The following is a 144179-nucleotide window of genomic DNA, read 5'->3' as shown; positions in this document are numbered from 1 at the left end:
CTGAATTAATGGCAGTGAGTGCTACAAGAATGCACCATATTCCCACGTGCATATCAGGGGCTTTCTAAAGGCAAACTTAAAACAAATAAGAAGTGATTTGGAAGGTGGAAAGTTTTGTCTCCATGAAAGCTGATTGGGAAAAGACTTCAGATTGCTAAAAGAGAAGCACTAGATGAGGATTCTCGTCGTAGATTTGTCACTGTCTGTGAAACTTTAAATAAGCCACTCCATTCTGGGCCTGAGTTTCTTCATCTGCAAAAGTAAAAGGGCTAGAGCAAAGTTAATGTTCTATAATTCTGCTGCTGCTGCTAAGTCACTTCAGTCGTTTCCGACTCTGTGTGACCCCAGAGATGGCAGCCCACCAGGCTGCTCCATCCCTGGGATTCTCCAGGCAAGAACACTGGAGTGGGTTGCCATTTCCTTCTCCAATGCATGAAAGTGAAAAGTGAATGTGAAGTCGCTCAGTTGTGTCTGACTCCTAGTGACCCCATGGAGCCTACCAGGCTCCTCTATAATTCTAAACCACACCAATACACAAGCTGATTGCAAATGTGAATCTCATCTGTAATGAAATTATTATATAATTCTACTTGGAAACTCTTTAAAAGGGACAATTTGAGCATTGAGTGTGTTTAAATGCACCCTTGGACTGCTCTGGGGTGAGCCCATTTTCTGGAGCACTTTTGTAATAGAGCTCTAACGTTTTCACTCTGTTTCTTCTAGAATCAGAGGGTGGAAGCAAGCCTCCACTTCTACAGGTTTCCCTTGTCAAGATAATCTACACACTGGTTCTCTGATGTTTTATTTCTAATATAAATCAACATTGAAAATCAGTGACCAGGAAAAAATTAGGACAGAATGAAACTATCTTTCCTAAAGGTAAATAGAGCTATCAGGAAAGAGAGAGGAGGAAGAGGAAATCAATGAAAAGACTAGGATGATGATTAACTAGCCATGAAGGCAGATACACATCCATCCAATAAAAGTAGTATCGTTAAGATTGGTTTATAATTAACTGCAACAGAATCTTTGCTTAAAAGGAACTTCACACAAAAAAGTACATCACCTAAGCAATTTGGAAATCAGTTTCAAAAGATGTTTTTTGCTCAATTTGTCATCCTAAGACAGGGGAACAAAGAATATTGTCCATGTATGGAGGGAAAAGACGAAAGTAATTGTCAGTCTAATAGTGCTGATATCCTGGTGCTAAAGGAGGGAGCTGAAATGCAATACTTTGGCCACCTGATGCAAAGAGCTGACTCATTTGAAAAGACCCTGATGCTGAAAAAGATTGAAGGCAAGAGGAGAAGAGGACAACAGAGGATGAGATGGTTGGATGGCATCACTGACTCGATGGACAAGAGTTTGAGCAAACTCCGGGAGTTAGTGATGGACAGGGAAGCATGGCATGCTGCAGTCCATGGTGTCGCCAAGAGTCAGACATTACTGAGCAATTGAACTGAGTACTGAGAGTTGGGAGAGGCAGAAGTGTAAATGCAAGAAATAGGTACATTGAAGTTGAAGGAAACAGACAGTTAGGGTTGATGGGAAAGAATGTCATCCCAAAATCATGTTGCTGCTGCTGCTGCTAAGTCACTTCAGTCATGTCTGACTCTTCGTGACCCCTTGGACTACAGCCCACCAGGCTCATCTGCCCATGGGATTTTCCAGGCAAGAGTACTGGAGTGGGGTGCCATTGCCTTCTCCAAAATCATGTTGATATTTAGAAAACTAACTGGTTAATTAGATCAATAAAAGTTTAACAATATCAGATTTGAAAGGATTTGGAAGGTATTGTTGCTAGGCATCTTTCCCTTTTTCCTGTGCTCTTTTTTTTTTTCCCCAACATAATCACTTATGCATTCTCCTCTGCAGCACTTACTCATTTTTTTGAATTCCTACTATGGGCCAAATGGGCTTCTCTGGAGGCTCAGACAGTAAAGAATCTGCCGGCAATGCAGAAGATCCAGGTTCAGTCCTTGGATCAGAAAGATCTCCTGGAGAAGAGAATGGCAATCCACTCCAGTATTCTTGCTTGGAGAATCTTATGGACAGAGGAGCCTGGTGGGCTGTAGTTTATGGGGTCGCAAAGAGTTGGGCATGGCTGAGCAGCTGACACTTGCATGAGCCAAATACTACCATGGATCCTGAGAACACTGAAGTGATTAAGACACAATTCATCAGTTCTTTTCTAGTCCATTCTAGTACAGATTAGACAACAAAAGAAATAGTTATGAAATAATGTGATGTGTTTTTTGGCAATACTGATTGGGGGTTATTGAAAGCAAAAAGGAAGAATTCTGCCTGGGTGAGTGGGAAACGCCCAGGAAGAGGATTTGTTATCTGGGACTGTAAGAGGAGAAAAGACTTCTTAGTCAGGTTTATTTAAATCTAGAATTCCCTTTGGGGATCTAACAGCATGAGTTTTGTTCTCTCTGAGGTATGCAACTGGTGAATGTGAGGTGGGAGATCTTTAAACTCCTAGCCTGCCATTTAATGCCAAAACATTGCTCTCCTATTTTTCTGCTTGAAAATAGCATTATAGAATTTTAGCACTAGAAAGTATCTCCTATAAAGTGACACATCCAGAAGGAAACAGGTCCAGAGAAAGAGAACAACACATGCATGGGAATATACTAACACAGTTGCGACTAAGCTCCTAATCTGGTTCTCTTTCCATTGCCCCTCTCTCCTCTACCCCACCCCACCCCTTTCTTATTTTTCAGGCTACACTTATAACCTCCCTAGGGTGCGAGATAATACTTGTATATTCAGGCTATTTTCATCTTCACATAATTTTCCCATGAAGATTTTGTTATTTCCTCTTTCAGACATGACCCAAGACCTCAGGCTGGCCTCATTAACTGATCCTTATGGCACCTTAAAGGACAGTCCTCCCTAGGGAGATACATGGACTGGGATTGCTAGCCCCTCATTACTGCATTCCCACCAGTCCTGGCTCTTTCTGCAGAGCTGAAAAGCAAGCCACTTGCAGTCCATGTTGAGGAAAATATTTATGCTGGTAGCCAGCTTGACTTCTTCCAATGTTGTTTACAATCTTTGTGATTTGAATCTATTCGTAGAAGAATTAATTAATGCTTTTGTATGTTATTAGGAAAAAACCCCAACTAGTTTCTCAGGATAGTCATCTGGGAAATTTTCAGCTTCAGGAAGAATGGTCAGATGGTCTCAAAAAAATAACTTGACAAATTAATGCCCTTTATAGAAGTTAGTTGTGAACAGGTGGGAGACTTTAGGAAAGATGGAGTAAATATAGATGGCTTTTTAATGGAAAGGGCTTCCCAGGTGGCACAGTGACAAAGAATCTGCCTGCCAATGCAGGAGACACAGGAGACATGGGTTCAATCCCTAGGTCGGGAAGATTCCCTGCAAGAGGAAATGGTAACCCACTCCAGTATTCTTGGCTAGAGAATTCCGAGGACAGAGGAGCCTGGCAGGACATGATTGAGCATACACACACCCATAATAATGGCAAAGTCCTGTCTCCTTCTGTATCTTTGTCTTTCTACAGTGACATTTGAAATCCTAAAGCCCAAACCCATATTACATTGAGGCAGAAAAATTCAGCTATATTTACATGAGGTTTAGGAAAGCTAAAAGTCCTCATCTGCTAAATCTCTCTCCACTGGCCCTCCCTCTGGTTTGACTCAATATGTTTCTCTTTTAGGTGCTCAGACTTTGAGTTATTTAACCCAAACTCACAGCCTTATCTTCAGAAGGAGAATACTAAAATGCACATTTTTCTACATATAAAATCATTAACATCATGCTAGGCATGGATTCAAAGTGCTGCATGCATATTAAATAATGATGATGGCTTATTCCTTCATTGGCTGAAATGAAGCTGAACTACTAGTTTATATCCAGCACTGTGGCAAAAAAGATAAACAAATACTGTTTCAGACTTTAAAGTGCTTACAGCCCCTGATGAGAGAGAGAGCTATAAACGGATGATTGCAATAGAGTGCAGCAAGTAATTATGATGGAGGGAACCACGAGTATGATTAAAGAACATTGATACAGCTGGAGACAAGGAAGGGCATGTGATACCTGACTCCTAAAAGCCAGTAGGAGTTATTACTGTGTGAATCATGGGGATTGCAGAAGTTCTTCATCATTCATAGAATTATAGGCTAGAAAGGGAGAGGAAACATGGGCATGGCATCAGCAGATTTGGAGTGGTCAGCAGAGGCGGGCAGGACCTTACTTGGGGGAGGAGCCCTGAGCACTGGTACTCAGGGTAATAGACTGACCGTATCCTCTACCAGGAAAGGAAGACACCTAGATGAATGCTGGAGAATAGAGGTTAAGTGCAAATTCCAAAACAGAACTCTGAAGTCATCCTCTGGTTGCTTCAAAATATCCTTGTGTTCCATTCTGCTCATAAAGCAATGACATATTACCAGTGTACATTATTTCCATTCCCACTCATATATGCCATCCACACCTATCTGTGAGAGCCTACAAGGAAGGAAGCAAGAGAGGTTTTTGTTTTTGTTTTTAATATCATTTATTGGGTGCTTACAGTATCATAATATTTTACCATAACATTATCATAATACTTTTAAATTACAATTTACTAAATATAGTCTTCCCAACAGCAAATCAGTGAGCTTGGAATTACTAATCTGCTTTTATGTTATATGAAGACTGAAAAAAAATAAGTTAAGAAAAGTTAAGCAATTTGCCTGGGGTGATATAACTGAAACAGGAATTCAGATCCAAAGCCTCTGATTTTTTTTTTTTTTTTCATGATGCCATAACACTTCACAACTTTTTGAATCAAGGATATTTTAATTTAAATTAATTCTTTTAGGTCTTCGGTAAACAATTCTTGGATCTTCTCCATTCTTTTTCTGACATCTTGGATTATCTTCACTATCATTATTGTAAATTCTTTTTCTGAAAGGTTGCCTATATACACTTCACTTAGTTATTTTTCAGGGGATTTATCTTATTCCTTCATCTGGGACATAATCCTATTCCTTTTCATTTTGATTAGCTTTTGTGATTGTGGTTTTCATTCTGGAGGCTGAAAGACTGCAGTTTTTCTTGCTTCTTCAGTGTGCCCTCTTGGAGATGAGGATGAAAGGCTTGTATAAACTTCCTGATGGAAGGGACTGGCAGTGGGGAAAACTGAATCTTACTCTGGTGGGCAGGGTGGTGCTCAGAAAAACTTTAATCCAATTGTCTACTGATGGCTGGGGCTGTGTTCCTTCCCTGTTTGTTGTTTGGCCTGAGGTGACCCAGCCCTGGAGTCAGCAGGCTCTAAGGTAGGTCTACTGGTGACCTCCAGGAGGGCTCGCCAAAGGGCACCCCCCAGGACTGCTGCTGTCCTCAGGGCAAGATACTAAAAACCCATGCCTCTGCAGGAGACCCCCAAACACTCACAGGCAGATTTGGCTCAGTCTCCTGTTGGGTCACTGCTCCTTTCTCCTGAGTCCTGGCATGCACAAAGTTTTGTTTGTGACTTCCAAGAGTGGAGTCTCTGTTTCCCCTAGGCCTGTGGAAGTTCTGCAGTCAAATCCTCTGGACTTCCAAGTCAGATTCCCTGGAGATTCCCAGTCCCTCTGTTGAGTCCCTAGGCTGGGAAGCCTGATGTGGTGCCTAGAACCTTCACAACAGTATGAGAGTTTCTTTGTATTATTGTTCTCCAGTTGTGGGTTGCCAACCTGGCAGGTATGGGATTTGATTTTATCATGATTACACCCTTCCTACCATCTTGTTGAGGTTTCTCCTTTGTCCTTTATACATAAGGTATCTTTTTGGGGGTATCAACATTCTCCTGTAGATGGTTGTTCAAGAGTAGTTGTGATTTTGGTGCTCTCAAAGAAGAAGATGAGCACAAGTCCTTCTATTCTGCAATTCTGAACCTACCCCCTTTTCTGTTTTCCAACCTGTCTTGCACTCAGTCAGTGAGAGATGAATGATTCCTCATGAAAAAATTAAAGATACACACTTTGTCCTTAGAGTCTAGGGCCTCTGTCTTCTGTCCCTATAAGTTCTAGATCACCTGCTTATTAGAAAGATAAAATGCAGGAATAACCAGATGGAAGGGTTCCAGAGGGCAAGGTATGAGGAGAGGGCTTGAGGCTTCTGCACCCTTTCCATGCTCCAATCTCCCCAGATGTATCCCTGTGTTCAATATCTCTTGAATTTAAATTAGGAAAAATATATTTGTTCTTGTCTTCATGTGATTTTTTTTAACTTTCATTTCCCCCTTTTCTTATGAATAAGGCCTTTGGTTGGTTTATTTATGTATTCTATATAAATATTTGCTTCTTTCATTTGTGTATTTTGACTTTCTTGAGAAAATGTTCTTAACTTATTCCAAATTATTGTCAGTGCTCCAAAAAGCCTGAGTTCCAGTCAATTCAGATTAACAGTTTCACTGAGCAAATGTAATGGATTCCAAACTAGTGAATACTCTTGATACCTCTCTTGCCCTGATCTATAATTTTCACTTCACTTATCACAGCTTAAATGTCATATTCATATGTTGTTCATTTAAATATTAGTCATCTCTTTTCTTTCCAGGCTATACAGTTTGTTTTCTTTTCTGCTTTAGAAATATTCCTTAACTTAATACATAGTATTTAATACATGCCTTAATGCTCTTACATAATATGTGGTACACTTTCACCTATTAACAGACTATTGTTGCTGTTTTTAATGTTTATATGCTTCAGTAATTTTCATATCACCAGAAGCAGAACATCTGAGGACAGAAGAGATGAAGCAGCCTGGTTTTGAGCCCAGACCAGGAAAATTTCTGTGATCTTGAGTCCTTGAATGGAATGGATCATACATTCTTCTGGGGGTCTTCAGAATATTGTCCATTTCTTGCATAAGACTGTGAACTTCATGAAACCAGGAACATCCCCAGTTTTGTTCAAAGATGTACTCCCAGGGACTAAGCAGTCCAGGGAATTCATAGGTGCTTTACAAATATGTTAAATGATTGAGTGGCCATTAAAATGCTCAAGGAAATATAAGGATGCAAAGACAGCTTTTGGTGTCAGTATGTGCACCCGATTGGAAACCCAAGACATAATGCATGAAGTAGCCAACTAGCATAAGGGGCAGTTTATCTATTGTAAATTGAGGCATCGAATTCAGATATGAAGTAAATTTAGCTTTTGTGCTTAATAACTCAACCTAAACTGGATTTCAAGCCTCTATTTTGCTTGTGTAGTAGAAACTTTATGTTTCCTATCCTTTCCCAAGTTTGTGTCTAAGAGCTTGAGGGGCCAAGTCCCAAGGGTAAGGATGCTGTCTGGACCTCATTTTCTATGCACATCATCTTTGTGATGACCTTTGTCCTCTCTCTGCAGCTCCTCCAGGACTGGAGCTCTCTTTGTTCCTTTTTCCTTGTGTGTAAAGGCATGGCAATTCTTGTCTTGTCTTTCAGTCATCTCTTAATGACTATCTTTGGACCTCTGTGCATCCACACCCTCCCTGAGGTCTTGTCACCTTTCCTAGGCCCTGTCTACAAAACTGGGTCATTTTCTGCTCTTGAAGGCACCATAGTGCTCAGACCACCTTCTGGGACTATGTCAAAGAAGAGAGGTACTGAGCCATTGTCTCTCACGCCCTCTCTCTTCTCAACAACACCCCTGCATTGCTCCTTCCTTTCCCAAGCCTAGAAGAGTACTTTTCTAGGGTAGGAAGGGGGATATCTCACTTTTCTCAAGCCATATGTTTTCCAAACACTTTTGACTCTCCTCTAACCCGTTCCTGCAAGGCCTTTAGAAAACAAAGCCAGGATCAAGAGTCACAGGCTTTGTGCTCTTCCCTGGAATAATGAACAGATAACCAATATACTGTATGTAAAGAAGTGAAATAGAGAAATATCGGGGTTGGGGGAGGGTTAATATTTCAAAAACATTATTTTACTATATTATTCTCCTAGTAAACCATTGCATTTCTATGAAAACCAGATATTTTTCGTCCAGTTTTATCTCTACTTCCTCCCCGAAAGGTTAGGTCCTGGGTCTGTCCTAAATTGGGCTCTCCAAGGAAATATTATAATCAAAGCAGCCCATGCAAAAGTAAATAAACTAGTCTGTATAAATAGTGCTAATGTCTATAGATTATGGATCAGTAGCCAAACTGGTCGACATGATTAACACTGGAATTGAGAAGCCAAACTGCGTTCTGGCAAAAGAGGGTAAGAAACCTGGGGTTAATTAGGTTTTACTCAAGTACATTGGCTTCTCCTCACAAGGTATTTATTCCTTCTCAGAACATAAATTAGTGTCAATTTTTAGTAGTTATTTTAGAAATAGGATTTATGGAGGGATGATTTATGGAGGGACAGCATGCCCATTGGTATCTATTTTTGGTCTTAGATGGCATGTTTCTGGAAAGTCTAAGATGCTGTCTAGTTAAATGGTTCTCAGTTCAGTTCAGTCACTCAGTCATGTCCGACTCTTTGCAATCCCATGAATCGCAGCACACCAGGTCTCCCTGTCCATCACCAACTCCCAGAGTTCACTCAGACTCATGTCCATTGAGTCAGTGATGCCATCCAGCCATCTCATCCTCAGTCATCCCCTTCTCCTCCTGCCCCTAATCCCTCCCAGCATCAGAGTCTTTTCCAATGAGTCAACTATTTGCATGAGGTGGCCAAAGTAATGGAGTTTCAGCTTTAGCATCATTCCTTCCAAAGAAATCCCAGGGTTGATCTCCTTCAGAATGGACTGGTTGGATCTCCTTGCAGTCCAAGGGACTCTCAAGAGTCTTCTCCAACACCACAGTTCAAAAGCATCAATTCTTTGGTGCTCAGCCTTCTTCACAGTCCAACTCTCACATCCATACATGACCACAGGAAAAACCATAGCCTTGACTAGACAGACCTTAGTTGGCAAAGTAATGTCTCTGCTTTTGAATATACTATCTAGGTTGGTCATAACTTTTCTTCCAAGGAGTAAGCGTCTTTTAATTTCATGGCTGCAATCATCATCTGCAGTGATTTTGGAGCCCCCAAAAATGAAGTCTGACACTGTTTCCACTGTTTCCCCATCTATTTCCCATGAAATGATGGGACCAGATGCCATGATCTTCATTTCCTGAATGTTGAGCTTTAAGTCAACTTTTGCACTTTCCTCTTGCACTTTCTTCAAGAGGCTTTTTAGTTCCTCTTCACTTTCTGCCATAAAGCGTGGTGTCATCTGCATATCTGAGGTTATTGACATTTCTCCCGGCAATCTTGATTCCAGCTTGTGTTTCTTCCAGTCCAGCGTTTCTCATGATGTACTCTGCATATAAGTTAAATAAGCAGGGTGACAATATATAGCCTTGACGTACTCCTTTTCCTATTTGGAACCAGTCTGCTGTTCCATGTCCAGTTCTAACTGTTGCTTCCTGACCTGAATACAGATTTCTCAAGAGGCAGGTCAGATGGTCTGGTATTCCCATCTCTTTCAGAATTTTCCACAGTTTATTGTGATCCACACATTCAAAGGCTTTGGCATAGTCAAGAAAGCAGAAATATATATATATTTTTTTTTCTGGAACTCTTGCTTTTTCCATGATCCAGCGGATGTTGGCATTTTGATCTCTGGTTCCTCTGTCTTTTCTAAAACCAGCTTGAACATCAGGAAGTTTACGGTTCACGTATTGCTGAAGCCTGCTTGGAGAATTTTGAGCATTACTTTACTAGCGTGTGAGATGAGTGCAATTGTGCAGTAGTTTGAGTATTCTTTGGCATTGCCTTTCTTTATGTAGGGCTAATTTCCTAGGATTCTTTCCTTATTGTCAAGTAGTTGTCTCTGTGCTGCAGACATCATGGGACTGGACTGGGAGGGTATGATCCTCAGATGGCGAACATACTGACCCATGCCGACATCACCATCACTTTCTGCATCCTCTACTGTGTGAGATATTCCCATTCCCCTTTGATTAGAGACTCCCCTGCCTCTTTATTCAGGTTCCCAATGACAGGGCCCACCGTTGTTGAGGCTTTTTTCCATCACTGCTACCAAGATCAAAGTTCTTTCTCACTCTCAATATCTTCATGGGCTGGCAATTCCTGTCTTTTTGAGTAGGGGTTAATTCTCTGCTGGGAAGGACTTAATTTCACAAACTGGTCTAGGTGGCATTCTATGCAGCTCACCTCTCAGTTCAGCTTGTTTCCCACCACCCACTCACACCCACATCTTGTGTGGTAAAACTTCAGGGATTTCATTACCTGGATTTTATTTTTTATTTATTTTTTTAAATTTATTTATTTTAATTGGAGGTTAATTACTTCTTTTCCATAAAGTCTCAACTGAAAATAGCTTTGCTTAACATTTCTATAATAACATTCTGATTTTCTTTTATCTTGCTATCTGCAGGCTCACTCCATTCAAATTCACAGCAGTATGCCCTTAGGCATTTTCCTAAAATAGGGGCCCTTTCTTCAGTCCTCCAAATATTCAGTCTACAGTCTAGGAAGATATTGCTTCCTCAGATTCTTGAATTCAGTTCTTCCTTTCTAACCTCTTTAAAAATGGTTTTGGGTATTTCTCTCTCCCCTTGTCAATATGTTTTTTTTCTCCTGATGAACAGTCTCCTGAGCTAGTTATTAGGCTAAGTGTGAGTCAATTATCCTATCATGAGTGCCAGCCATGTTCTAGGCACTACTATTGGGTAGGCAAGGAGCACGAAGGACTCCCCAAAATCTCATTCCTTCATGGATAAACTCTGGATGCAAAAATCAAAGGAAACTATGAAAGAGGAATTAGTTCTTTTTTTCATTTTTAATTTCCTACCTTAATAGTCATGGTGAGTCAAACAGAAGAAATTAATGATCATAATGTTATCTAAAAGTAGGGAATGTAATTATTGCTCCCAGAAAGTTGGGCATTTAAAAAACATTTTGTTTAAGTAATTATTAGCACTTTTATCTTTGAGAGGAAATGAGAGTCATTAGAGAGAGGCAAACTATGAGACCTGACATATCCACTTTTTTATGTTGCTGTTTTGAAGCAGAAATTCTTTAAATAGCCTGGGTGCTCCATTCCTCAGTTCCTGACCACTTCATATGACATTTTAAAGGTGTAGCAGTAGTAGTGTTAGTCACTCAGTTAGTCACTCTTTGTGACCCCGCTACTCCTCTGTCCATGGAATTCTCCAGGCATGAATCCTGGAGTGGATTGCCATTCCCTTCTCCAGAGGATCTTCCCAACCCAGGGATCAAACCCAGGTCTCCTGCGTTGCAAGCAGATTCTTTACCATCTGAGCTACAGGGAAGATGTAATCGAAGTGAGGTCAGCATCAACCAGCTTTTGTGCTGTGGTAGAGGGGTCAGTTCCACCCTTGAACGCAGGCATCTAAGAGGGGCTTCTATGCTTCATGTGTGTACATGAGAGGTTTTATTTCCTTGGCACAAACTAGGAGAAACATTCTTCTCAACCAGAAGCTTCTGGGAAACCATCTTTTACTTAAACCAGTGGGCCTTAAATTGTGTTTTTTTGTTTAGATTAAGGCATTATACTTTTAGAGTTCCTCTGTGAAATGTGTGCTTGTAGAGGTAAAATTTTATGCTAGTTAAGACAGCATGTTATCCTAGAAAGGAAAAAAAAAAGAGCTGTGAAATCAAAAAATGCGGGCTTGAATTCCAGCTTTGTCACTTACTGGCTGAGTGGTTTTTGTTTGAGGGGTTTCAACTTAAATCTATCTTTCTCTACAAAAGGAGACTAATAGTCATGTCTGTGTCATAGCTTGTTTAAGTAAAATAATATCTGTGAGTAATATTTTGTAAACTTTGAGTTGAATAACAGATTCAGATCACTTCAGTTCAGTCGCTCAGTCGTGTCCGACTCTTTGTGACCCCGTGAATCGTAGCACGCCAGGCCTCACTGTCCATCACCAACTCCCAGAGTTCACTCAGATTCAGTGATGCCATCCAGCCATCTCATCCTCTATCGTCCCCTTCTCCTCCTGCCCCCAATCCCTCCCAGCATCAGAGTCTTTTCCAATGAGTCAACTCTTCGCATGAGGTGGCCAAAGTACTGGAGCTTCAGCTTTAGCATCATTCCTTCCAAAGAAATCCCAGGGTTGATCTCCTTCAGAATGGACTGGTTGGATCTCCTTGCAGTCCAAGGGACTCTCAAGAGTCTTCTCCAACACCACAGTTCAAAAGCATCAATTCTTTGGTGCTCAGCCTTCTTCACAGTCCAACTCTCACATCCATACATGACCACAGGAGAAACCATAGCCTTGACTAGATGGACTTTAGTTGGCAAAGTAATGTCTCTGCTTTTAAATATGCTATCTAGGTTGGTCATAACTTTTCTTCCAAGGAGTAAGTGTCTTTTAATTTCATGGCTGCACTCACCATCTGCAGTGATTTTGGAGCCCCCCAAAAATAAAGTCTGACACTGTTTCCACTGTTTCCCCTTCTGTTTCCCATGAAGTGATGGGACCAGATGCCATGATCTTCGTTTTCTGAATGTTGAGCTTTAAGTCAACTTTTTCACTCTCCTCTTTCACTTTCATCAAGAGGCTTTTTAGTTCCTCTTCACTTTCTGCCATAAGGATGGTGTCATCTGCATATCTGAGGTTATTGATATTTCTCCTGGCAATCTTGATTCCAGCTTGTGTTTCTTCCAGTCCAGCATTTCTCATGACGTACTCTGCATATAAGTTAAATAAGCAGGGTGACAATATACAGCCTTGACGTACTCCTTTTCCTATTTGGAACCAGTCTGCTGTTCCATGTCCAGTTCTAACTGTTGCTTCCTGACCTGAATACAGATTTCTCAAGAGGCAGGTCAGGTGGTCTGGTATTCCCATCTCTTTCAGAATTTTCCAGAGTTTATTGTGATCCACACAGTCAAAGGCTTTGGCATAGTCAATAAAGCAGAAATATATTTTTTTCTGGAACTCTCTTGCTTTTTTGATGATCCAGCAGATGTTGGCAATTTGATCTCTGGTTCTTCTGCCTTTTCCAAAACCAGCTTGAACATTAGGAAATTCACGGTTCACACATTGCTGAAGCCTACCTTGGAGAGTTTTGAGCATTACTTTACTAGCGTGTGAGATGAGTGCAATGTGCGGTAGTTTGAGCATTCTTTGGCATTGCTTTTCTTTGGGATTGGAATGAAAACTGACCTTTTCCAGTCCTGTGGCCACTGCTGAGTTTTCCAAATTTGCTAGCATATTGAGTGAAGCACTTTCACAGCATCATCTTTCAGGATTTGAAACAGCTCAACTGGAATGCCATCACCTCCACTAGCTTTGTTCATAGTGATGCTTTCTAAGGCCCACTTGACTTCACATCCCAGGATGTCTGGCTCTAGATGAGTGATCACACCATTGCGATTATCTGGGTCATGAAGATCTTTTTTGTAGAGTTCTTCTGTGTATTCTTGCCACCTCTTCTTAATATCTTCTGCTTCTGTTGGGTCCATACCATTTCTGTCCTTTATTGAGCCCATCTTTGCATGAAATGTTCCCTTGGTGTCTGTAATTTTCTTGAAGAGATCTCTAGTCTTTCCCATTCTGTTCTTTTTCTCTGTTTCTTTGCATTGGTTACTAAAGAAGGCTTTCTTATCTCTTCTTGCTATTCTTTGGAACTCTGCATTCAGATGCTTATATCTTTCCTTTTCTCCTTTGCTTTTCGCTTCTCTTCTTTTCACAGCTATTTCTAAGGCCTCCCCAGACAGCCATTTTGCTTTTTTGCATTTCTTTTCCATGGGGATGGTCCTGATCCCTGTCTCCTGTACAATGTCACGAACCTCGTTCCATAATTCATCAGGCACTCTATCTATCAGATCTAGGCCCTTAAATCTATTTCTCACGTCCACTATTTCTTAAATCTATTTCTCCATCCTGTATAATCATAAGGGATTTGACTTAGGTAATACCTGAATGGTCTAGCAGTTTTTCCTACTTTCTTCAATTTAAGTCTGAATTTGGTAATAAGGAGTTCATGATCTGAGCCACAGTCAGCTCCTGGTCTTGTTTTTGTTGACTGTATAGAGCTTCTCCATCTTTGGCTGCAATGAATATAATCAGTCTGATTTCGGTATTGACCATCTGGTGATGTCCATGTGTAGAGTCTTCTCTTGTGTTGTTGGAAGAGGGTGTTTGCTATGACCAGTGCATTATCTTAGCAAAACTCTATTAGTCTTTGCCCTGCTTCATTCCACATTCCAAGGCCAAATTTGCCTGTTACTCCAGGTGTTTCTTGACTTCCTATTTTTGTATTCCAGTCCCCTATAATGAAAAGGACATCTTTTTTGGGTGTTAGTTCTAAAAGGTCTTCTAGGTCTTCATAGAACCGTTCAACTTTGGCTTCTTCAGCATTACTGGTTGGGGCATAGACTTGGATAACTGTGATATTGAATGGTTTGCCTTGACAGAGATCATTCTGTCGTTTTTGAGATTGCATCCAAGTTCTGCATTTCGGACTCTTTTGTTAACCATGATGGCTACTCCATTTCTTCTGAGGGATTCCTGCCCACAGTAGTAGATATAATGGTCATCTGAGTTAAATTCACCCATTCCAGTCCATTTTAGTTCGCTGATTCCTAGAATGTCGACGTTCACTCTTGCCATCTCTTATTTGACCACTTCCAATTTGCCTTGATTCATGGACCTGACATTCCAGGTTCCTATTCCTATGCAATATCGCTCTTTACAGCATCAGACCTTTTTTATCTCTCCATGCTATTCTTTGCATTTTATATGTTGCAAATTTGGTTTCCCAACATTTAATTAAAGACTTTTATGTCTTTGTTCATGAGATATTTGGTATGTAGTTTTCTTTCCTCATGATATGTTTGTCTGGCTTCAGTATTATAGCAATAATGATTCATAGGTGAGCTGGAAAATGTTCCCTCTTAGTGTTTTTTGAAAGAATTTATTATAGATTGTATAATTTCTTATACATTTCTTATTTAAACATTTGCTGGAGTGGAACAGAATAACCAGATATAAGTAATCTGGCTCTGAGTTTTACTTTGTGGGAAAAGTTTTAAGTACTAATTCAACTTCTTTACTTGGTAGAGATTAATTAAGATTTTCTGATTTATGCTTTTCCAGAAATGTCCATGTCATTTAGGTTGTCTAATTTGTTGGCATGAAATTGTTTATGATAGTTCCTTAGAGTGCTTTAAATTTCTTTAGGATCAGACGTAATATCTCCTCCTTCACTCTTGACTGGTAAATTGTGCTTCTCTTATTTAATGGTAGTCTAGCTAAGAATTTGACTTTTTTTTTTTTTCCTGAAAAATCTTTTATTTTTATTTCATTAATTACCTTTATTTTTTTCTATTTACTGATTTCTTCTCTGTCATTATTTCTTTTGAGTTAGATTCCACTTTTCTAATCTTTTAAAGGTAGAAGCTTAGTTGTTTAATGTGATACCTTGCTTCCCTTCTGTTATAGGTGTCAAGAGCAAAATATGTTCTCTTTCAGCATTATTTGAGCTGCATCCTAAAATTTTTGACATCTTAGATTTTTGCTTTCATTCATGCAAAACTGAACCTTTTTACCTGTATGAAATAGCTGAGTAATATATTGACTATAGGATTTTCACTTGGTCCTTTTTTAATAAATTCACTTTGTTAAAATTCTCTATTCATTGAATTATTTCTATCATATTTTCCTTTAATACTTTAAACATGGTTTCCTTTAGTTCTGTGAACATACATATAATAGTTACTTTGAAGATTTTGTCTGCTAAATCCAACATTTAGGGACATTCAGAGACAATTTATATTGACTGCTATTTCTAAATATTTCTAAATATCCTGATAAATATTTCTAAATATCCTAATAAATGAGCATTTTGTAACCTATAAAGGCAGAAAATATGTTAAAGCTTTTCTGTAGAAATTATATTAATTTAAAAGTACAGAGTCTCTATAGAGACTTTTAAGCCCTTCCCTTCTTCTTTTTTTCAAACAACAGACACAGTAGAACCTATACATTTAGGTCCAAGAAAGGACCTATTCACCCTATTAGCTCTTAGGATATATTAGAGTTCTGTATTTAAGCAAAAAAAAAAAAAAAAAAAAGCATAGCAAGAATAATAATCTGCATTGAATTTTGATGAGCGAGAGAGAGTTTAAAGTTTCACAACAGTATTGTATAGTGGAAAGAGCTCTGGACTGGGAGTCAATAGAATCATTTGTTTTTCCACTGTATAATCTGATTTCCAATGCCAAGATTTTGGAAAAGATTACCAAACATGACCCTATGGCCAAAGTCCATGATTCTTTTCAAGACTTCTCTCTCTAGCCCTCCCTGCAACATTTGATATTGTTAACCACTCAGTTCTTGAAATTCAACTCTCACCTTTATCAGTTATAATCTATTCCACCAAGTCTCCCTTTTTCTTCTCTGATCATTTCTCAATAACTGTGTTTACATTTTCCAGATTTTTAAACAAGGTCAAACATTCTTCATTATTTATGTGCACTCTTTAGTTATCTCATCCACAATAATAATATTTACTAATATCTCTAGGTTGATGACTCTCAAATCAGTTCAGTTCAGTTCAGTTGCTCAGTCATGTCTGACTCTCTGTGACCCCATGAAATGCAGCACATCAGGCCTCCCTGTCCATCACCAACTCCTGAAGCTTGCTCAAACTCATGTTCATTGAGTCAGTGATGCCATCCAACCAGCTCATCCTGTGTTGTCTCCTTCTCCTCCTGCTTTCAATCTTCCCCAGCATCAGGGTCTTTTCCAATGAGTCAGTTCTTCGCATCAGGTGGCCAATGATTATCATGAACTACAGATTCATGTATCGTTTTACACATCAATTGGATGTCCCACAAGCACCTCACATTTTTTCAAAACTGAATTCACTTTTAAATTCCAAACAAACTTTTCCTATTCCAGTACTTAGGCACCATCATCTCTGCAGCCACTCAAATCGGAAACCTGAAAGCAGTCATAAACTCCTCAGCCTTGACAATTCCACCTCCTTGCATTTCTTGAACTGCTTCTCGTTGGCATCTGCAGGTTGGCATATTCCAGTCTTATCACCTTGGTATATTAGTTTCATCACTATGCTAGATCATGGCCTCATCACTACTTGCTCAGACTGCTCTAAATACTTCTTAATTGATTGCTTTTCTTTGATACTGTGAAAAAGTCGGCTTAAAGCTCAACATTCAGAAAATGAAGACCATGGCATCCGGTCCCATCACTTCATGGAAACAGATGGGGAAACAGTGGAAACCGTGTCAGACTTTATTTTTTTGGGCTCCAAAATCATTGCAGATGGTGATTGCAGCCATGAAATTAAAAGATGCTTACTCCTTGGAAGAAAAGTTATGACAAATCTAGATAGTATATTCAAAAGCAAAGACATTACTTTGCTGGCTAAGGTCCATCTAGTCAAGGCTATGGTTTTTCCAGTGGTCATGTATTGATGTGAGAGTTGGACTGTGAAAAAGGCTGAGTGCTGAAGAATTGATGGTTTTGAACTGTGGTGTTGGAGAAAACTCTTGAAAATCCCTTGGACTGCAAGGAGTTCCAACCAGTCCATTCTGAAGGAGATCAACCCTGGGATTCCTTTGGCAGGAATGATGCTAAAGCTGAAGCTCCAGTACTTTGGCCACCTCATGCGAAGAGTTGACTCATTGGAAAAGACTCTGATGCTGGGAGGGATTGGGGGTAGGAGGGGAAGGGGACGACCGAGGATGAGATGGTTGGATGGTATCACGGACTCTATGGACGTGAGTCTGAGTGAACTCCGGGAGATGGTGATCGAGAGGGAGGCCTGGCATGCTGCGATTCATGGGGTCGCAAAGAGTCGGACACGACTGAGCTACTGAACTGAACTGAACTGAACAACCAGAAGATCACATAAATTCACATTCAAAATATCCTCAGGCTTAAAATTCTCTGAATGCTATATATTACTGTTCCAAAGATTAAGCTTCCAAGTTCTGCCAATGTTGCCCTATAAGACCTTCTCCCTACTTAATAGCGCTCTTGCCACCTTCTGCCTCCACACTTTTCTGCTCATTATTTCCTGTGCACGCAATATTCTATCCCTTTGCTCCTATAGTTTACTTTTCCCTGGAATGCCCTTCCTGTCATCCTTGGTTTGTCTAATCTATGTGTCATCTTCTCCAGAAACTCCATCTCAGGTACTCTGTTTACCTCTATAATAGTACTTATAATAATACCATGCTCAATATTTAAATCTAGAAAATGCATAGATTGTATTACTCTCCAATCAGATAGTAGGTCATCAGACCAAAGAAAGGATTTGTTTTATATATTTTTCTAATCATTGTAAGAAAAACATCTATTTCTGCTTTATTGACTATGCCAAAGCCTTTGACTGTGTGGATCACAATAAACTGTGGAAAATTCTGAAAGAGATGGGAATATCAGACCACCTGACCTGCCTCTAGAGAAATCTGTATGCAGGTTGGGAAGCAACAGTTAGAACTGGACATAGAACAACAGACTGGTTCCAAATAGGAAAAGGAGTACGTCAAGGCTGTATATTGTCACCATGCTTATTTAACTTTTATGCAGAGTACATCATGAGAAACGCTGGACTGGAAGAAGCACAAGCTGGAATCAAGATTGCAGGGAGAAATATCAATAACCTCAGATATGCAGATGACACCACCCTTATGGCAGAAAGTGAAGAGGAACTAAAAAGCTTCTTGAAAGTGAAAGAGGAGAGTGAAAAGTTGGCTTAAAGCTCAACATTCAGAAAATGAAGATCATGGCATCTGGTCCCCATCACTTCATGGGAAATAGATGGGGAAACTGTTGAAACAGCGTCAGGCTTTATTTTTGGGGGCTCCGAAATCACTGCAGATGGTGACTGCAGGCATGAAATTAAAAGACGCTTACTCCTTGGAAGAAAAGTTATGAGCAACCTAGATAGTATATTCAAAAGCAGAGACATTACTTTGCCGACTAAGGTCCGTCTAGTCAATGCTATGGCTTTTCCAGTGGTCATGTATGGATGTGAGAGTTGGACTGTGAAGAAGGCTGAGCACCGAAGAATTGATGCTTTTGAACTGTGGTGTTGGAGAAGACTCTTGAGAGTCCCTTGGACTGCAAGGAGATCCGTCCAGTCCATTCTGAAGGAGATCAGCCCTGGGATTTCTTTGGAAGGAATGATGCTAAAGCTGAAACTCCAGTACTTTGGCCACCTCATGCGAAGAGTTGACTCATTGGAAAAGACTCTGATGCTGGGAGGGATTGGGGGCAGGAGGAGAAGGGGACGACAGAGGATGAAATGGCTGGATGGCATCACGGACTTGATGGATGTGAGTCTGAGTGAACTCTGGGAGTTGGTGATGGACAGGGAGGCCTGGCGTGCTGTGATTCATGGGGTCGCAAAGAGTCGGCTCAGTGAGTGAACTGAACTGAACTGAAGTGCTTAATATAACTATGTTCCAATAAACTTAATTGTGCTATTGACTCAGACACTGGAAAAGTCCATCTTTCTGAATTTTATATTTTATACTTTGAAACGTTGTGGTGGAGTTAGCTAAATTTTTAGACCTCTTCTTGATCTAAAATGCTGATTACATAATTCTATTATCTTCCGGTTCAGTGCAAGTGTATCCCATTTCGTATTTAATCTTACAAACAACATCTGACCAGTATCTCCTTCTGTAAAACTCTTTCTAAAATACTGCATAAAATTTATTCACTCTTTACTAAGCCATCCCAATATATTTACAGAGATGTCTTTTTAGTAATCCAATGATGCCTTTATTTGCTGCCAGCAAGGGTTTATTTATTCTCTTGTAATAAATATAAAATTAATATTATATTCTTCTCTCATGGCAATACATCCATATTCAAGTATGTTGCCCATAAGATACTTGTAGCTCACAGAGAGAAAAATAATAAATCTTTCAAAAATTTCAGACTTCATGGCTTCTATAATTGAAAGAGAAAAATATAGGCTTTCAAATAACAAAAAAAATTCTTTTCTTGATTCTTGTTTCACATATTCACTAAAGAAAGTGTCCATTTGATATTCCGTGATATCGGCCCAATTTGAAATCTTCTGCCTACCATTAAATACAGTCCTAAAAATGGCTGTTATAATAAGAAATATCACTTGCATAGAATTCTTCGGGTTTAGGACTAGAGATTAAAAAAAAAAAAAGATAAAATTATGCGTGTAAGTGGCAATCACAGGAATTTAATAATTTAAAATAATAGAAGAGTTCAAATTGTTGTTTCCCACCCCATGGATTTTACTGACTTAACCAACTGAATCAAAAGATTTCTTTGATACCAGATGAATCCCTAGTGCTGCAAATAGTTTCAGGGCATCCATTCTGAGAAAGTGAAATCAGGCCATTAAAAAAAGATAGGGTTCTCTGTTGAATCAAAGAACTCTGGTACAGCTTCATTATTTTATTTAATATATTGCTAATTCCAAGGGGCAGGGGGAAAGGCATAGATGTACCAAAACAATTACTTTCAAAACCCAAATGGAAATGATTTTTGATGTTATACAACATTTAGGGTTAGACTCATTTCTATCTCCTCCTTCTCATTATTCTGAAAAATCTGGAGTTGTCAATAGACCCAATGTAGCATAACCATCATACTTGTGGGACTGATAAATAATCTCTGTGATATGTTAATGTTAATAAGGAAAGAGAAAGTAACATGTGTTCAGGTTCTATCAGCCAGATTACTCTGATAAACCAATATTTTAAGCATATTGGTATCATCTGTTTTTACCATTTAATCGTAGGTTGACAGTAAAACCACTAGCATTAATGATCTGGGGAATATGTTTCAGGGGAAATCAGGTACTTCCTTTTAGTTTCATTTCTCCATTTAAAATTTAGTCTAGATAACTCATTTTGGAGGTGACACAAATTTTAAGTAATATTTTAATTATTCATCAAAGTAATCTAGGCATATTTAGGTGATGTAGAGAATATGTAACAGTATAAAGAAGTACACAAAAGTTGCCATGATCTTACTCTGGAGGCAACTACAGTAAACAACCGGGGTTAACCTGTCCATATAGTGTTATGTCCTGCCTTTAAAAATTTTAATAGTATTTTGTGAGTATTTGCTTTAATGGCACTTTGAATAGAAAAGGAAGCACAAGATTTTTATGTAAAAAAAAAAAAAAAATGACTGAAAACTAAAAGTGGAAAATCTATTCCATTAGTGAACTTAAAGAAATAAACAGATTATGTAGATTTGAAAAAAGGGGTGAGCTTGAGTTATTTCCTGGAAAAGAACTATAGGATAAGCACTGAATAGTCTCCTGTTAATGGGAAAACCAAAGTCACCACTGTGCTATGCAGGGAATTTGGAAGCCAAGCAAAATCAGGACTGTCAGTTAGGACGATAACTGAAATTTTTGTTACTGGATCCAACATATATATGTAGTTCAGAAGAGGGGTCAAAATACTTGCATTCTTTCCCCATCAAAATACCCACCAATTCAAAAGAAACAGATTCAGATAATGATGGGTAATATTTATAAAATGATTAATTGTCACCCATTGTTCTAAGAAATTTACATGGATAATTCACTTAATTCTTAAAATAACTCTTTGAATTCAGGACTCTCTTCCTCATTTAACAAGGTAATAGATTCAACCTTAGGCATCTGAATCTGACCTTAATTACTACATCATACTTCTTTCCAGATCAAGATATGCATGTTGCTCTGCCTTCTTCCCATGTTTTTCTCTTCCTTTTCTGCCCATCCACACTCCAATCCCAGGTACTTGACTCCATTTTGGAGGTACATCATCAAGATGTCAAAGGTTTAAGCAAACACCATCTCCATCCTTGACGGACAGCATATTATAAAGCAGAGACATCACTTTGCCAGCAAAGGTTCGTATAGTCAAACCTATGATTTTTTGCAGTAGTCATGTAAGGATGTAAGTTGGACCATAAAGAAGGTTGAGCACTGAAGAACTGATGCTTTTGAACTGTGGTGCTGGAGAATTCCTTGGACAGCAAGGAGATCAAACCAGTCACTCCAGAAGAAAATCAACCCTGAATATGCATTTGAAAGGCTGATGCTGAAGCTGAAGCTCCAATAGTTTGGCCACCTGATGCGAAGAAGAGCTGTCTCAATGGAAAAGACCCTGATGCTGGGAAAGCTTGAGGGCAGGAGAAGGGGATGACAGAGGATGAGATGATTGGATAGCATTACTGACTCAATGGACATGAGTTTGAGCAAACTGAGGGAGATAGTTATGGACAGGACAAGGAGGCGTGCTGCATTTCACGGGGTCACAAAGAGTCGACACAACTTAGCAACTGAACAACAACAATCCTTGATGAATGGCATCAGGTTGGTATTGTGCATCTTAAATTCTTCAGATCATAGTATTTACAAGACAGAACATTTCTTTCTCTCAATATATTTACTCTCACTTGTTATGCTAGCCAAATCTGAATCTTTTTTTTTTTTTTTTTTTAAGTCACAATCTCCTTTTCACAGAACCAGGCAGAGCAGAGAAAAAAGGAATAAGGGAGAAAGAGAATGTCATCCTACTACAAGTGTAATCAGAACAAAGAGCAGAATGAAATACATTCCCAAAAGTTTGATAAAAGCACAATTCAATCATATTTGAATTTATGATGAACAAATCATTCTGAAGGATCTGTAACAGCAAAGCTAATGTTTTGTTTTATCTTATTTTTTGAGTTGGAAATTTTTGATTGCTAAGTCATTAAGGAACATCAGCAAGATTGATTTTGCTTGGAAACTGTTCATTTGGTTTTTTGGAGAAAAAATAATTGCTGCCACTACTATCTACTATGGTTAAGTTTGTAGACTGAAGTTTGTCTTTCTTTCATTTCATTTCTGACTGATTTGACAAATATTTGTTGAACACTAAATATACACAAGGTCCAACTGTAGGAATGAACAGGAAACAGGGCATAGAGATAGGAAATATCTATTACACATGTATATTATTTCACCTGGAGTGGCAAGACATGTATAAGCATATATGTATAGAGTGAAAGTGTTACTCACGCAACTGTGTCCAACCCTTTGTGACCTTATGGAGTGTAGCTCACCAGGCTCCTCTGTCCATGGAATTCTCCAGGCAAGAATACCAGAGTAGTTGCCAGTCCCTTCTCCAGGGGATCTTCCCAACACAGGGATCAAACCCAGGGTCTCCTACACTGCAGGCAGATTCTTTACCATGTGAGCCACCAGAGAAGCCCATGTATATATAACAATTGGGTAAACTTCAAACTACTCTAATGACTGCTATTATGTAGATTAAGTAGATCACTACTCACCCTGTGGCTGCTGGCAAGAAACACAATCCACACTTCCTTTTAAAAGAATGCTCAAATTTCTGTGATAGAAACACACAATCTAGAGGACAGCCAGTTGTGGGTTTCCCTTGTCCCTATTCTGAAATCTAAACACTGTGTTTCACAAGAATTATTAAGCAGATAGTATGTTCTCTCTCTCTTTTCCCCCTGTGGGAGTAGGTACTGGAGGGATGCAGAAAAGAGCTGAATGCATAAACTCTTGAAACCACATGATCTAATTGGACAGTGCAGTTGTACAAGCTTAGAAGAACAAATTATCCTTTTTTTAATCAGAGAAGTGAGTTCTCTGAGCAATATCTCAGTATTTAAAATGCAAGTCTGATCTTGAGGAGCCCTGGGCCTGCAGCGGCTCTGGCTGAGACCAGAGTCTGAGGTCGGGTCACAGTGGTGAAAGCACTAAATCCTAACCAGTAGACCAGTGGTCAGTGACAAGGCCCAGGCTCTTTGGCTCTGCAGAAAAGAATTCCCACAAAGATGGAAAGTAATGAAACAAAAGTGAAAAGTGGAAGTATTAGTCACATAGTCATGTCCAACTCTTTGAGACCCTATGGACTGCCGCCCGCCAGGCTTCTCTGTCCATAGAATTTTCCAGGCAAGGATATTGGAGTGGCTTGCCATTTCCTACTCCAGGACAATGAGGAATATGTGGTCTTTAACCTCTTATCTGGGCATAGCCTAGTTTCCTCCATCATCCTGCTTTTGTGAAGTTTCTGCTATTATGGAGTTTCTGTCCACAGGGGAGAAACTGTTCAGCCTGGAGCCCATCTGTCTCCTGCCTCAAGTCTTCCTTCCTTTACAGCTTTTAAATATTGGGAGGAAATGTTTGTAGAGAAGCCAGTTGGAGAATAGCAACTAATGTTTCTCCCTTCTTTTTGCATGTCGTTCCCAAACTTGGAGTGCTTCTGAAATAACAATACCAGGAGAGGGTTATCACTATAATGAACAATTAAAGAGTACATGTGAAATGTCTCAAAAAGCTATTAATAGAAGTTCACTATATATACAAGCTATCATTCTTTGTTGATAGTGAGTCTAAAATAAATATTGGGATGTTTTCTCATGGAAGGAAACTATCTATGCATCATTGAGATGAAAAATTTTGAGAAATAATGATTTGGATTCTGTTTCCTAGAGGCCAGTGTTACATCTTCTGAGTAAACATTATTGCTCTATGAGTTTTATCTAGTAGGTGTTATTCTTTCCTAACTTAGAGACAGGAAAAGAGCCTTCTAACCAACAGTGTTCCAGTGTTTTAAATTTTACTCTTTCATTGCTCTGGGAATACAGGTTTATCTCATTTTATTGTGCTCCACCGATACTGTGTTTTTCACAAAGATCTTCCCTGATAGCTCAGTTGGTAAAGAATCTGCCTGCAATGCAGAAGACGCCAGTTCAATTCCTGGGTCAGGAAGATCTGCTGGAGAAGGGATAGGGTACCCAGTCTAGTATTCTTGGGCTTCCCTTGTGGCTCAGCTGGTAAAGAATCCGCCAGCAATGTGGGACACTTGGGTTCAATCCCTGGGATGGGAAGATTCCTTGGAGAAGGGAAAGGTTACCCACTCCAATATTTTGGCCTGGAGAATTCCATGGACTGTATAGCCTATGGGGTCACAAAGAGTTGGACGTGACTGAGTTACTTTCACTCTCACTGTCTCACATTGTCAAAAGATGGTTAGCAAGTTTTAGCAATAAAGTATTTTTTCAAGTCTTTATTTAATTTGTTACAATGTTGTTTCTGTTTTATGTTTTGGTTCTTTGTCCTTGAGGCCTGTGGAGTTGAATCCATAGCCCCTGCATTGAAAGACAGTCTTATTCACTGGATCACCAGGAATTTGTAAAGGTATGTACATTGTTTTTTAGACATAATTCTATTGCATACTTAATAGCATGCTGCTGCTGCTGCTGCTGCTGCTAAGTCACTTCAGTCATGTCTGACTGTGTGTGACCCGAAAGACAGCAGCCCAACAGGCTCCCCCGTCCCTGGGATTCTCCAGGCAAGAACACTGGAGTGGGTTCCCATTTCCTTCTCCAACACATGAAAGTGAAAAGTGAAAGGGAAGTCACTCAGTTGTGTCCAACTTTTCGCGACCCCATGGACTGCAGCCTACCAGGTTCCTCCGTCCATGGGATTTGCCAGGCAAGAGTACTGGAGTGGGGTGCCATCACCTTCTCCATGCAGTATAGTGTAAATATAACTTTTATATGCACTGGGAAGCAACAAAAAAAAAATTGTGTGACTCATTTTATTGCAATATTCACTTTACTGTGGTGGTCTGGAACCTGGAACCAAATCTACATACAGTATGTTGAAGTTATGCCTATATTTGGAGAGGTGGTAGAACTTAACTTTTCCAAAATGACTATACAAAAGAACACACACTATCCCAGAGTATCAAGTCCCACTTTCAACTTTATAGAATCTAATGCTGGTTTCAATCATCATTTATATTTATCATGTTTAACCTTCATGTTTCCCAAGGCAAGCAGTAAACTTGTCCCTTTCCTAGAGAGGCAGAAAAACAAGTAGAAAGGAGGAAGTGATTCAGCAATCTCACTCCCAAAGTGAGTGACTGACTTTTGTGAGCCCCAGGGGGGATCAAGCCTTGGAGCATAGATGGGATGGAGGCCAATGGTCTTGCAGTCAGCCTCACCCACATGACAGAGTGTTTTCTTGTACAGGGGCCCACTCAGACAAATAAGAACAGTGTTCTAAAGCAACCCGATCTCACTGTTCCCAGACTTTGAATATGATTGGTCCTAATTCTATGCTCTGTGATCAAGCTTCCTTCAGCTTCTCCATCTATCTTTAAACTCAAAATGTCAAGCACTAACTAGGTTTTCAAGTACTAACCCAAATAATTTGATAAAAATGTGGTGTGATGTGCCTGACTATTCTGTTCTTCCCTCGTGTTATGGTCTTATTTTTATGTCAGCTATTTTAGGACTGAAGGTGCTCTAGCAGTTAACTAAGGACAGCTGTGATAGGTCTCAACAGAATGCATGAGTCTCATGGGAGATTCAGCTTGGAGAAGAGGAAGGTCACCTTTATCTAATTGGAAATAAATTTGAGAGTCTCACAAACATGAACCCAGAATGCTATTAAAAACAAAGGAAGAGGCACTGCCAAAAATGTTACCCAGGGCACATCACTCAAGGACTGGTCTTCTGGGACTGAAAACACCATGTCCATGTGTTTAAAATCTGAAGAAACCCTACTGTATCACAGCTGTATACTTAGTGAGCTTACTGAGCCCAAATACAAAGTATGAGATGAACCTAAGACATAGCTTACTTTGGACTATGCAAAGGAATAGACTTGAGAGCAAACTGCAGGTCTGATGGGGAGAGACAAGGGAATAGGTGGTTTCTCTTCAGCTGTAACTCTATTCTGGATACTCGGCAATGGGGACGGGAAGGAAGTCAAGAAGAAAATATATGAACAAAGGTAACTCCTGATGAGAATTCATTTTTGAAAGAAAAATGCCCAAATGGGGAGGCATTATCTGTAAACACACAAGCTCAGCAATGGTGGCAGTCAGACAATGACAGGGCACTTTGGGTAACCGTTCCTCTAGTTGCTACTCTCAGAGAACAAACTTATCATGAGTCTTTGTGGCTTATTTTACATAAACAACTGAGAGAGAATTCTAGGGGAGAAAACCAGAAACCAGAGGAATAATAATCTAGAATGGATCTCTACACGGATAAACTGTCCTAGTATTTCTCAAGTCTCTCCTTCCCTCTGGCTCTCAGACCACAGGTGCTATTATTCCAACAAGCATGGAGCATGTCTGAGACTCCCTGGTTCACTAGCTGAGGTACAACTTTCACATCATCTGGTCAGGCCACAGATGAATAAGTAGAAATGGCTGCTTTCACTTAATAATCACCCAGAAACACTCAAGCTCTTCCCAGGACACCCATTCTAACCATGTGATATTTAAGTTAGGAAGGGAAACTAGGTTTTTTGTTTATGTTTTTTTTTTTTTTTTTTTTTACATTGAGGAACCAGTTTAAAGCAAATATTTGGCCCCCATATTCCAAATATTGGCTTCTTCGTTCTTCCTGTATTTTTCAGTTCAGATGGGCAAGCTGTTCTTTATTTAAAAATATCAATTTTTTACAAAGAGATAAAAAAATAAATATTTTTGAAAGGAAGTTTTCTACTTACTAGTAGCATCTTCACTTTTTAGAATAAAATAAGAAACTCTGGAAGCTAGAGAGGAATAAGCAGTAAGCAAAATAATAACTCAGTAATTAGCATCTGGTCAGCTCCCACTGTGTTCCAGGTACATGGTGGTACCTACTCACAACATCCAAGCATAACAAGAACATAGTTAGTCCTGCTTTACAGATAAGGAAACCATGCTTCAGAGACAGGAAATAAGGTCAGAGGGAAAATGCAGGTTTAAACTCATAATACTTTTATAGCAAAGCTTACAGTTTTTCCACTTTACCACATTTCCTCTCTACTTAGTACATATTTCAAGATGTGTTTTCTTTTGTGGACAAAGACAAAACTAACGAGCCATGTTTTCTTAGACTCTCCTTGTCTCTTTGGTATGCAGTGTCACCCTGGATCAAAAACCTTTGAGCACCACGTTAAACTCCTTGCCCTATTCAGACTTCCAGTCTACATCCCTGGCACCCCACTCCAGTACTCTTGCCTGGAGAATCCCATGGATGGAAGAGCCTGGTATGCTGCAAGTCCATGGGCTCGCAAAGAGTCGGACACGACTGAGCGACTTTCCTTCCCTATCTGTCCAGGCTCCCTTGGTATGACCCAAACTCACCTTTCCAATCTTCTCTGACATTATTTCCCTTCACATAATCAGGCCATGGTCAAACTGAGTGACTAATGGACCTCTCTCACTCCACGCTGGCCCTCTAAGACTTTACTGAAGCCATGAAGTCTACCAGGAACGCCTTCTTCCTCTCCCTACCACATTCACATGCCTTCATTCTGCCATCTTTCTCAGCCCAGCTCAGAGATTTCCCTTGTTTTTTAAGACTAGAAGTAATTTCTCTCTATTGCCCACTTTTATAATCTTCTCACTGTAGATTTCTGATGAATTTATCACTTTTCATTTTGTAATGTGGTTTTACATTTGAATCTCTTTTGACTCAAGAGCAGAATCTATAATTGACTCACTTTTTCATCTTCCCCAGATCCTAGCTTTTAATAAAAAAAATGTCAGATTTAGGAAAAAAAAATTTATGATACCTAATTAAACTTGAGCTCCAGTTAAAGATTAATTTTACGTATAATATTTTGAGTATTTTTCATATTTAAATATTACATGGAGCATACTTAGAAGAAGTAATTTTTCCTCACTTGAAATTCAGATTTACAGGTAACCTGTATTTTTATCTGGCAGCCTTACTACAGATGACTGACCAAATAGTTCTTAAATAAATGAATTTGATCTAAGTGCTCCAAATCTGACTATAAGATCACTAGCACTGAATGAACTAGCCTTTCATTTCAGTCGCCCAGTCATGTCCAACTCTTTGTGACCCCATGGACTGCAGCATGCCAGGTTTCCCTGTCTATCACCAACTATCAGAGCTTGCTCAAACTCATGTCCATCGAGTCGGGGACGCCATCGAACCATTCTCATTGTCTGTCGTCCCCTTCTCCTCCTGTCTTCAACCTTTCCCAGTGTCAGGGTCTTTTCCAATGAGTCAGTTCTTCGCATCAGGTGGCCAAAGAATTGGAGCTTCTTTGCATCATGTGGCCAAAGCATTGGAACTAGCTTCTATTACTCATAAATTACAGGTAGCCTTGGAAAGGCTCATAGTGGTAATTTAGTCCAACCTTCTAGTTTTAGGATTACTTTTAAAAGCGGGATCTTTCTGATTGCTCCAAATCATATAATTAGCCAATGTCTTAGTATGTACCTCTTTGAAACTGGAAATTTTAAAAACATAAAGTAGATCATCAAAGCTTCAGAGGGCCATAAGGATGAAGATAACTTGAACTGCACTTCTATGTGTGCTCACTTACTAATTCTGCTGCGAGCATTTGCACCTAGTTCAGCCCTTGTTTTACTGTTCTATATGAATATCCAATTGCACACATTGTTTCAAATAGGAAAGTCCTAAGAGTCAGTGACTGTCCTGTCTAGTGGACAGAATCCTGTATATGAAATATAATTTCAAACAGAACCCCTGAAATAGATCAATAGAACCAGGCCAGACCCAAGTAAAGTGATGTAGGCTACAGCTTTGTCTCCCCCCACATCTGGCAGAGCTTTTCTTCCTAGCAGCCCTGCTGTATCCCTGGGGAGACTAAAGGACCCCTGACTTCCAGACTTCCCTCCTTGTAAGGCTCTCTCTCTCTGGCACCACTTCCTCCCATCAGAGCTTCCCTGCTCTGCTCTCATCAAACTGCCAGGTGGAAAAACAAATTGATAAACTAATCGGAGCAAGGCGTTAAAGGCTACCACGGATTTCATAGGCTTAATGTGCACCTACTCCAAAGTGAAAGTCGAACAATCATGTCTGAATGTGACCCACAGTGCATGGAATTTTCCAAGTCAGAATACTGGAGTGGGTAGCCTTTCCCTTCTCCAGGGGATCTTCCCAACTCAGGGATTGAACCCAGGTCTCCCACACTTGCTGGTGGATTCTTTACCAGCTGAGCCACAAGACCTACTGATTCTTTACCAGCTGAGCCACAAGACCTACTCCAAGAACCAGCTTAAATGTCATGCTTTCTGTGACACCTCTGTGATTTCCCTAAGAGGTCAATTGCTTCCTCCTGGGTGTTACTCTACACTTCTATCCACTCTCTAGTATGTCTAGTAGTCCTCTGGTGGAGGTACATCATTAATCTCAGATATGCAGATGACACCACCCTTATGGAAGAAAGTGAAGAACTAAGAGCCCTTGATGAAAGTGAAAGAGGAGAGTGAAAAAAGCTGGCTTAAAATTCAACATTCAGAAAACTAAGATCATGGTATCTGGTCCCATCACTTCATGGCAAATATAAGGGGAAACAATAGAGACAGTGTTAGACTTTATTTTTTGGGCTCCAAAATCACTACAGATGGTGACTGCAGCCATGAAATTAAGACACTTGCTTCTTGGAAGAGAAGTTATGACCAACCTAGACAGCATGTTAAAAAGCAGAGACATTACTTTGCCAATAAAGGCCTGTCTAGTCAAAGCTATGGTTTTTCCAGTGGTCATGTATAGATGTGAGAGTTAGACTATAAAGAAAGCTGAGCACCAAAGAATTGATGTTTTTGAACTGTGCTGTTGGAGAAGACTCTTGAGAGTCCCTTGGATTGCAGGGAGATCCAACCAGTCCATTCTAAAGGAAATCAGTCCTGAATATTTATTGGAAGGACTGATAGTGAAGCTGAAACTCCAATACTTTGGCCACCTGAGGCAAAGAACTGACTCATTTGAAAAGACCATGATGGTGGGAAAGGTTGAAGGCAGGAGGAGAAGGGGACAACAGAGGATGAGATGGTTGGATGGCATCACCGACTCAATGGATATGAGTTTGAGTAAACTCTGTGAGTTGGCGATGAACAGGGAGGCCTGGCGTGCTGCAGTCCATGGGGTCGCAAAGAGTTGGATATGACTAAGCAATTGAACTGAACTGAACTTATAAATACACACACAATGACCTTTTCAAGGACAGGTAATACCTTCTTTGATATCTCTTTATTTAATATTTATTTAAATATTTTGCAGCACAGCAGCTCTCTAGTTGTGCCTCACAGGCTCAGTAGTTGTGGCACATGGACTTAGCAGCTCCATGGCACATGGGATCTCAGTTTCCCAATCAGGGATTGAGCCTTCATTCCCTGCATTGCAAGGTGGATTCTTAACTATTGGACCATCAGGAAAGGCCCCCTTCTTTGTATTTATACTGCCAACACCTAACATGCTTTCTGCCTAATAAGAGGCCATCGATATATATTTGTTAAATAAATGTTTTGTTGAATTTATTCAAATGGGGATTCCTAAATATACAACAATCAGATACTGACTCTTTAATGATTAGAGGGTCACACACTGAGAATAGCTAAAAAGGCTTTTTTTTGTTTTTTTTAAAGCCTTCCTTTCTAGTTATTTTAGCTCAGTTGAGTGCATGCATGCATGTTCAATTGCTTCAGTCATGTCCAACTCTTTTCAACCCTATGGACTGTAGCCCACCAGGCTCCTCTGTCCAAGGGATTCTCCAGGCAAGAATACTGGAATGAGTTGCCATTTCCTTCTCCAGGGGATCTTCCTCACCCAGGGATCAAACCCACATCTCTTACCTTTCCTTCATTGGTAGGCAGGTTCTTTACCACTAGCACCACCCAGGAAGTCCCTTTAAAAAAGCCCTGTGGTCTAATAATCATCTTCAGTTATCTCTAGCTTGTCAGCCCTGAAGATCCCTTATGAGAATAGAACTATGACTTGATTCGAGAGTGTTTACAGTGTAAACATTATAAACTGTTTCATTAAACTGTTTCATTTCTTCTAATTATTACCTCCAACTAGGCCATCTTAAATCTCTCATTTAAGAGAATCTTGGACAGATTCCGTAATTTTCTGGTCACTTTTAATTACTAAACACAGACTTGTTAGTTTAAAATGGGAGGGGAGTAGGTGAAGCATGGCATCTCTTCCACTTCTTCCCTCCTTTCTTGGGTCTATTTTCACTGAAATTAGGGGTAAGGCAGGGGGAGGGACAGGAGAACCAGGGTCATCTTACAAAACCACCCATACACCAAGGTGTAAGGCATTTCTAGAATCTCCCTGGCTTGGAATGGCTCTGTCCTTTGCTGGTGGAGTACTTAGTTCTTGAAAAGGTGTTCAGTTGTCCTAAGCCTAGTGTTTCTCCAGCCCTGCTGCAATATTTTTTCTGGATGGGGGCTCAGCCTCTAGATCCTATGGCTGTCTGAGGTACTTCAGGGATCCTGCTCCCCGCCCTCCCCCCCTTCCCACCCCCGACCAGTATATCCTTTCTCATGCAGCCTCACAACCCATGGGTTCTCTTCCCAAATATTCCTTACTTTGGTGCCTTTAAGCCTTACAGGTGCAGGCTACACTAGTAAGCCTTCTGCTTTCAGAATAGCTAAATAAGAAATAGGCACTTTCTTTCATGTTTAAAACATGCTCTTTTGAATTCCTTGTCAAGCTTTCCTAATAATTCTCTCCTACCCCACTGTGTTCTAAAGGGAACTCTAAAGCAGGCCTGTAGGTTCTACAGATGAGCAAGGAATAAGAGGACAAGCTCTCCCTTTCATTGGCATCTCTATTTGTGATTCTCTTGCACCATACTTCCCTTACTTTATCCTCTCAGCCAGATTTTAAGTAGGGTCACAGGTCCTCAGCTGATCAGTTGTGACTGACACTACAAAACTGTGGTGCCCAATGCTGGTATATGGCTCCCTTCAGAATGATATGGATGTAACATGGATCACTGATCACTGACTACACACATTAAAACAAAGTTTGTCAATGTTAGCGAACTACTATAACCCCACTCCAGTACTCTTGCCTGGAAAATCCCATGGACAGAGGAGCCTGGTAGGCTGCAGTCCATGGGGTCGCTAAGAGTCGGGCACGACTGAGCGACTTCCCTTTCACTTTTCACTTTCATGCATTGGAGAAGGAAATGGCAACTGACTCTAGTATTCTTGCCTGGAGAATCCCAGGAACAGAGGAGCCTGGTGGGCTGCCGTCTATGGGGTCGCACAGAGTCGGACACAACTGAAGCGACTTAGCAACAGCAGCAGCAGCATGCTATCAGCAGGCTGGAGTTTGGGCAGATTTTTAAAGTTGTTTTTAAACTGATACATGCTCACTCTATTATGTTCCTTTCAACTTTATTTCTGTGTATTTACTAAGCAGGCTTCCCTGATGGCTCACTGGTAAAGAACCTGCCTGCTAATGCAGGAAATGCAGGTTTGATCTCTCGCTTAGGAAGATTCCCTGGGGAAGGAAATGGCAACCCACTCCAGTATTCTTGCCTGGGATCCCATGGACAGAGGACTCTAGTGGGCTACAGTCCATGGGGTTGCGAAAGAGTCAGACACAACTTAGCAACTATACAAACAACAGTTCACTAAGTGCACAGTTTTAGAATTCAGAGACACTGTCAGTCCTCAGTAAATTAGGATAGCCGACTATGATCTTTTGAATGAAACCTACTTTTCTCTATGACAAGACCCAAAGTGCCACCAATTCAATTACCTTTGCTTGTTCCCTTTGAAGATATTCAGACAGTGCTTTTTAAGAGTTCTGTTTCTGAGAAAAATAAAATGAAACACATAAATTGAGCATGTTGCACTCAAAGGACATTAGTCAATATAAAAATAATAAATTAGTACTCAATTTAAAAAAGAGGTACAAAAAAGGATTGCATTTTGTTCTGAGGAAAGCATGTACATTTGTCCTGGTTTGAACCCTCAGGCTATTTATAGATCCTGTTCAGAAAGGGTGTTGTGAATCATGTTTTATGGATTGAATTACACCCTTCATAAGAAATATGCTGAAGTCCTAAGCCCCCAAATCTCAGAATTTGACCTTATTTGGGGAAATAGGGTCTTCATAGAAGTCATCAAGTTAAAATGAGGTCATTTGGGTGATCCAATATGACTAGTGTCCTTATGAGAAATGTGGACACAGATACAAAATAGTGAGGATGTCATGTGAAGACGAAGGCAGAGATTGGAGTGGTATATTTGCAAACCAAGGAACACCAAAAATTGCCAGGAACCCATCATAAGCTAGGGGAGAGGCATGGAACAGATTCTTCCTCAGAACCCTCAGAAGGAACCAACTCTGTTGACACCTTAATCTGAGACCAAATGCCCCCAAGATCAAAACCCCCAAACTTTGTTTCCTCTGCAGTTTATGGTTAACCCCTCTATGCAAAATTGCATTCCCTTTCTTGTCCTGATCCTGTTCCCATCAAGACTGAGGAGCATCAAGTAAAAGGGGGATTGAAACTGCATACAAGCTCCTATATCCCTGTCCTTTGAAATGAAAGGCTTTGCTTTAGTGTTCCGGGCCTCCCCTGATTCTGCAAATGTTGGCTCAAGAGTTAATGAGCAGAAAATCTGAAGATGTAAAAATGAGGAATAGCTGTTGGGCTAGGAAATTGGTAACAATTTAGACTATAAACCAGCCACAGCAGCAGAGTCACTCAACTCCCAGTTCCCTGAAAGATATAGATAAAGTACAGACATACATTGCTAAGTTGTTTTTACAGGAAGCAGACTTCCATCAGATGAAAACTGCTGACTTCAACCATGTAGACCCCAGATTGGTTGAAACCAAAATGTCAACAATGCTCAAAATTTCTTTGATGTCAACCAGTCTGAGAATTGTGCACAAGCCCTTCATGGCCTTTGCAGCCCCTTCCCTCACACTTGTCTTCAAAACCTTTGTCTTCCAACCTGAAACTTGGAGGTGGTCTTCGGACATTAGTCCACCAACCTTCTAGATTTCTGGTCTTCTGAATAAAATGACTTCACCTTTTCCACCAATACTTGTCTCTTGAATGCCGGACTTTCAGCTGGGAAGCAGCCAAGCCTGGGTTCAGTGATGGCCTTGTCTGCTTACAAATCTTGCACTTGTAGTCTTCAGAACTATGAGACGATGAATTTCTGGTTGCTAAAGATACCAAGTTTGAGGTACTTGCTATAGCAGCCCTAGCAAATTATTTAATAACACAAAATGCCTTTTTTATAATCTTTTAATTTCTGAATTCATATGCAAAAGAACTCATCTCATATTTGGGAGCAACTCCTATAAGAGGTAACACTAAAACAGAGGAAAGAGCTATGGGATTTTGATGTGATTAGGCTACTGAAAGTGTGGTTTTCCCACTCTCTAGCCCCTGCTCTTTCTCCCTACCGCATCTCCTTTCTGAGTCAAAGAGATGTCATCATTTATATAAAAATTGACTCTGCTGCTAAGTCACTTCAGTTGTGTCTGACTCTGTGCGACCCCACAGACGGCAGCCCACCAGGCTCCCCCGTCCCTGGGATTCTCCAGGCAAGAACACTGGAGTGGGTTGCCATTTCCTTCTCCAATGTATGAAAGTGAAAAGTGAAAGGGAAGTCGCTCAGTCATGTCCGACTCTTAGCAACCCTGTGGACTGCAGCCTACCAGGCTCCTCCGTCCATGAGAGTTTCCAGGCAAGTGTACTGGAGTGGGGTGGCATTGCCTCCTTTATTTTCCCTGAAATAAAATATTTTTTCCACTCTAAGTCTAGCATTTTACTTTGGCAAAGTGGTAATAGTTGGAGAACTTAATAAAGACTTCTTAGTTTTTATTTATGAAATGGAAATTAGAAATTTTTGTCTTTTTTTTTTTAAGCAGGAAAAATCTATTAAATTATCTAGAATAAGCTCCTGTTTTGAGTAGGAAACTGAAATAATAGCAACAATGCCCTTGCTTTCTGGAACAGAGTTCTTAAAACCTTTATAATTTAAGAGTTTCCTAAGTGATAAAAGCACTAGGTGCATCTTTTGTTCTCATGATTGGTCTTTGACCCTAGTTTCTGACACAGAGCTCCTAAATTCCTTAGAATTTCCTGGGTTATAGGAGTGTGTCTTTTGTTCTAATGAGGCAGTCTTGGTGGGCTCCTGGATAGCGTCCAAGAGGGCTGGTCCCCAGGAAAAGCAAGCCATGACTAGAAGCTTGGGACTTTTAGTTCCAATCCCCAATTCTCTGGCAAGGGAAGAAAGGCTAGAGACTGAGTTAATGATTAATCATGCCTACATGATGAAGCCGTGATAAAAATCCCAACAGTATGGTGTTCAGAGAGCTTCTGGGTTGGTGAGGACATCTAGGAGGGTGAAAAAGTGAAAGTGAAGTCGCTCAGTCATGTCCGACTCTTTGCAATCCCATGGCCTCTTTGGAGTGTACCAGGCTCCTCCATCCATGGGATTTTCCAGGCAAGAGTACTAGAGAGGGTTGCCATTTCCTGTTCCAGGGGATCTTCCCGACCCAGGGATTGAACCTGGATCTCCAGCATTGTAGGCAGACTCTTTGCCATCTGAGCCACAAGGAAAGTCCCATCTAGGAGGGTAGGACATCTCCACTCCACAAGGACAGAAACTCCTATGCTCAGGACCCTTCCGGATCTCATCTTACGTATCTCTTCAGCTGACAGTTCATTCATATCCTTTATTATATCCTTTACTGGTAAACACAAGTAAGAATTTCCCTGAGTTCGGTGTGCCATTCTAGAAAATTATCAAACCCAAGAAGGGGTCACAAAAACCCTGGTTTGTAGGTGATTGGTCAGAAGTACAGGTAACAACCTAGGCTTTGTGATTGACATCTGAAATGGGGACAGTCTTGTGGACTCAATTTCTTAACTTGTGGGATCTGATGGAAACTCCAGGTGGACAGTATCAGAAATGAACAGAACTGTGGGACACCCAGCTGGTTGTTGAATAATTGCTTGCCAGAAACTGCACTCCCCCTCTGAGTACCCTCTTTCCCCCATATCCGGTGTCAGAAGTATTGTGAAAGCGAATTAAGGAGAATTTCCCCAGACAGAAACCAACACCCAAATGTTTTCTAGACCATTTGGTTACTTGCTGGTAAGAAAAGGAGCAGCAGGAACCCAGTGATTAAGAAAGTACTATATTTCTGCTCCTTAATGACAAGTAGGATGACCTTGGCTTCAACAGTAATAAGAAAAAAAGATGAAAAAAAAAAAAAAGTAACACGCAATTGGTTGCAGTCAGAGTAATGTCAAATAAATTATGAGAAACTATTCTACTCATCAAAGTGTAAAGGAATTTCAAAGGAAGGAAAGGAAGTTAACTAGTATTTATTGACCATACTCATTGGACCACTACCTTATAGTCACCATCTCACTTAATCCTCATCTCAGCAGACTTATTAACCATATTTTCTAGAACAGCTGAGGTTTGTAGATGTTAAGAAACTTTCCCACCAAAAATGATGACTAGCAACTGGCACAACTGGGTCCTGAATCTAGATCTATAATTAGTCTGTTAGGTCAGCAGTTGTTCTCAACTCTAACGAACTGCATCAAAATGACTTGGGGAAACGACTTTAAAATGCTAAAATTCTTAAACCCAGAGATCCTGACTCTGTGGGTCTGAGGGTGGGGGTCCAAAAATTTGAATTTCAAACAAGTTCACCATCACAAATGGTTTTGACTACTGAACTACATTAAAAAAAAAAAAAAAATCTCTGTGAGAGTGGTTCTTAAACTTTAGTTCAGATCACTTTACCAGAGAACATGGTCTGCCAGACAACAACTGAATAAAAAGAATCTCTCATTTCAGTGTTTATCAGCATGTACTCAATGTATTTAATATTTAATGCATTTTTAATTGAATTGGTACTCAACTGAAACTTGAATAAATGAGCCATGCAACATGAATTAAAGTAACTAAATCATTAAATTCTTATGTGATGGCAGTGAGGCTCTGACTTTTGCATTATCTGAAGCAGTACAAGCAAAAGTGAGGCACTGACACAGGACTGACAATTATGTACTTTGATGAACAGGAACATTTAGAAAACAGCCATCTATTATTACAGGCACCTTAGGAAAAAATGATGATTCAACGCAAAAAGTATAGAAAAGATATGACGTAATATTAAGCTGATTTTTAAACCAAATAAATCTAGCTTTATGAGAAACTCACATTGTCTTATTTTTCTCATTTAAATTGATAAAACTTTATCAGGGATCTAAATAGGTCCATCAGTTCAGTGCAATCACTCAGTCGTGTCCGACTCTTTGTGACCCTAAGAATCGCAGCACACCAGGCCTCCCTGTCCATCACCATCTCCTGGAGTTCACTCAGACTCGCATCCATCCAGTCAGTGATGCCATCCAGCCATCTCATCATCTGTCATCCCCTTCTCCTCCTGCCCCCAATCCCTCACAGCATCAGAGTCTTTTCCAATGAGTCAACTCTTTGCATGAGGTGGCCAAAGTACTGGAGTTTCAGCTTTAGCATCATTCCCTCCAAGGAAATCCCAGGGCTGATCTCCTTCAGAATGGACTGGTTGGATCTCCTTGCAGTCCAAGGGACTCTCAAGAGTCTTCTCCAACACCACAGTTCAAAAGCATCAATTCTTTGGTGCTCAACTTACTTCACAGTTCAACTCTCACATCCCTACCTGACCACAGGAAAAACCATAGCCTTGACTAGACAGACCTTAGTTGGCAAAGTAATGTCTCTGCTTTTGAATATACTATCTAGGTTGGTCATAACTTTTCTTCCAAGGAGTAAGCATCTTTTAATTTCATGGCTGCAATCACCATCTGCAGTGATTTTGGAGCCCCCAAAAATGAAGTCTGACACTGTTTCCACTGTTTCCCCTGTTTCCCCATCTATTTCCCATGAAGTGATGGGACCTGAAGCCATGATCTTCGTTTTCTGAATGTTGAGCTTTAAACCAACTTTTTCACTCTCCACTGTCACTTTCATCAAGAGACATTTTAGTTCCTCTTTACTTTCTGCCATAAGGGTGGTGTCATCTGCATATCTGAGGTGATTGATATTTCTCCCGGAAATCTTGATTCCAGCTTGTGTTTCTTCCAGTCCAGTGTTTCTCATGATGTACTCTGTATATAAGTTAAATAAGCAGGGTAACAATATACAGCCTTGATGTACTCCTTTTCCTATTTGGAACCAGTCTGTTGTTCCATGTCCAGTTTTAACTGTTGCTTCCTGACCTGCATACAGATTTCTCAAGAGGTAGGTCAGGTGTTCTGGTATTCCCATCTCTCTCAGAATTTTCCAGTTTATTGTGATCCACACAGTCAAAGGCTTTGGCAGTCAAGAAAGCAGAAATAGATGTTTTTCTGGAACTCTCTTGCTTTTTCCATGATCCAGCAGATGTTGGCAATTTGATCTCTGGTTCCTCTGCCTTTTCTAAAACCAGCTTGAACATCCGGAAGTTCACGGTTCACGTATTGCTGAAGCCTGGCTTGGAGAATTTTGAGCATTACTTTACTAGCATGTAAGATGAGTGCAATTGTGCAGTGTCAGACTATATTTATAGACCAACTAAAGTTCACTGTTATAGGATGTATAAAGAAGAAATTTTAGGACTTGGGAGTAATTTTAGGACTTTAAGAGTATTTGCAATTTAATTAAGATAATCAGATTTACCTGTATGGAATGATCCAAGAACTTATAACATGGTATGTTACTATGTGGTACATGCTAGGAGAACAAATAAAACAGAGATCTGTGTGGACTAGAGCAGGAAGTGAGGAATGGGTGAAAGAAGTGATAGCTGAATTCAATTTGGCTCGACAGGAAATAGAGGAAAAGAGAACCCTAAATGGAAAAGGAACAAAATATACCAGGATGGAAATAAGCTACTGAGGGCTGACAGTGATGGGAGCTGGGATTATGGTGAGGAGACCAGTCTGATGAGAACAGAGGGTATGTTTTAAGACAGTGAAAGACAGAAAAGACTCACAGACATACAGAACAGACTTGTGGTTGCCAAGGGTGAGGCCGGGTCTGAGAAGTGGGGGAGTGATGGAATGGAAGTTTGGAGTCAGTAGATGCAAACTATTACATATGAATGCATGGACAACAAGGTCCTACCGCAGAGCATAGAGAGCAACGTCTTGGGATAACCCATCAAGGAAAAGAATATAAAAAGGAAAGTGTATATATGAGTATATATACACACACACACATATGTATAACTGAGTCTGAGTCATTTTTCTGTACAGTAGAAATTAACACATTATAAATTAACTACACTTAAATAAAATACATGTAGTGGAAGATTAAGGTAAATAAGAAAAGTGGACTGGATGATGTGAGAAACACACTAGTACTGAAATAGTGAGTCTAAACATGAGCAGATAAAAGGACACTGTAGTTTCTTACTCTGCTATTGTGATATAATAGAAAATTTGACTTTAGGCCCTGGCTCCTGGCCAGCACTGCTAAAACTTGTAATTTGCTAACTGATAAAGGTGCTAGGAATATCTTTTGTTCTAATAATTGGTCTTTGAACCCTAATTCCTAACACAGAGCACCTAAACACCTTGGGCAATACGAGCATCTTTTGCTCTGAGGCAATTTATGGTGAGCTCCTGGATAACATCAGGATGAAGGCTGATCACCAGAAAGATCAAGCCATGATTAGAAGCTTGGAAATTTAGCTGCAATCCCCATTCTTTGGAGAGGGGCCAGAGGCGAGAGGTTAGAGACTGAGTTAGTAATCAATCATGTCTGCAGGATGAAAGTGTGGGGTTCAGAAAGCTTCTGGTTTGAACACATCCATGTGCCAGGGAGCACCCCAACTCAATGGAGACAGAAACTCTTGTGCTTGGGGCCCTTCAAGACCTTGCCGTATGTAGCTCACATCTAGCTACTCCTTTATATCCTTTATCATGTAACAAACCAGTAGACTTGTTTCCCCGAGTTCTGAGTCATTCTAGCAAATTACTGAAACCTGAGGAAGGAATTCTGGTAACTTCAATTTATAGTTCATCAGTCACAAGTACAGATGACAATGTGGGACTTGCAACTGGCTGCTGAAGGGGCAGTAGTCTTGTGAGAGAGAGCTCCCTGTTAACTTGTGGGCTTTGGCACTAATGCCAAGTAGATAGTGTTAAAAACAACACTGGTTTTTGTGTGTGAGTATTATAAAGGCTGGAAGGTATCTGGGCATACAGTCCTTCCTGGGAGGACCCAGGGACACAACCTGAGGAACACAAGAAGGGGTCTGTTACAAAATTAACACTACCAGTTATAATCGAAGAAGGCAATGGCACCCTACTCCAGTACTCCTGCCTGGAAAATCCCATGGACGGAGGAGCCTGGAAGGCTGCAGTCCATGGGGTCACTGAGGGTCGGACACGACTGAGTGACTTCACTTTCACTTTTCACTGTCATGCACTGGACCAGTTATAATGGTTTGAGATTTGGCAGTACAGTAGAGTAGCTAAAGACAGCTTCCACTGTTTGACTGACTACATGGGTTCAAAGTTTGGCTCTTTTTCTAGATGTATGACTATAAACAAATTGTTTTTCTTAAGTGACTGAAGTTTTTGGTTTTACATCTGAAAAATGGGAATGGAAAGTACTTCATGCAGTTGTGAGAATTAATGAGAAAATGCATGGACCTAGCACCTAGAATATATTCTATTAATGTGAACTAGTATTATGTAAATGCTGTATGCAAAAGGTATATAAATGGAAATTGTCTTAATGGGTTATCCTAGGGACCACATTCAGACATCAATTTGTTTATCTGTTGCCTGCTTAACAGTCAGTGAAAACTGAAGAGTAACTTTTTCAAATACTAATGACAAAATTAGATACTCTTACCTGGTACTTAGGAGAAGGCAATGGCACCCCACTCCAGTACTCTTGCCTGGAAAATCCCATGGACAGAGGAGCCTGGTAGGCTACAGTCCATGTGGTCGCACAGAGTTGGACACGACTAAAGTGACTTAGCAGCAGCACCTGGTACTTATGTAGAAATGTTTTAATAAAACACACAGATACAGCCTTCTTTTTGGGAGAAATAAGATTAGGGGCTATGGAAAGAAGATGTTGAGAACTTAGAAGTGATTTCCTTCTAAAAGTTCATTAAATAAAGTCCATACTAGAAGGTTTACTCTAGATAACAGAAGTCACTAGCATAAAAGAATCTATTGGAATAACAATGTGACACTAAAACTCTGACAAAAAAAGCTAGTTATCTCCAGAGTTTTCTGATACTGTCATTACTGGTCCTATTTTTTAACTTCCTTTTACAAAATTTGTTATAAATGATTAATTTTAACATAAGTGTTCACATTTCCTAGCCCTCCTCCCCAAGAATCTCTTAAACTTCCTTGAAATCACTGTTAGCACTATAGGATATTACAATACCAAAATCAGAAATACCCAGAGTATAAAAATTGTATTTTAAAAAGTCACATTAGACAAATATTTTTATCAATATTCAATTTGCATGGGCTCCTGATTTCTTAGGCTCTCTGCTGCTGCTACTAAGTTGTTTCAGTAGAGTCTGACTCTTTGAGACCCTATGGGCCATAGCCCACCAGGATTCTCTGTCCATGGGATTCTCCAGGCAAGAATACTGGCGTGGGTTGCCATGCCCTCCTCCAGGGGATCTTCCCAACCCAGGGATTGAACCAGCAACTCTTTTGTCTCCTGCATTGGCAAGCCAGTTCTTTACCACCAGCGCCACCTGGGAAGCGCAAGGTTCTCTATGCTATGTTACAATAATACAGGTTGATGTGAAAGTTGAGGATAGGATACTAGGAGGTTAAAGTAGAATATACCAAAAGTTTGCTTCCTTACATCCGGTTTAGAGTTCATCACAAATTAACAAAGGTCATATATTTTATCGTTTCAGACTAAAAATTTCATTTGAATCCAAAACAAAGATACTGTTTAAAGTAACTCAAATGTATAGCCCAGTTCCCAAATCTATTAATAAAGATGGACATAGATGAAGAATGAAGTAGATTAAGAGATTTGTAATGACTAAAAGGCAATACAGACACCTACTTTGAATTCAATGCTGTTTGTCTTAAGCCAGAACTCTAAATATGTATCTTAAAGCCAACAAATTCAGAATCTAACTTTTCCACCTAGAATACTGTGTTCAACGTTCATCACTCTGTTTACTTATGTAAAAGAAAATTAAAACTTCTAAATTGTGTAAGGTCAACACTAATACAACAGCGCCACCCAGTGAATATGCTGTGGAAACAAAAATGCTACTAGAATTTACCTCTAAATATTAGTGCATCTGTAGTGGAATCCACTCCAGCGCTCTTGCCTGGAAAATCCCACGGATGGAGGAGCCTGGTAGGCTGCAGTCCATGCTAAGGGTCGGACACGACTGAGCGACTTCCCTTTCACTTTTCACTTTCATGCATTGGAGAAGGAAATGGCAACCCACTCCAGTGTTCTTGCCTGGAGAATCCCAGGGATGGGAGAGCCTGGTGGGCTGCCATCTACGGGCTTGCACAGAGTCGGACATGACTGAAGTGACTTAGCAATACACCTAGAACCCCAACCTTTTAAATAAAATTATACACTAAAATGCCAATTCACAATATATAAAAGGATTATTACATATTCATTCATAATTAACTACAGTTAAGATGTAAAAGAAACATTCCAACACTTGTAAAGAAAGGGTTTTGCCTGTTGGATACGACTTGTAATGTTAGCAAACAATAAATGTTAGCTGACAGGTCAAAGACGCACACTGTTTTCTCTCATATGAATTGTTAGGCAGATATAAAAGTACCATACTCCTTTGGCTTGATAAGTTTTAACCATACCTCACAATACATAGTTTCAAAGATTTCCTGATGCCCTTAATATGAAGTATGTGCTGATCATTTCACTTTTTTTAAGACATAAATAAATATTATTTATGTAAATGAACTGAACAACAGCAACAATGATATGATCATCAAATTTGTAAACAAGTTGATCATGTGATGTGGTCAAAAAATGCTATTAACAGTATGACTTCATATAGCATTAATATTCTACTCTGATCAGATCATAGGTGGAGTATTGTTTTCAGCTTAAGGTTCATACAAATTGAGCACTTCTCATCATTTTTATTTTTCATAGGAAATATAAGCAAATGAGGGAAAAGGCATGAAGAACCAAAATATATACAATAAAATCTTTTGAGCCCCAGTCTCCCTCCTCAGAGACTACTACTATTAATTTCTCCTGTTAGATGTACCATGTTTAAAACGGAGTAGTTCAGTTCAACAATGACTGGGTGCCCTGTTTGTGCCAGACATGGTGTAACGTGCTAGGGAATCAAGTCATTTAGAATCAGCCCTTGTAGCCCAGCCAGGTGCTCTGTGATAACCTGAAGGGGCAGGATGGGGGTGGTGGTGGAGTGGGGTGGAGGGAGGCCCAAGGAAGTGATATATATATAATTACGGCTGATTCAAGTTGTTGTACAGTAGAAACTAACACAACATTGTAAAGCAATCTTCCTCCAACTGAAAAATAAGTAAAAAAAAAAAGAATCAGTCCTGTGTAGTAATGGAGACAGACACAAAACAGATCATTTCAACAAAATATAAACCTTTATTTTTTTAAAGTATACAAAGAACATTTCTGAGATTTCTCCCAGTTGCATTTTATCTGCCATTTTCATGTGTATCTCCCACAGGCATCTTGAGCTAGACACATCCAAAACTCAATCATCAGCCACCTCTCCCAGTGAGTTCACCTCTACATTTCCTAAATCAGAAAACGGCATTCCATTTATCCAGGATCAAGCCAGAAAACTCTCACTTAGCAGATATTTATCAAGCATCTACAGTGTCTAAGAACTTCCAGGCTGTGAACATACGATAGCAAACAGGGTCTTCACTAAAACTTGTTTATGGAACTCTACCCTTTATTTCTCTCACCTCTGCCCTTCCAATTCAGTTGTCAAATCTTGCCAGTTCTACTTCCTGAATTCCTCTGGGATTTATATTTCCATCCACACTGGCAAGCCCTAGTACAGGCTGCCATCTTCTTTTCCTTGGATTACTACAATGACGGCCTAACTGGTTTTCCTTCCATTAGTCTTGCCATTCCTCAATTCCATTTTCTCACAGTAGCCAGAGTCATCACCTAAAATACAAACCTAATCATGCTGAAACCCTTCAAACTTACTATTATCTTTAGGAAGAAGGTCAAATGCCTTAATATTATCAGCAATACTCTTCATGATCTGGGCCTGTTTACTTCCCCAGCCCTGTATCTAGAATCTCTGTTCCTGGACTATGCTCTCCTCTCATGTCTGGGCCTTTATGGTTATCTCTATCTTGCCTTCCAGCCTTTAACCTGGCTAATTCCTATCTATTCACAAGCATGGGACCATTCAGACTGAACTACATTTTTTTAATTCGTGTTTCCCTTCCCTATGAGAATATAAGCTCTGTCACATCAATTATGAGATTGATTTCTACATTTACTTGTTCATTATTGTATTTCCATATCTAGCTCAGTGTCTGGCACAAAATAAGAGGCTAAGTATTTTCTGGATAAATCAATCAACACTCAGAAAGTCAGAAGGAAAGTCAACTAGCTCAGTCTGTGGATTAGGGAAAGGCTTTTTAGAAGACATCTGAAAAATAACTAAAGAAAGCAAGAGTTAGACAAAGAAAATCAAGACAGTCCAGAGAGTGTCAATGAGAATATGAAAGTTCTATAAGTGCAAAACAGCGTCATGAATGGGAAGTGGATGGGATGGAAGATGATAGCGGAAATATAAACAGTGGTGAGATTATGGAGGTCCTAGGATACAGGCTACGGAGGTAGACTTTATCTTGTAGGTGATGGTGGTGGTGGCAGGGGGCGGGGGAGGGTTGTGGACATTTAAACAGACCAGTAAAATGGTCAGATTTACATTTAAGACTGATCATTCCAGCTGCTACAAATTGGGGGATGTAGGTGAGGGTTGTAAGGCTGGAGGCAACAGTGAGATAGACTGGTAGTTGAAATAAAAGGAAGGGATAAATTAGAATCTGAATGGCTCATGAGACCTCCCAAACGGATCTATCTAGTAGGCAAATAAAAGTCCGAGTCTCAAGGAAGAAGTCAGATATAGCAGTACTTTTAGGATCCTTAAGCAAATAGCTTAAAACAATGAGCATGTATGGTACTCTGAAGGGGAATATTCATGCAAAAAAAGAGAAAAAAAAAATCAAGGTTTAAACTTATACTATTTAAAGGACACGCAAAGAGCGAGCCCCTAAGAAGCATGAGATAAGTAGAACAAACAGGAGAAGAGCAAAGGGATTTAGGTTTCAAGAAGGGTCTGATCAAAGGTGTCAGAGGTAACAGAGGGTCTAGAAAGCAGCACTGATCAACAGCACGGGTAGAGTGGGTGCTATTCATTTTCCAAGATCAATAAGAGAGGCAGATAAATGTGGGGTGGACAGGAAGTTAAGATACGTTACTTGAATTTTCTCAATTAACTAGGTACAAGGTTGCTGGAAATGTTTGTGGCCCCTAGGAAATCTCCATCCTCAAATCAGTGGGTCTTTGATGGCAAGGAAGGCATAAGAGCCAGTCTTACTATTTCACCTATTCCTACCACACTAGACCAAGTGAATCAATTTTTTATCCTTACTAACCCACTAAAAAAAAGCAGAAGCGATCTGGAAATCTTGTCACTTAAAAAGAGATTAAAAAAGTTTAACCAAAAGCACTAACTACCACAGGAACACCGCCTGAGTTAAAGACGAAGTCCTAGTTGCAGGCTGTGACGGCCTCACTGAGCATCCCGTCTTGTCAGCCAAAGGTCTCTCAGTCTTTACAGGTCTGTCATCTGGGATCTCAAGCGCAATCTAGAACAGAAAAAGAACACGAACTAAAAAAGGAACTGGCATAAAAATTGCAGGCACGTGTGAATGTGTGTTAAGTGCTTAAAAAATACCTTTTAGACAACTCTAGTCACCTTCTAATAAAAAAAGAAGTTGGAAGCTGAGGAAGGAGGAGATAGTTATCACTGTAAGTTATAAGACTGGGAGCTGACAAATGATAAAGGAGTGTTAAGAACTGGAGTAAGCTGAAGCTGCAGACCAAGAATCTGCTGTATGTCATTTTGTGTTATTTCCTCCAAGGTGCTCAGCTGGAGATTTATGGGACAGATTCAGGATTAAGGTCTTGACAGGCACTGGGGTCTGAGGCAAGGAAACACAAGGCATCTGGATACTGATAAATCATGCAATCTAGGCTGGGAAGGAAGGTAATGGCAGGAGGGCTGAGAGGGAAAATGAAATATAAGAGCAGATATGGACCATGTGAGGGTATATAGGTGCAGGGGAAAAAGATGTTGCAGCCACAAAGAGTAATGGAATCAAATTTTCTGCTGTAGTTCATGTCTTTATGAATGATGACAAAACTCTAGACAGTCTAGGTTGGGATTTCTGTATTTCTGATGTTCTGCCTTCTACTCCACAATGACCAGTAACAGACAACTAAATGTTGAAAAGTTAGATCTACCCTTATAATCAAGACAACCTGAATAAATACCTATTAGTTTTTTCTTAACTTTAATTCTAATAAACTACCAACCTGCCATATCTATAGTAAAATTATCCTCCAAATACACAGTTATTATCCTATAAATACCATCATTCTGCCTCTTCTTTTACTTCATTTTTCTCTCTCCATATGGTTTGCAGGATATTTTACTGAGACAGTGTATAAATAATAATAGTCAAAATAACTAGTAATATTAATACTTATTCTGCCAAATACTTTACATGAATAAATCTATCTAACCTTCATGACACCCTATAAATCAGATATTATAGCTATTTTAAAGATGCAGAAACCAGTTTAGTTAGATTAAGCAAGCTGCGTGAGTCCACACAGATGGTAAGCAGTGTAATGAGGGATTTAAAGCCAGCTTCTTCTGACTCAAGATCTGAGATCTCAGTCTTTACTGCTAACTATATTCCTTTTCTCTGTTTCTAACAAGATATGGCCTAGTGGAGTTACGTGCATTCACAAGTAATCAGCTTGATTTGGCAAATGCCAATGAGAAGGGTCTCTTTTTTTCCAGACTCAATGTCTTTAAATCTATTTCCTAACTAATTTTTGAGTTTTATTAGATTCAGACTTTTGAGAATTACATCAGTAAATGTACATAAAGGGGAAAAGAAAGCCCTAAACTACTGAATATGAAATGCACTTTTACTTCAAATCAGCATAAATTTCTATATTAATAGGTAGAGCCTTTACTCCCCCATACAACAAAGTACAAGAATTTGTGTCTATTGTCAATACAATCTTTCCAGCATTATTTTTCACTTGATTCAGTGCAGATTTCCCAACCAGTACATCACCTTCACTAATTAATACTGTACCCTGCAGTCAGATGCAAGTTCTATTATATCTTCCAGTGTCCCAATACATAATAAAACTAAATGGTTGTCCCCCACTCTCCCCGACAACTAGGCCATCCTATCGTCCCATCTTCTGCTGCACGGCCTTGATTTGTGACTAGGTATGAGGCACCTGCCCCTCATTCAGGCATCAACTATAGAATCCAACTCACTGAGGGGCATGTGTGTTCAGGGAACAGTTCAGTGTTGGAAGGCACTGGCAGTGCCTGGCTCTTGTGGCAGCATGAAAGAAGGGAGGCAGAAGAAAAGACCAGGATTCTATCCTACATGGGAGCAGGAACTAGCAACCCACTCCATTATCCTTGCTTGCAAAATGCCATGGACAGAGGATCCTGGAGGGCTACAGCCCATAGGGTCACAAAGAGTTGGATGCAACTGAAGTGACTTAGCATGCACGCACGAACTTCTGCACATAGCTTTCGGTGGCATAATTTCCCTGAATTAACCCCTAAGTTGATGATGGTATCTATTAGCCCCTTTTCCCTTTTTAATGAATCCTAAAAGAGATATTGTGGATCACAAAAAACTATGAAAAAATCTTTAAGAGATGGAAATACCAGACCACCTTATCTGCCTCCTGAGAAATCTGTATGCAAATCAGGAAGCAACAGTTAGAACAGGACATGGAACAGACTGGTTCCAAATTGGGAAAGGAATACGTTAAGGCTGTATATTGTCACCCTGCTTATTTAACTTATATGCACAGTACATTATGTGAGATGCAGAGCTGGATGAAGCACAAGCTGGAATCAATACTGCCGGGAGAAATATCATTAATCTCAGATATGCAGACGACACCACCCTTATGGCAGAAAGTGAAGAACTAAAGAGTCTCTTGATGAAAGTGAAAGAGACAGTGAAAAGCTGGCTTAAAACTCACATTCAAAAAACTAAGATCATGGCATCCGGCCCCATCACTTCATGGCCAATAGATGGGGTAACAACAGAAACAATGACAGACTTTACTTTTGGAGGCTCCAAAATCACTGGAGATGGTGACAGCAGCCATGAAATTAAAAGACACTTGTTCCTTGGAAGAAAAGCTATTACCAACCTAGACAACATATGAAAAAGCAGACACATTACTTTTCTGACAAAGGTCTGTCTAATCAAAGCTAAGGTTTTTCCAGTAGTCATGTATGGATATGAGAGTTGGACTATAAAGAAAGCTGAGCGCCGAAGAATTGATGCTTTCGAACTGTGAGGGTGAGAGTCCCTTGGACTGCAAGGAGATCCAACCAGTCCATCCTAAATGATAGCAGTCCTGGGTGTTCATTGGAAGGACTGATGCTGAAGCTGAAACTCCAATACTTTGGCTACCTGAGGCGAAGAACTGACTCGTTGGAAAAGACCCTGATGCTGGGAAAGACTGAAGGCAGAAGAGGACGACAGTGGGTGGGATGGTTGGATGGCATCACCGACTCAATGGACATGAGTTTCAGCAAGCTCGGGGAGTTAGTGATGGACAGGGAAGCCTGGCGTGCTGCAGTCCATGGGGTCGCAAAGAGTCAGACATGACTGAGCGACTGAACTGAACTGAAAAGAGGTAATACCTGTAAGCATCCAACAGAGAACCCGGGGGCTCTGCTCAAAAAACATCAGCATTATTATCACTCAGTCTCTATGACTTACCTTGCCCCATTGACAGCCCCAAGTCCTCCTTTCCTTCTTACCCTGAGCTTAGCTTAAGTCTCCAGAAACCCTCTATTCATTTTCGCTCTCCATCTCTAAAGCCAAACAAGTCCACGAACCTCGGGAATTCCGCGGCAACGCCGGACTACTTCCCCTAACCGCGGCTCTGTCACTTCCTGCAGAAGTTCCGACTGGACGTCAACTCCGCGAAAAATAGTTCCGCCTAGAGCCCAGCGTTCTCTCTCGCAACTCCAGCGCCAACCGCTCTAAGCATATTGAGCCCAGCCGGTACCCGGCGCGGCCGGAGCGCAGGAAGTGGGCGGGGCGGAACGGGGAGGGACTTCCAGGAGGAGGCGGCTGGTTTGAAAATTGACAACGGTCGATGTTTGCTGACTTTTGACTTCGCGTGTAGCTGATCCACGGACTCGCCGCCGTCCTGTGGGCGGCTGCTGCGGTAGGTGAGAGCAAAGAGACACGCGTGGACGGAGTCCGGGAGACTGTGTGCTTTCTCGCTCTGGAGCCACGGGCCTGACAGTGTTTTCGTTACACGCGTCGCTGGGGAGGAGGCTGCAGAAGCCCGCCTTTGGGTGCTGCGGGTGAGCGCGTAGGTCGTTTTGGTTAGATTTTAGTCCCCAAAACAATCTGAACTCATTTCCTACGAAACGAATGTCCGCCGTCTGGTACAGCAAAGATTACTCGAGAAGAAACTTGCGGTCCAGCTGGTCAGTTGAAGGTTGTATTTCTGTATTTTTAACCGATTTGTTTAGAAGCTAATGGGGTTCCAGGTGCTGCCATAAATTTTCGTTACTCACACATCGCTTAACCAAAGTCAAACCAAAAATCGAAAGGCTAAAATATCATGTTGTTGTTGTTCAGTCGCCAGGTCGTGTTCTTTGCGATCCACTGGACCGCAGCTCGTCAAGCTGCGGTGTGATATTAGACATATCATGCTTAATCCAAAAGTCAGAGGAAGAGGGCGGTGTATATATACCGCTTTGCGTGCATGGCGCGATCATTTTTCCCTGAATTACTTCGGGAAACTTTTAATTTTTTTTAGGCTGGGACTCTTCTCTTTGTTTAGCATCGGCTCCCTGGCCTTTTGATTTTCACGATGTAGTTTGTTTTAGAAAAATGAACCTACTGTGCGCTGGTTTGTGGTGTTGCAGATAATGGGACACCGAGAGGTAATAAGCAGTAAATGGCCTGCTACTTTACATATTAGGTCATTTATATACTTTATTTCACCAGAGAGCTCAAACTGGATTGGAAGGCCTCTTCACCTGTCTTTTTCTCTCCCTCTCCTCCCTATTCCGTTCTCCCTCCCTCTCCACATTCTCGTGAATAAATTGGAACTGAAGTTGTACTATCAAAGAAAATAGAAGTTAGATAGGAGAGGTGGTTTCAAAGGGAAACATTGGAAGTTTGGGAAATGTCCTGGAAGAGACTAACTTGTAACAGAAAATTGATTAGGTTATTAAACTGTAGAAGTTTTTAAAGCCAAGCAGAAACATTTGAATTTGATATGATGGGTAGGGCAAGTAATTATTTTTGTAAAGATGTTACCTGATGCATTTGCTGTTCTATGCAGATTAACTTGATAGCAAAGTGCACAAGACTTTAGAAGGTAGAGATGTGTGATAATAATTGCACCTCTTTCTCTATTGGAATAATCTCTGATCCAGATATATTAATAGTTTGTTTTGGAAAATTGACTTTTTCTGCAGTCTTTCTTTGGGCAGTGATTTTTAAATCTATGACTTAGATGAAAATATAGAATGCATATTTATGTTAAAAGGGACATATATCATGTGAGGTGTCAGAAGCTGGATACCAAAAGATTCTGACAGTAAGAGTTGGACTGTGAAGAAAGCTGAGCACCGAAGAGTTGATGCTTTTGAACTGTGGTGTTGGAGAAGACTCTTGAGAGTCCCTTGGACTGCAAGGAGATCCAGCCAGTCTATCCTGAAGATCAGTCCTGCGTGTTCATTGGAAGGACTGATGGTGAGGCTGAAACTCCAATACTTTGGCCACCTCATGTGGAGTTGACTCATTGGAAAAGACCCGGATGCTGGGAGGGATTAGGGGCAGGAGGAGAAGGGGATGACAGAGGATGAGATGGTTGGATGGCATCACCGACTCGATGCACATGAGTTTGTGTGATCTCCGGGAGTTGGTGATGGACAGGGAGGCCTGGCGTGCTGCGATTGATGCGGTCGCAAAGAGTCAGACGCGACTGAGCGACTGAACTGAACTGAACTGATAGAAGAAAAGTCTGGAATTATGAAATTCAATAATAGGAAATTGGAATAATAGGAAATGTTTGCATTATGAAATTCAATAGTATGAAATAGGAATAATGGGGAATTCAGTCATAAGAAATACAAATCCTTAAGGTTCAAATAATCAGTTAGAGCATGGAGAAGTCCTGGCTTATGGACTACAAAGTCATATAAGAAGTCATGGAGAAGTGGGCTACGTTGAAAAAGTTCTGGGACTTGGAGTCAAACACACACACACACACAAGTTTGTCAGTAAGTGTTATAATAGCATTAGATCAGCAGTGACTGTTGCCAACTGTATTGATATTCCACCGTAATCAGACCATATCTGGAGTGTTATGTTCAGTTTGAGCATTACATTTTAAGAAGACTCTGATGAAGTAGTTTTATAGGAAAGTGAGTAGAATGATAGTTTCTAAAACAATCATAAATGGAGTGGCTATTCTTAAACTATACTTACTTTAGATCAGAGAGGACTAAGAGAGATAGGATAGCTTTCTTCACATTTTTAAAAGTGGAGTCATGTGACTGAGGATTAATAAATTCTATTTAGTTGCAGTGATGAGAAGTAGAACCAGAAGATGAGTTATAACAAACTGATTTCTGTATAGTATGAGAAAGAGTTATCTGATTATTAGAGCCACACTAAGGTGGACAAAAAGTTGCCTTGAGACAGTGAATTCTGTGATGTTTCAAATGTTTAAGCAGAACTGGGAAGTTATCTGTCAATCACTTTTCAGGGTGTTTAGCAGCTTGCTGGGCCTACTACCCACTAGATTCCAGCAGCATCCTCAGTCTAGTGCAGACAAGCAAAAGTGTCTCCAAACTTGTGAGAACAACTGCTCTAGGAGGGCACAGGTGCGAATATTTCACTATTGAAGGACTTTGTAGGGAGTGGTGTTTTTGTTATTTTGTTTTTCAAGTTCTCACTCTGGTGATTTGAGTTCCTGCCAGTTACAGCTATTCATGGGCTTCCCTGGTGGCTCAGACGGTAAAGAATCTACCTGCAGTGCAGGTGACCTGTGTTCAATCCCTGGGTCAGGAAGATCCCCCGGAGAAGGGAATGGCAAGCCACTTCAGTGTTCTTGCCTGGAGAATTCCATGGTCAGAAGAGCCTGGTGGGCTACAATCCATGGTGTCGCAAAGAGTGATGATGACATGACTGATGACTTTTACTCACTTACAGCTATTCTATTCTTACTCTTTTTTTTTTTTTTTTTTCTCGTCTCTGGTCCTACTTACATCTTAAACCTTATTAATCATCTCACTGTGTATCATTAAATAGAATGTCAAATCAGAGTCCAATGCAGCTTATTGTTTATTTACCCTATGTTGCTGTTGTTTGTGTATAGATTCTGCTGATAGTGTTACCTATATATTTTACTTTGAAGATTAATTCCCAGGATCTTATTGAACTCTGCCTCCTAAACTTTAAAAAAACAAAAAACATAGTTTCTCATCTGTCTGTTCAACCTAAGTCCTTTTTCCCATGAAAAAGAAAACAGTATTAGTTAAATTAGAAAATGACTGTGTTTCTTTAGAATAAAAGCTGTTTTAGAATATATATGTGTATATATATGTGTGTGTAAATATATGTGTGTGTGTATGTGTATATATTTGTTTTTAATGTCACCTTACTAGGATGTGTGATGGTTAGATGATAGCACCACGTTAAATATGGCTCAACCCTGGCTTGTTAATTTTGTCCTTACATTTGTCAGCTTCCAGGTGGTGAGAACTGCTGGTTGTGCCATGTTTCTGACCTTTGTTTTTAATTCCTTCAAGGCAACAGGAGACTCCCAAGATGGAAACTTTGTCTTTTCCCAGATATAATGCAGCTGAAGTTGTGGTTCATATTCGAAACAAAATCTTAACAGGAGCTGATGGTAAAAACCTTTCCAAGAATGATCTTTCTCCAAATCCCAAGGTAAAATGTGGTTCTTTTTGCATGTGGTTAGTATACAGGCTACACTAGGTCTGTAATGTGTGGGGAAAGGCATGTATATCACTGTTTGATATAGGCTAGTAACTTTAATCTAGAGAAGATCTGTCAACTAGAGTTATTTTAAAATAACACTGTTTTTATGTGGGGCAACTTCTGCATTCCCATTAGGAATTCAAGTCTTTAATGCAGTTGTTTTCTTCCGAAAAAAGCTTCTAAACCATAGATGTATTACAGTATATTAAACTTTTTATTATTGGAGTAGTGGTCTGAGGGTATCATTTATTGGTAAAACTTGAAGGAACTTACTCCAGGTGGTTTCCAATCACAAAAAGTGCTTAGAAGCAATCTTCTTGGAAAGCCTACAGATTAATTTTCTTGCATTATGCCCCAACAGGGAATTGTCTTGTTTTGACAGATAGTGGTTTTTTGTCTTTAGTTGTTAAATGCAAAAATGAACTATTCATGTGTCACAGAAAATCCCAAAGTCTCCTTCCATTTTCCTGTGTTCATGTTGAAGTGATAACATAATAAAACCTAGTTTAATGATGTAGAACTTGAACTTTTTGATCTTGATGACTCTTTAATTCTTTAAAATGGAAGCAATAATCTCAGAATAAATAAACTTGTTTGTATATGGATGACAAAATGTTCTATAGGCCAGTGTTTTGGAATTGCTGATTTAGAAGATGAAAGTTAAAAATCCCATACTATTCTATTAAATGTATACCTCCTGGATCATAGTAGTCCCTTAAACAGCTAAGGCATCTTAATTAACATCTGAGGCGTCAAACAAGGTTTCCCATGTTCTTTTTAAAAACAAAACAAAAAAAACGCCCTCATTATTTTTGTCGTATGTTTGATGACATGTTTTGAAAGACTAACCTATTCTTCCATTCCCTAATGTGGATAGATTGCCTGGATTAGATTTGAATATTCTTGTTATCATTCTGTGTATAATCCTAAACAACTGATCTTATTGACCAGTACATACGACTTAGCACATATGAGCAAACTGTTGAGTATATAAGATGTTTTAATATATGGAAAAATTAAGGATGAGATGTATGGAGAGAGTAACATGGAAACTTACAGCACCATATGTAAAATAGATAGCCAACAGGAATTTGCTGTATGACTCAGGGAACTCAAACAGGAGCTCTAACGATCTAGAGGGGTAGGATGGGGAGGGAGGCTCAAGAGGGAGGGCACACGGGTGTACATATGGCTGATTCTTGTTGATGTTTGACAGAAAACAGTAAAATTCTATAAAGCAATTATCCTTCAATTAAAAAATAAAGTGGCAAAAAAAGAATATTTCAAGGGAAACGGAGTAATGTTGTCACTCTTCTTTTTATCCATTAACTACAGTATTGGACAGTAATGGTGATAGTGGTACAACAGAGTGTTAAAAATTGTTTTTCTGTTATAGCCTGAAGTCTTGCATATGATCTACATGAGAGCTTTACAGATCGTATATGGAATTCGACTGGAGCATTTTTACATGGTGGGTTTAAGATGAAGCGAAATTATGTTCTTTTGCTGCATTTCTCCTGCTCACATTGAGTATTGGTTTTCAGGATAGGAGGTTCTTCACTTTATTTTTAGCAAAATCAAAGGCTTATTTAAAGTTAATGTCATTTACAAAGGAATCTTAGGTGTAGTAATGATATATATTGATAGCTTTACTAAGATGAAAACTACAACTGAAAACCTAGATGACATAAGTAATTGATTCCCTGCAGTTATTCATAAATTTCCAGGCTCATCTTCAGAGACTACAATAAGCAATAGCAAAGTCTTCACAGATACTGTTCTCTTCTCAGGAAAGACTTCCAAACTGGGATAAGAGATATGCACTGAGATTGAAAACAGTTGAAATAAAGCAGTTGAGCTTTTAGCAAATTAGGTATTTTTAGTAGGAAGATTATTTTTCTTAATCTTTTTTTGCTGTTAAATCATCAGGGCATCAATTGAAGATGTACAAAAAAGCAATATCTGTAGAATCTCAATATATATTGTTTGAAAATCAAAAGGTTTATCTTTTATTTGCTGTGAAACCTTGTTAAGGCTTAGTTTCTTTGTCTATAAAATAAGATTAGTACTCTGTTCTACTGTTGTTATAGAAATTAAGAAAGGATATGTTAAGAATATGTGTATAAAATTTAGGAGGGTACCTGATATTTAGCAAATGCTAACCATTACCCCTTTATTTTTTCATTCATTTAAAAAGTATTGAGCACTCACTATGAACTGAGCGTTATTAATATTAGTGACATTGTCAGGTTTGGGCCAGGATCTGCATTGTTTGTTTAAATTAATGATAGTAAGTTAATATATTTTGATTTTAATCTGTGATTAAACTTTCTTAAGGTTGAAAATTTTTCTCATTTTGTCTAATCAATTTGTAACTTGAATTTTGTGATTTATTACATTTAGATGCCAGTGAACTCTGAGGTCATGTATCCACATATAATGGAAGGCTTCTTACCAGTCAGCAATTTGTTTATTCATTTGTAAGTAAAGAGTCATTATTTTCTTAGTCCACATTCGTATTTACATTACATTTGGCTTTCTTAAAGACATGATTTCTTTGGAAAGGAATTTCTACCATTTTTCTCTCCACTCCCTTCCATAAATATTCAAAATTGTACATTTCCAGCAATACAGCTAACTGCCCCCACTTCAGTTCTTTCAGTTGATGTATTAAAATACTATGAGTCTAAAATTGTTAGAGTTTGCATCTTAGAGAGTCCTAGTACTTCCAAGAGTATGTGTTGTTTATTAGAATCTATAACTATACCTTGGTATTACATGAATACTTTTGTAATATACAGAAAAAGTAGATTTCAGTGCTATATGATTATGTATTGTAGACTTCTGACTGAGTCCTATGATACTGAGAAATATATCCAGAAGTGTTTTTGATAAAAAGATGTTTATCCTTTTTGACTTAGTATGTAATTCAAAAGATACTTTTCAATATGCTTGCTCCTCTTTATCTTCAAGGGACTCATTTCTGCCCATCTGTCGGGTGAATGACTTTGAGATTGCTGATATTCTATATCCAAGTAAGTGAAAATTAAGACAATTTTTAATGTTTGGCCTTAATCTAACATTTTACCTTTCTATCAATAATGTGAAAAAAAGAAAAGACTTAATGGAACTTGGATTTAGAAAATGAGTCTTGATTCTGAAGGATGAATTTTTTAATATCCCATTATTGGAAATTATTCCTTTGTAAAGTCACAGAAAAGCTGTTTTTTTGATTAGTTTTTCTCAACTCCTTATATTTGAAAATGTTCTGTAAGTTTGAGATTATGAATACAAACAATATGTAAGCTGTGATGTTGCATAATGAATTAATCATACCAGTTTTATCAAATATCATAATTACTTTTTACCGTGAAGAAAACACCTTTTAACAGGATAATCATGATGGTCATGATATTGTATTAAAATGTAAAGTTCTCCTAATTTTGTATCCCTTAATTTATTTGACTCTTTAGTAGTTACAAATCAAGTTATTTTATGTTTTAAGATATTAGGTGTACTATATAAAAACTTATTCTTATCCCATTTTGGATCTCTTTTTTTGTTTGTTTATTGACATATAAATTATACAAAATAAAAATTCACTAATTTTAAATGCATAACTGAATAAATCTTAGTAAAAGTATATAGTTATATAACCAGCACCACAGTCATGACCCCCGAAGTTCCCTTATATCCCTTTACAGTCTACTTTTTTTCCCTGTAATATTTTGACTTTTCAGAACCTCATATAATTGAAATCATATAGTCTATAGTCTTTTGTGTCTGGCTTCTTTAATTTAGCATAGTGCTTTTGAGATTTGTCCATGTTATTGCATTTATTAGTACTTTGTTCTTTTATTTTAGAGTAGCAGTCTATCATAAGTATACAGTTTATTTATCCATTGTCCAGTTGGTAAGACGTTTGAATTGCTTCCTGTTTTGGCCATTGTGTATAAAGTTGCTGTGAACATTAGTGTACAGATCTTTGTATGCACATATTTTCATTTCTGTGGATAAAGGTTGCTGTTGTTCAGTTGTTCAGTCTTGTCTGACTCTTTGTGACCTCATGGACTGCAGCACACTAGGCTTTCTTGTCCTTCACCATCTCCCAGAGCTTGCTCAAACTCATGTCCATGGAGTCAGTGATGCCATCCAACCATTTCATCCTCTGTTGTACCCTTTTCTTCCTGCTTTCAATCTTTCCCAGCACTGGGGTCTTTTCTAATGAATCGACTTTTTATATCAGGTGGCCAAAATATTAGAGCTTCAGCTTCAGCATCAGTCCTTCCAATGAATAGTTAGGACTGATTTCCTTTAGTATTGAATGGTTTGGTCTCCTTGCAGTCCAAGGGACTCTCAAGAGTCTACTCCAACACCACAAATCAGAAGCACCGATTCTTCAGCGTTCAGCCTTCTTTATGGTCCAACTCTCACATCCATACGTGACTACCGGGAAGAGCATAGCTTTGACTATATAGATCTTTGTTGTCGAAGTGTTTTTTCCTAATTTTTAATATGCTATCTAGGTTGGTCATAACTTTTCTTCCAAGGAGCAAGTGTCTTAATTTTGTGGCTGCAGTCACCATCTCCAGTGATTTTGGAGCCCAAGAAAATAAAGGCTGTCACTGTTTCCATTCTTTCCCCATCTATTTGCCATGAAGCTATGGGACTGGATGTAATGATCTTGGGTTTTTGAATTTTGAGTTTTAAGGAAGCTTTTCACTCTCCTCTTTCACCTTCACCAAGAGACTCTTTAGTTCCTCTTCACTTTCTGCCATAAGAGTGGTGTCATCTGCATATCTGAGGTTATTGATATTTCTCCTGGCAGTCTTCATTCCAGCTTGTGCTTCATCCAGCTCGGCATTTCACATGATGTACTCTATGTATAAGTTAAATAAGCAGGGCAACAAAATACAGCCTTTCACAATTTTGAACCAGTCTTTTATTTCATGTTTGGTTCTAACGGTTGCTTTTTGACCCGCATACAGGTTTCTCAGGAGGCAGGTAAGGTCTGGTACTCTCATCTCTTTAAGAATTTTCCACAGTTTGTTGTGATCCATACAGTCAAAGGTTTTCAGATTAGTTCATTTCAGTCACTTAGTCATGTCTAACTCTTCGTGACCCCATGGACTGCAGCACACCAGGCCTCCCTGTCCATCACCAACTCCTGGAGTTTACTCTAACTCATGTCTATCGAGTCAGTGATGCCATCCAACCATCTCATCTTCTGTTGTCCCCTTCTCCTGCCTTCAATCTTTCCCAGCATCAGTGTCTTTTCAAATGAGTCAGTTCTTCGTCTCAGGTGGCCAAATTACTGGAGTTTCAGCTTCAGCATGAATCCTTCCAGTGAATATTCAGGACTGATTTCCTTTAGGATGAACTGATTGGATCTTCTTACAGTCCAAGGGACTCTCAAGAATCTTCTCCAACACCACAGTTCAAAAGCATCAGTTCTTCAGCGCTCAGCTTTCTTTATAGTCCAATTCTCACATCCATACATGACTACTGGAAAAACCATAGCCTTGACTAGACGGACCTTTATTGGCAAAGTAATGTCTCTGCTTTTTAATATGTTGTCTAGGGTTGGTCATAACTTTTCTTCCCAGGATTAAACATCATTTAATTTTATGGCTGTAGTCACCATATGCAGTGATTTTAGAGCCCAGAAAAATAAAGTCAGCCATTGTTTCCACTGTTTCCCCATCTATCTGCCATGAAGTGATGGGACTGGATGTCATGATCTTCGTTTTCTGAATGCTGAGCTTTAACCCAACTTTTTTACTCTACTCTTTCACTTTCATCAAGAGGCTCTTCAGTTCTTCTTCACTTTCTGCCATAACGTTGGTGTCATCTGCATATCTGAGGTTATTGGTATTTCTCTCATCAATCTTGATTCCAGCTTGTGCTTCATCCAGCCTAGCATTTCTCATGATGATACTCTGCATATAAGTTAAATAAGCAGGGTGACAGTATACAGCTCTGACATACTACTTTCTCTGTTTGGAACCAGTCTGTTGTTCCATTTCCATTTCTAACTGTTACCTCCTGACCTGCATACAGATTTCTCAAGAGGCAGTTCAGGTGGTCTGGTATTCCCATCTCTTTCAGAATTTTCCACAGTTTGTGGTGATGCACACAGGTAAATACTTTGGCATAATCACTAAAGCAGAAATAGATGTTTTCTGGAACTCTCTTGCTTTTTCAGTGATCCAGCGGATGTTGGCAATTTGATCTCCGGTTCCTCTGCCTTTTTTTAAAACCAGCTCGAACATCTGGAAGTTCATGTTTCGCGTATTGCTAAAGCCTGCCTTGGAGAGTTTTGAGCATTACTTTACTAGCATGTGAGATGAGTGCAATTGTGCAGTAATTTGAGCATTCTTTGGCATTGCCTTTCTTTGGGATTGGAATGAAAACTGACCTTTTCCAGTCCTGTGGCCACTGCTGAGTTTTTCAAATTTGCTGGCATATTGAGTGCATCACTTTCACAGCATCATCATTTAGGACTTGAAATAGCTCAACTGGAATGCCATCACCTCCACTAACTTTGTTCGTAGTGATGCTTCCTAAGGTCCACTTGACTTCACATTCCAGAATGTCTGGCCCTAGGTGAGTGATCATTCCATCGTGATTATCTGGGTTGTGAAGATCTTTTTTGTATAGTTCATCTTTGTATTCTTGCCACTTCTTCTTAATATCTTCTGCTTCTGTTAGGTCCATACCATTTCTGTCCTTTATCGAGCCCATCTTTGATGAAATGTTCCTTTGGTATCTCTAATTTTCTTGAAGAGATCTCTAATCTTCCCCATTCTATTGTTTTCCTCTATTTCTTTGCATTGATCACTGAGGAAGGTTTTCTTAACCCTCCTGGGTATTCTTTGGAACTCTGCATTCAGATGGGATAAATACTAAAAGTAGAAATGCTGGTTTACATAGTAAGCACATGCTTAACCTTTTCGGAAACTGCCAAACTGTTCTTCTAAGTGGCTGTATCGTTAAGCTCTAGTGCATTGCCATTGGCAGTATGGGGTAGTTTCAATTCCTCTACATCCTTCTTGTACTCGATGCTGTAGGTTTTTAATTAGACACGCTAAAGGCTCTCTCTGGGTTTCCCAGGTGGCACAGTAGTAAAGAATCCACCTGCTAACGCAGGAGACACAGTACATTGGTTTGATTCCTGGATCAGGGAAGACCACGTGGAGTAGGAAATGACAACCCACTCCAGTATTCTTGCCTGGAAAATTCCATGGACAAAGAAGCATGGTGGGCTACAGTACATGGATCACAAAAAGTGGTACATGACTGAGCCGCATGCACGCAAAGACTGTCTAGTTATGTTTCATGGTTTCAATTCACATCTCCCTCATGGCTAGATAATAATGAGCAAACTTTCATATGCTTATTTGCTATCCATATATCTTTGGAAGTATCTATTTGAATCATTTAGGTAGTTTTTAAAAATTGAATTGTTTGTCTTGTGATTGAGTTGGAAGGTTTCCTCAGATATTTTGGAAACAAGGAGTTTATCAGATATGTGTTATACAGGTTTTTCCCTTGATCTGTTACTTGCTTTTTCAGTTTCATAACCATGTCTTTTCAAAAGCAAGATGTATTTCAGTTTTTAATATTCTAATTGATATTTTTTCTTTTGTCATTCATAAAACTATTTTTTGCATTCTATCAGAAAACCTTGGCCTCAAGGATTTATTTGGCTAAATTTTACTCCTTTATTTTGCTGTAAGCGTATTATAGTTTCCACCTTTATTATTTAATGCCTAAATTTTTGAATATCATGTGAGGCAAAGGGCAAGGTTAATTTTTTCCTTTATGCATATGATTATCAAAGTATTCTAGCATCACTCATTGAAAAGCTTATCCTTTTGCCATTGAACTACCCTGGCACTTTTGTCAAAACTAATTGATTCTGCACATCTATTAGGATGGCAGAAATCTAAAATACTGACAATACCAAATGCTGATGAGGAAGGATATGGAGCAACAGGAACTTTCATTTATCGCTTGTGGGAATGCAAAATAGTATAGCAGCCTTGGAAGACAGTTGTCAGTTTCTTACAAAGCTAAGTGTATTCTTACTGTACAATCTAATACTCATGTGCCTTGTTATTTATCCAAACATCTAGAAAGCGCATGTCCACACAAAAACCTGTTAACATCTTTTTGCAGCTTTATTCATAATTGTCGAAACCTAGAAGCAAGCAAGACATCCTTCAGTAGGTGAATGGATGAAATAGTACATCAAGCCAGGGGAATATTACTTAGTGCTATAAAGAAATGAGTTATGAAGCAATAAAAAGACGTCAGGAATCTCAGATGCATATCACTAAGTATAAGAAGTCAGTCTGCAAATGCTATTTACAGTACTATTACAATTATGACAATCTGAAAAAGGCAAAAACTGTGAAGATAGTAAGAAGATCATTGTTTGCCAGGGACTGCGGGAGGAGAAAGAATGGGTAGCCAGGGCAGAGAGGATTTTTTACAGCAGTGAAACTATCCTGTATAATACTGTAGTTATACAGTGTTATATTTGTGTTATTATACCTTTGTCATATATATGGAATTTAGAAAGAAGGTAACAATAACCCTGTATGCAAGACAGCAAAAGAGACACAGATGTATAGAGCAGTCTTTTGGACACTGGGAGAGGGCGAGGGTGGGATGATATGGGAGAATGGCATTGAAACGAATCACTAGTCCAGGTTCGATGCATGAGACAGGGTGCTCAGGGCTGGTGCACTGGGATGACCTTGAGGGATGGGATGGGGAGGGAGGTGGGAGGGGGGTTCAGGATGGGGAACACATGTATACCCATGGCTAATTCATGGCAGTGTATGGCAAAACCAATACAATATTGTAAAGTAAAAATAAATAAATAAATAAAAAGGCCAATACCTTTGTCAAAATCTGTAGAATATACAGATTTCTACGTACATTCCAAGAGTGAATTCTGATGTAAACTATGAACTTTGACTAATATTGACACGTCATTGTAGGTTCATCTTTTGTCACAAATGTACCACTCAGGTGGGGGATGTTGATAGTGGAGTAGGCTATATCAGGACATAGAATACATGTGAAACTCTACTTCCTGCTTAATTTTTCTGTGAACCTAAAGTACTCTAAAGAATCTTCATTAAAAAGTAAGTTACTATATGTATTTCTGGCTGCATTCTTTGCTCCATTGATCTATATGGTGTCTCTGCACCAACCATACTACCTTGATTACTTCAGCCTTTATAGTAAGTCTGGAAATCAGGCAGTGTTTAAGTTCTCCAACTTTGTTCTCTGTTTCATAATTGTTTTAGTTATTCTGGTCTTTTGTATTTTCATATAAATTTTAGAACTAGCCAGTCAATTCTATGCTCCTCTACCCTCCATAATCTAGAATTTTGACTGAGATTACTTTGAATGTATAGTTCATTTGGTGGATAATTGAGACAACTTGATAATATTAGGTCTTGTAATCCAAGTGTATTTACCTCCATTTATTTAGGTTGTCTTTAATTTTTCATGACTATGTTTTATAATTTTCAGAGTGCAGGTCATATTCATTTTGTTAAATTTATCTGAAAGTAATGTGTATTTCTTTCAGTTTAAATTTTGGATGGATTGGTCATTACTAGTGTAGAGAGACAATTGATTTTTATATATTGACCTTATTTCTAATAGATTTTTAGAATAGATTCCTTAGGGTTTTCTACACTGGCAGTCCTGTTGTTTGAGCACAAAGACAGTTTTACATCTTGACAATCTAGATGTATTTGACTTATTATTCTTTCCTTCTGCAGTGGCTAGGACTTCTAGCATAATGTTGAATAAAATATTGAGAGTATGCATCATTGTGTTATTCCTATTCTTCAGGGGAAAGCATTTAGGCTTTTATCAGGAAGTATGTTAGTTATAGGATTTTCTTAGATGGCCTTTATTAGGGTAAGTAACTTCTCTTTGCATTTTGTATCATGAGTGGGTGTTCACTTTTGTTAAATTTCTTCTCTGTATCTAATGAGAAAATCATGTGCTTTCTCTTCAGTCTAGTGGATTACATTGTTTGATTTTTGAATGTTAAGTCAACTTTGTATTCAGGATGAACCCCATTTGGTTATGATATTGTGTTTTTTAACATATTGCTGAATTTGATTTGCTAATATTTTGTTGTGTTTCTGTGAGCATGTTCATGAGAGCTGTTGGTCTGTATTTTTTTTGTAATGCCACTGCAGTGACAAATTTGGATATCAAGATATTGCTGGCCTTTCAGGATGAGTTTAGAGAGACTCCCTTTCATTTCCAGAAATAGTTATGTAAAACTTGTATTCTTTCTTTCTTAAATGTTTGTTAGAATTCACCAGTGAATCCAACTGAGATTGGAGTTTTCTCTGTGAATTATTAATTAATTTATTTTTAAATAAATAAAGGATTATGCTGGTTATTTCCAGAGCTACTAAGTGAGATCTGTAGGTTACCTTTTTTCAGAGAGTTTATCTATTTACTTTAAATGGGCAGATTTATTAACATAACGTTGCTCATATTTTTCCTGTATCATTGAACAGTCTTTGGGGTCAGCAGTGATGTCCCTCTCTCATTTTGACATTAATAATTTGTTTCTTCATTCATTTTCCCTGATCAATCTGGCTAGAAGTTTCTCAATTTTGCTGATCTTTTGAAAGAATGAGCTTTTTGTCTCACTAATTTTTAGCTATTTTATTTCTTTTTTTGTTTGTTTTATTGGTTCTTGTGCTCATTGCTATTCCTTCTTTTTTCATGCTTGCTTTGGGTTTTCTTTTCTTTTTTTTCCCTCCAGTCTTTTAAAGATAGAAGCTGAGGCCATCAATTGAGACCTTTCTTTTTTTCTACCATAGATGTTTAATGCTATAAATTTCCCTCTAGCCTTGCTTTAGCTGCATCCCATGACCTTATTATAGATGTTTATGTGATAGTTACAATTCCTGTACATCCTCCCTGTACTTGACACACACACACACACACACACACACACACACACGCATTAGTGATTATAAATTTAATTTTATCTTCAACAGAGTAGTCCTGTGACACTCTGGCTTCGGGAATTGAGGCCGCATCCCTTCTGAGATATCTTTTCTTTTTGGAAGTTATTTCAGGATTATCATTGGTCAAAGACCAATTTTTAATCTAAATGCCTAATTTTGATAGTTCTTAGATCAAATATATAGTTTAAAATAAAAATCCTTATGGCAGTGTGTCCACAATTTAGAGTTCTCAGAGGAGATTATTTCCTCACAGAGACAATGCAGAAACACTACTAACTTTGTCATTTCCCTGCATTTTTTCCCCTTAATCTACCATTTCACTAAGGATGTAGCCTTTCTAGAGTCCCACATCTTTTAGGGACCTCAGCTCCAGTTCCCTGTGTCATGTGAGTCCAAGGTGTGATCAGCTGTTTCTTCATGAAAGTTAATAATCCAAACTAACTGCTTACTGAGCCTGGAGTTATTCTCTCTTGATTCTCGTCATGTCTGGCTGTTTTTAATAAGACTTTCTCTTTATCACAAGTTTTCAGCAAATTGATTTTCATGTGCCTTTAAAGATTTTATTTTTGTCCCCCTTCCTTAGATATGTTTATAGTTCCTTGGATATATTTATGTGTGTGTGTTAGTCACTCAGTTGTGTCCAACTCTGTGTGACCTCATGGACTGTAGCCCTCCAGGCTCCTCTGTCCATGGAGTTCTCCTGGCAAGAATAGTGGAGTGGCTTGCTATTTCCTCCTCCAGGGGATCTTCCTGACCCACGGATTGAACCCACATCTCCTGCATTGCAGGCAGATTCTTTACCATCTGAGCCACCAGGGAAGCCTGGATATGTTTATAGTTTCTGTCAAGTTTGGAAAATATTTAGCTATTGTATATAAGTTTTTTCTACCGTTCCTTTTTGTAGGACTCTAATTACACATTTATTATGCTGCTTGATATTGTCCTTAAGTTCCTAAATACTCTATTCATTTTTTTCTCTCTGGCTTTCATTTTAGATAGCTTTTATTCCTATGTTTTCAGTTTCATTAATCCTTTCATCTGTAGATATAATCTGCCCTTAATCCTATCTATTGTATTTTTCATCTCAGATATTTTATTTTTCAACTGTAAAAGTTTGATTTGGGTCTCGCCTTTCTGTCCTTAAAATGCTATTGCTTTTCTGAACCTTCCTGAACAAACAGAATGTATTTATAGATTATGTTCATGAAGACTGAGTCAAGAAGATAGAGTTTTTATATATTCCAGCTTCCTTGGCCTCTTTAAACTCTAAAAATCTTATTTTTTTTTTGTTCTCTCCGAACTCTAAATTCTGTCTTCATGTCTCAGCAATACCCAAGGTTGTGTTTGTGATCGCCCTCAGGATATAGCCTAAAAATTCTCTCACGTGGTAGGCTAGTGCATTAGTAGGGTTCACCTCATTTACCTTTCTTGAAAATTGCTATTGTATATTACTTATAGTTCAGTGTCTACACTGAGAAGGCAATGGCACCCTATTCCAGTATTCTTGCCTGGAAAATCCCATGGACGGAGGAGCCTGGTGGGTTGCAGTCCATGGGGTCTTGAAGAGTCGGACACGACTGAGCATCTTCACTTTCACTTTTCACTTTCATGCACTGGAGAAGGAAATGGCAACCCACGACAGTGTTCTTGCCTGGAGAATCCCAGGATTGCGGGAGCCTGGTGGGCTGCTGTCTATGGGGTCACACAGAGCTGGGCACTACTGAAGCAGCTTAGCAGCAGCAGCAGTATCTACAACTTGTTATTTTATACTTTTTATCTGCTTTTCTGCTTGTTTAGGATGGGATAGTATATCTGGTTTCTGTTCTCTCATGGCCAAAAATGCTTTTTGTTTTTTGGGGTTTTTCTTAAGATAATTGTGATCATTAAGTTAGAGCAGATATTCTGTACTTTGGTTAATTAGCATACAAATATTTTTTTCTGTATACTATAAGCAGAATATATGGTGGGAGAAAATAAATTTTCACTTATATTGTTTCAAAGATTTATTTAAGGAGGCTTGCTTTCTATTTTTAGAGGCAAAACGGACAACTCGGTTTTTAAGTGGCATTATCAACTTTATTCACTTCCGAGAAGCATGCCGTGAGACATATATGGAATTTCTTTGGCAATATGTAAGATTCAAATGTATTTTGGGGATCATATACCAGTTCAGTAACATCATTTATATACCAAGAATATGTCTTGAAATGATTGTTACAGATAACTAACTTTTTATGGCCATTAGAATCAAATTTACATATTACATATATATGAAATTTCAAATTTAGTAAGCTTATCTTAGAATGAGATTTTTTTTTATATTTGGTATCATTAGGGAGAGGCTGGGTTATTTATTTAAATTTTGTACCAGAGACTCCTTTTCCTTTATTAGGAAATGGAGGGGAAGACAATAGTGATAATTCTATTCTTTTTCTTTAGAGTTTAATAGATAGGATAATGTTCTTTAAATAATTGAGAAATTTGAAGTTTATATTTGCTTTCTAAATAATGGTCTAATTAGGTGTTTTGTTCTATTCATCTGCTTGTTCAGCATTGCATTATAAGAACCAAGTAAATCACTCTAAACTCCTTTTACCAACAATTTAGAGAATTTGGAAAGATTTTGGGTCATCTGTGTGATTTGTTCCCATCTGCTCTCAGTTTGGGGTACCATCCTATTAGAAAAGCACGTGGTTAACACCAGAGAATTAGTACTTAAACAAGTGAGCTACGTAGATAAATATTTCCTTGTACAAATCATGATCTGCCTATACTACCTAAAAATCAAATACTCTCCAAAGCATACAGATGTGTGTGCCCACACATACTAACACACAATTTTGCTTGGCTAATTTCTCATTTTTTTTTAAGATATGGCTCCGAGTTGTATCATTTCTGTGAACCCTCTGTGATACTGCTTCCCAGACATTACCCAAGTTGGGTTGAATGTCATTATATTCAGTCCTATGACAGGTTGTATAGTTTTATATTTATTTTTCTGACTTGTTAAAGAGACTGAACTATGTAAGTCCAGGGACTACAAGTTAGTCTTCTTGGGAGTTATTCCTGGTACCTAGCACCATGATTAACTGTGTTAATAAGAACTCAACATTTATATGTTGAATAAGTAAAGAAATTCCTAACTCATTTGTCATAGATGCCTAATTCTTTCTTAAATTTCTTAATTCTCATGGTGAAAGTTGTAGAGTGTGCAAGTACTGGTAGATATTTTTTAAACACATCATTGATTATGTTGAAAAATGTTAATATTAAATTGTTAAAATTGCTTTAATAGAAATCTTCTGTGGACAAAATGCAGCAGTTAAATACTGCACACCAGGAGGCATTAATGAAATTGGAGAGACTTGAGTAAGTAGGAAATTTACAAATAAAATGCAATTTCAAAATGCAAAATGAAAGTAGAATATTTTACAATTTACAGTCTACTTCATCTCTTTTATCTTCCTTACTAAATAGAGTATTTAAGTTGACCTTTTTTGAAGAAAAACTAGGGTGTGCTTCCTTTAACTCTTAATATGCACATAGTGTATTCTTTTATTTCTTTTTTTGTTGTTAGCACATTAGCCAAACATGTTTAGAGCCATTAAGTAACTCTCCTAAATTATATCTAGTGGTATTTATCTTATGTGTAAGCAGTAACTGACAGGATTCTCTTTCTTCCTTGAGATCAGTTAATTCTTTAAAATTTTTATTCCTTCAACGGAGCTTTACTGTTTGGTTTGTTTTGTTTTGACTTAAAGATCAGATAGGAGAAGAAATCATTCAAGGGTTATAATTTCTTGGCTTTATATATATTGATTTTGAACAAAAGGATTTTTTTATCCCTTCTAATAGGTTGATGTTCTGGGTTTTTCTTTCAGTTAAAAACTTTGTTTTTAGCCTGCTCTGGCATAAATTGCCTTTAGAGACAGCCCATTTTCTTCTCCAGGGGATCTTCCCGACCCAGGGATCAAACCTGGGTCTCCCGCATTGTAGGCAGACACTTTACCATCTGAGCCACCATTAAAGTTAGAGACAGCAGTAAACTGAAAAGACTGGGAGTAGGAGGCCAATAATAAAATTTAAGATGGCAGGTTTGTACAGTGTTCAAATATCAACAACCTCAGATATGCACATAATACGACTATAATGGCAGAAAGTGAAGAACAACTAAAGAGCCTATTGACGAGGGTGAAAGAGGAGAGTGAAAAAGCTGGTTTAAAACTCAACATTTAAAACAGATCATGGCATCTGACCCCATCACTTGATTTCAAATAGAAAGGGAAAAGTAGAAGCAATGACAGACTTTATTTTCTTGGGCTCCAAAATCACTGTGGATGGTGACTGCAGCCATGAAATTAAAAGATGTTTGTTCCTTAGAAGGAAAGCTATGACAAACTAGACAGAGTATTAAAAAGCAGAGACATCACTTTGCCGAGAAATGTTTGTAAAGTCAAAGCTGTGTTTTTTCCAGTAGTCATGTATGAATGTGAGAGTTGGGCCATGAAGAAGGCTGAGCACCGAATTGATGCTTTCAAATTATGGTGCTAGAGAAGACTCTTGAGAGTTCCTTGGACTGCAAAGAGATCAAACGAGTCAGTCCTAAAGGAAATCAACCCCAAATATTCATTGGAATGACTGAAGCTGAAGTTCCAACACTTTGGTCACATGATACAAAGAGTCAACTCATTGGAAGACTGATGCTGGGAAAGATTGAAGCAAAAGGAGAAGGGGGTGGTAGAGAATGAGATGGTTAGCATCACAGACTCAGTGGACATGAATTTGAGCAAACTCCAAGAGACAGTAGAGAACAGAGGAGCCTGGCTATCTACAGTCTAGGGGCTCCCAAAGAGTTGGACATGACTTAATGACTGAACAACAACAAAATTTATGATAAACCAAGTCAAAAGAGAAATGGCAAACTGGAAGTGAAATTTGCAACATTTGCAGCAAAGTGTTTCAATCTCTAATAATGCTCATATAGTATTCCTAAAATACAAAGAACTACAAACTGATGGGAAAATATAATTTTTAAAATGGGCAAGGAATTTACAGAGAATTAAGTGTAAATACTAATTAAAAATATGTAAAAATCATTAAACTCAATAGCAGTCAAGGAAATGAAAATTAAAGTAACAATTCTATACCATATATCACATATCAAAAACTAAAGTTGAGAGCATTCATATGGAAGAGACTAGAACATGAGAAAGTGCTCTTAGGAAGGATTTGTGGAGCAAAACAAATGGATGATACAGTAGAGAGATGTGAGGAAGTGAGAGCCAGAGAAAGATGGAATCAGCACTAAAATTAGGAGTGGAGTTAGGGTAGATGTGTATGCAGTTGAGTCCATACATAGATTGGTGGCAGAAATTTAAAGAGCTCATCTGATTTTTATTTTTGCTGGATAGTAGAGTCCAGGTCATGGATTTTAAATTATTGTCATGTGGAAGGATGAAAGTTCAGAAACATGAAAGCAGATAGTTTTTTTCCTTTAAGTTGTTGAAGAGCAGAGACCTTTTTTGGACTTTCTAGGTTAAGAACTTGATACATCTTATTTTAACTTACTTTGCTGTGTTCAGTTCTGTTCCAGTTGAAGAGCAGGCAGAGTTCAAGCAGCTTTCAGATGATATTCAGGAGCTGCAGCAATCGCTGAATCAAGAGTTTCGTCAGAAAACGGTATCTAAGCAGGGCACCCAAAACCGGTGCCCAGGTATCCAGGCTGGAGGGATGGGGTGGAGAGGGAAATGAGAGGAAGGTTTGGGATGGAGGGGCACACGTATACCTATGTCTGATGAAGACTGGTGAATGGCAAAAACCATCACAATATTGTACAGTAATTATCCTCCAATTAAATAAATAATAAATATATATTATATATTTACATATATAAAAAATAATAAATAAAAACGATGTCTATTGTTAGATACCTTAAATCTTTTTCAAAAGATTTTTGTATTTGTGATATGGAGGGGCCAACAGCACATTACTTTCAGTTACTAAACAAATAGGATATATTGCTGCGTCCATTTGTTCACCTTACAGTGAATGTATATTTCTGTTGTCCAGGTCAACAGAATTTTAATTATTGATGGTGTCAAGGGTATATGCTATCTTGTTGACTAGAATTAAGATTTTTTTCTGTATCTAGTCCTAATGTTTCTAAATTGTGCACTGAGGCACCCTGGGTGCTACAGCAAGCCCTCAAGGGTGCTTCAGGATGTTTTAAATTTTAAAGGAAAACAACATTCAGCATCTGCCATACACTGCTTGAATATCTAGCTCAAGGCGGTTCACAGTTTCAACATGAACTCATGTTACCTTCCTTTCATTTCTTTTGAACCTGGGTTTTTGGCTTTTGCCATAATAAAACGCAAGTGCTGTGTGAATATTATCATGCAATAGGAAATGATAATTGCCTGTGACCCATGATTCTAAGATGTGTTCAGTACTCAGTTTTTATAGTATACCATACCCATCCAATTTGGAAGTAGTTGTAGCTGTTTAAGAATAAAATAAAAATAGTATTTTTCTTTCAATTTGCATATATTACTTTTTCAAGGGGCTACTAAGTTGTTAGGACATAAATACTCAGTTATTGGAATTTAATGACCCAATAAAGGATCTGTTAGGGGTTTATTATGGCCTTAGGGTCATAGGGAACAGAGAAAGTTTGGGAATATCTGGTCTAATCTGTTTAATTCCTCTACTTTCTGACTTCTGTTTTGTGAAAAAGCATTGGCTAAATTTAAATCTGTTTGAATCACTGGAAAATAGTTGTTTGCTTTTTTCCCTAGATAGTGCTGCAAGAGGGAAATTCACAAAAGAAATCAGATATTTCAGAGAAAACTAAGCGTTTGGTAAGCATCTTTTCATTTAACTAGCGTTTAACGTTTGAATCTTGTGTGTAGGAGTATTTTAACTGTGCGTTATTATTAAATGTTTCTCTCTTCCCTTTAAGTGAAGCTAATTTAACTTTTTCCAATAGAATAGATGACTATTGTTCTAAAAAATACAGAAACACAGAAATGTATGACAAAAGTGAAAATCACCTGCAAATTCACCACACAATCAGATGCATGTCACAGATTACATTTCTCTAAGCAAATACACATATATATATATGTAATTTTACATAAATGATATTATACTCTATGTGACTCAAAGCTGCTTTTTTTCACTTTATAGTATAGTTATCATATCTACATAGATCCCCATTATTTTGATAACTGCACCTTAATGTCAATCCTGTGTCCTATTGATAGACATTCACATTGCTTCTAACTTTGTGCTATTGAACAATAGCCTATGTGTGCTACCACCTATACATGTACCTGTATATTTGCCCACCAGGCTGCTTTTTATCTTAGTAGATTCCTAAACATATGGTTTTGGGGGTAAAGAAAATTACACTTAAATTTAGCCCACATTGCCAAACTGACTTCTAAAAAGATACCAGTATAGAATATGAGAGTATTCCTTTCTCTGCATCATTGTCAAAATTGGATATTTTTATGTTTTTCTTTTCTTTTTAATCTGTGTCATTCTTATAGAGGAATAAACGTCTCATCTTCATTTTGGTTTTTTTGATTTTCAGTGATTTAGACCACCTTATTCAGAGGTTTGTTATTATTTCTTACCTTGTAAATTACCTGTTTATGTTCCTTTTTAATTTCACTTTTTTTTAAACCTCCATGAGTTAGGGGTTTTAACTCTATTTGTCTTGCAAATTCATCATTTTTTCCTATTAGAAGGTTCATGTTTTTATGTAGTAAAATTGATAGACATATACATTTGGGATTAAGTCTATGTATAGAAAGGCCTATCTCATTCCTCATTTTTTTAATCTCATATTTTCTCATTGTACTTTTATGATTTCCCTATTATTTTGATACTTGTATTTTATAACTATCTAAAACTTACTTTAATTTAAATATTCCTTATTTTTCAATCACTCTTTTTATTGCCAGATGTTTTTATCAGAATAGTATTGACTGTGGTTCAATTTTATTCATTTCTCTGTCCCATTTAAATCTATATTAAAATGAAATCACTTTGTATTCATATATAATATCAAATTTTAGAGTTTTTGTAAAGGGACTAAAAGTGATAAAGAGTCAGTGCGAATGTAAGGAAAATGGCCTTTAATTTCATAGGGTATTAAAAGAGTAGATACCATGGTGGTATGCTAAATTCTAATAATAAAATAACAAATACATTGTTTCAAACATTCAGTTTTGGCTTCTGAGTTGATGAAAAAGTGAGAACGTTAAAAAATTTTTTAGTTAAAAATAATTTAGACCAATTATACAAGTGATACAGTAATGCATTCCTGTTGTAAATATATATATACTGAGTACCTTCTCAGTGCTGTTACTTTCTTTGGGTTGTGGGAGAGCAAAAATAGCTGTTCTTAACCCAAGGTTGCTCAGTTAATTCAGAGACACATATTAAATACATAATTATAATTATCATGTACATGATTATACTGTTTATAGAAAGAATATAGAGTAGGTAGGAACAGGATTTTCAAAGTCAATGGAAATTCATTTGCAGTACAGGAATCGAATGGCAGTATTCCGAGATCAGAGAGAGATCACTTGTAATTGTCCAGACATAAGGCAGACTGGAATTACCAGATTGTAGGCTATAGTAGGAAGCTGGTAGAAGATGACACTGGACAGGAGGGTAAGAGCTACATGATATTGTACAAGGGAGCCTAATCTCTGGCCTGTAGACAGATGTGAGCCGTCAAGCAGGAAAGTGATATGGTCAGAATTTAATATGTTGTTCTGACTACAAAAAAAACAGAGTCAATTTCTTTTTTCTTTTCCATTATTATAGAGGCAAATCACTAGTTTTATTTTTATATCTAATATATTTAAATGTTTTTTCAACAGAATGAACTAAAATTGTCAGTGGTTTCCTTGAAAGAAATACAAGAGAATTTGAAAACAAAAATTGTGGATTCTCCAGAGAAAGTTAAGAATTATAAAGAAAAAATGAAAGATACAGTCCAGAAGCTTAAAAATTCCAGAGTGAGTTTTCTTTTTATTTTAATGCTTTTCTGTCCCTCTTATTTTTTAACAATTCTTGTTTAATCATGTGTTAATTCTCTAATTTCTAAATTATCTATACATCTCTCCCTCTTAGACATTTTGCCCTTGTCTCTAACTTTTAGCTCTTCTCTAAAGTGGATATAAGAAAAGAAGTATAATTTCAAGACATTTTCTTAATTATGCAACAGATTTTTTTTGCCCTGGGTGATCAAAAACAGAAGTGATTTGTCCTCATAGGACTTAGTCACTATATCTTAAGGGAGAATGGTGTTATAATCAGTTATATAATTTTAAATTATAATATAGTTATAAGTATATTATTATATTTATATGATATGTTTATAATTATAATTACATATATTTATATAATTATACTTATAGTTGTATAATTTTATATTATATAATTATATAATTTTATAATCAGTTATATAATTTTAATATATACTCTGAAAAAGTATAGGATATGCATGTATGGAGGCAGGAAATATATGGGAATTCTGTACCTTCTGCTTAATTTTGCAGTGTACCTAAAACTGCTCTAAAAACAGTGTTGTTGTTTTTTTTAAGCACCAAAAAGAGAAACAAATAAATAATAAACAGCATAGGGTGCTTCAAAAAAAGCATAATGAGAGTATTCTAGTTTAGTATTGTGAAAGTTAGAGGTGAAGATGGGGAGGAAGTAGAAATTTATGCTTACATCTGAAGGATGAATAGAGGTTATCTTAGTAAATTTATACTCTGAAGAGCATTCAAGGCAAAGAGAATAGCATGGGCCAATTGTATGAGGTAAGTAGTAGAGAGGAAGTTATATTCAAAGAAGACAGTATGATGTATAAGAAGGAGAATGGTGTGAGATGATGGACAAATAGGCCATGAGCAGGTTTTTCAGGATGCTGGATTTTACCATAAGAGCAGGAGTGCACCATTGGCTAATTTATGAGTTGGGGATGTTGGAACGTGGTATGATTTATGTTTAGAAAAGATTATGAGCTACAGTGGGAGGTAGATTTAGGAGGGGATAGAAGTAGAAGTGGTTAGACAATTTAGCATCCTTTATGAGGAAAAGTTTAAGAACTATTAATTGAAAAAAAGTTTCTGGTTTATTTCTGAATTTGTTATTTAAGTCATTTCTGATAATTGAGAATTATCACATGAGAATAGACAAAGATTAATAGAACAGTAGTGAGAGCCCAGAAATAGATCTGAGTGTTTGAGGTCTATTTATTTAATAAGCAATTTTGGTTCAATTGGCTGTTCATCTAGAAGAAAATTAAGTTGGGTCTGTACCTTGTACCATTTACAAAGATAAATTCTAATTGGATTGGAAATTTAACAGTTTTAGGTGAACATTGATATTATCTTGGATAGAATTTTAAAATTAAGATCGAAAACCCAAAAGCTGCAGAAAAAAGTAGACCTGTGAAACATATATAACGCATAGATAGGTAAAGGGATTATATCCATGATATCCAAAGACACAAAAGAGTATTTACAAATTAGTAGGAAAAAGACAGCTTAATGGAAAAATGAGGTGCTATGATTAAGCTATGATTAAGCATTTCACTGCAGACAAAATCCAACTGGTTAATAAAGCGGGAAGAAGGGGTAGACTCAGAAAGAAGCCTTTGTATTATTGCAGTGCTCGTGGTAAACATGTGCTCATTTCCTAATTTTAGAAGAAGAATTAATCGTTTTGAAAGAATTACTTGTAGTAATAGTTATACAAATGAATAGGAAGATTGTAATTGGTAATATAATTGCCCAGGAGTAATTGGGAGTAGTTTGAGTATTAGCAGAAATGAACTCTTTTAAAATCATTACGAATAACCTTTGGAAGGTACTTCAGTGAGTGGTTTAGTAAAATTATGGTATGTTTTCTTTGTTCAAGGATATTTAACAATTAGGAAACCTAATTATATGTGCTTAGACACATGTCAGTAATATTGCTTTGTTACTGACCTAGAAACTTAATTGTTCTTTGCTCTTAAGCTTTCAGTATTAAATACAGAAATTAAGAGCAAACAAATTGACATTACTGCAGTTTCATAAAGGAGAGTGTCAAACCGGTATCTGTGTTTTTTTTTTTTTCTTTCAAAGCAAGAAGTAATGGAAAAATATGAAATCTATCGAGACTCTGTTGACTGCCTACCTTCATGTCAGCTGGAAGTGCAGTTATATCAAAAGAAAATACAGGACCTTGCAGATAATAGAGAAAAATTAACTACTATCTTAAAGGAGGTTTGTATTGTGTGGAATTTTTATGCCTTTTTATTATGTAATAGTTTACTGTCGTCCCTCGGATTTGCTTTTACTTTCTGTTGCTACTTTCTTACCAAAAAGCAGGATCATTCTACAGTATAATAGATGTGGAAATGTATGCTCAGGAATAAAACACTATTCTTTTTAAACATAGCAGTAGTAGACCCATTGTTACCTTCAGAGGAAATGAATAATTAATTAACATAGCGTATTGCCATGTATATTTTGGGGAAAAGTCATGGAATTTTAAACTCGTTCTGACAGTTGGAAATGATCTTCTAGACAGTAAGCATAAAGTCCCAACGTATTGCCTAACACTGTAGCTAGGATATATAAAGAGATTTAACGTTCATGATACAGACCCTGCCCTGAGTGATGATGGACCGCTAATGCCAACATTTTGACAGTTTCTCAGGCTAGAAACCTGAAAATCCTTTTCACTTCATCATCCCAATCCAGACTGTCCCCAGGATCACTAACATAGATTTCGATGAAAGATTTCTCTTTTCAGGGAAGAAGGGGCTGGAAGGTGAGATTGTCTGGGATATTCTTTCCCAATTACATACTTCCCTTATCTCCCATCAAGAGTCAGCAAAAAAAAAAAAAAGAGGCAGGGGGCAGGATTGAGATCTACTGCTTTAAATTGTTTCTAGGGTCTACCCTTTCCTCTTCATTTCTGCTCCTTTAATTCAGACCCTTTCCCCCTGAAACCTAGCCTGTTGGCTGATCTTGATATGTTCCTCTGTTCTGGTCCTTGCTGATAAAATGACGGGATAAACACACCTCTCTAGGTGTCACATACTTTCTCAGTATCCCTAGTGCCTTCCTAGGGATTCTCCAGGCAAGAACACTGGAGTGGGTTGCCATTTCCTTCTCCTTGTCTTTTGTTGAGTCTGCATTCTTGTACTGGGCTTTCAGTTTTTAAACAGCTTTATCACATTTTGAAATTGTATTTTATTACAGCTCATCCTTGAAGACAGTCCTTTGTAAATTCTAATTTGTTGTATTGACTTTAAAATCTCATATAAAATATAGAGCCTGAACTTGGAGGACCAAATTGAGAGTGATGAGTCAGAATTGAAGAAATTGAAGACTGAAGAAAACTCCTTTAAAAGACTGATGATTGCAAAGAAGGAAAAACTTGCCACAGCACAGTTCAGAATAAATAAGAAGCATGAGGATGTCAAGCAGTACAAACGCACAGTGATTGAGTATGAACTTATTTTCAATTTAATGTATTAGAAAGTAATTAGAAAAGCTTAATTCATTTTATTTTCCTTAAGATTCCAAACCTCCTATAATTTCAAAAAGGTATTCCACCTTTGGGTGACTAAAGCAGTTGTGACTTATAATGCTGCCACATCTAAATGTATAGAGATGTTTTAGGTATTAGTTTTTTAGTTTATTTTCCTGATAATCACAATTCTAAATCTTTTGCATAATTTGTTAAAAGGGTTCTAGTGCTATTGCTTATTTCAGTACATTTCAGAGCCAGCTATCCAGAGTTGTATTAGAATAAATCAACTGCTACTACTGCTGCTAAGTCACTTCAGTCATGTCAGACTCTGTGCGACCCCATAGATGGCAGCCCACCAGGCTCCCCCGTCCCTGGGATTCTCCAGGCAAGAACACTGGAGTGGGTTGCCGTTTCCTTCTCCAATGCATGAAAGTGAAAAGTGAAAGTGAAGTTGTTCAGTCGTATCTGACTCTTCGCGACCCCATAGACTGCAGCCTACCAGCCTCCTCCATCCATGGGATTTTCCAGGCAAGAGTACTGGAGTGGGGTGCCATTGCCTTCTCTGAGAATAAATCAACTAGTTCATGTTATTGTTCAGCTAGTCTAGAGCATTATAGCATATTTTGAGAAAAAGTCTTCCATTTTTATTTAAGTACCAAGTACTTTGCAAGAATTTTGTCACCGTGGTTGTTGGCTAGGATGTTTGGATGTTTCACTGGTAGAATCTTCTTCCCATCAGTTCTAAAAACGTGTTTTTAGAATAAATGCCCCAGATATGTCTATGAGATGACACTATTTCAGTTTTTAAAAGGTATATTAGGATGGTCTGAAGATTTCCTTTCCTCTTCCTCATGCAGATGAAGAAAAAGGGCAGAACCTGAGGGTTTTAATTTGTCACTTACCTTGCAGGAAAGTTGTATTAATTCACACTCCCACCAACAGTCATGAGTGAGTGCAGCTGGGAGAGGTGACTTAAAAATCTCATTTTTAAATAACAGCTTTGTGTGGAGGAGCTTACTCTTCCTGATTATAGCACCACCTTGTGATTCTCATCTGCTTGCTTTTAAATCTTGAGATGTAGGTGTGTCAGCCAAATATTGATACAAATAATCTCTCTGGAATCAAAATTAGAGTTAAATGTTTGACTGTTTAAATGCTTAAGTGGAATTATAATTTCACCTGTCTCTCTTTTCCTTTAGAGACTGTAATAAAGTTCAAGAAAAAAGAGGTGCTGTCTATGAGCGAGTAACCACAATTAATCAAGAAATCCAAAAAATTAAATTTGGAATTCAACAACTAAAAGATGCTGCTGAAAGGGAGAAACTGAAGTCTCAGGTGAGTATATGTTCATAAGAAATAATTTCAGATAATCTCGTGGGATTAAAATGTAAATTATGTCACCCTCATTTTGAAGATTTTGTCAGTTCTTCAGAGTAAAAATTGGCCCCTCAGGTTTGTTGCTTTTGTTTCCATTTGTAGTATCTTTTCCATTACCCTGGGATAGTTTGCATGTATGCCTCCTCACACCTTTTCCTTACTCACCTTTTTTCCCTGTCAGCACCTAGAGTCGTGCTTTGCAGTAAGCATAGGTGCTCCATAAAGTTTCTGAATGTTTTTGATAAATTAACTTAGATGGTGATTTAAAGTAAAGTCTTCCAAAAAATTTTTGTATCTTCTTTCTGATAAAAGAATCTCAAAAGTGTTTCTTAGAATCAGTTTAGATGTATTTGAGTTGTTACCTGAAACAAAGTAGCTTAGGTTGGCTCCTGTATTTTGAGATTTTTTAACGATAATTTTATCACAATTACCAAGTTACTTTGCCTGTTTCAAGTATATTTATTTTATTGTTTCATAGACAGTCTCAAGTTTAATGTGGACAGGCATCTTCTACATTTTTGTATTCCGGAATATCAGTACAGCGCCACACATGTTCCCTGCTTCTGTTTTTCCTTGACTGCCAAAGACCCAAAGAAGTCGTCTATTCCTACTCTAGTTTATCACATTATCATTCTCTCTTTAACCTTTAAAGTTTGTCCTGTAGCTTCAGGATGGTCCCAAACTGCTCTACCAGGAGTCACTAAAAATAGCCCTTTATCATGTAAAATCCCTTGGCCTCTTTTTTTTTTTCATTTTGCATCATCTTGCCTACATTGATATCCTACAACCTCTGAAACCTGAAAGATATTTAAACATGCTGTCATTACCTTTCACCATTTACATTTTATTTGCAAGGATTCTTAATACTAAAAGAAAGAATCACAGTAAACAATCCCCTCATCTGTTCTCAGGAATCTTTATCCTCTGAAACATTAAGTTGTTAGCACGTGCACATGTAAGCTTATATATACAGCTGAGAATTATCTCAGGGCTGCTTTAAAAGGAAGGAAAGAAAGAAATGAAAGAAAGAAAAAGAAAATAGTTGGGATTCCTCTTCCATGGTCTGCCCAGTACACTGTCCTGAGTTTTTTCTTTCTTTTTACATTCCAATTACTTTTCTTTTACATTCCAACTACTTTCCTTCAACTGGATATTTGCCAATCCTTTGGCCCTCAGTTTATCTCTGGAATGGGGGTTAGGAAAACCTTATTTAATCCTACTTCATTACCAAATCGTGTGAGCAGATTTATTATCAGCTTGTCCGATATAATTAATGAACCACTTACTAATATAAGTACCTTTTGTCTGTGATCATAAAAGGTGCCTGTCCCTGCTTTAAATTCCTTTTAGTTTTGTGCATATGTGTCTCATCAATAATATTTTAAGTTTCTTAACAATAATGATCAAATTTTTTACCTTAGTATGTCATGCCAAACCATGCCTAGAATGGTGCCTGATATTGTAGTATGCTTTCCGTAAATATTTGTAGCATGCTGTTTCTTAAAACTAGCAGTGTATTAGAATACAATAAAGAATTCAAAAAAATTAAAGATGAGCAACCCCTCACCCAAATATATTGAATTAGAACCATCAGCAGTGGGGCCCGTGAACCTAAATTTTTTAGCATAACTCTTGAGAACCACTGATGTATTCTGCTTCATTGTTTCAGTATTACAAAGCTCATCACCAGGCAAGCTGTTCTAGGACAGCTTTAGTTATTAAAATGTTACCTCTTGTTTTGAGTTTAAAATTGTTCATTTCTGTACTCTAGTGGACCAAGATCATCTCTCTGGAACAAATCTGTACCCTCTTCTACTTAATAAAATTGTGCTTAAGGTATTTGAGGATAAAGATCGTGGGTTCTTTCAGCCTTCTCATCAGGCTAATTAGTGCTCGTTTTCCAGCCACTCTTTATATAGTTTAATTTCCATTCTGTTTACTGTCCTCTGCTCTGTTTTCTGCTTTTTTTATTCTACTTAATATGTAGAAATCAGTACTGAACGTAGTCTTCCAAGTAATGGTGTCACCGGCCACAGAACACAATGCTTTTGTTAAATGAAGCATAATATCAAGTTGGATTTTTAGCAGCAGCAAAACTTTCGATGCAGTTAGTTGTTGAACTTGTTAAGTTGTTCTGCGTTTACCCAGATGACATTGTCATATCCATTTGTTCCAAAATAGCTTGGCAGAGTCTCTAAGTCCTGTGATGACACTGAGACACATTTTGTCAAAAAGAGAAAACCCTTTCGCTTACTTTATAATCATCTTTCATGAAAAGGAAAGAAGGATGTGTTAAAATTGCCAAATTTTTCTTTTCATAATTTTGTTGGATCCTAATGATCCTTCTTTTTCATTAAAAATTCCTTTCCATAGATATTTCATCACTTCTAGCTTCAATTGTCATCTTTATTTATAAAGCTTTCAAAAATCTATTTTTCCTATTCTGTCCACCTCAACTCTACTCCTTATTTTAGCTGCCTGATGGATATTTTCAGTGGATAAGCTTATCATTACAAAATAACATTTATGAAATTTAACATCTTTCAGTGTCTTTCCTCTTCCTCACCCTCACTTTCTTCTTCCCCCTCTGCCTCTGTCTCCTTCCCCTTCCCTTTCCCTCTCCTTTTCATTTAGTTTCCTCATATTCTTCAGTGGCATCATCATTTCCAAAATATCACAAAGAGTTGCAGTTTTGGATTTTCTTTAAATAATCCTGATATCCAAACAGTCACCAAGTTAATGTCATGACTTATAAAAACTCATTGATAACTATTCATAACAACTGTTTTCTAATCATATATCTATTACATCATTTTCTAATATTTGTGAATTGCAGCAAAAACTTGCAAAATTTATTCCTTAAGATTTCCTGCATCAAATCTGCCCTGAATCCTAAGTAAGGCCAAATTATTCCTGTTAAAATATCACTCTTATTGCTACACTTTCTTGTTTAAAACCCAAATTCCCTGTTTTCCTGTAGTTATTTCTACATTTAGTCAACCATTCAGCAAATGGTCTATATACCTACAAGATTGTTGATGTTCAGTTTTTAAATCGTGTCTGACTCTTTGCGCCCCTATGGACTATAGCTCACCAGGCTCCTCTGTCCATGAACTTCTCTAGACAAGAGTACTGGAGTGGGGAGTCATTCCCTTCTCTGGGGGATCTTCCTGACCCAGGGATCAAACCTGGGTCTCCTGCATTGCAGGCGGATTCTTTACCATCTGAGCCACCAGGGAAGCCCGATATCTCCCGGAGTTTCCTCAGATTCATGTCCATTGAGTTGGAGATGCTCTCTAACCATCTTATCTTCTGCTGCTGGCTTCTTCTGCCTTGAATCTTTCCCAGGATCAGGGTCCTTTCTAATGAATCAGCTCTTTGCATCACGTGGCTGAAGTGTTGGAGCTGCAGCTTCAGTTGTTCCAATGAATTTTTGGGGTTGATTTTCTTTAGAATTGACTGGTTTGATCTCCTTGCAGTCCAGTGGGCTCTCAAGTCTTCTCCATCACCACAATTTGAATGCATCAGTTATTCAGCACTTAGCCTTCCTTATAGGCCACCTGTCACATCCGTACATGACTACTGGAAAGACCATAGCTTTGACTAGGCAGATCTTTGTCAGCCAAGTGACATCTCTGCATTTTAATATGCTGTCTAGTTTGTCATAGCTTTCTTCCAAGGAGCAAGTGTCTTAATTTCATGGCTGCATTCACCATTTGCAGTGATTTTGAAGCCCAAGAAAATAAAATTTGTTGCTGCTTCCACCTTTTCCCTTCTATTTGCCATAAAGTGATGGGATCAGATGCCATGATCTTAGTTTTTTTGATGTTGATTTTCAAGTCAGCTTTTTTATTCTCCTCCCTTGTCAAGAGGCTCTTTAGTTCGTCTTCACATTCTGCCATTAGAGTGGTATCATCTTCATGTCTGAGGTTGTTGTTGATATTCTCCTGGCAGTCTTTATTCCTGCTTATGATTCGTTCAGCTCAGCATTTTTCATGATGTTATCTGCATATAAGTTAAATAAGCAAGATGACAATATACAACCTTAACTTGATAATTTTGAACCAGTCAGTTGTTTCATGTCTGGTTTTAACTATTGCTTCCTGACCTGTGGAAAGGTTTCTCAGGAGGCAGGTAAGGACATCTAGTATTCCCATTTCTAAGAATTATCAACAGTTTGTTGTGATCCACAAAGTCAAATGAAGCTGAAATAGGTGTTTTTTTCTGAAAAACTCAGTTACTTTCTCCCTGATCCAACAGATGTCACAGTTTGATCTCTGATGCTCTGCTTTTCCTAAACCCAGTTTGTACATCTGGAAGTTCTCTGTTCACATACTTCAGACTCCTCACTTGAAGGATTTTGAGCATAACCTTTCCAGCATGTGAAATAAGCGCAATTGTACAATAGTTCGAACATTCTTTGGCATTTCCCTTCTTTGGAATTGTAATGAAAACTGACATTTTCCAGTCTTGTGACCATTCCCAAGTTTTCCAAATTTGCTGACATACTGAGTACAGCATTTTAACAGCGTCATTTTTAGGATTTTTAAATTGCTCAGCTGGAATTTTGTCATCTCCACTAGCTTTGTTCGTAGGAATGCTTCTAAGGCCCACTTGACTTCACACTCTAGGATGTCCAGCTCTAGGTGAGTGACTGCACCATTGTGGTTCCTTGAGTCATTATGACCTTTCTTGTATTAGCCTTCTGTTTTCTGTGTATTCTTGCCAACTGCTCTTTTAATCTTTTCTGCTTCTGTTGGGTCCTACCATTTCTGTCCTTTAGTATGCTCATCCTTCCATCTCACATGCTAGTAACGTAATGCTCAAAATTCTCCAAGCCAGGCTTCAGCAATACGTGCACTGTGACCTTCCAGATGTTCAAGCTGGTTTTAGAAAAGGCAGAGGAACCAGAGGTCAAATTGCCAGCATCCACTGGATCATCGAAAAAGCAAGAGGGTTCCAGAAAAACATCTATTTCTGCTTTATTGACTATGCCAAAGCCTTTGACTGTGTGGATCACAATAAACTGTGGAAAATTCTGAAAGAAATGGGAATACCAGACCACCTGACCTGCCTATTGAGAAACCTATATGCAGGTCAGGAAGCAACAGTTAGAACTGGACATGGAACAACAGACTGGTTCCAAATAGGAAAAGGAGTATGTCAAGGCTGTATATTGTCACCCTGCTTATTTAACTTATATGCAGAGTACATCATGAGAAACGCTGGCTGAAAGAAGCACAAGCTGGAATCAAGATTGCTGGGAGAAATATCAATAACCTCAGATATGCAGATGACACCACCCTAATGGCAGAAAATGCAGAGGAACTCAAGCCTCTTGATGAAAGTGAAAGAGGACAGTGAAAAAGTTGGCTTAAAGCTCAACATTCAGAAAACGAAGATCATGGCATCTGGTCCCATCACTTCATGGGAAATAGAAGGGGAAACAGTGGAAACAGTGTCAGACTTTATTTTTGGGGGCTTCAGAATCACTGCAGATGGTGATTGCAGCCATGCAATTAAAAGATGCTTACTCCTTGGAAGAAAAGTTATGACCAACCTAGATAGTATATTCAAAAGCAGAGACATTACTTTGCCGACCAAGGTCCGTCTAGTCAAGGCTATGGTTTCTCCAGTAGTCATGTATGGATGTGAGAGTTGGACTGTGAAGAAGGCTGAGTGCCGAAGAATTGATGCTTTTGAACTGTAGTGTTGGAGAAGACTCTTGAGAGTCCCTTGGACTTCAAGGAGATCCAACCAGTCCATTCTGAAGGAGATCAGCCCTAGGATTTCTTTGGAAGGAATGATGTTAAAGCTGAAACTCCAGTACTTTGGCCACCTCTTGCGAAGAGTTGACTCATTGGAAAAGACTCTGATGCTGGGAGGGATTAGAGGCAGGAGGAGAAGGGGTTGACAGAGAATGAAATGGCTGGATGGCATCACTAACTCGATGTATGTGAGTCTGAGTGTACTCCAGGAGTTGGTAATGGACAGGGAGGCCTGGCGTGCTGTGATTCATGGGGTCTCAAAGAGTCGGACACAACTGAGTGACTGAACTGAACTGAACTTCCATGAAATGTTCCTGAAGAGCTCCCTATCATTCCCATTCTATCGTTTTCCTATATTTCTTTACATTGTTTATTTAAGAAGGCCTTCTTATCTCTTCTTGCTATTCTCTGGAACTCTGTATTCAGTTGGGTATACTTTTCCCTTTCTCCTTTGCCTTTCTCTTCTCTTCTTGCCTTAGCTATTCTTAGAGCTTTATCAGACAACCACTTTCCTTCTTGCTTTTCTTTTTCTTTGGGTTGGCTTTGGTAACTGCCTCCTGTACACTGTTAGGAACTTCTGTCCATAGTTCTTCAGACACTCTGTCTACCAGATTTAATCCGTTAAATCTTTTCATCACCTCTGCTGTATCATAAGGGATTTGATTTAGGTCATACCTGAATGGCCTAGTTGTTTTACCTACTTTTCTCTAATTTAAGCCTCAATTTTGCAATAATGAGCCATAGTCTGCTCCGAGGTTTTTTGTTTGTTTATTTTTTTACTGACTGTATCAGACCCTTCTCCATCTTTGGCTGCAAATAACATAATCAATCTGATTTTAGTATTGACCATCTGGTGATGTCTATGTGTTGCGTTGTCTTGTGCTGTTGGAAGAGGGTATTTGCTATGAGCAGTGCCTTCTTTTGGTAAAACTCTGTTAGCCTTTGCCCTGCTTCATTTTGTACTCAAGGCCAAACTTGCCTGTTTTTCTGTATATCTCTTGACTTCCTACTTCTAATCTAATCCCCTATGTTGAAAAGGGATGTCTTTTTTAGTTCTAGAAAGTGTTGTAGGTCTCATAGAACCAGTTAGCTTTAGCTTTTTCTGCATTAGTGGTTGGGGCATAGACCTGGATTACTGTGATATTGAATGGTTTGCCTTGGAAACAAACCAGGATTGTTCTGTCATTTTTGAGATTGTACCCAAGTACTCCATTTCGGACTCTTGTTAACTAGGAAGGCTACTACTACATTTTGCTCAGGAATTCTTGTCCAAGTAGTAGATGCAATGATCATCCGAATTAAATTTGCCTATTCCTGTCCATTTTTAGTTCCCTAATTCCTAAGATGTGGATGTTCACTCTTGCCATCTCCTGCTTGACCACATCCAATTTACTTTGCATGAACCTGACATTCCAGGTTCCTGTGCAGTATTATTCTTTATAGAGTATTGCAGTATTGTTCTTTATGTCTGAGGTTGTTGATATTTCTCCCGACAGTATTTTTTTTTTAATTGAAGAATAATTGCTTTACAGAATTAGGCAGTTTTCTGTCAAACCTCAACATGAATCAGCCATAGGTATACATATATTCCCTCCCTTTTGAAGCTCCCTCCCATCTCGCTGTCCATCCCACCCCTCTAGGTTGGTACAGAACCCCTGTTGGACTTTCCTGAACCATACAGCAAATTACCCTTGGCTATCTATTTTACATATGATAATGTAAGTTTCCATGTTACTCTTTCCATACATCTCACCCTCTTTTCTGGCAGTCTTTATTCCAGCTCATGATTCATCCAGCTCAGCATTTCACCTGATGTTATCTGCATGTAAGTTAAATAAGCAGAATGACAGTACTTGGACTTTACTTTCACTACCGGACTTATCCATAAGGGAGCATTTTTTCTGCTTTGGCCCAGCTGCCTAATTCTTTCTGGTGCTATGAGTAACTGTTCTCTGCTCTTGCTTGGTAGCATGTTGGGTGCCTTGCGACCTGGGGCACTCATCTTCTGGCGTAGTATCTTTTTACCTTTTCATATTGTGCATGGTGTTCTCCAGGCAAGAATTCTGGAGTGGACTGCTATTTCCTTCTCCATTGAACTGCGTTTTGTCAGAACTCTTCACTATGACCCATTCATCTTGGTTGGTCCTGCACAGCATGGCTCATAGAGTTACTTAAGCCTCTTTGCTGTGACAAAGCTATGATCCATGAAAGGAATCTACTAGGTAGTAGCCTTTATATTTGATTCAGAGAATAAGTGTGAACAAAGAAGCCATGATCCCTACCTTCTAGGATTATTAAAGTTTTGTATCTAAGCTAATCGTTTTCATTGTTTAATGTGTAATGAAAAATATATTCTCCGTATAACTTTCTGTGGCTCCTTTCAGATATCGTAGATTTCTCTCCTCACATACTATAGCATTATTAGTCTATTCTGATCTGTGCTCTCCATAGCTACTAGCAACATGTGGCTGTTTACACTTACATTTAAATTAATTTAAATGAAATAAAATTTAAAATTTGGTTCCTGGTTTATACTAGCTATATTTCAAGGGCTGAGTATCCAAACTAGTCTGGATTGTATGTTTCATAGTAGAAAGCATAACTGCATGTCCCATTGTACTGTTATACTACTTACAGTGCTGTTGTAGGAGGCACTCAGTAATATGTTGGTTGATGAGTTAATACATACTTGGTGGATAAATGGCTATTATATATTCCTGATATCTCTGATTTGGAAAGTGAGATAATTACCTAGACCAATGCTGTCTGATAGAACTTACTGCTGGGAATGTTCTGTACTACTTAGTATGGTAGCCATTAGGTACTTGTAGCTACAGTGCATTTGAAGTATGGCTAGTGCAGCTGAGGAGCATGCAACTGTTTAAATTTAAATAATCACATGTTCCTCATGGTTGTCATGTTAGACACTGTAGAACTTGAGTTTGAGTTTAAAAGTATTTAACTTCAGCCAAGCCTCACAGTAAGACTTACTTATTATGCAAGTTAATATAAAATTCCACTTGGATACAGAGTTTAATTGGAAACTGAAATACGTAGCTTTTGTGAGGGCTCTGATCAATTTCTGTTACCATCCTGTGAGGCCTGGCTTAGAACTTCAGATGTTCGTTTGCTTCTGTGGGCATGCCAGTGGAATTGGGCTTTAATATTTCGTTCATTCATTGAGGCTCTACCTGCTAGATTTGGTTCCTCCTTGAGAACATAGTTGTCCTCAGGAGAAAATTGTTCCTCTCAGTGTGTCTAAATGGTTGGTTCAGATATTTAGATTATATATCTTTATTTAGCTACACTTCATTTTAATAGTTTCTCCTGAGTAATGTCTTTCTACCAAATTTATTCAGCTTTTCATATGAATAAATGCATATTCCTATATAGAACCATGATATTAAATTGATCTGTAGCTGCTAATTTTGCCAATTTTTTAAAATGATGTTTATATAAGCTAACAACTAATTCACCTTATTATTCCTATAAGCTTTAAGAAATAAAGGTATCAAAGTTTTTTTATTTATTTCCCTAATGATTTATATTCCATCATAGTTGTTAATTTTATGTCTGATTAGATGTTGGGAATCTAAGTATACTCTTCTGTTTTTGTATTATGATTTAATAATGATCCATGTTTAGATTTTAGAAAAGTGTTTAGCCTTCACCATCTATTTATATTCACTTAATCTAGAGCAATAATTCTCAAACTTGCATAGGTAGCAGTCTCTGGAAATAGTGTTGTTCTTTTTTGAAACATTTTTAATTCATAACTATATTTAATTATAATCTATATAATTTGCTCAAAATCAGATAGTATCTACACTAGAATTTAAACCAAGATAAGTACTAGCTATACTATGGGTTTAAGAAAAGTTTAATGGGAGCAGCAGTTAAAATTGAGAATATTTATAACCATTATACCCATTTATTGCTTTTTTCTTCCATTGGAAAAGGCCTGCTGTTTTATTTCAGTGGTGGAACACCTTTTATAATCTTTCAGTGTACTACTTTTTCTTGTATCAAGATTTGAGAATTGTTTTGTGTAAGAAAAATCAATGCTGCTGCTAAGTCACTTCAGTCGTGTCCGACCCTGTGTGACCCCAAAGACGGCAGCCCACCAGGCTCTTCCGTCCCTGGGATTCTCCAGGCAAGAGCACTGGAGTGGGTTGCCATTTCCTTCTCCAATGCATGAAAGTGAAAAGTGAAAGTGAAGTCGCTCAGTCATGTCCGACCCTCAGTGACTCCATGGACTGCAGCCTACCAGGCTTCTCTGTCCATGGGATTTTCCAGGCAGGAGTACTGGAGTGGGGTGCCATCGCCTTCTCCAGAAAAATCAATAATAAATGGATTAAAATTGCATTTGATAAGCATGAGATAAAAGATAATGCATGCAGACTAATTGGTTTATTATTCAGTCTATAAAAATTGTTTTGTAGTTTTTTCTTAATTCTTAACATATCCATATAGGTTTATATGAAAACTCATTATTGCTTATAATAGGACTGCCCAATCAGTTTATTAAAACAAAGCTATTGGTATATTTTTCAGTCCTGTAGATACTTATTAAACCTATTTGCATGTAATTTAAATGATGATCAGAGTCAAATGCAGAGGTTATAGCTGTTTATAGAAATCTAGGTATTTGCCTGGTAAACATGAAAGGCTCCAAAGTAAAAACTTTTCTTTGGTTATTAAAAATATGGTGTTAATGTCTTAGAATTCAAGCCATTGTTAATGTCTCTGCTTTGTTCTTTCTAAGTAGCTGACTTTGATCCATCTGTGTGGCTTAATAAGAGTAGGCACACATGTGTCTGTATGTGCTTGTGCATAAGATAATTTAGGCTTTAAAATATTATGAATAAATATGAATGAGAGTGTTGGAATTCTTATAACTCACTTTTAGTTTCAGTCATTGCATGGAATAATCCTTATTGTATTTCATTTTCTACTTAGGAAATATTTCTCAGCTTGAAAGCTGCTTTGGAGAAATACCACGAGGGCATTGAAAAGGCAACCGAGGACTGCCATGCTAAAATAGATGCAAAAACAGCTGAACTGAAGAAGAAAATGTTCAGAACCCAACCTGATTAACAGAATTACACATCTTTTTATAAAAAGCTTGTCAACTTTTAATTTTATATTCTGAAAGGGAATAGTTAAGTTGAAGTTAATGAAAGTATAAAAAGTACCAAATAGTGTTGGCTCAGTCATTTTTTATATACTGTCATAGATTATTATTTTGTAAGATAATACATTTATTGTAGACTTCCATGAACTTAAATTGTGCAGGTATTCATGTCTCTCCTCCTTGTTGTAGTGGTTGAAATAAAACAGACAATTGCATTTGAAATTTCTTGTCCCTGTTATTTTCATGGCTTCTGTCACTTCGTTTGTCAACATACAGAGGCCTAGTATTATTGAGCCCTGACTTTGCACCAAGTGTTGTGGGATCTCATTTGGTCTGCACTCAGACAGCTCTAAGTAGACATTTTTATAACTACTTGATGGGTGAACTATGAAGGTCCTAAAAGAGTAAATAGTTTAGCCAAAATTTGAACAGTGCTTTGTATAATACTGAGGTCTGGAATGTTTTTACTATACCATACTTCCTAATGTAATTATTAAAAGAGGAAGTATGATTGTGGTGGTCTTATGCTATGACATTTTTATGACGAAAGTAAAATGTGCAAACTGCTTAGAACAGTGCCATGGTAGATAATGTATATTAATTAATGGTATTTAGAGTTCCAGTTCGGAGAAGGCAATGGCAGCCCACTCCAGTACTCTTGCCTGGAGAATCCCATGGACGGAGGAGCCTGGTAGGCTGCAGTCCATGGGGTTGCTAAGAGTCAGACACGACTGAGCGTCTTCACGTTCACTTTCCATTTTCATGCATTGGAGAAGGAAATGGCAACCCACTCCAGTGTTCTTGCCTGGAGATTCCAGGGACGGCAGAGCCTGGTGGGCTACCGTCTCTGGGGTCACACAGAGTCGGACACAAGTGAAGTGATTTAGCAGCAGCAGCAGAGTTCCAGTTATTTTTCTCTTTGACAGAAATATAAAATACTACAGTAAGTAGAGAGTAGGCTTTCAGTAAGAGGAAAAGCCCTAGGAAGAGTGGAAAGGGCTATGTGTCCAATGGAGGAATAGTTGGGGCACAAAATTGAGCTATTGCCCTGTCCCTTTCTTGCTTTAAAAAAAAATAAGTTCAGCCTATGGAAAGGTCTGTTTATGGGGCTGGGCAACAGGTGTAAACATGACCATGTCTCTCATTTTATGTTTAAAAAATGTTAAACTCACCAACACCTGTCTCTACCTTTAGCTCTTGTTCTTTTTTTTTCTTCCCCCACAACCAAATTTCTAGAAAACCTAATTTACATGTGCCTCTATTTCTTTCCCTGCCCGTAGTAGTGGTGGTATTTCTATTCATACTGGTTCACTGAACTTTTTCTAAAGTCATTTTACTAGTTATCAAAATTCCCTGGACCATTTTAATCTTTATCTTCCTTACATTCTACCTGTCCAATACTTTTTCCCCTGTGTCTCAGTAACACTGCTCTCTTGGTTCTCTTGTCTGTTCCTTTTAGATGTTTTCCCATGAGGGTCTCATTCTCTGTTCTTGCCTAGAGTGTTTGTGTTCTCTAGGCATCTGCCCTTGACCCTCCTCCTCTTAACCTCTGTACCCTTCCTTGAAAACTTTCATCTACACCCACCGCTTCAGTCATGAATTAAACATCCATGCAACTTTTACTGCATTGTGGACATGGTTCACATTTGTCATATTTTTCCTGAATTTCAGACTTGGGCGTTCAATAGCCAATACAGTATACCCTGACAACACTGCGGTGAACTGCAAGGGTCTACTTTTACATGGATTTGTTTCAATCGAACTTTTGAATAAATGATCCACAGTGGGTTGAATCCATGGATGCGGAACTGTGGATACGGAGGACCCTTGAGCATCAGCAGACACAATCTGAGACCGCCGGTCCTGGGGCCAATCCCCTGTGGATACTGAGAGGTGACTGTAGATATTTTTAACCTTGTGGCATTCTGGTGAAGCCTAACGGACCTTTTCAGAGTAATGTAATGTTTTTTGTGCATAAAGTAGAATACAGGATTGCAGGTGGAACCAATTAAATTCAAATATTTTGAATTTAAAAATATTTTTAAATATTTTATATTTTAATATAAAATAAATATTTTGATATATTAAATATCAAAATACTCAAAAATATGTTATGGAAAAGGAACTTAGCCAACTTTCTCTCTTATGCCACTACTCATCGTTTATATCCATTTAGTTAGCAAGAACTATGGATTGATGTACGCAAGTCTCCTCTCACATCTTTGCCCATGTTGCAATTTATATCATCCTCATTTCTTAGCTGGTGTACTGGCAGTAATCTTTTTACTAGGTTTACAATTTCTAATCCACCTATTCAAAGGTATTAGGTTATTCTAAACATGCTAATTAGATTATTTCAATTATTTTTACAAAAGCTTTTAGATTTTCAAATTGTGCTTGGGAAGTAATTATCCTCCAATTAAATAAATTTAAATTTAAAAAATTGTGCTTGGGTGTCATAGTAAACTCAATATTTTAAGTTTGCAAAGGAAATACAATGATCGTTGCTATCTGTTGGTCACCAATGCAAACTGCTAGCTCAAGGTAGTTCACAGTTTCAGTGTTAGATCACACTAAATTCCTTTCAATGAGAACTCTACGAAGCTGGGTTTTGGGTTTTGGCATTCACTGGTTTGCTGCAATACAAATCACATGAAAATCATTATAGAATAAGAAATGAGAGTACCAGTATCCAACCTGATTTATACAGTGCCAAATTGGCATGCAAACTCAGTTAATAATTGCTACCCAACAGAAGAAAATACTTTTTCCATGTTGTTTTGTTTTGTTTAAATGAACATCAGTTCAGTCGCTCAGTCGTGTCCGACTCTGCGACCCCATGAATTGCAGCACACCAGGCCTCCCTGTCCATCACCAACTCCCGGAGTTCACTCAAACTCACCTCCATCCAGTCAGTGATGCCATCCAGCCATCTCATCCTCTGTCGTCCCCTTTCCTTCCTGCTGCCAATCCCTCCCAGCATCAGAGTCTTTTCCAATGAGTCAACTCTTCGCATGAGGTGACCAAAGTACTGGAGTTTCAGCTTTAGCATCATTCCCTCCAAAGAACACCCAGAGCTGATCTCCTGTAGAATGGACTGGTTGGATCTCCTTGCAATCCAAGGGACTCTCAAGAGTCTTCTCCAACACCACAGTTCAAAAGCATCAATTCGTCAGCACTCAGCTTTCTTCACAGTCCAACTCACATCTGTACATGACTACTGGAAAACCTATAGCCTTGACTAGACGGACCTTTGTTGGCTAAGTAATGTCTCTGCTTTTCAATATGCTATCTAGGTTGGTCATAACTTTCCTTCCAAGGAGTAAGCGTCTTTTAATTTCATGGCTGCAGTCACCATCTGCAGTGATTTTGGAGCCCCCCAAAATAAAGTCTGACACTGTTACCACTGTTTCCCCATCTATTTCCCATGACATGATGGGACCAGATGCCATGATCTTCATTTTCTGAATGTTGAGCTTTAAGCCAACCTTTTCACTTTCTTTCACTTTCATCAAGAGGCTTTTTAGTTCCTCTTCACTTTCTGCCGTAAGGGTGGTGTCATCTGCATATCTGAGGTTATTGATATTTCTCCCAGCAATCTTGATTCCAGCTTGTGCTTCTTTCAGCCCAGTGTTTCTCTTGATGTACTCTGCATATGTTAAATAAGCAGGGTGATAGTATACAGCCTTGATGTACTCCTTTTCCTATTTGGAACCAATCTGTTGTTCCATGTCCAGGTCTGACTATTGCTTCCTGACCTGCATATAGGTTTGTCTGAGTTCCCTGACAAGAGATCCAGCCCACTGCAATATAAGTACGGATTCCTAACCACTAAACCGTCAGGGAGTTCTAAATGAACATTGCTAGGGCATAAATACCTATTTAGTTGTTTGAACCTAACTACTTGATAATGGAACTGTTCATCTTTTGGGGTTTTTTGTTTGTTTGTTTGTTTTGCCAAGGGACATAGTAAAAGAGTTTCGGATACACAAAGAGCTTCTTGAACTGAGAAAGTTTTGGGACCTGTCACTTACAGGAGAAATTTGCATGAATTTCAAAACCTTTTGTTCTCTAGACTCCCATGCCTTTTCTCTTGCCAGTTCTCATTTGAACTTTATCCGCGAGTAATACCTATTTTCGCTTTCTTAGCACCTCATACTTCCATGTGTTTCCACTTTTCTTCTCAGTTTTTTTTTTTTTTTTTTTGTATGTCCAACTGAACATACACTCATTTTTCAAGTCTCCAACCCAAACTATAGCTGTCGGGTTTTCCTCTCCTGTCTCTGTTTAGTACTAATAGGATAGTATAGTGCCAGTAGCCACTTTGTTTACTTAAGAAATGGGCTTTTCTTTGTTTTCCTCTTTGACCAAATAATATATCCACTGAGCCCAAGTTCTCTTAATCCAAGAAGAAGCGTTTATCTTTCATGTATTTTTTTTTTTCACACCAAACATCAGCATAGATTCTAGTAGTTCAGTATCTTCACTCACCTTTTTTTGTCCCCAAACAGATAAAAGCCTTAATCAAGAAGCTGTCAGTATTCCCCATTAAAACCATTATTTGGCTGTTTTGATTGGAGGGCAAATTATAAAATTTAGAACTTTTTTCTAACACCTTCTTGAAAATGACTACTTGGGCTTATGTAACCTTGAAAAGTTTTTTAATAGAGGGAAATTAATGCTCTGAAAGAAGCCGATGGTATTGTGTATATGTGACATATGCTAAAGTCTGATCTTGAAGGAAATTCTGTATATAGACTTCAGTTATGTTTTATGAGTGTAGCTACTTCTTAGCTGTATGTAGAGCAAATATTTAATTTCAAGTTCAACTGACATTTTCCAAGGAGCTAATCCATTTTATGGCAAAGCAAAGAAAATTGAAATATGCACCTTGCAGGCTGAAGTTAACACATCTGATTTTAGTTTTAACGGGATGTTTCCTATTTTTAGTAAGACCAGAAAAGTTTTATATGAAATTCCATTTCAAGTTCAGGGCCTGTCCCCTGTTTCAATTAAGTTGGCTCTCTCATTTTGATTGAAATATGCTTCTCATCTTCCTATCCTTTTTGCCACCAGGGGGCATAACACAACTTGTATAACCAATGATATTAAATAGAATAACTCGATTTTAAGATTTGAAACAGCAGAGCTGAAAATTTTTAAAGTGATAGTAACAAGTCAAAAAAAAAGTATCAGAATTTATAGACAATCTATTTAGGAATTGAAGTAGGTTTTAAATAGTAACTTAAAATTATTTTAAAAGTTTGCTAAGAGGATGACTCTGCCAAAGCTCCAATTCTGACCCTATTTTGTTATCTTTCTTTAGATTACCTAAATTAGCCTCCTAGTACTTGGTTCAGGATTTCTAGCTTAGATTCCATGCAGCTCTTAAAACAGCTTTCCTGCACACAAATTTGAGATACCCATACTAGAATGAACAAGTCACTTAGGAAATTAACCTAGACCACCACCTGGCCTTGTTTTAGTGTGACATTGTTTGTTTGTCTTCAAGATAAGATGATAAAGTCATTCTCTATTACTACCATCCTCCTCTAATCCATTCATACTGCCAATACATAGATCTCCCTAAAATACAAATTTAATCATCTCTGCTACTGCTTTACAAATATTTGATGCTAACTCATTTCAGGATATGATCCATAATACTTTGAAGGATAGTATACTTTGACAGAGGCAATGTGTTGTAACACAGTAGTTCCCAAATTATACTGTGTATACCATTTTCCTGGGGTGCTTGTTAAATATGCCTTGATTTGGAGGGGTCTCTGGGAGGCTGCACTTAAAACAAGTCCACTAAGTGCTTATTACAGTGATCTTTGGAGATCACTTTAAGAATCTCTGCTGTGTGATTAAAAGCATACACTTTGGAGTCAGTATTTATATTTCTTATAAAATGGGAATAATAAATACATCTTTAGCTCATAAGAATTGAGTGAGTTTTAAAAAAAAAAAAAAACAGCATAGTGCCTACTGCACAGCAAATATACGGTATCTGGTGCTGTTATAAACATAACTGGTAGTAGATTGCTCCAGGGAGCAATCTGTATTTTCTGCACTACCTCTATTTGCAGTCCTTTATACATACTTGGTGATGAATGAATGTTTGCTGAATTAAAGGATCTTGTCAGCTTGGCCAAAATGGGAAGAGGATTCTAAAGCATATAGTTTACCGGGTAGCAAATCAGCTTTGTATTTTTAGTACAAAGAACATAGATCATGACGGTTTTATCTTTCTTACTAGGCGAAAAAGGCAAGCACACTCATAGAAAACATGCAAGCTTCCCTTGGCTCCACAGGGTGTCACTGCTGACTCCTCGTTCCAAGTAGAGCACAGGTGTGAGGATTGTACAGCCTTTGAAGGATGGTTCTCAAACCTCGGGTTTCATCAGAATCACATGAAAGGCTAAGACAGATTACTGCCTTGGAATTTCTCATTCAGAAGGTCTGGGATGGGGTTCTAGAATGTTCATTTCAAATTCCCTGGTGAAGATGACACTCCTGGTCAGGGATCCCACTTAGAGAATCACTGCAACAGAGAAATCCATTCACAGATGGGGATAGGTTTTTTTTTTTTTTTCCCATAGGTCTTCTATAGCAATTGAAATACATTGATGTGCTTACAAGTCACCTAGACTACATCTTGTTAAAATACAGATTCTCATTCAGCTGGTTTGGGTGGGATCTGAGATCCTGCAGGGCTTCCCACGTGGCTCAGTGGTAAAAAATCTGCCTGCCAATGCAGGAGACCCTGGTTTGATCCCTGGGTCAGGATGATCCCCTGGAAAAGGGCATGGCAACCCACTCCAGTATGCGTGCCTGGGGAATCCCATGGACAGGGAGGCCTGGTGGGCTACAGTCCATGGCGTTGCAGAGAGTCAGGTGCAACTGAGCACACATGCAAAAAACAGATCCTGCATTTCTAAACAGCTTCTGGGTGAAACACACTGCGGGACTTCTGACAACACTTTGAATAACAAATTCAATATCACTCCCTGCCTCTCATCATTGATTCCACGTTCATATCACCAAGTCCTTTACTTTCCAAGGAAGTGATGGTATGTATAAAGTGCATGGCACAGCACCCTGTGCATAGGCAAGCACCTTACATTATGTTAACAATTATTAGGATGAGCTATTTAGTGTAGTGGTGAAGAATGTGGGGTTTGGAGAGACTTTGAAATTCCATGTTTGCAACTTACAAGCCATGTGAACTGGGTCGTGATATAAAATGTCATGGAGCTTCACGTTCCTCATTTGTAAATTAGGGATTATAGTAGTCTTTACTCCACATAGTTGTTGTAAGAATTAAATCAGAAAATAAATGTGAGCTTCTTATCATTCTTTGTAAGTGGCTATTATTACTAGTAAAACCCAAGAAGTAGAGATGACAAAAATAGCTGCCAGAGGTGCTAGGTGAACTTTTACAATTTGAAAGAAATAGAATCTAACCAGAAAAAAAAAAATTATGTGTTACTTGTGACTGTAATCTACCCACTACTAATGTTTAATGCCAGGTGACATACCTGAGAAAGGATTCAGAAAACAGTGAGATGCTTAAAGCCATCTTTTAGACTAGATTTGAAAAAAAAAAGTTATAGAAATATTAATATCTTTTAAAAAGTTCTCAGTAAAATGTATTTTATCTTAGAGGCAAATTTGTCCTAATGTAAATCAAGGCTACTTTATATAAAGTGCTAATTCAAGTCAGAGACCACAAATTTTTACAGAATTTAGCATACAACAGAAGCAAACTAATATTTGTTGAAGAAACAAATGGAGAAATCCTACTGTATTCAAAGGTGTAGTCATCTGTCCCTTGGGTTCTCCCATTTTCTATTTTTCTTAGAAAGGTTCCTTTAGTTCTCTCACTGTCCTAGTTTTTAACCCTGTATGTCCCACATTCCAGGAAACCCCTCAGTTCAGAGCAAGCCAGAATGATTGGTCTCCCTAAATATGTGAAAGATACACATATATCTTCACACACACACACACACACACACACACACACACACACACACACACACACACACACACACATGGGCCTCGAAGGTGGCACTAGTGGTAAAGAACCCACCTGCTAATGCAGGAGACATGAGACGCAGGTTTGATCTCTGGGTCGGGAAGATCCCCTGGAGAAGGGCATGGCAACCCACTCCAGTATTCTTCCCCAGAGAATCCCGTGGAAAGAGGAGCATGGTGGGCACAGAGTCAGACACAACTGAAGTGACTTAGCCCACATATATAGCTATACATGTGGCCCTATTTGCTCCCTTACTCATATCCATGGTTGGGCTTCATTTACTTTCACAGAATTTAGGTGTCCACTTCAATCCATAATACAATGGTCATTTACTAAGAGTAATTATACCACACGCAATATGAGTATATACACTGGAAGAAATCAAGTGAAAAAGTCAGCTTCTGCAGTCAAGAAGTATCCATGGACACTGTCAACTCTCAAGGGCTTTCTCTCCATGCAAATGTTATGCTTTCCTTTTTGCCCAAATCCTTTATTAGTTATCCACTGCTATGTAACAAATCAGGTTACCAGGCTCCAGGGAGTTCTGAAGAAAACTCTCTTGTCTTTTGCTCATACAGAGAAGGGGTAACTTTTTTTTCTCTCTCTCTCTTTTTTTTTTTTTTTTTTTGCTTAATTTTTATGTTCAGAGTGATTATTCTTCCAACTTCTCAGAAAGGTAGACGGGAACAAAAATCAGCTCCACATGCCTTACCCACACTACAGGGCATCTGCCCAGAGATACACCTCTCTCCCCCAACACCTGGATCGTCTGTGGAAGTGAAGGCATTCCAGGGTAAAAGCCCTTCTCCTTTCTATACACTCAGCCCCAAAGTCACCCTTACCCCCTCCCCTCTGTAGATATATGAAAAGGAAAAAAGAAGCAAAGCTTGGGATTTGGGCCTGAATTCCCCCAGGTGGTCCCTGATTTTGTTAATAAAGTTTTATTAGAACACAGCCAGGCTCATTGTTTACATATTGTCTATGCCTGTGATCAAGCCAAGATGGCAGAGTTCAGTAATTGTGACAGACACCATGTTGTTAGGGGAAGCACACTGGAACCACCCACCCTGTCCAGGCACTCTAGTAACCATTTAGATGAGTTATTTCACAACAGGAGGTCCTAGTAAGAAACATGGAACTAACAAACCACCACCAACCAGAAGAGAAGTTAAAGGAGATGCCACACATCCTATCATCTCCTAGAATCCTTCTCATTGGCATCCATCTTGCCTGAGCAATGCGTGCGTCACCAAGAAGGACCCTGAGCCAGAATGACTGATTAGAGACAACTCCGAAAATAATTGCATCACCATAAAACCCAAGACTGGGAGCCACATGACAGAGCAGTCCTCCTGGTTTCCTTTACTTTCCTGCCCTCTTCCGGGGCACCCATTCCCAATAAAATCTCTTGCTTTTTCAGCACAAGTGTCTCCTGGGACGATTCATTTCCTCGTGTTAGACAAGAGCCCCCTTTTGGGCCCTAGAAGGGGTCCCTTTTCTGAAACAATATGACCTACATATCCAAAAATATTTACTATTTGGCCCTTCACAGAGAAGGGTTACGCCCCTGATCTGGTAAATAAAGGTGGACGTATGGGAAGCATGCCTATATCACATGAAGTGAAAGTGTTAGTTGCTCAGTCGTGTCCGACTCTGTGATCCCATGGACTGTAGCTCACCAGGCTTCTCTGTCCATGGGATTCTCCAGGCAAGAATACTGGAGTGGATTGGCATTCCTTTCTCCAGGGAATCTTCCCAACCCAGGGATCAAACTCAGAGCTCCCACATTGCAGGCAGATACTTTACAGTCTGAGCCACTTGCAAAGCCACATATTTATGCTTTGAAAGGAAACATGCACCTCGTCTCTTTTCTGTCACTTTCTTCACATTGCCAGGCTGTGTTTTGCGACTTCTTACTTCATCCTATCTTAAAAGAATGAATAGCAAAGTATATAGAATATTTTAAAATAATCTCAATCAATGTAGGTCCCAAATAATGCTACCAGCCCTGAAGTTATGTTATCATTCTATCTTTAATTGGTCAGTACAGAAATGTATCTTACTTCATAAGAATGCTTACAAAAAATTACCTCTAGACCATCAACTATTGAAGGACAGAGGGAATGTCTTCAGATTCCTCTATAACCCCTTTCCCCTGCCCTCCTCCACCTGCCCCTCATTCAGTGTCCTGCTCAATGAGGTCACTCCATAAATGCTGACTTGTGCCTGGTGATATTAGCATGCCTGGATTTACCTGATTACATTTTGTAAGAAGTAATTGTGGCATACAGACAGGTGTGGGATGGGTGCGGGGCAGGCAAAGGAACAGAGGGATGCAAAGGAAAAAGGTGGTTCTAAAAGCATTTGCTAATTCACAACTCCCAGGGCTGCTGAAACCATTTTCAAATTTTGCAGCCTTTGACATTTTTGCAAATTTTCTCTGTCTTTGCTGCTGTTCTAGTATCACAGATAAGAAATCCCTCAAACCTTGCTCTGTTCTGGAATAATGAGATTGGAAAAGATTTTTTTCATCTTTTTAACACATTAAAAAAAAAAAATCTAACCACAGCCCAGCAGTTCAACAAATATTACTCATGTCACAGCAAGAAGAAAAGGAGACTTTTGAATTAAAAAAAGAAAAAAAAAGTGGAAAAGACGAACACAAGAGGCATTGTTTGCATATCAGGAAAATTAATCTACATAGGAAAGTGTAAGAACCTGCAATTCAGAAAGCAAAGAATTAGGACAGCCCAGCTGAGAATAATTTTGTAGCCGGTTAATTTAATTGCATAAATCATTCCTTTGTTAGCAATAAAGAGATATAATTAAAATGAGATTGCCTCTAGTTTCTATTCTCTAGAAACTAAAGGAATTGATTTGGGGTAAAGCATTCTTCCAAATACCAGATCGGCAAATTACATTTACCTTTTTAGAAAAGCTAAATTATTTTGCTGTAATATCATGGTGGGTTTAATTAATTATAGATCTGCCATATGATCTTAAAGAAATAATTTATTTAATGTCCTTAGAACAGAAGTTTCCAATCATGTGTGTATCCCTTTGGTAGATGGTGTGCAAATTTTTACAAACAGGTCAGAAGTTTAACAGGCAGCTGTCAGGAGGAATTTGAGGCAGTGTAATGATTGTTTGGGGTTTTGGTTCACTGTCCATGTTTAAAAAAAAAAAAAAAAGCCACTGCTTAGTATTACATAATTTAACTGAGCTCATTTAGATTGGCTTTATTCTAAAATTGCTACTGGTAATTATTTGCTCTCTCTGAACCTTTGGGATTTAAAGAGCCTATAATTGTCTATTAAATAGGGGGAAATCAGATCAAAGAAGAATGCAAAAGTCTCCTACTATAAAGCCCAGGTCTGCTGATCAGTCAATTGAATGTCAGAGAGAATTGCAAGCTGTGACAGAGAAGAGGCTCATTTTTATGGTAATGAATTTGAATTTTTAAAAATGTACTAAACTACACTTGCTTGCTCCAGATTTTTAAAATTCATTGGCATTACTCGGCAACAGGGATTTACACAGAGGTGGGAGGGGATTCTGCCAGCTTTCAGAGGGCCTGGTTTCAGGGAAAATCATGCCCCTGCACTAGGCCTGCCTTGAAGTTTTCATAGTACAGCTTGCCCCACTGAGACTGGTGACCCATTTCAAACTCTAATTTCATGTAATGCTGACCTGAGAGCAGAGAGAGAGCTGTCATTGTGGAGGACTACCAGAAAGGGTTTCAACTGTATTCTTAAAAATTTCTTTAAGTTAGGCTTTGGAACACGGATACGAGTTTGAGTAAACTCTGGGGGTTGGCGGTGGACAGGGAGGCCTGGCACACTGCAGTCCATGGAGTCGCAAAGAGTTGGACATGACTGAGTGACTGAAATGACTTGGAACACGGATGTTCATTATTATTCACAGTGTGGTAGGTCACCTTGTATATTTCTGGAAAAGAATCCCTCTCTTAAAGAAAAAAGACATGTTGTAAAATGCTTCATTTTTGTACTAGATAAAATGTTTGATTTTGCTGTTGGAGGCTTACATTATTGACCTGTTAGAACAAGATGTTTGTTGATTTTGTTTTAATCACTAAGTCCTATCTGACTCTTTGCAAACCCATGGACTATAGCCTACCAGGTTCCTCTGTCTGGGTGATTTCCCAGGCAAGAATACTAGAGTGAACTGCCATTTCCTTCTCCAGGGGATCTTCTCAACCCAGGGATGGAACCTGCTTTTCCTGTGTTGGCATGTGGATTCTTTCCCACTGAGCCACCAGGGAAGTCCAAGAAGAAGCAGTGCATACCACCATTTATCTGGATTCCAATGGCTCGTGAGCAGGCAGCCAGAGGAGAAACAGAGCCCAGGACTCAGGAGAAACAAACTTTTCCTGCTTGATTTCCACTGCTCAGTCAAGATATCTTACCAAAGGAGCTGGGCAGTGAGGAACACTATTCTGACACTTCTTCTTTTTTTAAAAAAAAATATAAATTTATTTATTTTAATTGGAGGCTAATTACTTTACAATATTGTGTTGGTTTTGCCATACATCAACATTTCTTAACTCCACCTTCAGTCCATAGGGCAGTACAGATGATCTGAGCTCTCTCTGCTCAAAAAGTTGCAGAAGATTCCTCTCTCTGTTGGGCAGTCTCTACTAGGGACATGTTCTGTCCCAAATGCTTTGTGGATTTTCCACATAATGCCATAACTTTCAGTCTCACATTTCTTCTCTTGGCTCACTGCCTGACATCATGAAGACTGGCCGGCCCCTTTTCAAGCCTTTCTATGTGCTCAAAGCTGGCATTATCTCCTTCCCTTTGTGACTAGACCATTGACTTGAGTGGGTTATTAGTGCAACAATAAATAAAATATAATCTTGAGATTAATCAACAGATGTCCTGATTTATTTGGAAAGTCTAGACTGAAAATTCATGTGAAGGGCATATTTTAGTGTTAAAATGATGGCATCAACCAGAATTGTTATCCAATTTAAATAATATTCAGTGTTAGGACTAAAAACAGCTGTTTACCCTCAAGTAGTTTCAATTTATCACCTGATTCTGGATAATATCAGTCCATTAATCTCAACTTTAGTCCTGCTTCTATATATTGTCCCCCAGACAAATGGAGATTCTGACTTGTTCCACCAGTAATGTGGTTTTGGTTATACTTTGTCTTCAGTAAGTTTATTCATGATTGGTACAGATGATGTTGCTAATTAGTTGACTATATCAAGGGATATCTCAAGATGTAAAACCTCGTCCCATGTACTTCAAATGTAATGTCTGTCCTAAAAATAAACGTAAAAGTACATATAAGTGTCACCAGGTGTAATAAGAATACTTAGATATCTTGAGCCATCTGTTTCTGGGATATCATGACATTCATCCTCAAAACATACAGTAGTCACAAGTCATGAACTAAATTACTGATAGGGAACTTTAAGGTTGGAGCAGCTTAATATCACGCATTTAGCTCAGGAAAAGAAGAAAATGACCAGCAGTTCCTAATAGCAGTCTCTGGCTTTCCTACCTTAAAACTTAGACCCCATTCAGTCAGCTGACCTGTACCAGGTAATAGTGAGCTGATATTACCCAAACTATTTTGCATGAGTACCGTATAAAGCTCTCATTACTGTAGTGTTTGCAAATAGATTCAAAATAACCACCAGTATTTTATGAACTGTAAGGAGTTTTAAAGGCTTTATTTTTGCACGTACTGATAAACAGTAGTAAAATTACATGATATAACCTATCTCAAGGTTAACTGTTTGGCCTGCAACCTTGGACTAACCTCATCAGCTCCTCTCCATAGTGCTCTAGACTATTATATCAGCTGTCTCTTCCAAGTCCTGTAACTCCTTTACCTAACTCACATGTCTTATTAAAATTTCTCTGTATGAATAACTTTATCATCATCTGTGAGTTCTTGGGCTCATTCACTGTTTAATCACCAGTATCCAGCACAGTGCCTGGCATCATTTCAGTTCAGTCACTCAGTCATGTCCGACTCTTTGCGACCTCATGAATTGCAGCACTCCAGGCCTCCCTGTCCATCACCAGCTCCCGGAGTCCACTCAGATTCATGTCCATTTGAGTCAGTGATGCCATCCAGCCATCTCATCCTCGGGCGTCCCCTTCTCCTCCTCCAGCATCAGAGTCTTTTCCAATGAGTCAACTCTTCGCAAGAGGTGGCCAAAGTACTGGAGCTTCAGCTTTAGCATCATTCCTTCCAAAGAAATCCCAGGGCTGATCTCCTTCAGAATGGACTGGTTGGATCTCCTTGCAGTGCAAGGGACTCTCAAGAGTCTTCTCCAACACCACAGTTCAAAAGCATCAATTCTTTGGCGCTCACCCTTCTTCACAGTCCAACTCTCACATCCATACATGACTACTGGAAAAACCATAGCCTTGACTAGACGGATCTTAGTCAGCAAAGTAATGTCTCTGCTTTTGAATATACTATCTAGTTTGGTCATAACTTTTCTTCCAAGGAGTAAGCGTATTTTAATTTCATGGCTGCACTCACCATCTGCAGTGATTTTGGAGCCCAAAAAATAAAGTCTGACAGTGTTTCCACTGTTTCCCCATCTGTTTCCCATGAAGTGATGGGACTGGATGCCATGATCTTCGTTTTCTGAATGTTGAGCTTTAAGCCAACTTTTTCACTCTCCTCTTTCACTTTCGTAAAGAGGCTTTTTAGTTCCTCTTCACTTTCTTCCATAAGGGTGGTGTCATCTGCATATCTGAGGTTATTGATATTTCTCCCAACAATCTTGATTCCAGCTTGTGTTTCTTCCAGCCCAGCGTTTCTCATGATGTACTCTGCATATAAGTTAAATAAGCCGGGTGACAATATACAGCCTTGACGTACTCCTTTTCCTATTTGGAACCAGTCTGTTGTTCCATGCCCAGTTCTAACTGTTGCTTCCTGACCTGCCTAGCATAGAGACAACCAATTACTGTTGTCATTATTAACCAATAGGGAGTGGGGGACTCCACATCCCTGGCTTCCAGAGCATCCTATCCATATTCTTGGCTAACTATACACAGTTATTATCAACAGGTGTGTTGAATGCATTATATCATGCTTAGCACAAGCCCTTTGTCATGCTGGATATTTAATAAATTTTGCAGAATGAAAGTCATCCTGCACTATGACAGGCCTTTTAACAGCCACCAGGAGATGTGGCTCTCATCAGGAAGATTCCATAAGCCTCTTAACCTTATCCTTCAGAGAGCAAACAGAATGAAAACCACAATCACAGAAAACTAATCAAACTGATCACATGGACAGCAGCCTTCTCTCACTCAATGAAACTATGAGCCATGCCATGTAGGACCACCCAAGACAGACGGGTCATGGTGGAGAGTTCTGATACAACGTGATCCACTGTAGAAGGGAATGGCAAACCACCTTGGTATTCTTGCCTTGAGAGCCTCATGAACAGCATGAAAAGGCAAAAAGATATAACAATGAAAGATGAAATCCTCAGGTTGGTAAGCACCAAATATGCTACTGGAGAAGAGTGGAGAAATAACTCCAGAAAGAAGGGAAAGACAGAGCCAAAGTTAAAACAATGCCCAGCTGTGGATGTGACTGGTGATGGAAGTAAAGTCCAAAGCTGTAAAGATACATATTGCATAGGAACCTGGAATGTCAGGTCCATGAATCAAGGTAAATTCAAACGGTGTGAAGTCGTTCAGTCATGTCCAACTCTTTGCGACCCCATGGACTGTAGCCTACCAGGCTCCTCCCTCCATGGGATTCTCCAGGTAAGAGTACTGGAGTGGGTTGCCATTTCTTCTCCAGGGAATCTCCCTGACCCAGGGATCGAACCCAGGTATCCTGCATTCCAGGCAGATGCTTTAACCTCTGAGCCACCAGGGAAATCCCAGAGTGAACAATGACATTTTAGGAATCAGTGAACTAAAATGGACTGGGATGGGTGAATTTAATTCAGATGAACATTATATCTACCACTGTGGGCAAGAATCCTTAGAAGAAGATGAGTAACCCTCATAGTCAAAAAAAGAGTCCAAAATGGAGTACCCGGGTGCAATCTCAAAAATGGCAGTATGATCTCTGTTCATTTCCAAGGCAAAGCATTCAATATCACAGTAATCAAAGTAATCAAAGTCTATGCCCCAATCAGTAATACTGAAAAAGCTGAAATTGAATGGTTCTATGAAGACCTACAAGACCTTCTAGAACTAACACCCAAAAATGATGTCCAGCAACTGAGAGGAGCAACCCCACGTCCAACGAGCAATGGCTGTGCGGGTGCAGGAGGGCCAAGAGGAGCTGCTCCACATTCAAGGTCAGGAGGGGCAGCTGTGAGATACCCCTTGTCCAAGGTAAGGAGCAGTGGCTGTGCTTTGCGGGAGCAGCCATAAAGAGATACCCCACATCCAAGGTAAGAGAAACCCAAGTAAGACAGTAGGTGTTGCAAGAGGGCATCAGAGGGCAGACACACTGAAACCATAATCACAGAAAACTAGCCAATCTGATCACATGGACCACAGCTTGTCTAACTCAATGAAACTAAGCCATGCCCTGTGGGGCCACCCAAGACGGATGGGTCATGGTGGAGAAGTCTGACAGAATGTGGTCCACTGGAGAAGGGAATGGCAAACCACTTCAGTATTCTTGCCTTGATAACCCCATGAACATTATGAAAAGGCAAAATGATAGGATACTGAAAGAGAAACTCCACAGGTGAGTAAGTGTCCAGTATGTTACTGGAGATCAGTGGAGATATAACTCAAGAAAGAATGAAGGGATGGAGCCAAAGCAAAAACAATACCCAGCTGTGGATGTGACTGGTGATACAAGCAAGGTCCAATGCTGTAAAGAGCAATATTTCATAGGTACCTGGAATGTTAGCTCCATGAATCAAGGCAAATTGGAAGTGGTCAAATAGAAGATGGCAAGAGTGAACATTGACATTCTAGGAATCAGAGAACTAAAATAGACTGGAATGGGTGAATTTAACTCAGATGACCATTATATCTACTACTGCGGGCAGGAATCCCTCAGAAGAAATGGAGTAGCCATCATGGTCAACAAAAGAGTCCAAAACGCAGTACTTGGATGCAATCTCAAAAATGACAGAGTGATCTCTGTTCATTGCCAACGCAAACCATTCAATATCACAGTAATCCAAGTCTATGCCCCAACCAGTAATGCTGAAGAAGCTGAAGTTGAACAGTTCTGTGAAGACCTACAAGACCTTTTAGAACTAACACCCAAAAGAGATGTCCTTTTCATTATAGGGGACTGGAATGCAAAAGTAGGAAGTCAAGAAACACCTGGAGTAACAGGCAAATTTTGCCTTGGAATACGGAAGGAAGCACGACAAAGGCTAATAGAGTTTTGCCAAGAAAACGCACTGGTCATGGCAAACACTGTCTTCCAACAACACAAGAGAAGACTCTACTCATGGACATCACCAGATGCTCAACACTGAAATCAGATTGATTATATTCTTTGCAGCCAAAAATGGAGAAATTCTACACAGTCAGCAAAAACAAGACCAGGAGCTGACTGTGACTCAGATTATGAATTGCTTATTGCTAAATTCAGACTTAAATTGAAGAAAGTAGGGATAACCACTAGACCATTCAGTTCAGTTCAGTTCAGTTCAGTTGCTCAGTCATGTCTGACTCTCTGTGATCCCATGAATCACAGCACGCTAGGCCTCCCTGGCCATCACCAACACCCGGAGTTCACTCAGACTCACATCCATCGAGTCAGTGATGCCATTCAGCCATCTCATCCTCTGTCATCCCCTTCTCCTCCTGCCCCCAATCCCTCTCAGCATCAGAGTCTTTTCCAGTGAGTCAACTCTTCGCATAAGGTGGCCCAAGTGCTGGAGTTTTAGCTTTAACATTATTCCTTCCAAAGAAATCCCAGGGCTGATTTCCTTCAGAATGGACTGGTTGGATCTCCTTGCAGTCCAAGGGACTCCTAAGAGTCTTCTCCAACACCACAGTTCAAAAGCATCAATTCTTTGGTGCTCAGCCTTCTTCACAGTCCAACTCTCACATCCATACATGACCACAGGAAAAACCATAGCCTTGACTAGATGGACCTTAGTCGGCAAAGTAATGTCTCTTCTTTTGAATATGCTATCTAGGTTGGTCATAACTTTCCTTCCAAGGGGTAAGTGTTTTTTTAATTTCATGGCTGCAGTCACCATCTGCAGTGATTTTGGAGCCCTCCAAAATAAAGTCTGACACTGTTTCCACTGTTTCCCCATCTATTTCCCATGAAGTGATGGGACCAGATGCCATGATCTTCATTTTCTGAATGTTGAGCTTTAAGCCAACTTTTTCACTCTCTACTTTCACTTTCATCAAGAGGCTTTTTAGTTCCTCTTCACTTTCTTTCATAAGGGTGGTGTCATTTGCATATCTGAAGTTATTGATATTTCTCCCGGCAATCTTGATTCCAGCTTGTGTTTCTTCCAGTCCAGCATTTACCATTCAGGTATGACCTAAATCAAATCCCTTATGATTATACAGTGGAAGTGAGAAATAGATTTAAGGGACTAGATCTGATAGACATAGTGCCTGATGAATTATGGATGGAGGCTCGTGACATTGTACAGGAGACAGGGATCAAGATCATACCCATGGAAAAGAAATGCAAAAAAGCAAAATGGCTGTCTGGGGAGGCCTTACAAATAGCTATGAAAAGAAGAGAAGCGAAAAGCAAAGGAGAAAAGGAAAAATATAAGCATCTGAATGCAGAGTTCCAAAGAATAGCAAGGAGAGATAAGAAAGCCTTCCTCAGTGATCAATGCAAAGAAATAGAGGAAAACAATAGAATGGGAAAGACTAGAGATCTCTTCAAGAAAATTAGAGATACCAGGGGAACATTTCATGCAAAGATAGACACAATAAAGGACAGAAATGGCATGGGCCTAACAGAAGCAAAGATATTAAGAAGAGTTGGCAAGAATACACAGAAGAACTATACAAAAAGATCTTAATGACCCAGATAACCATGATGGTGTGATCACTTATCTAGAGCCAGACATCCTGGAATGTGAAGTCAAGTGGGCCTTATGAAGCATCACTATGAACAAAGCTAGTGGAGGTGATGGAATTCCAGTTGAGCTATATTTCAAATTCTAAAATATGATGTTGTGAAAGTGCTGCACTCAATATGCCAGCAAATTTGGAAAACTCAGCAGTGGTCACAGGACTGGAAAAGTTCAGCTTTCCTTCCAATCCCCAAGAAGGGCAATGCCAAAGAATGCCCCAGCTACCGCACAATTGTACTCATCTCAAAAACTAGCAAAGTAATGCTCAAAACTCTCCAAGCCAGGCTTCAGCAGTATGTGAACCGCGAACTTTGAGATGTTCAAGCTGGATTTAAAAAAGGCAGAGGAACCAGAGATCAAATTTCCAATATCTTTTGGATCATCGACGAAGCAAGAGAGTTCCAGACAAATATCTACTTCTGCTTTATTGATTATGCCAAAGCCTTTGATTGTGTGGATCACAACAAACTGTAGAAAATTTTTCAAGAAATGAGACTACCGACCACTTTACCTGCCTCCTGAGATATCTGTATTCAGGTCAGGAAACAACAGTTAGAACCAGACATGGAATAACAGACTGGTTCCTAATTGGGAAAGGAGTATGTCAAGGCTGTATATTGTCACCCTGCTTATTTAATTTATATGCAGAGTACATCATGCAAAATGCTGGGCTTGATGAAGTATAAACTAGAATCAAGATTGCTGGGAGAAATATCAATAACCTCAGATATTCAGATGACACCACCCTTAAGGCCGAAAGTGAAAAGGAACTGAAGAGCCTCTTGATGAAAAAGTGAAAGAGAAGAATGAAAAAGCTGGTTTAAAACTCAACATTCAAAAACTAAGATCATGGCATCTGGTCTCATCACTTCATGGCAAATAGATGTGGAAACAATGGAAACAGTGACAGACTTTATTTTTCTGGGCCCCTAAATCACTGGAGATGGTGACTGCAGCCACAAAATTAAGACACTTGCTCCTTGGAAGAAAAGCAATGATCAACCTAGACAGCATATTAAAAAGCAGAGACATTACTTTGACAACAAAGGTCCATCTAGTCAGAGCTATGGTTTTTCCAGCAATCATGTATGTATGTGAGAGTTGGACTATAAAGAAAGCTGAGAACCAAAGAATTGATAATTTTGGACTATGGTGTTGGAGAAGACTCTTGAGAGTCCCTTGGACTGCAAGGAGATCCAACCAGTCCATCCTAAAGGACATCAGTCCTGAATATTCATTGGACAGACAATCCTGAGGCTGAAACTCCAGCACTTTGGCCAGCTGATGCAAGGAACTGACTTATTGGAAAAGACCCTGATGCTGGGAAAGATTGAGGGAGGGAGCTGAAGGGGACGACAGAGGATGAGATGGTTGGATAGCATCACCAACTCAATGGACATGAGTTTGAGTAAACTGCAAGAGTTGGTGATGAAAGGGGAGGCCTGGCGTGCTGCAGTCATGGGGTCGCAAAGAGTTGGACATGAGGGACTGAACTAAGCCTAAACTAAACAGAAGAGGAGGAATCTGGTTGTCTCTAGAACAGGGATATTTTTCTTCTCTTGGCCACAGCAAACCAAACAATTTTTTTTTCTAGTTTCTTAATGAGAATGAACTGGAGAGGAGCGTTCAGCTCCTATATTATGGATGCTCTGCTTGATGAACAGAGTTCTGCCCAAATTAGTCATACTCCTTAAAGTGATTATTTTCATTTGTAGTTTATACTTTTGTGCTTTCATAGCATCTTAATGTATATATTTCTAAACTCCAATACCATTGTAGTTTAGACTGCAGTAATTCCCTAGTGTTCCAGTGGTTAGGACCACGAACTCTCACTGCTAAGGGTCCAGAGACAGGGCCGAGTAACAAGCTGCATGGCGTGGTCAAAAATATACGTATATAGAGAGATTAGGTAACTGCTACTGTGACTCTAACAATCAAAATGTTGTCTTTCTCAAGTGAGCAAATTAGGTAATTTGTAGTTTTGCTTAAACAAGCTTATCTCTCTGGGTAAGCTACATAAAATTCAGTGGAATCAATTGGTAGATCATGAAATCTGTCAAATGACTTGCTCCACCAAAGAGTTCTAGGGTGTGCGGATGAAAGAGAATGCAGCTGGGGCTTGAGAACAGGAATTCTGCCATAACTGTGCCTAGTTCACACTCACCTCCATGTTCTCCCAGGCATTGTAATAGTTCCATAGTTTCTCCAAAGAGCTTTTGCCATCCCAGTAAAATCTTAAAATTAGAGTTGGCAGATGAAATACAGGGCAATTCAGTTAAGTCTGAATTTCAGATAAACAAGGAGCAATTCTTTAGTGTAAGTATGTCTCACATTTATATTTACTGTTTATATAAAATTCAAATTTAACTGGGCATCTTGCAGTTTTTATTTGCTGAATCTAGCAATCCTAATTAAACTACATTCATCATTCAAAGAAAACTGTTGTTTTTTTCAGGTCTTTCTACCCATAATCACATGAAGCCACAGAAAATTAGAGAAGGAAGTAAAAGAAGTTTCCTTGAGCTCTTACTAATTGCCTATGGCTGTCATGTGAAGCATAGATGTTACATTACTTGGACTTCTTAAGGAGAAGTGTTAAGAATCTACTGAGGGAGGTGGCATTTGTGAAGCTGGTGATTAGCTTTTCATGTATGGTCTTTTGTTATCCCTATCTCTGTTGGCATAGCAGGATGGTGTGTTTTGCAGCATTTATTTCCTTCGATAAAGCCAGGTACTGATGAGGCTGTGAATTCAATTTTCAGGAGTATAGGTCCACTCACTCTCTGAGTTTAGGGACCTCAGTTACATTATTAGTACCTTTGATAAATCAGAAACAACCAGATGATTATTTGGTCCTAGGAATTTAAATATCTAGGCATTCAGTTTAATTAAGCATTTCATTGGAAAACACATAACACAGACTGCAGTCCCTAGAACTGTGACAGCTATATTGCAATTTTATAGCCCCAAATTTAATCATCAGGTGCTGATTAATCCTGCTCTAAATATCTTCCATAGCAAGGGAGTGACCCAGATTCTCTGTGCTTCTAAAGGGGAAGTGTAGTTGGGGGAGGGGTGGTGGGTACAGTACTAAAAACACAGATGGCCATCCTTTTATTTTTGCTCCCCTGTTCTCTGGGATTTTTGATCTCAGCTGAAAGCAAACTTCCCCCTCTAGCACCCATGTTCATAAAACCATGATTTAATATTTTTAAAAAAACTTAAAAAAAGAATGCCCTTTTAAAATTATCCAACTTAGAGTTTGTAAAGACTGGGTTCAAATTTTCATAGCTCATTTTCAGTCTGTGAAACACTAGACCCCTCCTGGGAACACATTCCCATTCTGACCTTCCTCCTTATTTTGGCCCTCTTCCCCCAAACTGTACAGGATTTCTCTCCTTGAACCATTTTGCCTACAATGGCCTCACTTTGTTTAGCCAAATGGTCTTTATACTTTGTTCAGCCACCAGCTCAGATGCCACCCCCTTCTGAAGTGGGCTCTCTGTTCCCCCTCAGACTGTACCAAGTGCTATTCCTCTGTGACTCCACAACTGCTTTGATGTGTCTATATCACTAGATGTATGTACATTTCAAGATATTTCTTTTTATCTCCTTCTAGAAGTGAAGTTTGCTTGTGCATGTGTGTATGTGTGCTGAGTCGCTTCAGTCATGTCCTACTCTTTGTGACCCTATGTAGTGTAGCCCTCCAGGTTCTTCTGTCCTTGGGAGTCTCCAGGCAAAAATACTGCAGTGGGTTGCATGTCCTCCTCCAGGGGATGCTCCCGACCCAGGGATCAAACCCGAATTTCTTATGTCTTCTGCTTTGGCATATAGGTTCTTTACTGCTAGCGCCTCCTGGGAAGCCCGAAGTTTGCTTGTAGAAAATAGAAAACGAAAAAGTATAAATAAAACTAAAAGTCATCAGTAATTCTACCATTCAGAAATACAGTGTTCTTTCCATGTATATTGTGATATGTTAATTACAAACATTTTCCCAGTTCTCTACCCATGCCTATGTTCTCGTCATTTGCAATGTGACTTTGAGGCCCCTTCTGTCAAGAGGTGAGTTCTGTTTCCCCCCCCCCTTTTTTTTTTTTTGTGGAAGTGTTGATTGCCTGACTTTATTTGAAAAATAAAATATGGCAAAAATGCCAGTTCTGAGCCTTGTACACTTCCACTTTCTCCCAGAACCCTGATTCACTATGAGAGCAACCCCAGGCTAGCCTGAGGAAGCATGAAAGAACATTTGGAGAGTAGGTGGTCATTCCAGCTGAGGCCATCCTACATCAGCCAGCTCCCAACTGACCAGCTAATCAAAGATGCCCAAGCAAACCTAGCTGAGGTAAACCTAAATGAAAATCGCCTAGGCGAGCCAGCCTAAAATGACAACAAAATTATAAACTAAATAAATGGTTAAGTCACTAAGTTTTGAGGAGTCCTTTGTTATGCAGCAATAGCTTACTAATGCGTATACTGTATATGGACATGAACCTATGTATGCAACAATATGTTACTGATACCAACGTACATATGTACACATATGTACATACATTTGTATACACATACACATAGGAGAGAATACAAGAATCATAACAGACTATATCCAAAGTTTAAAGACACTCTCCCCTTAACATTTTAATCAAAACCATACTACTAAAAAATCTTGCCAAGCATTATATTATGCTTGGTTTAAAAATGGTATATTATCACTGTATAATAGTCTATCTTTAGAAGGCAACATATGAAACTTTACATTTTCCTATTATTCCGTATCTATATTGTGTTTAAAAAAATTTTTTTATACTAGACAGCAATGTAATGGACATATTTAAAGTAGAGGTAGAACTACTTAGCTAAAGGCCATAGGAACATTTTGAAGTTCCTTGAAATATGTTGAGTAATTTTTTTTTCCAGAAAGATTTCATCTATCTACACAGTCACTGGTACTGCCTGGGAAAGTTCATCTTACTGTGATGTTGCCACAGTTAAGTATTACTTTTAAATAAATTGCAAATATGATAACAAAGAAATGCATTTTATTCTATTTTTAATTTTTTATAAGTGAAGTTGGATTATGTTCTTTTAAAAAATTAGCTATTTGCATTTATTTTTTTTTAGTCATCTCTTCGGGACATTTTTCATTTTTCTTTCTTTTTTGGGGATAATTTTGTATTGATTTTTATGCTCCATATACTAATAACATATATTAAAAATAGATACTATTTATTTAATGACGACTAAGAAGCAAACTCCTCATATTAAGTATCTCATCTAAAATCTCACAAAAAGCTTTTCAAGGCAGATTCTAGTACTGTTCTTTTTTATAAATGGGAAAAGTGAGACTGGAGGAATTTACTATCTTGCCCAAGATTGTACATAAAAGATCTAGGTTCCAGAGTCTGGCTTTTCCTTCAAGAGACTGATGCTTCAGTTTGTACCTCATGATTTTGCAAGAAATTTTTTGGTCTTAACTTGTAAATTATGGTATTACATAGAGATTATCTCTTTACAAATTCATCTGTCTCTCCTCCTACAGTGTAAACTTCTTATAGTTGGAATCATATCTTTAAATCCACTGCACCTAATATGGTCCCTGGACGTAATATACATTCCATAAACATTTGTCAAACTGAATGGTTTACTGTCACATTGACACTGATACTTGACGGCCAGAGTCTTTGTCTAAAGGGCTATTACATATATTAAAATCCCCCTTCCCCAACCACATATAATAAAATAAGCAGGCTAATTACATTAGATCATTTTACTTAGTCAATTTACTTTCCCCAGAATTAGGTAGCAAACGATGCCAGAGCCACAGTTCATTATCATCACTGAAAGCAGATAACATCGGGTTTCACCATTCCCCAAATGGCTGTCATCCAGACCCCTTGAGGCAGAAAATCACTCATAATACTCCTCAGTCCTCTTCCATATGACTAGAATTTGGTCCAAAGTACATTGATGTCCCTTTCTTCTTCCTCTTAAAAATTGTTAGGGGTCAATCCAACTATTCCTTGAGAAATAGTTCTGGAAAACATAAAACTTAAGTTACTGATTACCTGGTGGCTCAGACAGTAAAATCGTCTGCTTGCAATGCTGGAGACCTGGGTTCAATCTCTGGGTCGGGAAGATCCCCTGGAGAAGGAAATGGCAACCTACTCCAATACTCTTGTCTGGAAAATTTCATGGATGGAGGAATCTCTTAGGCTGCAGTTCATGGGGTCACAAAGAATAGGACACGACTGAGCGAATTCACGTTCACTTTTCACTGCATACAAGATCTGTGTACAACTTTTAGGTCTTTTCATATATTAATCACTTTGAAAATAAGATCCAAAGCTATCTATAAGAGGATATTAAGCTAACCTAATCATACACTGGGCTTCCCTGATGGCTCAGTGGGCAAAGAATCCACCTGCAATGCAGGAGGCACAGAAGATATTGGTTTGATCTCTGGTTCCGGAAGATCCCCTGGAGGAGGAAATGGCAACCCACTCCAGTATTCTTGCCTGAAAAATCCCATGGACAGAGGAGCCTGACAGACTCACAAAGAGCTGGACATAACTGAGCATGCAATGATTCATTGAACTGATGATTTCTTTTACAGCACCAACTTAAAAACTATACATGATTCCCCTACTTTTAGATTTTAAATTCACTCTAACTTGGATCAGTTTTGGACTTTGTAAGTTTTCTGAATGCCTGATTATACCTGTTATTTCTGTGAAAGCTTTTCAAAATCTTTGGTCAAAATAGAAAAAAATCTGATCTGATTCCTAAGAGAGCCATTCAATTTGCAGCCATCTTGTCTGTGGGCACAGTGAAATTACCTTGGAAACAGGAAGGATGATGTCATATAATTACACAGTGAAATAGTCACTCGGTTAACAAATGAGTTCTCACAGACATTTCTAAAATTTGTATGTATGTGCTTTCTAAAGCAAACCATAATTAAATAAGCAAGACTCTCTTCTTTTCTGGTGGGACATTTAGCTTCCTCGGGGACAGACTGACAGAACTGCTAGCTTCAGCCTAGAGAAGAGTTGGAATAGCCTGGAAATGCTGAGCTGTGCCTTCGTAGAAATGTGCAGCACCTGCCACTAGTATTTTAAAACCCCCTGGAGGGAGTCACCGGTTTCTTAAAAGCTGAGCAACAACTTGCTGGTCTCCAAACTAGGTCAGGGAACACAGAAGGTGGGAACTTTCTTTAAAGATCAATGTCTCGTTATATTTAATAAGAGTTTCAAAAACAAAGTGAAAAGGACATGTATACAGGATTTCTCGAATGGAAAGGCCACCCAATTACACGATTCTAAAGTCTATTTAATGATACTCCAATCATCTTTTCCCTAGGTTATGCAGGGGTTATTAACCAGTTGATTGGAATCTTTTAGCAAATACATTTTCTCTTAAGCATCAACACAATATCAGCTTAGAAATATGCAGCTAGATCAGCTCGGGGGTATTGTATAACCAACAGCCTAGAAAAAGCATTAAAATATGTGTGAACTTATTAGATGATCAATGTGATGTTGCAAAATGATGGGCAAGGCTGATGTGGAAGCCAGAGGTTACTTACCTATTTTGAGGAGACAGTACCTGATAGCTCAGTTGGTAAAGAATCTACATGCAAAGTGTGGGACCTGGCTTTAATCCCTGGGTTGGGAGAAGGGAAAGGCTATCCACTCCAGTATTCTGGCCTGGAGAATTCCATAGACTGTATAGTCCATGGGGTCGCAGAGTCGGACATGATGGAGCGACTTTCACTTTCAAAAGCCAAATTCCTTTCTTGTAACTTGCATAAAAGTAAATGTCAAAAGAACTAAGCATTAAAAGTCAGAATTTAAAAAAAAATTACACTATCTTGCATTCTGTTCATCATTAATCCTGCACATTGCCTTACCATACTTATTTCTGAATTCTTTATCCTTTTCCTTCTGATGTGTAAGAATAGGGTTAAGTAGGCTTCGCACGCGGTGCTAGTGGTAAAGAAGCGGCCTGCCAATACAGGAGAGGAGACGCAGGTTTGTTTTCTGGGTTGGGAAGATCCCCTGGAGGAAGGCATGGCAACCCACTTCAGTATTCTTGTCCATAGGATACCACAGAGTCTAACACGACTGAAATGACTTAGCAGGAACTTTCAGTTGCTAAGTCTTGTCCGACTGATTTTGCTACACCATGGACTGTAGCCTGCCAGGCTCTTGCATCTATGGGATTTCCCAGGTAAGAATTCTGGCATGGATTGATGTTTCCTTCTCAGGTGGGTCTTCTCCACCCAAGGATCAACCCCGCGGCTCACCGTGGACACTCCCACCCCCATCACCCTGCGGCCCCACCCCGCTCCAACTCCTGCAGGCAGATTCTTTACCACTGAGCCACAGGGGAAGAAGCACTTAACAATTATAGTTCCATCTGATTTGTTAGTATCAAAGAAGGCTGTTTAATGTTAATCTCATAGCCAACAACTTTATAAATTCTTTTAGTTCTAATAGTTGTTATTATTTTGGATGAATCTCTTGGAATATATACATATGTCTTTTTGTTTGTTTTATTTCATTAGCTGTTGATTCTAGAATACCATTTAACTGGTGAAGATAAAGGGCATTTATGTCATGTTTGACTTTAAGGAAATACACCCACTATTTCAGCTTGTAATTTTACATTTGTTATTGCTGTATATTTCATGCTCTTTGTTGTTTTTGAACATCTTCATTCTACTATTTTACTTAAAATTTTTATTATGAATTGGTGTTTACATTTATTAAATATATATATTTCCCTTTTTATTTATTTTTTAATTGGAGAATAATTACTTTACAATATTGTGATTTTTTTTGCCATACATCAACATGAATCTGCCACAGGTGTACATGTGTCCCCTTTCCCTCTTGAACTCCTTTCTTATCTCTCTCCCCACTCACCCATCCCTCTAGGTTGTCACAGAGCATTGGCTTTGGGTTCCTTGCATCACACTCCCACTGGCTGTCTATTTTATATATGGTAATGTACATGTTTCAATGCTATTTTCTCAAATCTTCCCACCTCCTTCCCCCACTGTGTCCAAAAGTTTATTCTTTTATTATTTTTTATTTTTTTGCTTTACAATACTGTATTGGTTTTGCCATACATCAACATGAATCTGCCACAGGTGTACATAAGTTCCCACTCCTGAACCCCCCTCCCACCTACCTCCCCATTTATGTCTGTGTTTCCTTTGCTACCCTGCATGCAGGATCATTGGTACCATCTTTCTAGATTCCATATATATGCGTTAATATATGATGTTTGTCTTTCTCCTTCTGACCTACTTCATTCTGTATAATTGGCTCTAGGTTCATCTACCTCATTAGAACTGACTCAAATATGTTCTTTTTTATAGTTGAGTAATATTTCATTGTATATATGCCCCACAACATCTTTATCCATTCTTCTGTCATTAGACATCCAGGTTGCTTCCATGTCCTGGCTATTGTAAACAGTGCAGCAACGAACATTGGCGTGCATGTTTCTTTTTCAGTTTTTGTTTCCTTAGGGCATATGCCCACTGGTGGGATTGCTGGGTTATATGGTAGTTTTATTCCTAGTTTTAAAAGGAATCTCCATACTGTTCTCCATAGTGGTTGTATTAGTTTGCATTCCTACCAACAGTATAAGAGGGTTCCCTTTTCTTCACATCATCTCCAGAATTTACTGTTTGAACATATTTTGATGATGCCCATTCTGACTGGTGTGCGATGATACCTCATTGTAGTTTTGATTTGCATTTCTCTGACAATGAGTGATGTTGAGCATATTTTCATATGTTTATTAGCCATCTGTATATCTTCTTTGGAGAAATGTCTGTTTTGTTCTGTCCACTTTTTGATTGGGTTGCTTGTTTTTCTCATAATGAGTAAAATGCATGAGCTGCTTATATACTTCAGAGATTAATTCTTTTTCAGTTGTCTCATTTAGTATTATTTTCTCTCATTCTGAGGGTTGTCTTTTCACCTTGCTTATGGTTTCCTTCACTGTGCAAAAGCTTTTATGTTTAAGTAGGTCCCATTTGTTTATTTTTGATTTTATTTCCATTTATTTCTAGGAAGTGGATCATAGATTATCTTGCTGTGATTTTTGTCAGAGAGTGTTCTGTCTATGTTTTCCTCTCAGGGTTTTACAGTTTCTGGTCTTATATTTAGATCTTTAATCCATTTTGAGTTTGTTTTTATGTATGATGTTAGGGAATGTTCCAATTTCATTCTTTCACACATAGCTGTCCAGTTTTCCCAGAACCACTTGTTGAGGAGACTGTTTTTCTTCATTGTATATTTTTGCCTGCTTTGTCAAAGATAAGGTGCCCATGAAAGTGAAAGTGAAAGTTACTCAGTGGTGTCTGAGTCTTTGTGACCCCATGGATTATACAGTCCATGGAATTCTCCAGGCCAGAATACTGGGTGGGTAGCCTTTCCCCGCTCAGGGCATCTTACCAACCTAGGCACTGAACCAGGGTCTCCTGCATTGCAGGTATCTTCTTTACCAACTGAGCTATGAGGGAAGACCAAGATGTCCATGCTGCTGCTACTGCTGCTAAGTTGCTTCAGTTGTGTCTGACTCTGTGCAACCCCATAGATGGCAGCCCACCAGGCTTCTTTGTCCCTGGGATTCTCCAGGCAAGAATACTGGAGTTGGTTGCATTTCCTTCTCCAATGCATGCATGCATGCTAAGTTGCTTTAGTCGTGTCCAACTCTGTGCAACCCTATGGACATAGGTGCATGGATTTATCTCCTGGCTTTCTGTTTTGTTCCATTGGTCTATATTTCTGTTTCTGTGCCAGTGCCATACTATCTTGCTGGCTGTAGCTTTGTAGTATAGTCTGAAGTCAAGAAGATTGATTCCTCCAGTTCCATTCCTTTTTCTCAAGATCATTTTGGCTATTCAGGGTCTTTTGTGTTTCCATACAAATTATGAAATTCTTTGTTCTATTTCTATGAAAAATACCATTGGTAGTTTGATAGGCATTACATTGAATCTATAGATTGTTCTGGGTAGTATAGTCATTTTCGCTATACTGATTCTTCCAATCCAAAGACATGGTATATATCTTCATCTGTTTGTATCATCTTTTTTTTTTTTTTTTCCTTTCATCAGTGTCTTATAGTTTTCTGCATATAGTCCTTTGTCAATTTAAGTAAATTTATTCCATATCACTTCATGGGAAATAGAAGGGGAAATAGTGGAAACAGTGTCAGGCTTTATTTTTTGGGCTCCAAAATCACTGCAGAGGGTGATTGCAGCCATGAAATTAAAAGACGCTTACTCCTTGGAAGAAAAGTTATGACCAACCTAGAATGCATATTCAAAAGCAGAGACATTATTTTGCCAAAAAAGGTCTGTCTAGTCAAGGCTATGGTTTTTCCATTAGTCATGTATGGATGTGAGAGTTGGACTGTGAAGAAGGCTGAGCGCCGAAGAATTGATGGTTTTGAACTGTGGTGTTGGAGAAGACTCTTGAGAGTCCCTTGGACTTCAAGGAGATTCAACCAGTCCATCCTAAAGGAGATCAGTCCTGGGTGTTCTTTGGAAGGACTGATGCTGAAGCTGAAACTCCAGTACTTTAGCCACCTCATGCGAAGAGTTGACTCATTGGAAAAGACTCTGATGCTGGGAGGGATTGAGGGCAGGAGGAGAAGGGGGCGGCAGAGGATGAGATGGCTGGATGGCATCACCAATTCAATGGATATCAGTTTGAGCAAACTGCAGGAGATAGTGAGGGACAGGAAAACCTGGCCTGCTGCAGCCCGTGGTGTCACAAAGAGTTGGACATGACTGAGCAACTGAACAACAACAACATAAATGGACACGTAGAATATATGCATCTTTGTGTTTGGATCTTTTCTTGGAGCATAATGATTCATCAGATTGTCCACGTCTGTATGTCAGTAGTTCCTTCCTATTTATTGTTATGAGATATTCTATTATACAAATATGCCACGGTTTGCTTATTGATTCTCTTTAAATGGACATTTGGATTGTTTCCAGTTCTTGCTATTATAGATAAAGTTTCTATGAACTTCTGTGTACAAGTGTGTGGACATGTGTTTTATTCCTTTTTGGATAAATAATTAGGAGTGGAATGGCTGAGTCCTGGAGTAGCTATATTAGATTAATCTTTAAAGACAGAACAAAGTTAGATTTTGGCTTTGGACCAAAGTGTATATTTTTTCTTTTTAACAATATAATTTAATTCACATATATTTATGGGTCCAACTAAACTATAAAATCTCACCTATATTATTTTATTTGTATATGCTTTCATTTTTCTACTTAAATATTTTTTCTTTCTGGTGTAGTATTTTACAAACTGTGTTTTATAGAATAATATTCCTATTGAGAAGCTTTACAAAAATTAGTTTTCATAATCAAAGAAACTGAAGAAATGCTTCTTGTTAGGTATTTACAATACATATTAGTGTTTTAAGAGGTGTGAGAAGTCCTGATTAAAATTCTTCAGTGGTTTCTCATCACTTTTTAGACAAAGGTCCAAATCCTTAGCACATTCTGTTCAGTTCAGTTCAGTCACTCAGTCATATCTGACCCTTTGTGACCCCATGGACTATAGCACACCAGGCTTCCCAGTCTATCACCAACTCCCAGTGCTTACTCAAACTCATATCCATCGAGTCAGTGATGCCATCCAACCATTTCATTTTCTGTCATCCCCTTTTCCTCCTGCCTTCAATCTTTCCTAGCATCTGGGTCTTTTCCAATGAGTCAGTTGTTCCCAACAGGTGGCCAAAATATTGGAGTTTCAGCATCAGTCCTTCAAATGAATATTCAGGATTGATTTCCTTTAGGATTGACTGGTTTGATCTCTTTGCAGTCTAAGAGACTCTCAAGAGTCTTCTCCAACACCACAGTTCAAGTGCATCAATTTTTCTGCACTCAGCTTTCTTTACGGTCCAGCTCTCAAATCCATACATGACTACTGGAAAAACCATAGCTTTGACTAAATGGACATTTGTTGGCAAAGTAATGTCTTTACTTTTTAATATGCTGTCGAGGTTGGTCATAGCTTTTCTTCCAAAGAGAAAGTGTCATTTCATTTCATAGTTGTAGTCACTATCTGCATAGTCTGTGGACTCCTGCAATCTGATTCCTCCCAACCTCATGTTGTTTTGTCTGACCTGATTAGTTCTGTAATTATGCCAGTTTCCTTCCTGTCTCAAGAGTTCCCAAAACTGTTCCTTCTGCCCAGAGTTCTTTTTCCTACTTCTGCATCTGAATAACTTATTCTTCTGGTTCACAATCAATACTATTTCATCAGGTAAACCTAGCCATATTATACATTCTCAAAACATCCTGTGCTTTTCCTCTGTAGAACTAGTTATAACAGCAAATAATTATTTGCATAATAAATTGATCATTGGTTGTTTTCCTGGCTGGGCTGTAAACTCCATTAAAGCAGGAACTTGTCTGTTTTGTTCATCAGTATAGGCGCAGCATCTGCCTGTTTTATACAAATAGTAGGTAATCTGTAAATATGTATTGAATGAATCAAGAATCAAAAAAAGCTTGATCTAACCCTACATTTCCTAAGCTTATTTGATGTATTTTTTGCTAATACCTGTGGAATTAGTATTCAGTCAAGAACACTCTTGGGAATGCAACTCTGTGTGGTATGTATACCTGTGTGGATGTGTGTTGTTAGTATTTATCATATTCACTTTCTCAGTTCAGTTCAGTTCAGTTCAGTTGTGTCTGCTTTTTGTGACCCCAGTGACTGCAGCACACCAGATTTCCCTGTCTGTCCATCACCAACTCCTAGAGCTTGCTCATACTCATGTCCATCGACAAAACATGGTCCACTGGAGAAGGGAATGACAAACCACTTCAGTATTCTTGCCTTGAGAACCCCATGAACAGTATGAAAAGGCAAAAAGATTCATTTTCTCAGTAGATATTTATTATGTGCCAGGCCCTTTAGTGTTTAGAAGCACTGCAGATTCAGCCAAATTTGTGTGCCCATGTTGTCATCTTTTGATGGGGTCAACCAGCCAATAAATGTCCAAAAGTAAACAATATGTCAAATGGTAATGAGTGCTGTGAAGAAAAAGAATATAGAAGGATAAAGAGGCTGAGGAGCAATACTTTAATTTATAAAGGTGATCAGAGAAGACATCTTCCACAAAACGCTTGAATGAAGACCTAAAGATGAGTCTGCAGAGCTGCCCTCTGGGGTTGAGCATGCCAGGTAGAGCAAACAGCAAGTGCTAAGTGCCTGAGGTGAGAACTCATCTGGCAAAGAGTTGAGTTTACTGATAGCAAGAGGACTGTCAGGTAAAATGGTGGGTGATGAGGTCAGAGAAAATGGGAGGAGGGGTTTAAGGTTGTGCAGGACTTTGAAGGTTCTGCCGAGAGCTTTGAATTTAACTCACAGAGAGATGTGAAGGTATTGAGCAGAGCAAGGATATGATGTAACACAGTTTAGAAAGGTCCCTGGATCTTGTGTGGAGACTCTCATAGGAAGAAGAAAACTTGTTAGAGAAGTTTCTTGCAAAAATATGGATGCAAGACATAGCTAAGTAACGACACATATAGTGGGAAATGGCAGGATTCTATATATATTCAATGTAGACAGCAGAATCTGCTGATGGATTAGATTTGGGGTGTAAGACAAGAGTCAGCCATCCCTTGTGGGATTTTGGGCTTCAGTAACAGTTCAAATGATGTTGTCACTTATTGAGAATGTAGATTGTGGATGAGGAGACCTGAGTTCGGTTTGATCTTGCTAAGTTTGAGAGGTCTATTAGAAATCTAAGTGGAATGTAGATTAGGTAATGACAGACCTGAATCTGAAGTCAAGGGAGAGATCAGGCCTAGAGGTATAAATTTGGAAGTCAGCAATACATTGATATTATTTAAAACTACTGGCTTGGGTGAGATCATGAAAGAAGTGAGAATAGATCAAAAAATAAAAAGAGTCCAAAGACTAAACCTTTGGTTCTTCAGTGTTTTATCATTCACAGTCTTTAAAATAGACGACCTTGCTATCTAAGAAAACAAAATTGCCATAAAAAGCTTTTTTCTGTATCATCTAATTTTTTTTTTATTGCATGAGAAAAATTTCTCTTATCCTTTCTTATTGGAAACATACTTGTAAATAATAATTTAGTTCAGTATACGCTCATATTTTTCTTGTCTTTTTCATTTTATGTTGATTCCTTCCTCAATTAATAGAACATGTATATGTATCACAGATTCTCCTTGCTGTACAGCAGAAACTAACACAACATTGTGAATCAACTATACTCCAATAAAAATTAATTTTAAAAATAGCACATGACATACATTTTCAGGATCAGTACATAAATGATTTCTTAGTCCTTGTGTATTTGAGAGTGTCTTTTCCTGAACACATGTTATGACTCCACTGAATATGTATTCTTTGTACTCAGCAGTTACTAGTCTTCTGGCATTAACTGTTAAAAGTAGAGATCCTATGTTTGTTGGCCTCTCTACTTTTTTGGTTGTGGTTATAGGTGTTGGCCTTTCTTTCCCCTGACTGGATACTCACGGGGTTATTTCTTCATTAAATCAAAAAAAGTTACCACATTCTATTGAGTCTTGATTTCTGTATTTTTTTCCCAGATTTTAGTATTAGTGTTGCACTTTCTCCATAAAATAGATTGCAGAACTTCCCCAATATTTTATGGATTAAAATAGTTTAATCAATATTGAATATGAATGATAGAATTTTAATGACTTTCCAAACTCTTTTATGGTATCTGGGCCTTTTCAGATTTTCGCTTGTGGCTCAGACAGTAAAGCATCTGCCTACAATGTGGGAGACCCGGGTTCGAACCCTGGGTCGGGAAGTTCCCCTGGAGAAGGAAATGGCACCCCAGTCCAGTATTCTTCCTGGAAAATCCCATGGACAGAGAAGCCTGGTAGGCTACAGAGTTGGACATGACTGAGCAACTTCACTTCACTTCAGATTTTTCAATTATTCACAAGTCATTTTTATTTGTTTATATTTTATTAGTAACTTACATGTTTTCCCCAGGTTTTTAAACATGGCTCCACAGAGTTACATGTTATATACTTTAAAAAAATATATACATCTGTTTATTTATTCCAAAGTTTTACTGGAGTATAGTTGCTTTACAATGTTGTGTTAATTTCTACGGTATAGCAAAGTGAATCAGTTATATGTATACATAAAAGTGTTAGTCTCTCGGTTGTGTCCAGCTCTTTGTGACCACACATGAACTATAGCCTGCCAGGCTTCTCTGTCTATGGAACTCTCCAGGCAAGAATACTGGAGTGGGTAACCATTCCCTTCTTCATGTATCTTCCCAATCCAGGGATTGAACATAGGTCTCCTTCATTGCAAGCAGATTCATTACTGTTTTAGTCATTAGGGAAGCCCACACATATACACATATCCCCTTTCTTTGGATTTCCTTCCCATTTAGGTCAGCACAGAGCACTGAGTAGAGTTCCCTGAGCTACCCAGTAGGTTCCCATTGTGTGTGAAGTCGCTCAGTCGTGTCCAGCTCTTTGCGACCCCATGGACTGTAGCTTACCAGGCTCCTCCCTCCGTGGGATTCTCCAGGCAAGAGTACTGGAGTGGGTTGCCATTTCCTTCTCCAGGGGGTCTTCCTATTAGTTATCTATTTTATACATAGTAACAATAGTGTATACATGTCAATCCCAATCTCCCAGTTCATCCCATCCCCTTCCTTTCCCCTTGGTATCATATGGTTGTTTTCTATGTCTGTTTCTCTCTTTCTGCTTTGAAAATAAGATCGCTTATACTGTTTTTTCCCTAGATTCCACATACGTGTGTTAACACATGGTATTTGTTTTTCTCTCTATGACTCAACTTCATTCTATATGACAGTCTCTAGGTTTATCCATATCTTTACAAATAACCTGGTTTCGTTACATTTTATGGCAGATTAGTATTCTATTGTATATGCGGATCACGTCTTCTTTATCTATTCCTTTGTTGATGAACATTTAGGTAGTTTCCATGTCCTGGCATTTATAAATAGTGCTGCAGTGAACGCTGAGATGCATGTGTTTTTTAAATTATGCATGTTATACTCTTTTCTAATTTTCAAAATTTCTTCATCTCTTTTTCTTTCTTTAAGTTTTATATTTTCACTCTATCCTTCCCCCTTAAACAAAATTGCTTGGATTTTTTCTTCCACTGTTCTTTCAACCAGTTTTAGGAGTTATTAATCTTCTCTAACATTTTTGGGTTTAATTGTGGCATTTGTTTTTTTACTAATTCTCTTCTACTACTTTCTTTTGAATCATTTTGTCCCTTTATAAAGTTTTTAAATTGAATACTAAGCTCCTTTGTTACTTTTATTAATACCCATTATTTTAAAAGAAACATTTTATTTTTAATTTTAGATGAATATTTAAATAACATTTACTAAAATTTTCCTTTGACCAGAAATTTAGCTATTTCATATAGGCTATAATATGACACATACTTTTTCTTTCTAGAGATTATAATTTCAATTTTTACTTCTTTTTGAATCAGGGCTTGATAGAACTACTTTTCTGAATTTCTAATGAGTTTAAATTTTATGCCATCTTAATTTCTAATTGGATTGAAACAGTATAAGATCTGTCTTCTGAGAGTCATTAAAATTTGTTTTATGACAGTTACATGGTAGGTTTTTGTAAATATTCTATGGACATATGAAACGAATTTACATTCTTGTTTGGGAAGATGTAAATTTCTTTCCCTCTTTCTTTCTCTCTCTCTCTCCACACACACACACACACAGACACACACACACACACGAGTTGCATATGCATGAAACAGTTTGTTAGTTGTATCATGCTGTATGCTGTTCCATGCCCTTATGTACTTTTGCCCACCAGGTATTTTTGACTATGTGCTCTTTGTGTAGACAACTAATAGAAAAATAGGTAAAAATTATGGACAGGCGTTTCACAGGAAAATAGCTCTGAAACTGATAACAATTTAGAGAAATGGTCACCGTCTTCAGGATTGCTGTTTGTTGTTTTAGTGCTAAATCATCTCTGACTCTCTGCGACCCCATGCACTGTATCCCACCAGGATCCTGTGTCCATGGGATTTCCCAGGCAAGAGTACTGGAAGATCCTTCTCCTGGGGATCTTCCCAACCCAGGGATTGAACCTAGGTCTCTTGCATTGGTAGGCAGATTCTTTACCACTGAGCCACCTGGGAAGCCCATCTTTAGGATTGGATAAATAAGAATCAAAATGTCTTATTTTGTACCCATTTGATAGGCAGAATTTTTTTTTAAATTCCACATTATCAAGTGTTAGAGAGGATGTAGACAGAATAATCTCTTATATACTGTTTTATGCTTTGAAAAATAGCTTGTCATCATCTTCTAAAGTTAAATAGTCCCATACCCTATATACTTAGATATGTATACTCAAGAGACACTATTGTCATATCTACAGCAAGTGACATGTACAATAATGTTTATAGAGGCACTAGTTACAACAAACTAAAAAACTATAAAACCCCAAAGTCATCAGTGGGAGAATAGAAACATGAATTATGATTCAGTGCAATATTCTACAGCAATCAATCCTGCAAGTTTCAACAAAGGGAATCTATCTTAACGATACAATTTCAGTAAATAAGTAAATCCCCAAAGATTTCATAAATAAAATTCTTTTGTAAAAATTAAGAATGAATGTGTGGGACTTAAGAACATATGGATGGAAGGAACTTAGATGGAAAGGAAAGCAAGCATGTGATGAATTCAGGACTCACAGTGACATTTATATCAGGTCAGGTGAAATGGGAAGGTAAGACAGGGAAGGGATGAGAAGGTTAGATATACGCTACAATTGCTTTCTTACCAACTCTTTTGGATGGGCTTTCTTAAGTGTTTATAGCATAAGTAAAAATAATGAATGAAATATTCAACTAGCTTAATAAAAGTAAGCTATAGATGGACCAGTGAGAATGTATCATGAATTAGGAATTACAAATAATCCACTTTTGTGAGCACAAGCTCAAATAAAAATAATGAATTCAGCATATAAAACAATCAACATATGGTTTCCCTCTTTGATTTATTAATTAACTTAAAATAGCACCTTATCTAAGTATCAACACTAACTTCTTTTGTTTGTTTGCATTTGTCTGGTACCTCTTTACCTACCTCTCTATTTTTGGTGTTCGTTTACAAAATTGTTTTAAATGTGTGTCTTGTAACAATGTTTCTCAGACTTTTATGTGCATATGAATTGCATAATGGAGATTCTTTTTAAGCTACAATTTTTGTTTAGTGGGTCTGGGGTTGGACTTGAGAGTTTGCATTTCTCATTCAGGTGATGTTCTACACACTTGGGGTAACAAAGCTGTTACAAATGAGCTTTGGCTTTTTGTTGTTGTATTTTTCCTTTAAGCTTGAAGGAAAGTTTCAGCCTCTGTATTTGAACAAGGAACTTCAACATATTCACATTTAGCAAAAACAATGAATAATTTGGCTTAAATCTTTGCATTCTACTTTATTTAGCATAATTTAGCATTTTAGTTTTTGTGTTATTAATAGTTGAATCAAGTTACTATTAATTTACTTATTCTCTTGCTTGGAAGTTCTAAAGTCATTTTCTGTTCAACTCATAGTATTCTTTTTTTCATTCTTAACACCTGCAATTTATTACTTCATCAAATACTAATGAATGCCTACAATTAGTTGGTGAGTACATTTCTTTACTGTTCATTGAAAACAAAATGCCAACTATTTCTTCCTTTCATACAGGATCCATCCACTGATTATTTCACCTCAATAAAGTGTGCTTTAGATCATTTTTTCCTCTCTTCCCCAACAAGGGGAGATATTTTATTTATTATTATTTAATTAATTGATTTATTTTACTTCACAATATTGTATTGGTTTTGCCACACATCAACACGAATCTGCCACAAGTGTACATGTGTTTCCGATCCCGAACCCCCCTCCCACCTCCCCCTCACCCACACCATCCCTCCGGGTCATCCCAGTGCACCAGCCCCAAGCATCCTGCACCCTATAATTCATTCACCTGTCCCTGTGATCTATAACTTCCAGGTATTGCTGACGTAGTGGTATACCTTTCATTTCAAGCCATTTTAGGTTTCCCCTTGCAGCATGTGCCTTCTATTCTAAGAATTCTAGTGTCACAGTGATGCTGCTCATTATTCATCATTCTGTCATTATACTTTTAGATTCAGTTACATATATTGTAAGTTTCATCCCTCACTTCTTTTCCTCTCCTTTTCATCTCTCCCAGCTTAACTTCTTTCTTGGAATTTATTCATTGTTTAAAATCCTTTTACATTAATATTTCTTTCAGATAGATACATGAGTGACATATTTTCTAAATTCTTGTATATTTTATTCTGATAGATGACTGCTATCTTGGCTGGATACAGAATTCTTGGTTGCATCTACTAACTTTTAAAATTCAACACTTACAAAGGAATTCCCCAGTGGTTCAGTGTTGGGACTCTTGTGCTCTTACTGCCAACAACCCAGGTTCAATCCTTGGTCAGGAAACTAAAATCCCAGCAGCCACACCACGAGACCAAAAAATAAACAATTAAAATTCAACACTTGCATTTTAAATTCTAGGAAATGTCTGTGCTTTAATTTATTTTCCATTACCATTTATCTTCAAATTATATTCAAATTGCCATTTCTCACCTCCAAGAGTTTTTCTTCACTAGGAATGAGTTTTTGTTGGGTGCTTGGATTCTTATTCTTCTCTTTAGATATTTGTTTTATTCTTTTCCTTTTATGTCATTGCTCTATTAGATCTTGGGTCTCAGGTTCAGACACTATGCACTCTCCACGGGGTCAGTGCTGGTCAATGAGGCTAAAATAGTGATGTCATCCCTACAGACTAGGGCCAGTATTACAATGGCCAGCAAGTCACCTCTCCATTTCTCAGTTCCAAAGGCTAGTGCTCTTTGAACTTAAATGCCAGATACTGCCACAACCTCTCAGGAGCTGGGGAGACCAGATGGTCCCAACACCACCTGCTCATGTTTGCTGTGTTCTTTCACTTGCAGGTTCATTCTACAGAAAGACTAAGCTCTACAAAGACAGTAATCTGACAATTCTACTGACTATGATCAATCACTTCCATATGATTATCAACACCAAGATCCCTATTTTCAATCTAGAGATTGTAAGATCCAGACATCACAAGTTATTGTCTAATCAAATTGGGCAGTTATCAGATTACATTAAATTATGTCCCATATCCAGGCACTCAGGGTTTTAACATGGTATCAGCATAGAATAGAGTTTTGATAAGATATTTTTCTGAAGGACTGCCTATGTTGGTTTCTTAGAGATTGAAACCAAGAAAGCTATAGTACTACCATGTCAAATTGTTAAAAAAAAAAAAAAAATACGAGGTTAACTGTAACATTTGGCTAAACAAATCAACTCTTACTCTTCTTTGCTGTTTCTAAAGTAGTAGCTAGTGGAAGGTAATTGTTTCTCTGTTTTCAACAAAAAAGTCTGTATTGATCATCTTGATAGGAAGTTATGGTTAAAACAGTTTTGGAATGAAAAACAATCCTGATTGCCTGGGCAAATTCATTGATTAACTTATTGTGGCTTCAACTGCACAAACACATATTTAGTATCTGTTTTGAGTCATCTGCAGTAATAGCTTGGATTTAACACATATGTCCACCCTCTGGACAGAGTTCCTTAATTTGACAGTTAGGGATGTTGGTATAATTTTGGCTCTTATCACTCAGACTTCATAAGTCTTTGTATTTTGCCACTCTCAATATTTATATGGCATCCAGTGACTGATTGATCTTCTGCAGGATGCTATGGTCATTCACACTTGCTTATCATAGGCACATAGAGGGCAATCTCCAGATTTATGGCTGCCAATAAAAGTTGTTACCAAAAGTAAAATTTCTTTTTTTCTGTGTGCTAATTTCTAATAACTCTTGTGCATGAGAGCAATTACTGACAAAAGTCAGCTTCTGTTAATAGAGTTTATCACACTTCATCATATATCCTTTGTCGTTGGAAGCATTTTGACAAGCCCAGGGTTAATTAAAACCAAGAAGACAATAAAATACACCTAATCAAACATTACAGGTACAGAAATCAATTAGCAGATTTATAGTACTTTGGAGGTTTCCGTAATGTATAAAATTCAAAGAAACTGTCGTTTCCATTTCCTCAAGACAGTGTAATTAAATTTCTAATTGAAATTATTTTTCAGTGGGTAATGTACAATTCACCCAAGTTTGATTTGCATTAAAGTGGGGTCTACAGAGGTTGAAAGAGCCAAAGAAATTAAAAAGATCATCTAGTTATTTCCACTACTGTTATTTTGTCTACCTGAATGTTGGGAAAGTTGTACTGGTACTGGATTAAAAAAAGGGAGGAGGGGCACTAGCACTTTGCATGATAAAGAGAATAAGTGAAGTCGTCTTATATATCAAGGATCTCTGTCCTTACACAATGTAAAAAAAAAAAAAACGTAGTAGAATGCATATAATTCACTAGATTTGTCAGCATTGTTAAATAATAAATCTGACTTATCTGTTTTCTTTAACTTGACTGATTATTTTGACTGGATTGATTGTAATGATTTGTTGCTTTGGCATCACATAGATGTGGCTTTAAATAAATCACAGATTTTTGCAGTTTGATTATCCAGCTAGCTAAGGTAAACAGTGGTGCTGACTCCCTTACCTGGAACACATTGTCTCAATGGAGAGTGGGCAGGGGGATCAGGTAAGTGATGTGTATTTGTTACATGTCTGCAAGGCTGTGTTCAAGCTCCTTGTATACTGCTGACTGATGGACGCATTTCCCTCACTGTCTGCAGACCTGTCCTTTAGCCACTTGTCCGTGTTATTAACAAAATATCTTACCACTATCTAAACATAGAAATGATCATATTCTTTACCCTTGATTCAAAATTAACCCTGTTTAGAAATTTCTGTTTAATGGAAATTTGATTTAAAAATAAAAAGCTTCTTTTTCCTTTAAGTAAATACTATCCCCAAATGCAATTATTATGTTAACAACAACAATATAAATAACTTGTATTTATTTTCTGAATTCAGAACCAAACCATACCTATTTTTAGGGCTTTACTTTTAAACCATGAACAAATCAACGTTTACTTTCCTTTCATAGAATGAATGCTATAAAACAAGCCTCAATAATAAAATTAAGCTTTAAATATTTCTTTTGATTTGTGGGTTTGTGCCCACATAATGTCAAGAAAAGCTAGATAATTTGAACAATTTTATGGAAAAAATCAGTGGAAACATTTTTGTGGTTAACACAGACAACAGCTAATTATATTTTTCTGTTAAAAGTAAGATATATTGTTGACAAAGTAAAACAAATAAAAAAACTGAATGTGCATAAACCAATTTTTAGTCAAGTAAAGGCAGAATTAATAATATTTTCATAAATAAAGCCTAGTGCTTTTTCTTCTTGCCTAATGCTACCTGTTTTCTGGCCAGTTTGTGATTTTCAACAACTTCATTTGAGTGTTAATGGGTATTCAACTGATATGAAAGAGGCAATGATCCTGTGGTGGCTGATTTACATGGCAACATGTTGCTAAGTTTAGGGTGGTGCTGTTTTCTTGTGCTGTTGAGTAGTGGACAATGCATCAAGAACAAACCTAAGGCCAAAATTATATTTTTAAACTTGAGCCCTCCTAGTTGTTTTCCTATACAGTCATTTCTCAGTATATGCAGGGGATAATTTCCAGGAGCCCATCAAAATCCATGGATACTCAAGTTCCTTTTATGAAAAGGGTAGTATAATAAATACAGCTGGCTCTCTGTATCTGCAGGTTTCACTTGCACAGGTGAGAAAAATTATCTTGGAACCTTTCACAGTTCTTCACTGGCTCTTCTTCCTTCTATTCCCTAACTGTGAACATATGTTTACGACATTCTTCAATTCTTATTCTTACTTTCTTCTACTGTGTTCATCTGAGAATTCTTTTATTCTGTTTCAACAAGCTTTATTTTGCAGATATCAAATCTCTATTTCCTATTCTTTGGTCCTGCTATACCACCAGCTGCTTAACAGACTTTCTGTTCTGGTTTAGTATTTTCTAAAACCTCCAAATGAACATCCCTTTTCCAGCTCACTACTTTTGTTATTGGTGTCTCCATCCTTAAGACAATGGTTAGATATGATTTTTAAGATAAATAGGCAAAAAATGTACAATGATTTAAATTTAATTGAAGTTTTCTCTTTACACAACAGCACAGAGTGGAGAACAAGTCTTCAGGTAACCCTTCTCTAAGGTGTGATTTTGGGGACTTGAGGCTTGTTTCCATTGCAAAGAGCTGAATTTTGTCTGCAGGGGTGTTATGGATGGGACTACCCTGACTTTAAAGCACTACATAATCTCTGACCTCTTAATTGCTAGAGCTAAGTGTGATGGCCACACTTATCTCCCAGGGAAACTGGAAAATGTAGTCTCGGAAGAAGAATTTTCCCAGGAAGAAGAAAAAAATAAAGCAAACGGATTTTGATGTGAAGCCCTTAGTCTCTGCCGCACGTACCTAAATTAAAAATTGTACATTTCAACTCTATTTTATTCCCCATATCAGGTCAAAGACTAAGTCCTGTTATACTTTCATTTAAATGTTATTTTGTTACATTATCCATCTAATCCTATCTCATGATATAGACCATGGATAGGAGCCTTGCTCCTATCACCTCGCATCTGAATTATTATGTTGGTTTTCTAGGTAATCTGCACAACTACAGCCTCTTCTCCTTCAGTCCATCCAACAAACCCTTTTCACATTCATTTTCCTTATGTACAACTTTCATTGCTTCATGTCACAGTTCAAAACTTTCAACAGCTCTCTTGTCTAACAGATCAAATCATATCTTCCTGCTTTCCTTTTAAGAACTGATGTAAATTAGAAACTTCTCTTCCTACAATAGCCAATCTTGGTCACCTACTTTTTAAAGCTTTTGCAGTATTTGTCTATACCTCTCAGTTTAGATATAATATGAACTTGTGTTATTTAATATTACTTGTGAGTACTCTTGCCTGGAAAATCCATGAACAGAGGAGCCTGGTAGGCTGCAGTCCATGGGGTTGCTAAGAGTCGGACACGGCTGAGCAGCTTCACATTTACTTTTTACTTTCATGCATTGGAAAAGGAAATGGCAACCCACTCCAGTGTTCTAGCCTGGAGAATCCCAGGGATGGGGAAGCCTGGTGGGCTGCTGTCTATGGGGTCGCACAGAGTCGGACATGACTGAAGCAACTAAGGAGCAGCAGCAGCATGTGTTTTAGAGCTGTCTTCCCTACTATGTTTAAAGCTTCTTGAGAAAAAAGAGGATATCTGGTATTCTTTTGTTTTGGACCCCCTAAAGAGACTAGCCAGAGAAGGCAATGGCACCCCACTCCAGTACTCTTGCCTGGAGAATCCCATGGACAGAGGAGCCTGGTGGGCTGCAGTCCATGGGTCGCTAAGAGTAGGACACGACTGAGCGACTTCCCTTTCACTTTTCATTTTCATTCATTGGAGAAGAAAATGGCAGCCCACTCCAGTGTTCTTGCCTGGAGAATCCCAGGGATTGGGGAGCCTAGTGGGCTTCCGTCTCTGGGGTCGCTCAGAGTCAGACACGACTGAAGCGACTTAGCAGCAGCAGCAGCAATGAGACTAGCTTACTAAACAGCTTCCCTGGTGGCTCAGATGGTAAAGTGTCTGCCCACAATATGGGAGACCTGGGTTTGATCCCTGGGTTGGGAAGATCTCTTGGAGAAGGAAATGGCAACCCACTCCAGTATTGTTGCCTAGAGAATCCAGTATTGTTGCCTGGAGAATCCCATGGATGGAGGAGCCTGGTAAGCTACAGTCCATGGGGTTGCAAAGAGTTGGACACAACTGAGTGACTTCACTTTCACATTCACTTAAGAGACTAGCAAGTTGCTCAGTGCATACAAGGTTGGCTTCCAATGAATACTTAATGATGAGGCTAGCTTGTTATACTAATTTTATGAAATTCTACTCCTGATCTGTGCCCAGATCTTTGTTACAAACTGCCATTTGTTCGTGGAAATCAATGCTTAATTTTAATTAGTGACCAAGTCTCTCAGCATAACTAGTTATAAATTAAAGACATTTATTTATAAGCTTGGGGAAACTAATTTCAATTAATTTTTTCTTTCATAATTTAACCAGTTTAATCAGTTTAAATTCTGGTCCCTATCCTGAAGTGACTTATGGACTAGGGGGAAGTAAGGATTTATACACTTTGTATAGACAGCATTCTGAGATGGCCCTCCAGATCTCTGACCCTTGGTGTGCCTGCTCTGTAAAGCTTCTTCTTATGAGTGTGAACAGGGTCTGTAAATATGATGTGATATCACTTCCATAATTATGTTACATTATATCAACAGAAAGAATTGTGTGTGTGTGTATATATATATGTGTATATATATATAATTAAAAGTCCTTAATCAATTGACTTTGAGTCAATGAAATGAAAGATTATCTTTGGTGAATCTGACCTAGTCAGATAAGCCCTTAAAAAAGAGGCAGGAGGCAGCACTCCTGAGGGCCTGGAAAAAAGCAAAAGCCACGCTGTAGCCTGAATGTGGCCACACGGAGGGAACCAGGGGGCAGTGTCTAAGAGCTGAGTGAGGTCTCCCATGAAGAAACAAAAAGAGAGGGGAGACTGCAGTTCTACAACCATAAATAACTGAATTCTGCTAACAACCCAAATGAACTTGAAATAGATGAGAATGCAGCCCTGCTGACACCTTGATTTTGGCCTTGTGAAACACTGAGCCATGTGAAATACTGAGATTATTATTTTTCTGACCTTGAGTCAGTTAACATCTAACCTCAAGGAAATGTGGACCAACTTCCCCTGGTCTATTTTCAAAGACTTGTTCAGAAGACCGTACTACCCAGTTATCAGTATTTTATGAGTAGGTCACTCCTTCACTCTTACTTGCCTTAGCATGCATATTGTGCTGACTTAACATTATCTCCTGGAATCCACTGGGTTAAATAATCCAAGAGTTGTTGGAGGAAAGCCAAGTAGTCTTTTTCTCTTTAAGAGGAAAGCGGTTTAAAGGAGGCTGCTACTTAGTAAAGTCATCACTCTACTGCAAAACAGGCATGTTTTCATAGGGCATTAACAATGCTAATGAGAAAACTGGAGTGAAAAAAGGAGAAAATGAAGGATTCATATCATCATCGGCAGTCCTGAAGTGCTAGTTGAGATACAGAACCACCACTGACTGATTGGCCCGGTGACGTTCTCTAAGCCTCAATTTTCTTATCAATAAAATGGGAACATGAACTAGATAATCTTTGAGTTCTCTTTCAACTTTGGTGTCAATGATTCACCTTTTCAATGATAAAATGGAGGGAAAAAGCAAGAGATCTGTGGAAAATGTAGTACACTCAACATCTGCATGAGGATAGTGATGAATAATTATATGCTCTGAAGACCAGTTCCCTTGTGGAGCAGTGTATCAGCAGTTCTCTGTCTTCCCACTGTTCAAATTCCTTAATCTGAAATGCTGAGCTCCTCTGCTCACTGTCTCTGGTCTTTCATATTCTTAAATTCACTATTTCTTTTATTCTTTATGCTTTCTTCAAATTGAGCTGTTCACACACAAACACACACGTACACATTCTATACTTTCCCATCGGTGCTTGGCTTTTGTAGTACTCATAACTGGATTACTTTACTTTTTATTTTCTCCTGACCAATCCTGCTCATCCCTAGAGGTCTAACTCAAAAATTACGTTTCCATAAAGCTTTCCCTGCCGGTTCTTCTCTCTGTCCAATTATGACTGAGCTTTGAAAACTTCCTTGGGGACTACCATCCCCTGAGCACAAATCTCCCTGCACCTCATATGCTAAGTGTGCATTTCTCATTCCTCACACTACAAACATAGCGATGTAGGAAGTTGAACAGAGTGGTTGCTGAATCCAGGCCATAACCTGGAAGGATAGCTTATATTAACTGGTTTGCCTAATACCATCTTGTCTTCTTATAATTCTTTTTTCTGTTACCAGAACGCAGCAAAAGTAAACACGTAGTTCTCTGATAACATAATTAGGTTCTTAGGAGCCCTTCATGGTTATATGATTTCAGAAACCAGATGCTATAAAATTAGCCATACGTACCTGCAGGAAATGCAGGTTTGATCCTTGGACTGGGAAGATACCCTGGAGGAGGAAATGGCAACCCACTCCAGTATTGTTGTCTGGAAAATTGCATGGACAGAGGAAACAATTGTCCATGGGACCATAAAGGAGTCACACATAACTGAACAGTGACAACCTCCATAGGGGTTTTAGATGAGCCTGAATGTTGGCCAAAGTAAAAAGGCTGAGAGAGCCTAATTGAATTGAGGAGAGCCCAGTTTGGGCTTCCCAGGTGTCACTAATGATAAAGATTCTTCCCCCCAATGCAGGAGACTGTAAGAGACTCGAGTTCAACCCCTGGGTGGGGAAGATCCCCTGGAGGAGGGCATTGCAAACCTCTCCAGTGTTCTTTTGCTTGGAGAATCCCATGGACAGAAGAGACTGGAGGGCTACAGTCCATTGGGTTGCATAGAATCAGATATGACTTAAGCGCCTTGGCACACACGAACTCTCACATCCAGTTAGAGACTCAGGCTCCTCTCTCCGGACTTACAGTGCAGTAGGGGTTTTTCTCCCCTCCTTTCCTATATAGGACAGTGCTTCAGAGCCCATCCCTGAAAACTGCTCAGGGCTGCTACGATCCCTGAGGCAAAAGTATCTTCTGAATAAAAGGAACGCTTATATATTTCTTTACAAGTTTTATTCCCAGATGGTGCCTCCAGACTTACAGAATCTCAATAACTTTTTATTCCCTCTCAGTCCATGGCTGGGTGTGCAGTGCTTTTTCATTTATAATATCCAAGTTGAAGATATAACTTTTCTATTTCCCTTCTTTTTCAACTTGGAGCTGGAATCTAGAAAAAAAAAATAGTTGTGAGTAGTTAAGGGGAAACTGCAAAGACTTACAAACAAAAGGTCTAAAAAAGGAAAAAAAAACCCAAAACCTAAGGAAGTAACAAAATCAGAGTAATGACAAAAATGATGGAGAATACTGAATGTTACTCAAAATATAAAAGTTATGAGCTGTACTAAGTACTTATCTGTGATGATTCATTTCATTGTCATGACAACTCAGAAAAATTAGATAATGTGCCCAAGATTCCATAGTTAACAAATTATGAAAATGAGTTTTGGATCAAAGACTGACCTCAGAATTCATGTTCTTTCTACCGCCCTTGGCTGGGGGGATACTGGCTAGCAAAAAGGAAGGCTATATATGCATCAGGTAAGGGACTGACTGGAGACAGAGGGAAAATGATGGGTATATTTTCCTGTTCTTAAAGTTAAAACAGAATATCCAAGCTAGAAGGCACGCTGGGGCATCCTCTGATTTCCAGGGACTGTGGCAGAAACCTAGAGGAATACAACCAGAGGGGATTTAATAAACCTAATTTAAAATATACTTCTGCGTTTCCACTTTCTTTGATTTTCATGAATATCCAACTAGGTATATTGGTCCAGCAGCTTTGTTTCAAGAGTTCTTTTCCCTCCTTTTCCCTCTCCAGCAAACATGACATTTTCTCTTCTGAAAACCTAGAGTGTCACATCCACCTGACTGGTCCCTTGAGGTCAGTGTTCTCAAGCTGAGAAGGAATGGGGAAGTGTCTCAGCAGAAAACAAGGAGTGGGATCAGTCTCAGGCCCCAGTTATTTGGGCGATAATCTTAGGTTTCTGATGCTTTCATAATGCATATGCCACAACCCATCCCAAGATTTCTTAGCCACCTAAAACTTCACCTGTGTTTTTCATTTGCTGGGATGAGGAGAATAAGGGGAAAGAAAAGTAAAAGGTATTATTATTTTTATTCTTTTTACTTCATTCATGCATTCACTCAAAGCTCTGCTCGTCTATGGGAGAAATATAGATGAAGTATGTGCACAGTCCCTGCTCTCGAGTTCATAAAAGATATTGACCTAAAATTAGGGAATAAGATGACAGATTTAAGGCAGTGAAATGAAGATGACAAAGTATATAAACACAGTACAGAAAATAGGTGATGAGAATTGTCAGGAGGGAAAGAGAGCAGAGTGGGCTGAATGAGAGTTAGAGCAGGACAGTTGAAAGAGCACACGAACTTAGATCCCAGAGCAGGGGTGTCCCTGGAGCTTCAGTGCAATTTGTCTGAGAACTGACTTCAATGCATGATACAAGTGAATGGTTAAGAAGTGGTCTCCAGGGACAAAACTGAAGCCAGAAGAAGGCAGGCTGTATACCCAGTTGTTAGAGAGGGCTGTATGGGAGGCAGTCAACATGGTGATGGACCAGTGTGATGTTCCTTCTCAGAGGCCCCTGGTACAGTGTTTACGGCAGGCTCTGGAGCCAGACTGACTGGCTTTGAACCCTGGCTTCATAGTTTATTCTCTGAATGACCTTGAGATGGTTACTTGACTTTCTTGTTTTACAACTTCCTCACTTTTAAAATGTCAGTGATGCGAATGGTGCTCACCCAAGAAGTCAATTGCATAAATACTTGAGTTTACACAGTAAAATGCTATAAGTGGTTTCTGGCATTTGATAAGTGATCAAAACTGTTAGTTTTTTTTCTTCCTTTTTTATACTAGTTTTTGCTAGTTAAGGCCACCTCTCTAAATATAGTTTGAAGGCAAACTTGGAGAATGATTGTCAAGCTCATTCCTTATCAACATCTTTGTCATTAGGCACCTCCATATCCTAGCCCATTCCAGACAGCCAAAGAGAAGAAAAGAGGAAAGAAAGCAAAACGAAACTAGAGGGACTAAAATAAGCTCACATAGTCTTTCTCTGAGATTCTCTTTGGGCATCTAATTTTAAAGAAGAGCACGCAGAGGCAATTTAAAGAAGGGAGAATGTACACACCGGCCATCTTGTTATGTGACATTTGTCGACTCCATCAACACATTTCTGGTTCACCTTCCAGTTTCCCCCGATTTTCCTTATGAAGGATATGAATTCTGTTTTGTCCTCTCCATCCTAGACTCCAAATACTCTTTTTAAAATTTTTCTCACAAAAGCAAAACTCCTAGGCTACATCCTCTGTAACTGCAGCAATGCAAGCAAGCTTTTGTTCCCGGGATTGGCAGCGTTTCTTTTTCGTTTGTGCCCCTGCCTGTCTGCAGGTCTCGGAGCTGGTCTCTGCTGTCGGAGATTGCACAGAGCTGGTGGATTTAAGCCATGGGGCTTCTTTTATGAGCCAAGTGCAGAGAAAGGAGCCTTTCAATACCTCACAGTCAGGTACTCCCTGGTGGGTTCCTTACAAAGCACGGGATGCAGGCTCTTTCCCTGGAGTTGGCATTTGTTTTCTTATAGGGCATGCATGCTCCTGGCAATAGGAGAAGGAAGAAGTGATCCAAGCAGGCAGCTTCCTTTGCAACCACTGCAGGTTACTTTAGTGCTCCACGCATAGAAGTCACCGGTTTGACCTGGTCCTCCCTAAAGCCAGCCTGCATTCTTTATTAGTGAGCATGAAAAATGCTTCAGTGCTAGCACCAGATGGTACCCAAACCAATTTTGATCATCAGCTGAGGCCTACTCATTTCCAAGTATTTGGTCTGACATCAGTGTTATTTCCCTTAGTACCCATCTAGCCCTAAGAGATGATCTTCCTGAGATGATTTTGATGAGGAATAATATTTTCCTCTACACAGCACCACAATCATTATTTCTTGGAATCTTTATTAATTCACTCAACAAGTTCTTATTGAGTTCCTGCTGTGTGCACTAGATGTTTTAGGGAATAATGAAGAGAAATCAACTTCCGTTAAAAAATTATTAGTTGAGAATGTACAGTCATTAGTTCAGTCGCTCACTCGTGGCTGACTATTTGTGACCCCATGAATTGCAGCACACCAGGCCTCCCTGTCCATCACCAACTCCCAGAGTTCACTCAACTCACAGCCATTGAGTCAGTGATGCCATCCAGCCATCTCATCCTCTGTTGTCCCCTTCTCCTCCTGCCCTCAATCCCTCCCAGCATCAGAGTCTTTTCAAATGAGTCAACTCTTCGCATGAGGCTGCCAAAGTACTGGATTTTCAGCTTTAGCATCAGTCCTTCCAAAGAACACCCAGGACTGATCTCCTTCAGAATGGATTGGTTAGATCTCCTTGCAGTCCAAGGGACTCTCAAGAATCTTTTCCAACATCACAGTTCAAAAGCATCAATTCTTTAGTACTCAGCTTTCTTCACAGTCCAACTCTCACATCCATACATGACCACTGGAAAAATTATAGCCTTGACTAGACAGACCTTTGTTGACAAAGTAATGTCTCTGCTTTTCAATATGCTATCTAAGTTGGTCATAACTTTTCTTCCAAGGAGTAAGCGTCTTTTAATTTCATGGCCGCAGTCACCATCTGCAGTGATTTTGGAGCCCCCCAAAATAAAGTCTGACACAGTTTCCACTGTTTCCCCATCTATTTGCCATCGCCAACTTTTTTGCTGTCCTCTTTCACTTTCCTCAAGAGGCTTTTTAGTTCCTCTTCACTTTCTGCCATAAGGGTGGTGTCATCTGCATATCTGAGGTTATTGATATTTCTCCCGGCAATCTTGATTCCAGCTTGTGCTTCTTCCAGCCCAGCGTTTCTCATGATGTACTCTGCATAGAAGTTAAATAAGCAGGGTGACAATATACAGCCCTGACATACTCCTTTTCCTATTTGGAACCAGTCTGTTGTTCCATGTCCAGTTCTAACTGTTGCTTCCTGACCTGCATATAGGTTTCGCAAGAGGCAGGTCAGGTGGTCTGGTATTCCCATCTCTTTCAGAATTTTCCAGAGTTTATTGTGATGCACACAGTTAAAGGCTTTGGCATAGTCAACAAAGCAGAAATAGATGTTTTTCTGGAACTCTTGCTTTTTTCATGATCCAGCAGATGTTGGCAATTTGATCTCTGATTCCTCTGCCTTTTCTAAAACCAGCTTGAACATCTGGAAGTTCACGGTTCATGTATTGCTGAAGCCTGGCTTGGAGAATTTTGAGCATTACTTTACTAGCGTGTGAGATGAGTGCAATGGTGTCGTAGTTTGAGCATTCTTTGGCATTGCCTTTCTTTGGGATTGGAATGAAAACTGACCTTTTCCAGTCCTGTGGCCACTGCTGAGTTTTCCAAATTTGCTGGCATATTGAGTGCAGCCCTTTCACAGCATCATCTTTCAGGATTTGAAATAGCTCAACTGGAATGCCATCACCTCCACTAGCTTGGTTCATAGTGATGCTTTCTAAGGCCCACTTGACTTCACATTCCAGGATGTCTGGCTCTAGGTGAGCGATCACACCATCGTGATTATCTTGGTCCTGAAGATCTTTTTTGTATAGTTCTGTGTATTCTTGCCACCTCTTCTTAATATATTCTGTTTTTGTTAGGTCCATACCATTTCTGTCCTTTATCCAGCCCATCTTTGCATGAAATATTCCCTTGGTATCTCTAATTTTCTTGAAGAGATCTCTAGTCTTTCCCATTCTGTTGTTTTCCTCTATTTCTTTGTATTGATTGCTGAGGAAGGCTTTCTTATCTCTTCTTGCTATGAGAATGTACAATGTACATACAAAACATTAGACAAATCATTACTAAGTTGATGTGCCTGCCTTCAAAGAACTCATAGTCATTGAGAAGTTAATAGATTTGCATATGAGTACTGAGGGGAGCCAGGTCACCCCATATCCTCACACAGCTCTTTGCATTTTTGCTGCTTGTTGCTGTTGCTCACTCAGTCATGTCCTACTCTGTGCAACCCCATGGACTGCAGCATGCCAGGCTTCCCTGTCCTTCACTATCTCTTAGAGTTTGCTCAAACTCAATGTCCATGGAGTCCATGATGCCATCCAACCATCTCATCTTGTATTGCCTCCTTCTCCTTCTGTCCTCTTTCAATCTTTTCCAGTATCAGAGTCTTTTCCAATGAGTTGACTCTTTGCATCAGGTGGCCAAAGTATTGGAGCTTCAGCTTCAGCATCAATCCTTCCAGTGAATATTCAGGGTTGATTTCCTGTAAGATGGACTGGTTTTATCTCTATGCAGTCCAAGGGACTCTCAAGAGTCTTCTCCAGCACCACAGTTTGAAGGCATCAATTCTTTGGGGCTCAAGCTTTTTTATGGTCCAACTCTCATATCAGTACATGACTACTGGAAAACCATAGCTTTCACTATATGGATCTTTGTCAGCAAAGTGATGTCTCTGCTTTTTAATCCACTGTCTAGGTTTGTCACAGCTTTCCTTCCAAGGAGCAAGCTTCTTTTAATTCCATGGCTGCAGTCACCATCTGCAGTGATTTTGGAGCCCGAGAAAATGTTGTCACTGTTTCCTTTTTTACCCCATCTATTTGTCATGAAGTAATGGGACTGGATGCCATGATCTTCATTTTTTGAATGTTGAGTTTTAAGCCAGTGTTCTGAATGTCGAGCTTTAAGCCAACTTTTTCACTCTCCTCCTTCACTTTCGTCAAGAGGCTCTTTAGTTCCTCTTCATTTTCTTTCATTAGAGTGATGTCATCTGTATATCTGAGGTTATTGATATTTCTCCCAGCAATCTAGATTCTAGCCTGTGACTCATCCAGTCCAGCATTTCCTATGACGTACTTTGCATATAAAAAGCAGGATAACAATGTACAGCCTTGATACACTCTTTTCCCAATTTTGAACCAGTCAGTTGTGCAATGTCCAGTCTGCTGCTTAAGCCATAAACAAAATTTTGTTTGGTATTCCATACTCTCTTCTCCAAGAGAACTTGTCAGTAGCATTACTATATCACCTACACGTTGCTGCTATCACAGAAGGAGAGCACTGGGGAAGGATGTAGACAGAGTCAATCATGTGATTCTCTCTTATCTTGCTACCCAAAGAGTGAGCCATGGACCAGAAGCAATGGCACCTCCTGGGAACCTATTGTAAATTCAGGTTCTGCCCTAAACATGATGCATTAGAATCTGCAGTTTGAATAAGATCCCCAGGTGATTCATATGCCTGTTAAGGTTTGAGAAAGCCTGCTCTGCTAGTTGTTGGTTCCTCAGGTATCTCGACAAGGATG

General features: G+C 38.6%; 1 protein-coding gene across 1 annotated transcript; it reads left to right on the top strand.

Moving 5' to 3' along the window:
- The first annotated feature begins 50177 nt into the window (after positions 1–50177).
- Positions 50178–90023, top strand: NUF2 (NUF2 component of NDC80 kinetochore complex). The gene is made up of 14 exons (XM_068965702.1): positions 50178–50282; positions 53893–54034; positions 55482–55556; positions 56489–56565; positions 57059–57120; positions 67144–67241; positions 68405–68478; positions 70692–70788; positions 71907–71969; positions 74010–74147; positions 76266–76406; positions 77463–77638; positions 78864–78999; positions 89769–90023. Exons 2-14 carry the CDS (start codon positions 53912–53914, stop codon positions 89904–89906), a joined length of 1398 nt encoding a protein of 465 aa, XP_068821803.1. The 5' UTR covers positions 50178–50282; positions 53893–53911; the 3' UTR covers positions 89907–90023.
- The last annotated feature ends 54156 nt before the right edge of the window (positions 90024–144179 follow it).

Source organism: Capricornis sumatraensis, chromosome 2 (genome assembly GCF_032405125.1).
Source record: "Capricornis sumatraensis isolate serow.1 chromosome 2, serow.2, whole genome shotgun sequence".
NCBI lineage: Eukaryota > Metazoa > Chordata > Mammalia > Artiodactyla > Bovidae > Capricornis > Capricornis sumatraensis.
Note: the sequence above shows the minus strand (reverse complement) of the source record. Positions and strands in the feature narration are given on the sequence as shown.

Excerpts from the sequence above, each read along its gene's own strand:
- NUF2 (XM_068965702.1), top strand. The coding sequence starts at position 53,912 with ATGGAAACTTTGTCTTTTCCCAGATATAATGCAGCTGAAGTTGTGGTT. Across the intron at positions 71,970-74,009 it reads CAGAGAAAACTAAGCGTTTG|AATGAACTAAAATTGTCAGT; the intron begins GTAAGCATCTTT and ends TTTTTTCAACAG. Across the intron at positions 77,639-78,863 it reads TACAAACGCACAGTGATTGA|AGACTGTAATAAAGTTCAAG; the intron begins GTATGAACTTAT and ends CTTTTCCTTTAG.